The 141707-nt window shown below is 46.4% G+C and overlaps 5 protein-coding genes across 8 annotated transcripts in view; 1 reads left to right on the forward strand and 4 right to left on the reverse strand.

Moving 5' to 3' along the window:
• Window positions 1–599: 599 nt before the first annotated feature.
• Window positions 600–67150, reverse strand: CREB3L2 (cAMP responsive element binding protein 3 like 2). Of its 3 annotated transcripts, none has more exons than XM_088521627.1 (12): window positions 67018–67150; window positions 30548–30773; window positions 17748–17914; window positions 16107–16194; window positions 14265–14443; window positions 13551–13697; window positions 11954–12012; window positions 10521–10589; window positions 3921–4020; window positions 2887–3013; window positions 1800–2025; window positions 600–881 (listed from the first exon to the last, which is right to left on the reverse strand). In XM_088521627.1, the coding sequence occupies exons 1-12, from the start codon at window positions 67123–67125 to the stop codon at window positions 806–808; spliced, it is 1572 nt and encodes a 523-aa protein (XP_088377753.1). In that variant the 5' UTR covers window positions 67126–67150; the 3' UTR covers window positions 600–805. The 3 variants fall into 3 exon arrangements, with proteins under 3 accessions (XP_088377753.1, XP_088377752.1, XP_088377754.1); XM_088521626.1 differs by having other exon boundaries at window positions 14265–14446; XM_088521628.1 differs by having other exon boundaries at window positions 601–881; window positions 14265–14446; window positions 30557–30773.
• Window positions 67151–74655: 7505 nt separating this feature from the next.
• On the reverse strand, window positions 74656–79747 carry SSBP1 (single stranded DNA binding protein 1). The gene is made up of 6 exons (XM_088521655.1): window positions 79704–79747; window positions 78558–78618; window positions 76770–76910; window positions 76473–76560; window positions 76178–76266; window positions 74656–74819 (listed from the first exon to the last, which is right to left on the reverse strand). Exons 1-6 carry the CDS (start codon window positions 79725–79727, stop codon window positions 74776–74778), a joined length of 447 nt encoding a protein of 148 aa, XP_088377781.1. The 5' UTR covers window positions 79728–79747; the 3' UTR covers window positions 74656–74775.
• Window positions 79748–81479: 1732 nt separating this feature from the next.
• WEE2 (WEE2 oocyte meiosis inhibiting kinase) lies at window positions 81480–93463 on the reverse strand. The gene is made up of 11 exons (XM_088521661.1): window positions 93111–93463; window positions 91398–91597; window positions 90567–90615; window positions 87434–87606; window positions 86678–86799; window positions 85307–85453; window positions 84463–84564; window positions 83238–83323; window positions 82196–82366; window positions 81962–82104; window positions 81480–81636 (listed from the first exon to the last, which is right to left on the reverse strand). The coding sequence occupies exons 1-11, from the start codon at window positions 93441–93443 to the stop codon at window positions 81480–81482; spliced, it is 1683 nt and encodes a 560-aa protein (XP_088377787.1). The 5' UTR covers window positions 93444–93463.
• Window positions 93464–97455: 3992 nt separating this feature from the next.
• On the forward strand, window positions 97456–108983 carry DENND11 (DENN domain containing 11). The gene is made up of 9 exons (XM_088521578.1): window positions 97456–97669; window positions 103472–103571; window positions 104581–104739; window positions 105542–105695; window positions 105951–106089; window positions 106526–106657; window positions 106835–106985; window positions 107469–107537; window positions 108648–108983. The coding sequence occupies exons 1-9, from the start codon at window positions 97456–97458 to the stop codon at window positions 108841–108843; spliced, it is 1314 nt and encodes a 437-aa protein (XP_088377704.1). The 3' UTR covers window positions 108844–108983.
• Window positions 108984–115199: 6216 nt separating this feature from the next.
• AGK (acylglycerol kinase) overlaps window positions 115200–141707 on the reverse strand; it is a 33180-nt gene continuing 6672 nt past the window's right edge. The window contains exons 2-15 of one of the 2 annotated variants that reach the window (XM_010222776.2): window positions 139744–139783; window positions 136035–136114; window positions 134737–134812; window positions 133243–133335; window positions 132193–132225; window positions 130145–130239; window positions 127995–128064; window positions 127085–127164; window positions 125774–125831; window positions 123926–124073; window positions 122729–122826; window positions 121289–121359; window positions 117499–117583; window positions 115200–115670 (exon numbers count right to left, since the gene is read on the reverse strand). In XM_010222776.2, coding sequence (XP_010221078.2) covers window positions 115533–115670; window positions 117499–117583; window positions 121289–121359; window positions 122729–122826; window positions 123926–124073; window positions 125774–125831; window positions 127085–127164; window positions 127995–128064; window positions 130145–130239; window positions 132193–132225; window positions 133243–133335; window positions 134737–134812; window positions 136035–136114; window positions 139744–139783 — 1165 coding nt within the window. In that variant the 3' untranslated portion in view covers window positions 115200–115532. The remainder of the gene's footprint in view (window positions 115671–117498; window positions 117584–121288; window positions 121360–122728; window positions 122827–123925; window positions 124074–125773; window positions 125832–127084; window positions 127165–127994; window positions 128065–130144; window positions 130240–132192; window positions 132226–133242; window positions 133336–134736; window positions 134813–136034; window positions 136115–139743; window positions 139784–141707) is intronic. The other variant, XM_088521633.1, reaches the window with a different exon arrangement.

The raw sequence follows: 141707 nt of genomic DNA on the forward strand, positions 1-141707 counted from the left end.
CAGATATAGTTAAACTAATGTAATTCTCCTGCATAGGCAAAGTGTGACAGGACAGTGACTGATCTTTGCTTGAATTCCACAAGGATGGAGCAGCAGTAGGGAAACCTACCAGGACTGCTTCCAACCCAAGGAGAAACCTAACCCGCTTAAGGATGAAGGGCTGAAGGAGGAAAAGAGAGAGAGTTAGAAGAGGACAATTCAGCACTCACTGCGCATCCCTCCCCTGCCTGTGCTGTTGATTCTTGTGCCTCCAAAGGCAGCCCGTGAACATGATTCTCACTCCCCTCCAAAGGCTTCAAGTGTTGCAGACCAGCAGGCGCGGAGCTGTGCCTTGGTTCTGAGCAGCATCGCGCCACAACTCTCATTCCTCTTCATTCCTTTTTCCCAAATAACCTATAATCACCCACGTGCTCCCATTGCCTCTGCACGCCCCGCTCCTCCGCAGCAGGTCTCTGTGCTCAGATTAGGGTATGTGTGTGCACACACACAGACCCACCAGCAGTACTCTGCTGGCATCATCTGCCGCCACAATTCATTCCTGTCCCTGCAGCACCCAACAGGAAAGGAGCAAAAGCAGCCAGGGATTGTGTGTTAGGTGAGGGAGGGAGTTGCAAGGCCAAGCGATCCCGTCCGCAGTCACCGCCGCACCAGTCAGTGCAGAAGCGGGTGAACTCCCTCTCGTTTGTGCTTTGGTTCACCGAGGATGACAGGTTGGGGTGGGGAGGGCAGGGGGTGGGAAAGGGGGCACCTTTGGTAGAAAATAATGAGGGGAAGGGAGGAAGTGAAGAAAAAAGGCCCTTTTTTTTTAAGAGGTGGCATTGACTCTTCTGTCTATTTCTATTATCTTCAGTGTTTCATTTCCTTCTAGCTCTGAGCTGACCCTGTAGGAAACAAAACAAAAAAAATAAAGAAAAAAGAAAAGGCAAAGGTTAACACCAATAGTTAGACACTTTTAAATGTGCATATCCTGCTTGAATTGGCTAATGCTAATAAGGTGCTGCTTATACCGGATACTTGTCAGTTGGAGCATGGTAATACAGTGAATTAGTCATCTCCTTGGCCTCAGGTTTAACTTTGGCACAGGTCCTCAGGAGACAAGTTTGGGGCATTATGGCTCATCCTGGACCTCAGAGGAGCATGGCTGCAAATCGAATACCTCTCTTCACGGTTGGGTGCATTTGCTACTGTTTTGTGAGTAAAGACCAAGACCTGGGCCAACATAACAGTGGCAAGACAAGCAAAGGTGCACTGGAGGAAAAACTGCACTTTGCAGAGGCCCTAGACTTAACGTTCAGGCTAAAATATATAAATAAATACATAAATTATGAAAGAACTCTGTGTTAAGTGGCCCAGTAAGTTTACAGGGCTGTTAAGCCCGAGTGCTGCAAACTCTGAGGCTCCATGGTCTGGGTAAGATCACTGCTGTGAGAAGCTCCAGCTCTTCACACCGTAACCTCACAGACAGCCCCGTGAGTCACAGCCTCACACTTCCACCCAGCTGGCAAAAGCCTGTTCCTACGGGGGCACGCGAGTAGTACTTGAACACGTGGGGAAGGCAAAGCTCACAGGTTACAGGCGTTAGGCTCCTGGCAGACGCAGCGTTTGGTAGCAGTGCTACTAACAAACCATCCTTGCAACCGCTTACCCACTAACAGCGCCAACAGTTCTGCCTAGAAGCCCTCCAGATCACGAGCACCCTTCATGCTGCGCAGGCCCCAGCACAGCAGAGCCCCGGTCCTGCTGCCGCCTCCAGGCACCGCGACAGCGAGCGCCGCGCGCCGGGCGGCCCCTGCCCTCACCTGCGCGGCGGCAGGCCCAGCAGCACGGCCTTCTCCAGCCTCGTCTCGTTGGCTATCGTGAACTGCATGATGTCGTCCCGCTGCGCCCCCGGCACGGCTTCCAGGGACAGGGCTGCGTATTTGGAGGCGTCGGCGTGTCTGTCGTTGCGGTCTGCAAAGGAGACCGGGCTCGACGACTCCTCCAGCTGGTGAGGCTCTTCATAGATCAGCAGACTCCTCGACCTCACTGCGGACCAAGAGAGGAGACGGGAGAGAGATGAGAAACTGGCAGCTCAGAAAGAACATCCTGGGTCACATCAGGAACTGGAAACCACCAGAGCAGACCTAGAGCTGCAAAAGGTCTTTTCGTAGTGATTAACTGACAATTTGTTAGCTAAGGGAAGATACTACAGCAATGGTGCTGACAGATACCAAAAAACTCTGCATTATCCACGGAGCAAGAGCAGAAGGAACAATCATTTTGATGCCACACATTGCAGGCAAATGGCTCTTAACCAGTACGCAATATTATCAGTTTCCCACTCAGTCCTTGGACCTTCTGTTGACACTTGTGAAGGAAACATCAACAGACATCAGCTGTGCTTTCTGACAGTATGAACATGTGGTACTGAGCAGAAACACGACTCTCCTGCTATCTTACACAGACTATTAGCTTTAGTTCCAAAACAGAAACAAAGCTGATTTAAACAGAAGCACCGAGCAGACGCATGGGGCAAAGCTTTGCCCGTCTTTGCGAAGGCTCCAGCCACGGGCGCAGCGTGCCGAGCTTCCTGCTCCGGGGAGACGCTCACGCGCACGGGCAGCCCCCGGGCCGCGCGCTCGGCGTGGCCCCAGGTGCAGGCCAGAGGCCAGGGACGGGCATCTCCCAACGGGCACCAGCAACGAGTCAGACTATGGAGCAAATCGGAGCCCAGAGGTTCCCAACAGGAATTCCAGGAATTCAGGGGGGCAACAGGAGCCAGCAGCAGAGCCAGCGAAGGAGCAGAGGAGCAAGAGGAGCCTCAGTGGGGTGCAGGGGAGGCGATGTGGGAAACAAAGGCCAAAGGGCCATCAAGCACGGAGCGAGGCTGGGGAGGTCGTCACTTACCCACGGAGTCTGTGTAGGACTCTGCCGAGGGATGCGGCGTGGGCAGCACCATCTTGGTGGCAGCAGGGTAGGGCCCGTAGCTCTGCGAGACGCTGCCGAGCACCACGGCGAAGCAGAGCACGGCCATCTGGCAGGGAGGAGCGGGGCGGGCGGCCCCCGCGCGCGTCAGACCCACAAACGGCATGCGACGCGCCCCACGCCGACCCAAACCCTCCTCTGAGGCTGCCCCGCATCGCAGCACGCCGCGGCTCTGAGCAGAGGCGCTCGGAGGGACACCCCTGTGTTGTAGCGGGCGGCGTGCCGTTCGGGGGTTCATTTTCCAAATCTGCCATCGTATTGGCCTGTTCCCTTATTCACTCCCAAAGTTGAACAGCAGACACAACCGCCATGTGTGTTTTACAGACACTGCAGGGCACTTCCAAGGTTATTTCTGCCATTGGCCCCAGTGTTGCTGCAAAGTGACATGAACAGAGAGGCTGGCAGCTCAGAAGGACAGCGTAGGCCTTGGATCATCTTCAGTTTATGGCTCATGCGTTGGAGCAGGGCAGACTTTCATTCTAATCCTTTTCTTATTCTGACTACTGTTACTGAAATAGGCTAGTGGTAGATTTACTGCCTCAGTCATAATTTTATTTGGATGATAAAGTTTATTTTTACTGGTATGAAAAGAACTGAGCATCAAAGGGCGCCCTTATTGTCATTTTAGAGCTCTGGGCACCATTTCTCACATACTGTACTATAAGAAATAACACGACAGGTCACTGGGAGCAGCATTTCTTCTTTTATCACTGCACCACCCAGCCAAAATCATAGGCCAAGTCTCCTGCAGAATTTTAATGCCTTCCCACAAGCATTAATCTTCAGCAGACAGTTTTCTCACCTAACTCAAAATTAATCGTCAAACTATCAAGAAAACAAAAAGCAATGTGAGGATTTGGAAGCGAAGGGCTTGGCAGAACGGGCACCGGGCCGTGGGGCAGGGGCAGGACAACCTCCCGGCCCCGCAGCCGCCCGCTCGCTCCCCGCACACTCACCATGAGGCAGGTCCCCGTCTGGGTGCTGGCTGCCTTGCACGAGCGCGACACCTTCCCCGCCACCACGGCCTGCAGCCTCTGCAGCTGCTGCAGCAGCGTCCTGAAAAGCCAAGGTGACAGACACGGCCGTCAAACACTCGGATCTGCTCGCTGCTTACGCAGCTCTCCGCTGCCATTGGCATGCCCGGCAAGAACACAGCATTTCTGAGGAGCTACAGCTAATTAAAAACCTGCCCGTGAAATTAGAAGGAAGCAATGTTTTTAATTTTACAATCTTTTTTACGCGTGTTAGCACTAGATCTTTCAAAAAGATCATTTTCCACAACTAATGTCCCTGAAAAATTACTTCATTTGCTGTTTCAGAAGCCTCTTATTCATAAAGAAAAACTATATTTACAGGCAGACATACAGACAACCAGAACTGCTACATGTACAACGGACTAGCTGCCTATGTAACCTGGTTCTATGCCATGAATTCCACATGAGTTTTAGCATTATTTCAAAAGGAGCAGAAGCAGGTTTGTAACTACCCTTAACTGACAGTACAACTACACACATACCTCCTTTCTCAGAAAACCTGCCATGGACAGCCCTTTTCAAATGAAATTATTTAAAACCAGAGATAAGCACAGCCTTCATTTTCTACAAATTTATCTATTGAATGAAGGACTTCATTAGTGCTTGCTAAATACTCCAAGGGTTTGCAAAATAACCGATGCTTGAGATGGCCACTCTGACTACACTTTTCTGAGGCGCCAGCCACAACGGGCACTCTGCTGTGGTCAGAGGCAGCAGTTCTGGACCCAGAGAGCATTATTCCATCCTTCTGGATGCTTTCTGTCATCACCAATTACTACACTCGGGATGCTAGTCACCGAAATGGGCAATGTTCTCAAAAGAGTGACTGATACTGGGCTTTCCCAACAGTTTCCATTTTGCTTTGATAAAAGCTTTTTAACGGAGCAGGAGTAACCCAAATGCCTGTCCTGAGCACAGTGAAGCACAGCACAAGCTTTCTTCACGATGGCAACTTGGCCATTTCCAGTTTTGCTTCTCATGTCTCCTGCAGGTCGTCCTGCCTACGCAGAGCACAACCCACCCCCGGGCTCCCCATGGCCCCTTTGGCGACCGCGATGGCCAAGGCTAGAGCAAGAGGCAAGGTCAGCGCGTCAGAGAAAATGGAAGGATTATTTTAAGCCCGGACTTGCTAAAAGCTAATTGTAGGACAGACCCAGAGGTGCCTTTACAGCTCAATATACACTTGTCTGCCTATTATTATACGCCTTTTTTAATCGGTGATGATCACTGCTAATTAGGGTTTAATGAATTCAAGGACTTCAGGAATGCATTCCGAAATGAGCACGCGGCATGTTCACGGCACACATTTATCTGGGCCAACACGTTGTGCGCAATGTTTTAAGGAAAGATGTCTTGCACACTGCCGAGGGCATGGTGAACTCCACAAGTCACTACGAAAAAAATAAAAGTGATTTGCCTAATTCAGCCCTTTATTCACAGGGAGAGAGAACACAAGCAAATTAAGAGGCAAAGACACTTTCCATCGTGTAAGTGAGGCCATTCCAACTCCCTTCTCCTTTTGTACATCTCTCCCCAATCCCTTTTTCCACCAATTACATAGCTCAGGGTTTGCAGAGTCAGACTTGCACACACAGTACACATGATTTTCTGGCACAGCATAAGCCGCATACAGCATTGCCACCATATGCTATGTTATACAGCAAAGGCTTCTTAACAGTGCAATTTCTATGCTATTATAGAAGCCTAAATCTTGCCCCGTTGCAGGCCTGAGTCACTGGGCTCAACACAAACCGGCTCTGCAGGAGGAGGAGGAAGGAGGGCTCCTCCTCCCCAGGCCCGGGGCTGGCAGCAGCCCTCAAGCACCGGCCACTCTTGCCACTTTTTGTGGAGGTGTCAGTGAGAAAACAGCTAATGGCTGCGTGGAAATCAGCACCGAGGCAGTTCTCCTCGTGGTGCTCGACTCTTTGCATCCAATTTAAAAACCCTCCAGGGCAGAGTGGGCCCAGAGTGCTGGATTCCCAGATGCTTTGGTTATGGCAGTGTAATTCCTCCCCCTCGTGCTTACGCAGGTGCTTTGGGGGCTCCTATACCACCCGCACCTTCTTCACCAGCTACATTCACATCGAAGGCCTCTCTGCCCCTCGGCGCGTGTCCGTGAGCAGAGCTGCCCCTTCGCAGCAGACGAGGACGCCGCGCGGCAGCGCGGGTGCCTCTTCAAACTGCGAGCAGGACCTGAAGCCACAGAAGATACAAGTTCATTTGTTCCGAGATGACACAGCAGCCCTGGCTTGCCCCACCAGCAGCAAAATAGGGCACTCTTTGGTGCTTTCAATCTATATTTAGACATGAATTGCTGGAAGTCCGAGGTTCCCAAGGTCAAAAAGGCTCCCCCAGAAAAGCTGCCTTTGCTGTGACTGCAAGGCTGCAGGGACAGGACGTGCTAAGCCAAGAGGGAAAAGGGGCAGTTCTGCCCGTGCAGGAACAGGGCCAAGTTGCATCAAGATGCTCCCTCTAAGTCTCAGCAGGAAGGCCCAGGAGCTTTACGAGAAACACAGAGCCTCTGGCTGAACTGAAGAGGAGAAACGCGTCCCAGGGCAGCCCGTGTGGGAGCTGGCACCCACGGGGATCCTTTTTGCAGTGTCTGACACCTTCCCCAGTGCTATTCAATTAGAGGGTCACCCGCAGGAGGTGCGAATGCGCCTTCACGCTTTTCCCTGCCAGTGGAAGCACCTCATCGGAAAACTGCAAAGTGACTGAAAACTCCTGCTCTCCCTTCCACACTCTGCCAGCAAATCCGCTCTGATGTCTTGATTTCATGTGCGCATCCACAGATCCATCCTCAGAAGAGCTCCCTTCTCTACCAAGGAAGGAACAAGTCAAGTCGGCTTCCAGTGACACTTTCACTGAGGAGGAGAAAATTTGTCCCTGCCAGACCTGATCACCTGGGAGGAAGCCTCAGTGCTTATGCGTAAAAGTCAGCATCGAATGAAACAAAACCAGAAAGTTTCTGGGGAGAAAAATCCAACGTTTACATTGATGAAGGTTTTTCAAAGAACATATCTACTTGGATATATATTCTTAATATAATAATATATACAAATACATAATATATATCACCAAGTTAAGTTGATAACTTATCAACTTAATTTTCATGTATTAAAAAGGAAGAAAAACAGTTCTTCCAAATGCACACACTCTTTCCCTCTCTGCCATTTTGCTGGCCTATTTGTAGGAAGGGGTGTATTTCTCAAGGTGAGGCCTTCTGTGAAAGACTAGAATATTTCAAAGCAAAAAAATCCCCAGGTTTCTCATTTGAATCAAAAAATGGGGAGGGTGTGGAAAGCAGCATTTTTCTTTCAAAGACTTTCAGCATAGAAACATTGGCCTGCTCCTTTAAAAACAATCAGTTGCTCTGGGTCTCCAAGCTCTGTCAGCTATTACGAGAGTGACTGGAAGTAAGGAACAAGATTCCTTCTTGCAAGGATCCCCCGTGGGGGGGATAGCACCAAAATAGTGATTGGGACAGGGACCGGCCAGCCCAGCTCCTGGTGCAGCCGCCCATCCTGGCCCCTCTGCTCCTGCTTAGGCTCTCCAGGACAGCCGTGTCCCGCGGGCTCAGGCGCTGCCCAAACCAACGAGCTCCGGCCCCTTTGCAGCGCCAGGACGTGGGTGCTACGCAAGCAATGACGTACTTCAGCTTTGCTAAAGAAAAATGTCTAGAAAGGAACTTGGATGGGTTTCTTTGAGGGACTGAGTCACAGAAATTAGGAGAGGAAACATATGCTAGTGTTCTAATACTGAAGATGCCAAAAATGCTGCAGTCACCCACTCGCAATAATAAGGATTAAAACTCCCCAGTATCTCGATCCCCAGCCCCCTGCTTTGCTTTTTGAGAAGCACGGGTGACAAGGCAGATGCTTCCGTGTGCAAATTATTTGGCCAAACTCACACCTTTTACAGGAAAAAAATTCTGATCCAGAGCTCCAGGCTAAGGCATCGTCTTAGGGGATTCTGCTAAAATCTTTCATGTTCCTCTGAATAATGTAGGAATGCTTTTTTTTTTTTTTTTTCTCCAGGAGAAATTCTAGTGCTTTCAGGCTTCAGAGCAAGACTTTGAATCTTAAGCGGGATTTTCCCTGTAGTCTTAGGTACCTATCCATATAAAATGCATTCTATATATAGAAGAATGTTATGCTCAGAAAAGCTATTTGCACATACTAAAAGGAAGTTCTGCTGCTCAGGAGCGCTATGTTTTGGAAATTCCCCTTTAGTTCCTCACAACTCCAGCCACCTATAAAGCCCCATCCTGACCGAGCCTTCAGTGAGCAGCTACAAACCAACCTTCCAGCAAGTCTTGGGGGAGAAACACTGTCCTTTGTCCACACTAAGGACATGAACATTTACACACGTAACCACAGCTGTCACTTTCCTGTTACCGTTCTTCACCCCTCAGGGTGTTTTTGTTTTGTTTGTTTTCTTTTGTGTGTTTTGTTCTGTTTTACAGTGAAAGAACAGCTGTAGTGTTTGTATACCTATTTTTACATGGTATTTCCAATCATATCTGCATTTCTAATGCATTAACCATCAAAACTGCAACTGAAGTCAAGCGGGGCTCTGCTTTGAGTGTATTAAATATGTCTACATATATAACTGTGTGCAAGGTGCTTTGAAAAGATCAGATAGATACAAAATGTTTGAATTTAGGCACCCAAGAAAAAAATAACACTGCATAACTTCGAACTTCACTTCTTTAGCTTTGATCCTTGGCTGTAAATAGGGTGTAGCATAACCAGCCACAGGATGCTGTGAACACAAGTTCTGAAAGATTTGGATGGTTTCTGGATGTCACATCAGGACTTTGTGCAAATACCAGTGAGGAAATAAATAATTTTTAATTTGTTGTAGGAAGTGGATGATGTGCATTAAGCAAGGGCCTAAAACCATTCTCTGAATAAGACCAAAAGCTTGCACAAGTATACTATAAATGAGAGTGGGTGATTAAAAAAAAGAACACACACACACAATAGAGTGGTAGGTAGTTCTAGACTTGATGACGTTTTTCAAATTTTGGAGTACTTTAATTTGCAACCTCAAAGTTCTTAGATACAGTTTTTATCCAAGCAGCTAAAGCAGCTTTGCCACGAAACACAAGAACTGCTGTGCATTGGGCAGAGCATCTGCTTCTCTGCAGGAGATGACAAATCACTCTCAGTGCTGCTGCGCAGGGGAGAAGGCAACGTGCCTCATTCCACACGCCCAGACTGTGAGGGATTCGGCGGTACTGCCACTTGGAGTACTGGCCATGACAGAATTTAGATTATGAAACAACAGAGAAGATGCTAAAGGTCCTGCCTAAAAGGAAGGACACATCAACAGAGCTGTTTTCATGACTACATCTGCAACAACTCAAGGATGGAAAAACCCGGCCAAATGTAGTCAAATTTTAATGGAGAAAACAATTCTCGAGGCCGCCACTGAGAGGTTCATCCACAGCTGCTCACGTTACGACTTCTGCACCTTGTCCTAGAGCAGCTGGTTTCCTAGAGCAGCCCTACCCCACACACCTCCCCAGCAGTCCCTCCCTCTTGTGTGCAAACCAGTGCGGGAAGATGCTCAAAGGAGAGCCCGAAATGCCTTGGCTCTCTTTGAGCACGCAGCAGAAGTCTTTCTGCATGAGCAGTGCGTGGGAGACGCTCCCCGGCGTGTTACAGGGCTACAGGGGCTGGTGGATCCAGAGATTGGCTCCGCGTATTAGAAACAACATGTGACACTCAATTAACAACACACCAGCTGCCAGACAAACTCTAGGGGCATTTTTCATGATCATGGGTCTTATCTTCAAAATCCAGCCTCCTCCTACACTTCAGCACTAACGTTATGTTCACCAGTAATATTCAACCATCCCTACAAATGCCTCTAGCCATGAAGGTGTTTACAGAGGGCTCATCTCATAGTTACTCATTGGAATTTGCCATCATTAGAGTGCACACAGAGCCTAACTGAGCATAATCATGACTGACACTCCTCTCTGTCAGTTAGAGTCCTATTAAAAGCTCAGTTGTTGAGCATATTCTGCCACATGCCCTTTGAGAAAGCCACCACTGAGTCACTGACTTATGTAAGCCCACTGATCAGAAAGGAAGAAACGAGTTGATTCTCTATCCAAAGGAAGTTGCACTTCCTGACATGAAAGCAGCTCTGGGGTGTCGGATGATTAAGAAGGTGCTCCATAATCACAATGATATCTAGTCAAGAAAAACAAACCAATAAATGACTCTTATGCTTCAGAACTCCTGCTCTCCAGAGCTCCAGGTGGCAGTGCAGGCCAAGGCCTTTCCTCCTGAGGCCTCCTGTCAAGACTGTCTTTCTCTGACAAAAGACAATTTGGAGAGTTGAGTTGCATTTCTTTTGTTATCTGTCATAATCATTTTTTCTTGGGAGTGGAAGAAACCAAGGAAAGATGATAAGAGGTCTCCTGAGCACAACACATGTTTCGAGTGAACATTTAACTTCCGCTTTTTCACCTAATGCTAGTTTTGCCTCTGTCCCCTCATACTTTACCTGTTAGTATTCTCCAGGACTTCCACCTTCTTACGTAGCTCAGTATTTTCATTTGAGCAGGTCTCAACTCTAGAAACAGTACGAGGGAAGAAAGGATGAATTTAAAAGCAGGCATCCATTACACTTTAAAAACAGTTTTTAAAACAAATCCAAATTGCTTTTACAGAGATCTATGGTCCTGCTTACATATAAAGAAAAGCTACACCAGCCAACTTTACTCAGATGTTTAAATCATACTTCATGGTGTAAAAAGCATTGCAAAAGATACTACTAATTGTATAATGCCCCCTTGCAGTGCTCCAAACTACGTCCCGGCAGATCTAATTCCTTCAGAATGGCTGTAACTACCCTTTGCCCCTTGCACAGAAAGAGTAATGGCCCTACTGGGATTTTCCCTGCGCATTATGCCATGGGACAGGGCCTTCAGCAGTCACACAGCATGCTTGTGTATGCTGGTAGCAGGTGTGTTGTGTAAAGGTGTGCCATATGCACACTTTATAGTTAAGATAAGGCACCACGCAATTTAGCCAACGCCATGCTTCTGCTATTGGATCCCTGAATTTCAAGTGTATAGGAGTCAATAAGCCAGAAGGTTCATTTCCAAGAGAACAATTTTGTTTCTCACAGGAAACCTCCTAACAAAAGGAGATTATGCAACAAAAGAAGTTCAAGTAAAAATATGGGACTCTTAAAATATGACCAGCCTGAATAGCTTCAAGAAAGAAAAAGGTAACAGGGAAACAGCTTTGTTATCTTTATGTGTACAGTGAAATTCCACCAAAGCCTGAGAAAGTGAGGGTCTTTCCTAAAGATAAGAATCAGAAGAACAAAAGGCAATTACATCAAGGTTATCACCAAAGATGGCACCCAGGGTTTAATAGATCCCTCATGTGAAAGGCATAAGAAAGCAAACAAACAACAACAAAAATTGTTCCTTGGAAGAGAGATTAATTTGGGCTACAAAGGACTAGCTGCGGGTTTGGGTCCTTCCTGCTAAAGGAAGCCGATGGATCACAAAGCTGTTTTCTTTATTCCTGTTTACTCCTCAAGACTCTTAACTCACCCACTCCCTACTTCTACCTCCGTTTGCACTAAAATACAGAACATTTCCATTTTGAACCTGATTTTCCAGGGACACTGCCCGCCCCCAGGCTAAGAGAGTCACACGGGTGGAGGCCAACAGCAGCTGGGTCCTGCCTTAAGGCCTTTGCCATCACTTTAGCAATGCCTTTGAGGCAGACGTGGTTCCAGCGCGCAGCACACCAGCACGTGCACGGGCAGAAGCCAAAGGAAGGGCCTTTTCTCAGCCACAGCCACGAGGTGGCAGCTGGCACTTTGTACATGAAACAGTCCCAGCATCAACAGCTGGATCCGTTTCCGTTCCGGCAACTGCTGTTATTGGCCTGTTTGAAACAGGAAGGAGGTTGGCTTACTTTTTTTCCAGGCTGTCCATGTATTCCTTCTTTTTTCTTCTACTCTCCTGAGCAGAGATCTAAGAAAAAAAAATTAAAGGATGAAAAACACCAAATATTTGCATAGAAAAAAAAAAAAAGTAAGCAGAGACAAATTAATAAACTGGTAAAAAGCCCTGACTTTATTAAGTTCAAGCCTCTGTGCTATTCTTAGTTCTATTCCTGGCAGGCAAAGCACTCACTTGGTCTCTTTCCACATCCTGAGGCAAGATTAACCCTCTCAGCAGTAAGAAAAGACTCATTCCCTGCTCTTACAGACCTTGCCTTCCCAACGTGCCCAACACGAGTCAGGCGAGTGGCTCCCACAGCGGGCAGGCCAAGAGCAGCTGGGCCCTGCGCACGAGCCCGCGGCCAGCACAGGGAGGGAAGGGCCCTCCCGTTCCGGTCAGCAGGCGCAAGGCCACGGCTCGAGGAGCGCGTCCCGTTCTAGACACCAACATAAACATCTTGGACACGCTGGAGCTAGTCCAGAGGAGGGCAGCCGCGATAAGAAGTGGGCTGGAGCACTTGGCATGAGCAGGAGAGACTGAGAAATTTGTTCAGGTGTAGGAGAAACCTAAGGGGAGATTCTCCTGTCATCTTCAAGTATCTAGTACAAGAGCGCAGTGAAGACAAAGCCGGAGTCTTCTCAGAGGGGTACAGCAATTGAACAAAAGGCATCAAATATAAGCTGAAAGTCTGGAAATTCCCATTAAGAACACTTTTTTTCCACTGGTTGAATATGGGAACAGGTTGCCCAGAGGCTGAGGATTCTATACCCATTGGTCGACTTCACTGGGCAAATCCCTAAGGAATTTGACCTAAGGAGACCCTGCTCTGAGCAAGGGATTGAACCAGATGTCCTCCAGAGATCCCCTCCGATCTGAAGGATTCTAGTTCTATGGAAGTGGTACATAAACACCTTCACGGATTTTGAAAAACTACACTGCAGCAGCAAATTCTAATTTAGTGCAGGCAAACTTACACCTTTATCTGCAAAATCATCAACTGAATGTGTTACAATGTGCAAATGTCCATTAGAACAAGTGAGCTGGCCAGGTCTGAAGAACTGCTTTCGTCCCCATCACGGGCTCTTCCCCATTTTGGAAGACGACGACTCCTAGGGCATTTCAGAGTCTGGCATCTAGCAGTCATTTGAAGGTCATGGAATATATTAATCAAAAGACAAGCACACAGAAGTAGGTGGGATTTTAAAACCTCCAACAGTGGACAAGAACACCTTGAACACCATGAAGAACACCTTCATCACCATGGAAAGAACAGAGAGGTCTATACCTAAGGGAAAATATTATACTGTTTTTAAAATGGAGCCAAGCAACAGTGATTGATGACCCTACTTGCTAAATACTCTATTGCTCAAGGGTACAGGCAAATACCTAGACACAAAGGTGGTAGACAATTTGATGGATGTGTTTAGAAACAAAGGTAAGTACTTTTATTAAAAACCTTCATACAGCATTCAACAGTACTACAGATCATTACTGCATAATTACTGCAGCATTTTTTTAATGAAGGATGAATAGACATTAGCCAGCAAAGCTGCTAGGCTAACATTTACCTTGTTCTTTATTTTCCTGCGGATTTTCTTCAGCACTTTTTCCTCTGCTTTTGTAAGGGGCAGTTTGGTAGGGATCGGGTACCCCTCTGCTATCAGTGTCCTCTTCTCCTCCTCTGTCAAGATGAGTGGGCCGGTCCCTTGTAATTTCTGCAAATGGCACAGAAATGAAACGGTTGAACAGAAAGTGTAGGGAGCCCTGGAGGAAAAGGTGTGAGGAAAGAGAGCAGCTCTCCTGCTTCAGAGGGGACTCTGCCTCCTGCGACCATAGGTCCTTGCAAGTGGGGTCTGGGCAAGGTGAGGACCTTTTACATGGCTTGCATTCAGACACTGAACATTTGGGACAGGATTCCCTCGAAACAATTGCTTTTGACCCAGGTCTGCGCATCCTGAAGTCAACAATAAAACTACAAAAGTTCAAATGAGAAAAGGGTGAGAAGCACTACTGATAATCCCTCCCTAAAGATGACCTCTTGCTTTCCAAGAGAGCAAGGCAGTAGCCAGGGACAGGAGGCCCTGGGAAGGCCCTCACACAGAACACAATCCATGATAAGAGGAGCCACATAACACTGTGCATCCTTGTCTCACCTTAGCAGAGAGACACAGGCCACTCACTATAGGAAGAAAATAGACAAATGAGAAAGAAAGAATTATTGGATCTGAAGTTTTGCAGAGATTAAATAATAAAAAAAGCTGGGAAAAGCCAGCCCAACTCACGTGTGGTGCAGTCAGGAGAGGGGAATTGGAGAGCGCTGAAGCTGTACGTGAAGTCACCTTAGCTGTGGCTTGTAGCTGGATTGGGCTTGAAGGAGGGAGAGACCTAGCCGGGCTCTGGCCACCTTCAGAGTCACTGCCGTGGCTGCTGGGAGGCGTTGGGGGTAAATGCAGAGGATCCACTGCTGAACGGCAAGAGAGAAACACAGCACTAAATGCTGAGGGGCTACTTCAAACGTCCACCAAAGCCACCACTGCCACCCGGTTCCCAGAAGTAAGTTTGCTAAAAGACAGATCAAGTGGTAACTCCAAAGGTTCTCAGATCCCCACGTTTCCCAAAGGAAAAAAAAAAAAAAAAAAAAAAGCAGTGATCTTTAGGTTCAATGGGCAGAGCAGAGCTCTGCACATCTGCTCCATTCATTTCCACCCTCGAGCTTCTTCTTAAATGCTCTGCACTGCACGTGCAGCTCTCCAGTAGCAGTCCGCTCCCACAAGAAAGTAGCATGAGCAGAGAGGGCTCTGCACTAGTGTGCTTTGTCTCGCAAACCAGTAGTTTTTTCTAACTTCGATATGAATTAAGTAGTTTTGAGGGCACACACCACGTAGTAGGTGTTATATGAACAAGGGGGACAGAAACACTCCATCTCCTGGCACGCTGGCACGCCTGGGAGGCAGCAACCACGCGGTGCCGGTTTCCATGTGCTGATGGAGCAGGGGCAGCACAGGTCACCGGCGCAGCAGCTGCTCTCATACTGTGCACGCCAGTGCCACGAGCAAAACCTCTGCTGCGCTGGCAGGCAAGAGAGCCCATGCCACAGCTGGCAACCCCAGTGCTGTTTATGACCAAACGGGTCGGAAGCAAGAGGAACAGGGCAACGTCTCCTCTACTTTGCAGATGTCCAAAACTAAGTCATTAATTCTCTGATATAAATTTGCACAAGTGGGAGGAGGAAGATGCAGGGCTGGATTTGCCATCTTCCACTCCTTTTATGCATGCGGAATTTGAGCTGAAAAAAATCTAATGGGTGGTGGGGGAGGAAAGAAGAAAAATAGTAACAAAAAGCAATTATACATGAGCTCTTCTTGGTTTAGTATCTTAACTCCAGCAGCTGCAAGAGGATGATACACACTAATGAGACAGAAAGGCCCTTAATGCCACAAACTCAGCAATCCTATCTATGCCCTGCATTCAGATAAAGACTCCCTTTTCTCGCCTGCTAAGCCATTTCTTCATTTCCTAGAGCAGTTCTACTTACCTACATAAATAAATCCACTAATAAAACATAAAGTGTTCCTAACTGAGATGCTGAGTTTGAGATCTCCTCAAACTTTTATTGGGTTAACAGATTATGTGCCACCGAGCTGTGTTACATTTCCAGGACAGGGATCATCTCTCTTCCTCCCTCATTTGTCCCCCCCAGGGGACCCAGATGGTTCTTAAAGACTCCACTGAAACAAACAGATCTGTTTTTGGCACATAAACTTTTAGCTTCATGTAGACTCACATCCTTGCTTTTCTATCACACGGCAAAGTGGTTAAAACAGAAAAGTTCCCACTTTTGCGCCTCATAATTTCTATCCCTTTAGCAACTTTACAATCATTAGTAAGTTACAGCCAAAAAAAAAGGCATCATTTTCTTTGTGATGAGCATGGAAGAAAAATATATAAATAGGTCAGACAGAGGCTGGGCTCTTTAGCAGCCTGAGTCAAATCCCTAGAAAGCAAGGGCTTCAACCTGGAGATTGACATGGAGAACAAGGAAGCCAAATATTTAATTAGAATAAAGTATGTCCATTCTTAATTCTGATCATCTTTGGTGCATCTTGGGTTGGTAATTAACAGACCTTCCTTAGAAGACAGGTTCAGGAACTGATCCACTTCATGTGGCTCCAATTTAATCTCTGGAAGAGCTTTCTGGCTCAGTGGTTTCATCTAGAAAAGAGAAATTAATGGGCTGAGAACCCAAGGCACACATCCTAAAACCTTGATAGAATGATACAAGGATTACTTCTCCATAAATGGAGACATTTCCTTTTCCCCCTGCTCTGCTACAAGCAAAGCTTTAATTGCTTCTCCACACAATTTGCTAAGCCAGGCTAGAGAGAATACCGCCCCGACTACTCTTGCTGCGGCTTTTCTTACTACTATATTTAGCTAAATAAAAGATTATGCCTCAGAGATGACATTTCAGACTGAAAGCCAGCGTGCAGCCCACTCGGATTACTCCTCTTAGCAACAGCGCTGCTGCGAGGATTGGCTGGAGCGCCCGCTGGGCTCGCACGGCGCGCGGTGCCGCCGGGGCAGGGGAGGAGGCTGCACCCCTGAACGCAGAGCGCGCTGGCGCCTGGCAGGGACATTGAGGGCCTCTCCCAGTCCCTCGGGGGTCCCCAGGCACAAGTTCAACTTGCAGGGTGGGAGAGCAGGAGCAGGGGCCGCCGCAGCTGAGCAGGGCTCAGAGGACAACCGGCTGGCCCCGGTGACGGGTCAGGGAGCAGGCCTGAGCGCCGCAGGCCCAGGCCTGAGGCAGTCAGCCTGGCACCGGCATGCTTGGCGCTGCCAGAATCCCTCAGTAGCCTGGGTAGATAATCCGTGTGATGGCACTGAGCCACCCGTTCATCCCAGGGTACCCTCTCTGCGTATCATGACATCCCAGCCTATAGCGGGATCTCCCACGGGGGACAGCGCATTAGGCTACGGGCGGATTATGGGAAAGTCATGTTTCACTTTGAGTTTCTCATGAAGTTATTTCTGCTGCGCGAATTTCTGACTCACAACCAAGTGGGAATGTTTATGGCGAGCAGAGCCCAGCTCCACCCTGGCCAGCCTGACACCATACCCTGGGGACTGACGACAGCCACGCTCCTTCCTCCGCTCATGAGGAGCGCCGTGGAGCTGTCAGCTGCTGCAGTTTGTTCGCTTTAGCTCAGACACATTTAAACCAAAGCCCTTGTGAATGCGGTGGCCAGAAAGGCTTCACGAATGTTCCTTACTAGGCAGGTTGGTCTGAGCGGCAGCTCAGAACGTCACAACTTCACCGATGTGGCAAAAGTGACTTTGTAGATAAACAGGGAACCTCTCTGGTCATTTCAAATGGGGAGCTCATTCTGATTAGGGACAGGCACCGCAGCACTAAACAAGTCACTAGGAAGGACATTTTGTTTGTCACAAGCTCAGCAGCACAAATGGGTTAGTCAGTCCATGTTGGACTGTTTAAATTCTTTCAGAAACACACGAGCCCCAGGCTTTGGCACCATGCAGCAAAAAGGAGAGGGCTGTGGGTCCAGCAGTGAATACCTGAACGTGCAGATGTGCCTTTTGAAACACAAGCTTTTACAGCAGCAGTGGGACACCAGCAAACACTCAGAAATGCTAAAGCGGGCGGCAGCGCGCAGCCTGAACTGCCAAGGAGGCTACGCTGGTACGCGGAGTCTCAGGAGAACCTGTGTCTAACTTTGCAGGGAGGAGAAGAGGAAGTCTGCAAGTACCAGGGCATCAGTGTGTAGCTCAGGTTGCTCCCCCTCCAGCGATGTGGCCGTGACAGTGAGGCTGACAGAGGGAGTAAGGCCGGCTGTCTCGCACAACACTGCCTCCGTCTTTATTGCAGCTGGAGTCAGCTCGGCACCCAGACACCATTCCTCGTTTTCCAGATCACCTGCCAAGGAAGGAAATTGGACACCACGTGTTTAGGTCAGAGGCAGACAGAACACAAATGAAAATAATGTCATCCCTCCTCCAGAGAAGGGAAACAAACACAGAAGGCATTTCAGACTATCAGCACAGCTCTGTCCTTACCATCCAGCTCTCCATCAGCGCAGACAACGGTGCTGTTTCAGCAGGGCTGTAACCTAATCCTGCCCTCAGGACACGGAGAGGAGCAGCGAGGAAAGACGTGGCACTAATCACTGTGCACTGCCAAAAGCTGCCAACGCGTAGCAGAACAAGACTAGAGGAGGCTCCGGCACAGCCACCTGGGAGCTGTGTTCGAGGCACATTAACGCCGGCACATTAACATCCTTGCAGCAGGAGCGTTTAGCCAGACTCCTGCTCCTTCTAGTACTTGCAATTACCAAATAGCTGGAGAGGCTAACTATACCTTTTTTAAGAACAAAGAGGATTTTCCACTCTCTCAGTTTCAAGATTTTTCCCCATCAAGGATTCATTTAGTAAGCGTGAACTGGCGTCGATGATTCCGCAGCAGCACCAGCGTCACGGTGCTCGTGCCGGTTTCCTCCCCGGAGCACCGGGAGGCCAGCACAGGATGCGGATTGTGCCTGGCCGCGAGGAAACCTGCGGTGCCGGGCGCTGCAGCCACCAATCGCTAAAGCCGCGCGGCTTCTCTCGGGACAGAGCTGAAGCCTTTGCCCTGGGCCATCAGGAGCTGCAAGGCAGCAGGCACACGAGCTGTTGGCTCCCATTTGCACTCATCAAACAGCCACTGGGGAGACAAGGGTTTTGCTTGTCCAAAAGAGAGAAAGGGAGATACCCTCCTGTGTCTGAAAAAGGACTGAGGAATGAGAACTCAAAAGGATTCAGTGTTTACAATAGTTCTGCAAAGTTACTAACAGGCCTAGTTTTTACTATGTGGGTGCACAGATGAGTTTTGGCAGTTGCAAATCTCTCAACAAAACCCAACCCAACCAAACAAGCCTCTTGCTGGCGTTCAGCAGTTTAAGACCTGCTTCTCCCTTGCGTGACGAGAGCAGGCTGCACCAGCTGCGCTGCATGGCAGGGGCAGACCCCACAGCTCGTGGCCATGCCTTGGGGAGCGCTGCGAGACGCACGTCCCCTAAAGCGGGCAGTGGCGACCCAAGCACAAAGACAACGTAAGAGAAGTGCTGACCTCTTTCAGTGTCTCTTTTCTACCCTCATACGTGGCATTTGCTTCATACCCGCAAAGAAAGCAGAGAGCAAGGGCACTCGCAAACGCTAAGTACGGCCAGTGCACGGCAGCACAGCCTTGGGTTAACTGCAGGCTGCAGGATCACCCCGCTCTGCACCTTCCAGAAAGGTGAAGAAGGACCCTTGCACATCCCACCATACTGATGGTGAGACGTTACCAGAGCAATCCTGCAAACCAGCAAGCAGAGCAAAATAAAGCTGCCAGCCCCCACACTTCTGCTGTGTGCTGCTGCTGCTGCTGCTGCCGAGACCACACGCGCGCGCTCACGCTCGCGCCGAGCGACGGGAAGGAGAGGGCTGCACGTCCCCGGGGCTGGCAGTTACGCTGCGGCAGGACCCAGCCTCCACCGCTGGCGAGGAAAGAGGTAATTTGAGCAAAGACACACCAAGGAATTAAAAACGAAAATACAGAGCCTGTAATCAGACGCTGCGGGGCAGCAAGCCCAGCTCTGCCAAGGAGGTAACGGTGCAGCCAGGGCTGCCCACCACGTTAAAGCTTCTGCAGCGCTTACTCGTGAAGCTTTCTGGGAAACAAAGAATACAAAAATAGAAGTATTTACCAAAAAAAAAAAAGTAGTATTGTCTAAACATTATCTCAGGAGAGAGGACATTGCTCTCTCAGCCCTCCGTGTCCCTCTCAAACCCAAGAACACTGAGTCCCCTCCCTACTGATGGCAATGAAATATTCAGCAGATCGGTGGCCTCTCTCGTTTGCAGCGCGTCGATCACTCAGATAAGACCTCCACGGCGGTGCCTGTGCCTGCAAAGGCAGCGTCCCTGGCAAAGCAGCTTTCCCAGGTTTGTTTGGCTGGCTGCTGCCAAGGCTGCCCCGCGCCGCGCTCTGCTCTGTCCCGCGGTGGCAGCGCTATCCCGTGGCACCTCCTCTGGGAGGGAAGGCTCCGCACACAGGAGCTACCAGCATGTGCGGAGATCAGCCCGAACCCTTCCAAATTTCTGTCATTATACGGGGAGCCTGGAAAGCTTGTCACGAGTGCCCAGCGAAAAAGGGCCCATCCACTAGGGCCATGTTTTAGGATGATCATCGTTTCTCACGCCCAACTCACAAGGGTGATCTTGCTGTAACAGAGCAAGGTGGCCTTGAGCTCATCATTTTACTGCACTGGGAGGTGACTTCATTGGTTATGCTGGTGTCCCTGCCATCAGCACTTAGATCTGCACGCGCTGCTTGGAGTTATTCTAGGCACTAAAGCCAGTCTGACCGGTTCCTGGGGTTAGGATGGTATTGGAGATAGCAACATGCTGCACTTAAAACTGAGATTACTTTGAAGAACTGCATCTAGTTCTTCTTTCTTTGACATTGCCTCTCATATATGCATGGTGACAGCTGTCATTCCAGATGAACAGCACTGTGAAAAGGGACAGAACGACACGTTGATTGAATCTCTCCTTAATACTCTGCTCTGCCCTTCTTTCCCAGGCCAGTGATACACATTCACATTCATTACCATGGCCAGAGCTGCACAACGATTTTCTTTCGTTTGATGCATTCAAGTTTCTGAAGCCCCTGGGAATGTCTCCTCCTATCTAAGAGACCTCGAGTGACATTTCCCACTCTTCTTCCTCCTATACTTGAGCACAGTCCATTGACATTATTTCAAAAATACTTTTAATTTATTCTTACAATACCCCACAAGAGCCTTAGTGCACTGCACCAGGCAGTGTGGTAGCAGAATAAAGCGGCAGCCCTTGTCGCAAGCCCTTTGAGAAGGCTGCACAAACCCGGGCATGTTCAGGCAGATGAGGGAAGGAAAACAAGCGAACAAAACACATGTGCAGGTGACACATAGAATACGATCATAGAATCCTTAAGGTTGGACCGGACCTCCAGGGATCATCTAGTCCAATACTGGCCATGCAGACACCCACAGCACAGCCTTTAGGACAACCACCTTTCTGACAGACTGGTCTGGAGAGGAACAAAGATGCAGGTTTAACCGAAGGATTAGAACAAGCAAGAAGGTGAACACAAAATACTGAAATGAAAGGCAGGGGAAGGTGGCCCAACAGGCCACTGAAGAGAAGTGACTCCAAACCAAATGGGACGTGGTATGTAAAGAGCAGGCTCTGGAAATCAAAGGCAAGGAGTTTAGAGCGGACATAATTCAGGAGGAACGTCGGGAGAATTGAGACAGAGTCCAAAGAACAGGGTAAGAAAGTGACCTTGGTGACTGTATTCTAGATGGATATGAATAGGACAATATTATATTGCCAAGGTCAGACAAAACACATTGCAAATGATTCAGATTAAAAAAAAAAAAAAAAAGAAAGAACTTGAACACAGGATTCAGTGGCTAAGAAAATCCGCATCCTAGGGATGATCACCTTGGCTGTTACAAAATAAACAGATAAGTAAATCTCTTCTCAGGCTCTGAAACCCTGTCTCCAAGGTTCACAGTTACAGAAATGGCACCAGCTGCTAGCCCCCTTCACCAGCCAAACTTTCCTGTGGACTTCAGAGCTCTCCTGAGCAACAACATTTCAGGTGAGAAATACTCCCCCTCATCTACCCGTTCACAAACTCTGGGCAGTTTGGGACAAGGCAGTATGTCACTGAGGCAGTCCACACGGTGCTTAGCATAAACTTTTATGTACAATGCACTAGCATTGTCAAACTGCACATGCAAATTATATCAAAAGCACTGAGGTATTAAGAAATAACTGCGAAGGTTCTATTCGGTGTGCTTTTGCACATTATATACATCTCAAAAATGAGCCTGTCATAATAATGACAATTTGTCTGCAAAACCTGTGCTTCCCATTCAGCTGGCAGCATGCATGGGGCTTCCTCAACCAAGTGCCTAGACCGTGTTTTGCTGTTCCTCTTGCCTCACTTCTTTACTATAGGTGATTCAAATCCTGCTGGCACAGAGCTGTTTACTTCCCTGCTAGTGCAGAATCAAAATGCTTCCCCAGTCTGAATGAACCTCCCTCCACAGCACTCCTGGGGATTAAGGCCAAAACGTGTGCAGTAACTTAAAATGCCCAACTGGAGACATCTAGAACTGGACTTTTCAGATCATCTAGCACCGATGCTATCCTTCACATCGTTGTCAAAACATAGTTTGCACTGAGTTAGGGTACGGCATTGTCTGCCTATCCCATCTGCAAATCAAACCTCAAATCAAGCATCCATAAACACAATTCATCACAACAACGGAGGGTTTGTGACACACATATCAAAGATTTTTTGTGGCCAGGATCAAAATTATACTTATTCAAATGACTTTCATGTTCTGCTTTTGCCATCAAACTTGCCTCCCTTTTCCTCTTTTCCTGCTCAGCGGGCATCCTCCACCTGGAACTGGAGGGGGAGGGAAACAAAAATCAGCAAAACACTGGGCAAAGCCACCCACATGAAAGCTGCAGCCACTGAATGTATTCTTGAAATGAAAAAACAACCCACACCACCATCACCACCATGCTAGATGGTAATCACAGAAAGCACATGTGTGCAGCGCATGTCACTAAATAAGCCTGCAACTGTAAGCTGCAGAGGCGTTCAGGGATATCTTTATCCCACCACAGCAACACCTTAGACCCAGGGTGTCCCACGCTGGGCCTGCACAGACTGAAACGACAGTCCTTGACCCCATAGAGTTCACTGTCCTGGCTGCAGATAAAACAAACAGCAGGAGAAAAACAAAGCTGGCAACATAAGGAGGCTACGAGGCCTGGTGCGGTGCTGAGATATCAGAAGAGTCATCTCTGGACAAGGTACTTGAAGAACTTCTCTGATGACTCAAACTCTCCTTCAGGCAAGCGTATCTAAACAACCTGCCTCTTCAGCTGCCTTTTAGAAACAGGGCCCCTTTTGCTCCGCAACGGTCCCTGTATCTCCACGAGGAACCGCTGGGCTGGGACACGCAACCCGCGGGGCTGGTCCTCCAGAGATCGCCCCTCCACGAGCACCTAAAGCCACTAGCGCAGCCAGGTGTGCTCCACGCCTAGCCCCAGGCGCGGAGGGCCACGCTGCCCCTTCGGGACCGCCGCACCACGGGCTCGGGCTCTGCTCGCCACGTGTCAACGTGAAGCCCTGGCTCGGAGAGGGCACCGTGACCCACCAAGTCCGGATTTGCAAAGCCAACCTCGGACAGGCGCTCGGCCCTTACCGGGACCCCACCGGTGTGGTCACAGCTAGTGGCACCATCTAGGGTCTATCGTGCAGAGAAATACTGCAAACCGAGGACCAACCAACAGGGAGAGGGAAGCACCTCCCAACTCTGCTGCGGGGGAGCTGGCTTCTTGCTCTCCCCGTTGGAAGAAATACCCCGCGGTGCGCTGAAAAGAGCAGTGCTCTGTCGAAGGCTACGGGCACGAGGCGCCGCTCGCAGCACAGCGCGACGTGCACAGCCGGCTCAGCAGCCTGGGCCTCCCCCAGGTGAGTTGGCCGTTTCTGGAGAAATAACCGTTTCCTTGTCTCCCTGCCGGCCGCGCTCGCTGGCCTCACGTAACACGGCGGGCAGACAGAAGCCCCCTTCATGGCGCCTGAAACGTTACGCCGAGAGGTGCGAGAGAGGCGGCATTCATCGTGCCGGCAAGCGGCCTCTCTTCGCGGCTCTCCCCCCGCACACGCGCGCGCTCCCGCCGCAGCCGCCGAAACCCGAGCCGCTCCACAAAGAGGGGACTGTTTGACCGCGAAACACTGGGGTCCTTTTGAAACTGCCAGGAGGGGAAAATTAAATAAAGGGGAAGGATGAGTGGCAGCGATACACAGCCATCGCAAAGCAGGGCAAAGGCAGCCTTGCTGCCAACAGAGCCTCGCCAGTCATCCCTGTATTCCCCCTTTTCGGGGTGCAGGATCCATCGGCAACTAACGGATTATTTTTATCGTTGTCATCAAAGGCAGCAAGATGGAGATGAGGAACATTTTTCCTCCCATGAAGCAGAGTCAATGGCCTCTTTCTGAGGGGAACTGGAGAGCGTTTTTCAGAGCCATCCTCCCAGGTAAACCCAGCTGCGAAATGTCACCGCAGGGTCACAGACTGGCACTTGGCTGTTCCTCAGCTTGAGACTTTACCTGAGCATAGCTGCCTGCTCGGATCAGACTCCGTGATGACTTTAGTTATTTTGCATGGAGGGAGGCAGAAAAATAAATAAATACAGCTATTTTTATAACATCACCTTTTACGCCTGCAGGAGTCACGTGCTGAAGCAGAGGTGAGCACTCCTGCCTCAGCCGCAGAACAGATGTTTCAGACAGGGGCTTTCATTGCCACTATAGGTTAGTTGATGCCTAACAAAAACTCCTCAGAGAACCAAAAACCACCATAAAAAAAGAGAAATTCAGGCCTCCCAAACACTGCAATCACTTCCCCCTCTCTTTTCCAAGCAAAGCACAGCTTGTGCCGACAGGGAGGTCAGTTTGTAAAGAGAAAAAGAACATTTGGTACAACGGCAAGAGGCACAGGGGTGTTAACATGGGTTTACAGTCTTAATGCTTGAGACTATACAAAGTCCTATAAAAGGTTATGATTTTTTTCTAAGATATGTGAAAATTATCCACAGAAACATTATGTTGAATTAAAATGAATCTCAATCTCTTTCCCTTCCGATTTTTCCTTGCCACACTCCACGTGGGTGCTGCACAGACCTACCCATTTTACAGCTGCAACTGGGTTTTGATGCACTTTCAAAGGACTTGATGCTCACAGCAGATAACTAAGTGAACACGAACTCCCAGTGCAACATTATGGCTAAAAGCGAATGAAATCGCTGGCTCCAGAAACAGCAGAATGGGAAGTGGGAGCAGCATCCCCCAAATATCCACCATGAGCAGAATTATTAGCAGAACCTGGGAAAGCAGCTCCTGTGTTCACTCTGCTCAAAGGGTTTTAGAAAGGACTGCAAGAACAGCTTGGTGTCTAGAAGGGATGCTATGTAGGAAAACTTTGAAAAAGCTCATTTTAAATGTATCCAAGCAGAAATCAAGAGAGACCTTCACCACAGACTACAAAATACCTGAGCAGAGAGGTGGCTGAGAGCAGATGTCTCTTTACTGCAGCAGGAAAAAATGCCATTAAAGAGACCATCTATTTGGGACTGGGAGCTAAAGAAGAGTCTGACTGCAAATAAAGGTGTCAATTATTGATGGGAAGGATAAGCAATCACCAACATTCCCACCTCTATATCAAAACACACTTTCAGAGACACTGCTGCCCAAGCAGAAGTTAGAGGCTTGATTCTGACTGATCTACTGAGATTTGTGACTTCTGACATAAAAAGGTCAAAATTCTTTTCATCCCTTAGAACGCATGAACTCACACAGCCGCAAACCCTGAGGCTAGCGAAGACTGATTGCTAGCTTTCCTCACAAAATCACTCAGAGACAGGCTACCACCCCAAACTGCTTCCTCCTTTGCTTCTTAAATTAATAAATAAACTAAAAATTCACACAAGGAAAAAAAAAGTTATGCTGGCATGCACTTGCAAACACAACCAGTATGATGCTAGCAGTGTCTCTTCAAACTATGGGCAAATTTCTGAAGGAAAAAATTTAAAAAGCTAGATTTTGCTCTGACTAATGAGACTGGACAAAGTCAGTGCAGAGAGTGTCCCATTTTTAATAACTCATTTACTCAGTATTTTAAAAAAAAAGAGAAGTGGACAATCCATATGTGACAATCTGTAGTTTTTACACACACCCATACATATATATAGAGATAGAGGCTATATGCAGACCACCTTGAGCCTTGAGCCTATAGGCTTCTCTACACTGGAAGACTCTATATGGCTCACCACTGCACACAGACTCCATATATAAGCAAGCATTTCCCTGCCCAGAGCACTGTCTGGCAGGAGGGCTGGATTTGTTGCTGAAGGCCTGCTTGTACTGGAGAAATGGGATCCATATACAGTGATTTTTCTTTTTCCAAACCATGTAGAGAAACAGAGCTGAAGCTTAAAAGGAAACTTAGATTTTAAAAGCATGTTATAGGATAACATAACCTCAGGAATTGGAGGGTAAAACAAAGCAAAACAAAAATACAAGTTATATTCTGGGGTTGGCTTCAGCTTTGGCACAGCTCAGCACAAAATAGAAACATAGCATTTCTGCAGCAATTCCTGTGTCAAGCCTGTAGCGGAGGCAAGCTGCTTCAAATCCAAGCGTAACTTCAAAGCATTCCCGAGCACCAAGGCATGAAGAGGAAGGCAGGTGGGGACGAGGCTCGTCTCCAGCACACAGCCCTCGGGACTGGGAAGCGAGCGCACCCAGGCACCTGGCCACAGCTTGGCAAGTCACAGAAATGACTAGTCGGCTGCACGCTGCCTCGCCTGTGTGAGGCTCATGAAGACCAAACATGCCGATTTAGCTGGTCCCAGAGGAGGAAAATCCTCACACGGATGCTACAGCCTCTGGCCCGGGTTCCTGCTGCACACCAGCCCCTTCATGTTTCTTGCATTGTTTGTGCCTACAGATCTCGCACATCCCCCAAATGGGCAGTCTGTCCTGAGGAGTTTGTGCTCCCCATAGACAAGGCAAAGAACGAGAGGGCAGGGAGGCCCCCACACTGGCCTCCCAAGACGCGCAGAATGCCAACCAGAGCGTCATGTGGAACCACAACCTGCATCACTCCTGGCTGTCTGGCCCGCAGCCCCCTCTTCCTCTCCTCCTTTGGCAGAGACAGAAAGATGGAAGAAAAATAAAGGGCCAACTGTAATAGAAAATAAAGGATTTTCCCCTAACTCTTTATTTCTCAGAAAGAAATCTGTGCCCTGAAAGACTGATCTGCAGCAAGACTTCTCCCTTACCCAGCATCTCTACTCTCCATCTCTCTTCCCAGCTTTTTTATCTCCATTTCAGAAGCACCTTCCACTGCACAACTGCCCACAACTCTTGCGCAAAGCTACTCTGCACAAATCCTCCTAAACCCTCCTAAAACCGAAGGGCTCTCAACTAGAAACCTAGTGCGAGAGAAGCCATTGCAGGACTGCTGCAGCTCCTCCTTTTTTCCTAACAGCTTGTCTCCCTCCCCAGGCTGGAGCTCTCATTTGCCAGTTCAGCCACACAAAAGCATATGGTCAGGAAGCCGTAGGCATGCAGCTCAGAGGGACAAATAGCTCTCTAAAGTAGCCTTAGTCTTACAACTTTATGCAAAGTCGAATATAAGAATAGATTCTCAAGAAAAAAAAAACCAGCTAGATACCAGATGTTTTCCACACATCTGCTTTAAAATAGCTGTGCTAGTCAGTGCTTTCATGAGCTAGAGCTTTAGGAACTGGCACCTTCAACAAACACATATTTTAGCATTAACCTGTGAATACACAGAAATGGTCTTCTCCATAAAGAAAATTTCCTTACTAGAGGGAAGTAAGAACAATGAATACCTAGGAAAAAATAGTGTTAGGACTTTGATCCTATGACACATAAACCCGCTCTCACCTTGAGGTCAACAAGGCTACTCAAAAGAGTTAAACACAGGGTTGTGCTGGCCAGACTTTGCACTCCTAGCACTTTTTGCTTCCTTCAATAAGGATTTTTATTATATCGATACGTCAATTTAGTGACTGTAGGGAAAAAAAAACAAACACCAACCTAATGGTTACGTTACTGAGCCAACTGAGAATGGCTCCTGGCAGCAGTTAATTGGTGCCCTGGAAGAGCTGGTAAGGGCACACTTGCTGAGCAGAGAAACTATTCATTCAGCCATAGTGGCTGAAAGGAAACATTACAAAATATTTTCAGTGAGGTTCTCGGAGTACTGGCTGCGAGGGGAAAGAATTGATATTCAGTTGCTTAAACCTGTTTTGAAAATCATTCACCAAACAAAAATGATCTTTTGCTCAACTGCATTGTAACCTGGGCCTCCAGGATCCCAGTTCTGCCGTTTGTTTGGACCTCCAGAGATGAAACCCATTGCAGAAGCTGGGTGCTATTTAACCAGCAGGCCTTTCTGAAGTGTGACTTTTTCTTCCCTGGAACAGGCACGCGCCGATTCCAAGGGAAGGGAGAAGGCAGGCGAGGGAGCAGCGCGAAGTGAGGTCCGTTTGGCCAAGCACAGCGAGTCTTGTGCTGCGGGCGCGAGGCCGGAGCGCCTCTGCCAAGCCCCAGGTTACGGGGCCCCGCTCCGAGGGGACAGGCGAGAAGCTCCAGGCCGGCCCGCGGGCCCTAGGACAGCCCTCCGAGCCGGGACACGCGCACGGCCCTGCGCCCGCACCCGCCGCCCGCGCTCTGACGACACCGAGGGCCCACCTGTTGCTATGGAAATACACGGCCGCTTTAAGGACTATTTTTAAAGCAGAGAGGATACGGGGCCCTTTAGGAAACAGGATCCGTGTGCAGCATCCCGCTTTCCCCCCGCTGCTTATCCTCCCCAGCGCACCAGCCCCCGGGGTGCCCTTTACGCAGGTGTCCTCCCCTCCAAGAGCAGCCTGGAGCCTAATGATTCACCCGTGTGACTCAGCGGGAGGCCGGGCCTCCGGCACAGGACTCGGCAGGCACCGGCCCACTCTCCCAGCAGGAACGGCAGCCCAATGCAGAGAGCACATTAATGTTACATAATTAAAACACACCGAGTTAAAAGCAACTGGATAAAAATGACACAGAAAGCTGTTTTATATCTAAATTTACATCAGTGTTGCACTTCACTTTAAAAGTCACCTCTGCTAAAAGGAGCTCGTGGCTGTAGGGCACAGTACTGGATCTAGTGCTTCGTGAGGGCTCTCATAAGGACCCCAGCAGGTGCCTTCTCAATGTGGAGCTCTAAAATTGCACCCAAGGCCCATTTGCCTGCTCTGTGCCCCTGAGCTTCGCTATTCTGAAGCCAATAGGTATGTAAAGGGCATGAGAGTGATTCCAGTGTTAAGATTAAATAAACAGGAATGCCAAAGCGCCAGGACAACCCCTCCGCCTCTATTATGAGACATTCTGTAGAATGAACTAAAGATTACATGCTTTCCATTTGTTTCCTATTTTTTAACCTACTTGTAACTGTTTCTTGGCTTTTAAAAACGCCATTTGACTACAGCTCTATTTGACTAGACCCAGCAGACTCGGTGATAGGATTTTCTTCAGGATTTTTCCCTGAAGGAGGAAGACCAGTTTGAAAGTTACCTCTATTAACTTCCACGAGGGGATAAGGCAAGGAAGCTTTTTGTCTGAAGTTTCTTCTGCTTCTTCTACTCCCACAATATCATTTCTATCTGCTATATTCGCTAATTTAAAGATACACAAAGCAGCTTGGAAACATAAATAAAAAAATGGGAAGGCTTGTTGTAGATGGTATTTCCAGATAATTTCCCAAACCCCTATCTCACCCTGAAAAGCCCCCTCACAGGTTTTATTAGATGTCCTTAGTGACAAAAAGGACAAGCTTCTGAAACCTCTAACAGACTCCATCTTGTTTTAAGCGTGTATTCTGGTATTCTGAACTACAAAACCTTCAGCTGTTGGAAACTCATGTGCTGGTGGATCTACACGAATAGTTTAGTTTGCTTGTGTCTAAACATAAGCATTAATCTCTCTCCCTTATTATGATGCAGCTTAACATGCTATTGTTTTTCACTTTAAAGCTGTTGTTGAACACATAAGCCAATAATGAGAAGTGAAAATCACAAGATTTCTTCTAAAGAAGAAATCAGTTATTCGGGGTCTTGCTCTTAAACCAGTCACTAGTTTTGGACTTGAACTCCCCTTCCTGCCAGCAGGCATCCTCACACCAGAACAAGCAGGTTGGATGCCTCTACCCACCATTCTTGTAACTCTCTTTCCCCACTTGCCCCAGAGCTTTTGTTCAGCTGGTATGAACATAACTGCAAAAATGCTGTTGGTATTCATTTCTATGCATCACCAGTTCCCACTACCATAACACCTGTGAAGCTGCAGCTATGATCTCATCTCAGAATCACAGTGGCTTCTTGCTGGACTTTTTTGGTTGTTTTCTTTTTTTTTTTTTTAAGGAGAAATAAAAAAACAAGACTTAAGAAAGACAGGTTGTAAAACCAAGACTACCTGAAGTTATATTCATGGGCTCCAATATGCAAACCTCATGGTGGTTCTAATTTGACTAACTGGTTTATGAGTCTCCACTTACGCTAACAACCACAGATTTTGAGTACATTGAAACAAGTACATTTCTTGACCTTCTCTTATTTCTTTTTAATGAACATTTTGCTCTTCATTCAAAATGTTAATACTGCAAAATTAGTAACTTTCGCTGATTGCAATTCTCCTGTCAGTTGACACATTTCTTTATGCCTGTAGACACTGCAAAAAAATAATTTCTGCAATTTAATTGTAGGATTTCGATTAGCACAGATATTCACATGTATCCTTAGTGTATCATTACCTGACTAGTAACCCTTCATTACTACATATCCCTGACAAGCCAGAAAGAACTCAGCAAATCCACATTAACTTTGCATGCACCACTACTACCTTCGTTGAAGTTGTCATCAGTAGAGATGTGGGTCAGGGGCGACTGGGGCCGCGAGTCCCCACACAAGGAGTAGCTGTGCTCTGCCTGGATGAGAGGCGCTGGGGAAGCCGGAGACAATTCCACTTCCATTATTTCATTCTTCTCAGATAAGAAAGGATCATTCAAGAGCTGGCCTAGGACATCTGATGAAAACTCATCCAGGAACTCTGTGAAGTGCTGTGGAGATAAAAGGGAAAAACTTATCTCCTTGCCTCTCTGTCACGCCAACAACAGGACAGCATTGATCCAAACAATTCCAGTACGCGCAGCAGGCCCCGTGCCAGGCAGCAGCAGGAGCCACCAGCCCTGCCTAACGGGCTCCGGCTCCCATCAGTGCTTCAGGCTCAAGAGCTGCAGCTGGAACAAAAGTCCTCTCAGAAGCAGGCATTAAACCAGAAGAGCCTATGATTAACTCACAGTGAAAACAGAACATAAAAGCATGGTAGCCATGTCCTGAAACAGCAGCCTTTTTTTTTTCCGCCCCCCAAAGATACTACAGCAAGTCACTGTTAATGGGAAAGCCCACTTCTGCCAGAAGGTGTGAAAAACCCTGCGGGGTTTTTTTGTCAGAACTCTCCATATGCAGAATACAATATATTGGGTTAAATGTTCACTGAGACACTGAGAAGAAAAAAGAAGCAAATACTCAGATATAAATTCTCTGCAAGTAAGTACGGCAACTGCTGTAGCCAAAGGGTTCATACATGCCCCCAGCCAAGAAATCAATGCATTTGGTATAAATTGGAATTCCTAGCTGATACATGTGTTAATTTTTAAGAGGTAATCCAGACTAGAGCCAATATACAGCTTCTAAACTGCACAGCTGGAGCTCCTGATGGCCAACACTAATCACCACCTTATCTCTTGTGCTGAACCCATGACACTGACAGCGCCTGATCTGGCTGCATTCACCAGGAAGCTTGCATTCCTTTCTTATTCAAATGGAACCCAAATCAAATGCCCTGATCTACTTCCCCGAGACTCCAATTCCATTCCCACCAACAGCCAAAAACTTTGCAGCTCTTGTTCTATTCCCTTAAAATGCCAGAAGACTCAGTGCCCTTGACAGACCACGAAACTGCATTGATAGATGCCATTCCTAGAAAAACATCATAATTTTTCCTTGTCTCATTCACACAAAGAATTCTATTTTTGCACAAAAATATTTGTACAATGAAGTGTAACTGGATTTTCCAAACAATCAGGCATTGTCTACCATCTTATATAGGAGTCTTTGTCAATTGGGGCATGATTCCTATGAAAGGCCAAGCCTGTTATTTGCTGTTCTTGCAGGCGATATTGATTTTGGCTCTTAGCGTTGCTCTCTCTTGCAGAAACACACCCTGAAATTCAAGATTTTGCTTGCTGTAGACTAAAGTTAAGAATCAAAGTGGTCAATATTCTATGAATCACTGAGTGAAGCAGTGTGGTGGCACTGCCATGCTCTGGCATCACCACCTGCAGCCGGCTCCCCCAGAGCACCCAGCAAGTTTGCAGACATGCAGCGCCTCTTCCAAGACGCTCCTCAGAGCTAACTGGGCCTTCAGGCAAAACCAACACAGCCTCAGTCAAACCTGACAGAAAGTCAAGGGACTGTCTGGAGATTTACTGAATGCAAAATAATAAAAAGAGGACTCCAGTTACTATCCTAGAATAGCAGGTCTCCTGAAGTGAAGCCTTTACTAATGGCCAAACAGATGCCTTTTCCCTTATTTACTTGCCATGAATGATAACAGTAGTAAACAAACTCAGATGACCGAGAATGAGGGTCATGACCACCTCAGAAACCCTTATTTGTTTTGATTTCAATATCCAATCCAAGGACTCACTAGTATTTCACATCCAGGGCTGCTTCCCAAGACCTGCGAGGACAAATTTGTAAGCTAAAATTCCCAGTTTCCCTGAAAAATGGAAAAAGAAGGGAAGTTCAAAACCAGTAGAACACTCTTGTGCACCAATAAAGATACATTGGCTAAGACGGGGGCAACAGCTATCAAAATGTAACCAGGGGCAGACACGGTTCCCAGCCAACAGGATGACAGAAAGAAGGACTGAACCTATGAAAAGCAATGCCTTTCTGGGAGGAAAAAAAATCATATAAGTCCCCACACTTCATTCAAGCTTGCAGCTAGAGCCACTTACATTTCTTTGTGTTTTTTTTTCCCCTAAACTTGGCTAGAATATTTCCTCTCTCCAATTCTTGCCCGCATATATTCTGACTGACCACTAGCAAGATGCAGAAATAGGGCTGCTACAACACTTGCATATTGGTTTCAAGACACAGTTCCAATATCGCCAGCACCATCTACTCTGAGGATGTCTTCCTGGGAAGTATCACATCTAAGAAGCAACCAGGTCGACAGACCCAGCCGAAAGACAAAATGACTACACGTCACTTGACTACTGTTGGTAACTTCACAAAACTTTATTCGTCTTCTGCATACTGCTATTTGATATCAAGGAATTTGCATTATTTGCTATTTTACTTCTTGGTTCAAATTTGGTATTAAGTTAGATAAATATTTTCTTCTTTTGAATGAGGGACTTTTCTAAAACCAATTCAGGAAAAACAAAGGAGGAAGCAAGCATTCCACTTCCTCAAAAGAGAGGGAAAGAGAACCTTGGCATGCGGAAGGGAGTTTACATTCGCCATTACTTTGGCTTTTTTCTTTTCATATGCAGCTGCAAAGCTGACAAGCAGCAAGGTGGGAAGAAGAAAAGAATTTGCAACCACAATGCAAGTGCCTGACAGTAAATAAATAGTTTATGACTTTGTAAATGGTTCTCTGACTTTGTAAATGGTTCTCTATACTTACTGGCATTTTATAAATCTTGTTCTCAATGGTGTGTGATATAATCCAGAACACTGGCCCATAGGAAAATCTCAAGGAGTTACCACAGGCTAGGCTGTGCAACTGCTGGATTCAAGGAATAAAGCTGATTTTAGGGGTCCCGACTTCTTCTCACCCTACCATTACAAAAACAGTTCCGCTTGAGTTACAGGAATCTTTTATGGTGTTTGCATCTCTGCCTCCATTAGCATTGCTTATTTTTTCCTAAGCAAACAGTTGTCTCATTGAAAGCAGCTCCATCTTCCTAGAGAATGAAAAAAATAGAAGGCATTTGAGCAGCAGTTATAGCAGGAACTTTCAGAGAGCAGCCAGGTGGCCTCAGTCTCCACCGGAACTGCTCCCCTACCTCTGTGCAGAACGTGTCCTCCCATGGCCAGCCCTGCTCTGCTCTCCTCCCTGCAACTCCATGCTCGCCGTGGTGGTCACCAGTCAGTTCCAAAGCTGGAGAGCTACAACCTAAACATCAGTTCTGATACTGCAGCAACCACCTCTGCATTCAGGAACAGAAAACGGACTATGCAGGAGGAAGTGGAGACTTTCACATCAAATATCTATCATCTGGTGGGTAGAAATACTTTATCTAAGGCTTTTGGTCTGACATCTTACACCAAGAGAGTTCACCTTAAGAAGGAAACAAAAAGGAAAGAAGAGAGAGAGGGAGGGAGGAAAAATGCATTTTCACCAAAATTTGTCTTTGCTTTCTTTATCCCTCCTCCCCTGTAATAGCTCTGTGGATCTGCTCTGTTGCTGTCCTCACACTCCGCTGGCAACGACAAGGCTAATTACAGACATGTGCTGGTACAAGGGGTCCACTTGAATTATTAAACTGTTTTTCCTACATAGCAAAGGGATGTGTTTAGCTGAGATTTTAATCTCTGAAAGAAGCCAGGGCTTTAGGACAGAGCTAAGCTTATCTTCCACTTCCCCTTCCCCCAGAACATCGAGGAGAAACAAAACACCAGTGTTCGCCTCTGCCGAGGGAGAGCGAGTTGCAGCTCCGGGGAGCTGTGCTGCCAATCTGCTTGGACAGCGTGCTGCCTTGCTCCTGCCTAAACCCCAGGCGCTTTGGGGAACACAAAACACCTACAGAGAGCAGCCACCGTGAGCAAGCAGAGGAGCTCGCTCGGACTGGGCACGCAGGGACTTTGGATCCCTCTTCGAGAGTCGGCTTTGGCCATGGACCAGCGGAGCCCCGGGCCGCAGCTCCCCACAGCATCCGCCTGCTCCTGTCAGACAAGGCCCCATTTCTCCAGGGCTGCCTCGCAGAGGGAGTTTTGCCTTGTCTGATCAAACAAGCATCTCTCAAGAAAACAGACTCAGGTTTGAGCAGCTACGTGGGAGCTCTGACTTTTTCACCATATGACCTGACGCCAGACCACAGCAGCACTAATACCGGTTATCTGAAGATGTCACATCACCAGGATTAAAAACGATGTGTCCCGAAAGTTGACTTTCGAAGAACTCCCTAAAGAAGTAATGAAGGCAGGAGCTCCAGACGACACCCGTAACTAGACCTACATTGTAAGCAGTGACGCCCTTGGCTGGGCCTGGAGAAGCGCACTGTGAGAGCGAAGAGCCCCACACACTCAGCGTGGAAGCAAGCTCCTCCGTGGGGGGCGGCACGCCGACTTTTGGGGAGAAGGAAGCAGAGAGCACGGAAAGCTCAAGGCAGCGCTCATGGAGGAGGGAGCACCGAGGAAAGAGAGGAGAAAGAAGAGCCTATAGACCAAACCCCGTCTGTGGGAAAATAAATCTGCACTGGAAGCATGAGTTTGCTTCCCCATTTCCTCTCGTATTAAGATAATAGGGAATCACTTTTTCTTCAGCAGCTCTGTTGTGGCTTACATGAATACAGGTGTGTAGGAGGAGTCCCCTGGCCTCACAAAAGCTTGCGGCATTTCTAGCTGATAGCATCAAACACATCAAAACATGCGGCTGCGCAGAGATACCATCTCCTTTTCAAGGAGCCGAGCACACGCTTCACAGACACCTGGCAGCTGCTCATCTGGTAGCCGAAGAGGTCTGAGTAGGAGTCACAGCTGCCAAGGAGAGGCTGCAAGCACTGGAGCACCCAGGCGAGGTGCCAGTTGCTAAGGATGGCGCACACCTCACTGAGCCTCCACGGGTTCAGCCCTAGCCTTGCTTGCACGGCAGGAACTGCAGAAGGAATCACACACCTTGGCCGCACCTCCGCGTGCCAGGAGAGCAAACGTGCCCTTCCCCGTGAGCAAAGCACGTGCCTAGGGACACTGCCCTGCAGGACACAGCGCACGGTCCCAGCAGTGACAACCAGGCAACAGGGGAGCCCACAACTTTCCACACACCCATTCCCAGAAGTCAGCCCGGGCTAAAAAAACTTCCCCGTGGCAGGTGTTTCCTTCACAGACACTGGGCTGTTGGCGCTGCTGACTTGTCTTGTCCAAGCTCACTGGTGCCGCAGAGGAGCAGTTAGTCTGACAGCTTCTGAGCCACCAAGACCCCTCTGTTCTCAGTGGCCACTTCATGTGGGCATTGGTTACTTTCCACATAGATATGGACACAAACTCAGCTCAGATTTTTAGGAATATGACTAACATCAGTGGCTTCCTCTTCTGGAAGTCTTTCTGTTTGCAGCAGGGAAGTTGCCATTTTTCTCCAGACTCAGCCCCGTGTGCTATCATGGGAAGAGGCAGCGGAGGAGACCACGGCAGCCTCACCTCCCTGGCTAACTCACACGTGGCCAGCAGTGAACAGAAAAGCTCACCCGCGGGCACCGGTTGTGTTGATCCGTAACCGTTACAAGGCGCAGCCCCAAGCTCCTGCTGCGTCGCTCCCGCAAGGATGAGAGGCAGAGCTCAGCCTGGAAGCAGTACCGTATTTTGTTCAGGAGATTTATTCCAAAGGTGGTGGCTGAACCAGAGAGCAGCAGCCCAGCCCCACTGAGTCATTCGCCAACATCCCCGCAGGGCACGCAGGTGGAAGAGGGGAAGGCTGTAGCTGCTCAGTTTGAGGTACCGGGGGTCTATCTCGGCTATGCACTAATGGGATGCAGGGAGGGACTCCGTCTGGCAGAGCGTACTGGAAATGAAGTCATGCAGCCACACCAGCATGAGAGCAAGAGCCGCGTTTTCAAGAGAGCGCTTGCACAAGCCACGGTATTAGTAAGCTTGTGCCTGCAGGCACAAATAACTGCTCACTTTTAAATGGCACACAGAGATATTCCCTGTCAGCCCAGACGAGGGTCAAAAGAGCTGGAACGGCTTTCGAATGGCAGGAAAAATATCTTAGGTGTAGCCAGAGCAGAGGCTGCGGCCTGAGGCCGGTCCCCCCAAGCCATGCCTAAAACACGCTATAGGCAGCAGAGATTTACAGTACCCTGGCTCATGTTGCTGCCAAGGACAAATGGAAGGAACCTGAGATTTCTGGTTTTTTAATCTTCTCCAATGCAAAAACCAAAACCAACACACAGAGAAATAATTGCTCAATTATTTTACTCTGCTATAAAATTCTTTACTGTCTAGTCATTTAACTACACTGAAATTGCCTCATTTGCAGGAAGATATGAAGAGTAACATGAAACTGGTATTTGAAAACAGCAAAGAGCTCCACCATAACAAGAGATATGATCATCTGGAGTCTCACACTAGCAATTACTCATTTTGAGCAGCAGAATTGGATGGATTAAAAAAAAATCAAGTAAATGAATAACATTCAGGTTGTGTCATCAGTGAGCAAATGCCAGGAAACTCAGAACTAATGGATTACACGCTAATTAAATCTACACATCTTCCCAACTTGCTCAGGTTACACAGCTGGAAACACTGAAGTTCATGCTGAACCTCCTAATCCTCCCCATTACACGCACACACATGCACACGCTTCCAGGGCAAATACTCGAGCATTTCCAACCCACCCTCAGCAAAGACATGTACTTATTTATTTTAAACAAATCAGGGCATATTTCAAGAACTGCCTTTGCAGTTCATCTTTCAAGACTGCCTTTATTTATGCCTTAGCCTTTCTTCGTTTCAAAAATTTTTTCACTTGCCCTAATCACTCCCTCCCCCCAAAAATGTATTTTCCTTCTCTAAAACATTCTTAAACTCTATAATTAGTGGGAGTAAACAGAGGTTGAGGAATCCTGCGCATACTTCTCGTGCACAGACAGCTCTTGTAAAGCACCCCAGCCCTTTGCACTTTTGCTTAGAGTCTGAGCTCTCAGCCGTTTCTCTCTACTTTTACGAAGAGCAACACGCGCCCACCAGTTGGTGAGCAGCTGTCCGCAGACAAGCGTGGTGAAGGACTCGGGTGCAGTGAGAAAGCTCAGCTCGTGAAGCCCTTGCACAGGAGCTTCCCCGCACAACTCCAGAGAGCAGAAGGAAGAAGGGAGCCCTTGCAGAGTTGAGGCAAGGAGGAAAAAACCTCCTGAAGTTAGAGCACCTTAAGCCCACGGCCCTCGGAAAGAGAAAAGGATGCCGTGCTCATTCCTAGGACAAGTCTCTGGAGAGGCATCCAGAACAGGAAAAACAGTCTCACATTACCCTGCCCTCCTCAGCACATGACTCTTGGATCTAGTCTGATTTTCGACAGGCTGGGCGCATGTTTTTCTGTTTCCCACCCTTTCCCTGCAAGAGCTAGAAGCGGAGAGGGATGAGTCACTGGGTCGGAGCGGCAGGGCCCTGAGCCAGCGAGCTGGCCGCCCTTCAAGCAGCCTCCCCCCCGGGTTCCCGCTGCCACCTCAGGGTACGTCCCCGATGCGAAGCTGCAAGGAGGTGGCTGCGTTGCGCTCTCGCCTTAAACACGGTCAGCTCATTTGTCTCCTAAATCACCTCTTGCGCCGTGGGCCCAGGAGGCAGAATTACAGAAACTCTGAAACTCTCCATGACTTTTCTCCTTAGCAAGAGCAATTTTGGAGGCCACGCTCAGCTGCCAGGCCTGCCTTTCCTTAGCCTGCAGAGAGCCGAAGGCAGCGGCGAGTCCCTCCCGCCACCTCCAGCTAACGTGACTCATCCGAGACACAGGAGTGCAGCTTCCCAAACTGAGTCACTGGTGTCTTGGTGGATTCTGGCCCCAAACAAGATACTTGTACAGATCAGTTCTGGCTTTTGAAACCAGCTAATGAAGGAAGGGACAAACACAGTTTGCATGGGTTTATTTTTTTCTTTTGCATCCACTATGCTCCCTGCATAAAATGACGGTCAAAACCAGTTGCTGCGAGATAATAAACATCATTTGGTTAAACCCCAAATGTGCTTAACATACAGGCCCTTGGGAAGGAACTTAGATCTCACTAGTGTCCTTGAGGCAATTAACCAGTGTCTTGCCAAAAAACAAGCAGTTAAGGAAAGCTTTCAGACAAGTTGCAACCTTCACCTACAAATTTTACTACTCACCAGTGGGCACTGAGAGCCTGGGCAGCCAGGAGAGCGTGTTTTGCCTTTGCACAGCAGCTGTTCTGACTTACTGCCACTTTTGAAATAAAACAACTACTCTGTTTTCAGCGCTCATGTAACAGCATCACTTAGCGAAAGGCACACTTTAGCACTTTGCAAAGAGCACGATCGGTGTAACCCCTGTGCTTTAAATAACATCATTAGCCTTGCAGGTTATCACAGGGAGGAGAAGAGGATAACCATGGACACAACTCAGAAAACTAACAGTTCCTCATCTGGTCTCCTTGGGGGCAAAACCCCGTCCCCACCAATGTAATTCAAACAATGGCTACTCAAAGCTGCTCCTGCGCCCGTGCTCGTGCCCCGCGCGCGGCGTCGCCAGCCCGGGCCGCGAGGCGCAGCTGGCGGGAGCGCAGCCCCGCGCGCCACAGCGAGGCCGCGGCCAGGCCTCGTGCTGCAGCGGGGCCCCGCCGGGACGCGGCTGCTTTGCTCCCCGGCTCGCTTTTCGTGCATTCCAAGTGCTCACAACAGCCTCCTCCCTAAGGACCAGGCCAGCAGTTTTCGACGGAGGATCTTAAATGAGTCTGAACAGTGTAGGTAGGAAACAACCTCTCCAGCAGCAGAGCTTGCTGCATGCAGTGGCATGCTTGCCACTGATGGCTGACCCTACATTTAACATTTTTATTTTTAAAAAGCTTATCTTCTCCTTCAAGGACTTCTTCAACTCTTGCAAAGTTTAAATGTGGAGTTCCAGCCTGCTGGTCTATCATGCCTTCTTTTTTTTCTAACTCCGGCAGCAAAACTACATATCACTTGCCAAAAAATGTTTTTTTTAATTATAAAGTTGGCTGGTTACAATAAAACAAGTAAGGCTTTACTATTGGTATTGGACAGCTAGGAGAGGGCAATTTATATCCCGAAAGAGTTGTTAGGTTTTGTTTTACAGATATATTTTTAAGACTGGGTTTTGGTGTTCATGCTGCGTAAAAGCTGAGGCTTGAAGAGAAAGGCCACAAAGTGCCTGAATGTTCATCTAGGTGCTCTTAACTTTTCAAGACTCAGACTCTCTCTTCAAGCACCCAATTGCAAACTCGCCAATACGTTCATGGAAAACACAAACTAACTTTCACAGCACACTGCCTAATATTCGCAGACATAAAATTTACATCATGGCTGTCTGTAAAATCCAGGGGAAAAAAATCACGTGTATAAACTTCCTTGAACTCCAAAGACAAGATGCTTGATAGCAGGGGAAGGAGAACAACAGAGAGGAGCGCCCTTGCAGAACAAATGTGAAGAAATCCATAGGTCACATTGCTTTACACTGGAGATCAGCCCTGCTGCCTGGTTCAGAGCTCAAGGATCACCAGTCTTTGGCTAATAAGGATTTCAGGTGCCACGGGTTTTAGACCCTGCCCAGCATGAACTGCCGCCCCCTCTATCAGGCAGGTATCTGCTGTCAGAGGTAGAAAAAGAAACAACACTGGCAGGACTTTGTTCAATGCTCCTTTTGTTGAGCCTTACACATTAAGGACCATGCCCTAGAAAGTCCGTTCGATGTCAAATCACCCCTAGCATGTGACCTACCTCGATAGCAGGACAAACAACCACACTGGAAATCCCTTACGATAAATAAGGCACGTAGCCAGGCAGGCCCCGTGCTTTCAATGGAAACATTCTGAGGGTTTCATCGGCCGCAGCTCTTATCCCTCCCATCAGCTTTCATTGATCCCAAACACTCAGGCAAGAGATCGGCTCTGCACACATCCAGCAGCAGGTAGAGCCAAAGGCTCCTCTCTCAAAACGGTCAAAACATTTTCAGCTTGCAATTTCGCAGCATGCTTCACGCCAAAACGCCCCGCTTTTGAAGCCTGTCCCCAGTGCTCCTCTTCCTCACGAGACACACACTTCCAGACCACCAGCCTGCTCCGGGACAGCCTTATTTCTGCAGAAAGCCACAGGAGGAGCTTGCAGAGGTAGTTCTGGCAGCTCAGTTTGTACAGAGCAATCCCTCACCCATACGGGTGCCTTGGCACTCTCTGAGAAGGGCAGCTTCTCCTCCTGGGTCACCACGGCAGGGTGAGGGGCACCGATGAAAAGGCAGTACTCGTGTCAAGAGCAGAGCAATTTGTTTTGAAACTCTGCTGAAGGCTGAAGAGAGACAGGAAACCAGGAGACGGGATGTGAACTCACAAGCTCAGAATAAACCTGTACTGAAAAGCAGGCACAACATTTGTCTAAGTAACGTAAGGCACTCCATGCTTTACAATACGTATTCCAGTTTCCTAAGACAAGTCCTTTGCCACAATGCCAGAAAACATTTCTTCAGTCAACATTACCAAAACAACAAACAACAACAAAACTCAATCAAGGTTCAGGCCCCAAAATAGCAGTAGATGGAAACAGCTGTATCCTAAGACAAGGTCTTGAACACAAAGTTGTGAGTTCAGCTCTCCTTCGTGCCTCTTTCTAGAAGAAGCTTGGGGAGTGGGGTGGCGAGGGGAGCTGCAGGCAGAGGGGAGCCCGCAATCAGAGCGGGCCACGTTGCGGCATCCCGACGTCTCCCTGGCCACCCCACGGAGACCCTGGCTCACGCAGATCCCTGCAGGCCACGGAGCGGAGAGGTTGGTCCAGGGAGCTCAGTTCCTTCCATGCTCGCACCCCGTCCTTATCTCCCAAGCCAGCGAAAGAGAGGCCTGAACTACTGTCATCTGGGAGGACTTGCAGGAGATCAAGGGAATGAGAAAGTTTTATTTGGAAATTTGCAAGCTATGACTTCCCCTCTGCCTACTCCACAACTTGCAACTGAAAACAAACAAACAAAAAATCCAGAGGACAGAGTGAAGGTCACATATCCCAAAGCTGAACTTAGAGGTTAACAAAGGACTTCTGCAGAGCGGACACTGAGACAGCCTCTCTCTACACATGCACGTCCTGGGAGCCCCTGCAAGTCTCACAGCCACCACAGCAGCCAATTCTGGAATTGGGCAAGAGGGATAAGGGCAGGAATATGGGCCAGCCACAAGACAAAACCAAAAATGCTCCTTCTGTAGCAAACCACATGAAATCCAATCATTCGCTCTGGCTTATGCTTGAACTTCCTGAGGAGAGAGTCAGGCGCTTCTAGTCCTTCGTATAAAGCAGACAAGGAGACTCTGAAAATCTTTAAACAGGAAAGCGTGAATGAGAATCGTAAGCCATTCAGGAATGTTTGAGCAGATGTCTTGAACAGCAAAAGCAAAACCACCCTGCCATCTCATCGTTAGAAAAAGAGAAAGCCATGTCAAGCGAACAACACTCCTTTCTGCAGGAATTACAGCATCTATACCTATACCACTATTACTTATTTTGGCTAGTGGAAAAATTCAGGAGAATAACCATAAATCGGAAGCTAGAAAATCGGGGAAAGCAATAAAGGCACCAAAAGCAAGGAAGAAAGAGCTCACAGAGAGCAGTTCAGAGGCAAACCAAAGATTGCTCCTGAGTTCATTAGGAATTAACGTTCATTTGGTAATTATGGAATCAGGCCACTATTTGGCTGAAGTGTCTTTTTTTTTTTTTTTTTTTTTTTTTTAAAAAAGGGGAGCAAAATGTTTAACTGAATATCCCTGGCCGGGGGCGGTTCTGAATTACTGCTCTCCACATGAAAAATAACAGATGACACAGCCATCCCACAGGATGGTAATGCAATGATTTTTATCCCAACAATAATGAAAGAGAATAAAAAAAACAGCAGCTACTCCAAGTTGGCCCTTTTCATTATCAGATCTAGAAACCCTAACATGTAAAAGGTCTAAGCAGAGCTTCTAAAGAGCTCTTCAAACTGTATTTCTTTTCTGTAAGAGACAATACTGGTGGACTGGAAGGAAAATTTTAATGTAAAAATTACCGAAATTTCTAAGTATCCAGCTTCTTGAATTTTGAAATGATCTAAACACACCCTGTCTCTTGTAAGACAGACTTGGTAATACATGAAGGCAAGCCAGAGTGACACGAAGCTGACAAGACACAAATTCAGTGGGCTGAAGAAATAAGACATCTCCCAATGAAAACTACACAGCAGCAGATGGAACAACACTGCTCACTGTGTTTCCCGCAGGGATCGGCCCTTGGCCCTAGGCTCAAATATGTTACCAGTGACCTGAGAGAGAAGGTCACCACCACTGAACTGAAGCTTGCAGATAATATGGCATCAGCAGGAGCAGCAAGTAATAAAATGCTCAGGTCATCGATTTAAAAAAAAGAAGAATAAAAATCAGATTGCTTGGTTAGTGGCGATAAAAGATGTTTTTAAATACAGATGAAGGTGAAATCTTATTGCTAAAATAAACAAACAAAGCAGGGGCAGAAGTCATGCTGAAGTGACAGGCGATGTGAAAATCCCATGGGACGGATGCAGCCCAGCGACCTCCCGTGAGAGGGGGTAGCGCAAGGTCGGGGAGCGCGGCCAGAGGGCCAGGCAGGAATTGGAGCAGGCGCCTGCTCATCCCTGAGCACGAGGGACCCCGATCGCTCCCAGCCCGGGTACTTCTGCTCTCGCAGCCCCAGGAGATGCTGGGCTGGAGACGCCAGGGCACTGCGGGGCGGCTCCCGAGCCCGCACAGCCTCGGCGCTGGAGGAGTCAGCAGGAATCCTGCCTTTCAGCAGAGCTTCACACGCAAAAGAAGATTCGCTCCCTGGCTATTCCAGCCCTGCAGCAAGCACACAACTCGCTGCAGAAGAGTGTGGCTAGCCCAGGGCACAGACCTGCCCCACAGTCAAAAGGTCTCTCATTTGGGGACTTCAGAAAATTAAAGGTTTAGAAGGATGGATTTAATTTCTCCAGTGTCTCCAGCAGGTTGAAGGAGAGGATCCTGCCCCTCTACTCAGCCCTGGTGAGGCCACATCTGGAGTATTGTGTCCAGTTCTGGGCCCCACAGTATAAGAGGGATGTGGAGCTGCTGGAGAGAGTCCAGCGCAGGGCCACAAGGATGATCAGGGGCCTGGAACATCTGCCCTATGAGGAGAGGCTGAGGGAGCTGGGCCTGTTCAGCCTGGAGAAGAGAAGGCTGAGAGGGGATCTGATCAGTGTATATAAATACCTCAAGGGAGGGAGTGAGGAGGATGGTGCTGGTCTCTTTTCACTGGTGGCCACTGATAGGACTAGAGGAAATGGCCGGAAACTGAAGCATCAAAAGTTCCACAGGAACTTAAGGAAAAATTTCTTAACAGTGAGAGTGACAGAGCCCTGGAACAGGCTGCCCAGAGAGGTTGTGGAGTCTCCTTCTCTGGAGATCTTCAAAACCTGCTTGGACACAGTCCTGTGCCACGTGCTCTAGGTGACCCTGCGTGTGCAGGGGGGTTGGACTAGATGACCTCTAGAGGTCCCTTCTAACCTCAACCATTCTGTCATTCTATGTTCACTTTGGAGGCAGCTGCCACTGACTGTACCTAGGCTCAAATCCCATGTTGGCTCATTCCAAGAAAGATACCCTGGAGAAAGTTCAGAGACTTACAAGCACAACTGCAGTGTTGGAAAACTAGCCTCATAATTAAAAATAAATAAATAAATAAGAAGAGGAAAAATATACACATATCCAGCTTGTTGAGGAGGAAATGAAGGAAGAATGTGAACTTTATTTAAGAACTGAAATGGGGAATAAGACTTAGGAGATGGCTCTATGAGCTTGCAGCTAAGCTTATACCCTGAAGCCAGATCCATTTATCACGGCCATAGGGTGTCACCTGCTTAAAAAGGGGAGTATGAGCAGCCATCAACCAGGAACAGGGGGGACTTCTTTGACCCAAGCCACGCTTAAAGCAAGCCTCGAGTCTCCCTGGAGGGATACGTAAGCCTTCAAACAAGAAATAATCTGGGCAAGTTTTACAGGCCATGATTTGCATGTGGTTGAACTAATTAAGCAGAATTGCTTCCTGTGGTCTTCTGGCAATAAAACCAGGCTGTTACTAGTGCGGCAGTCCGGTCGGGAGAAACCTCGAGCTGGGAACCTGCTGCTGGGGCTCTACATTCCTGCAGCCCAGATGACCCGATACGTTATCGGGAAGGCGGGCAGGGAGTGGGTCAGGAGCCGAGGTTCAGCGCAAAGGTTGTTGGCGCGACACAACCCGCCTGCTCACGAGCGAGCTCCAAACGCGGCACTGGAGCCCGCAAGGACACGTGGGCGACATGCCCCGCGGCGCGAGCCCGCTCGGCAGCCTTTCCCCGTGTTTACCTTCGAGGCTGGGTCTGCGCGCCCTGCTGCGCAGGTGACACGGCTTGGCACCCCCACCAGTTTTATCCTGTTCTAGAGGTTAATGGCAGGGCTGATTCCCCGGGCATGGCGCGTTTCTGGCTCTGGAGCAGAAGTGCAGCAGGGGCAGCACCCGCCTCGCGCCGTGCACACGTGCGAGCCTCCGCGCAGCGCTTCCCTCCCCACGTCCCTCGAGCACCGGTGCCAACGAAGCCCCCTTCGCTCACGGCGCGGCCACTTGATTAGCTGGGCACACGGCACGGCGGCGCTGCCAGCAGCGCTTGCCAGAGGCCCGCGGCAGAGACGGGCGGAGGGCACTTCCAGACATTGCATAAGCGCAGGCACACGCGATCGCTCACTCGTGCTCTCCCAGCCAACACAAACGCAGACGCCCGAGAGGCGCAGCCAAAATCCACTCGTGCCGTTCAGAGGCAACCCAGGGCCTGGCGCACGGGCGCGAGGGACAGCAACGAAAAGCGTGTGGGAAAGGGGGACAAAAGGGACACAGAGCAGGGGGGCCCGCCACAGCATCTGGCAGTGCGAGCCCCACGGCTTGAGCAGAGGCCGGCCTTGGCCTCAGGGCAGTGCAGTTTGCTCGGCACCCTTCGCCTCGCAACAACAGCAAGGCGGTGCTTTCCTGTCACAAGGGATCTCAAGGATAACTGCTGGGAAGATTGTGTCATATCCAGTCTGGAGATAATAGGACCATAAAAGAGTTTGGAGTCGGAGGGGGCTCCTGGCCCCCAGCACAGCCTCCCAAAGCCGTGAGGAAGCAGAGATGTGGAAGAAGGTCTCATGCAGCCACCCCGGATTTGGAGGCACGCTCCGTGTTTCCAGCTCCAGTCCCCACTGATGTCCAAAGCGCCCACACGGTGACAAAGTGAGGGTGCAGGTTCTCTGGACACCTTCCTCCTGCCGGCCCCCCCCGGGCTCTCTACACTGAGCACCTCACCAAGGGGCCACACACACATAAACATGCACCAGTACATCTGCGTGCATGCATTAAGTACAGTCTCGTTTATTAATACGGTACCACTGGCTGCAGGACAGTTCTAATGAGCATCTGCTACTGACCATGTGGGCTGGAAGAGAGCGAGAGGGAAACGTTCCAGGGCTCTGGAGGAACGTGAAACTTGCGGTGGCTTTTACATGGAAGAGTGTTGCGTAAGGTACACAGGCAAGTGTGCAATATCAAGAAAGATTATTTTTTGTTGTTAAACAGAAGAAGAACAACCAAAAAAAAAAAAAAAAAAGGAGAAGTGATCCTGAAACTGCTCCTTTTGGACACGGCTGGCATTGGCTGCAGATGGCGGTACTGCTCCCACACTGCTGAAATGCATCGCCATTTAAAGAAATGAAACAAAGCAAGCGCTCAGGACATGCAAGAGAAAACTACAGGAGGTCTAACACTAAACTGGTATGGCCCCAAGGAACCAAAGCATCTCAGGCTACCATTAAAAAAAAAAAAAAAAAAAAAAAAAAAAAGAAAAAAGAAATCAGAAAACCATGTGCGTTACTGTTCATTAAATTCATTAACAAGAGGAAGCAGTTCACTTCTTAAACCTTCTAACATCCTTCTAAGAGGGTTTCGTGTTCATAATGTATGTGCATAAATGGAGATATTCCCATTATCCTCCTCCAAAGGCTACAGTGAAATTCAGCAAATTGGCAAGATTTTCTAAATCAAGCTTAAAGCGCCATGCCTTATCTTGGCACAACCGATGCAAAGACTCTTAGACACATTAAGAATAAGATCCTCTGAGCATCAGAACTACCGAGCACCCTCTGTCCTCCAACTTTTTTGCTACAAGAGACAACAGAAGAAATGAGACAACATCAAGCAAGGTCATGTTTGCAGAGGCCATAAAATTCCCCATGAAGATTAACAGGCATGCAAAAATCGAAGACAATTGAAAGGCACCGCTCTGATCCTCCTGACCAACTGCAGCTCCAGACAGCTTGGAAAGATCTGGTCCTTAGCAAGCTGGTCCTGAGGACAGCTGGGGGCAGCACCAGGTGAGAACTCGGCCTTTCTGCCATTTCCATCACCCAACTTGTCTGAAATGGTGCAGCTTGATGGGAGCTCGAGCAGTGGGAAAGGAGGAGGAACATGGACTCCTGTTTTGGAAAGAAAAGCTTCCCTGCCACAGGTCACTTTTCATTTTTCCAATATTGCAAGAAAGCAACACCTGAGAACACTCTAAATGGTCTGTTAGTCTATCTACGGTCTCTTTCCATTTCACAAGGAAAGCCAAGAGGCTATTTTACAGAAGGATCTAATAGCTTTATCCCACAAAAGAATCCAGCTCCACAAGCTCCAAGTTAAAGCCTTGTGGGGAATGCCAGGCAGGCTTAGAAAAGCTTGCAAGTGGATGGAGAGAACAGAAATGGAAACGGACCATCCAACTTTGCAACACAACCACCTTATACGGTATTTTCAACTTGCCAGGCTAGTTGGAGAAGGGAGTGGGAGAGATCCCTGGTGCCCCTTCAATCCCCGCTCCTGCCTGCAGTGCTCCAATCTCTGGCTCGCATAGCGGCAGTTAAAACCACACTCCCCTTTCAAAGGGTTTGTCAAGCCAGCCGGGAGAAGTCACGTTAGAATGTGAAAATAGATTTAAACCAGATGCCCATGCCAACGGTAATTCAAACTGCATATCCCTAGCTAAAATGCAAATATTAAATGAAAACACTGACAACCTGCTATGCTTTTAAAGGTTTAGTACTCAGCCAGTTTTATTTTAAGCAAACTATTTGCCTGATCTTGGTGCAACCCATTTTAGAAAAATAAGCAAGAAATGAGTAGATACACACACTGAGAAGTAGCCTTTTTCCATGTGCAGAAATGGATGTTATTTGGGTTTGTTTTGTTTGTCAGATAGAGGCCCTACATGCACAGCTGTAACTGGAGGAACGAAAGCTTGAGAGGACTTTTCATGTTGCGTCACCCCCTGTAAATAAAGCTTTGTATTATTAGGCAGTGCTGCTCGCGCACACTTCCAAGGGAGCAACCAAAGGAATAATAAGCAAACTGGCTAAAGACCCAGATAAACCACATGCAATCTCCCATCACCAAGGTATGTCCCACCAAACAAACACTGTGCATACCCCGCTGCTCCCCGGATACACACTGAAGCTCGTGTTTTGCTTCGGGAAGAATTCAGCAGTCCAGAGGAGGACAGAAGGGCTTCCCCATCAGCACTTCTGACAACGGCAGCATCAACCTGCTGCAACCTTCAGTGATGAGACAGGCAGGAGGGAGGCAAAGGAAAGCCTGGGGAGTGTGAGAAGGCACCACGCGGCTGCTGATGAGGCTTTTCAGCATTTAAAGTTCCCATGACAATGACTGTTTTCTTATCCCAAGCAGGAGATTACACTTGTGTAACCGGAGCAGGAGCAGTCCAGGCAAGTCTCCCCTGCTGCCATATCCAAACTTCAGACTTGACCAGATAACCTGCAGCTGCCAAGAGGTCACACAGCATTCACCTCATCCAGCCTTTGCTGATAAGGTCAGGAAAGCTCTCCACTTGCGATGGAAAAAGCCCTGGAGATGAGGACAACAGTTTGCCAAGAGCCACTTGGAGGCCAGCTGCCTGCTGCAGAAGTTACCCACCCAGTCGTGACACCTGCACCTCCATGCAAACTCTAATAAAGAAAACGTTCTAGAAAACAGCCAGAAAAGCAGCCCTGGCCATTGCCCTCCAACTCCTTGTCCCATCCGACTGCTGCAGGGCTGTCGCCCTCTCAAATCAGGGGGCAGGAGGAGCTTGTCTTGATCCTGTCACTTTGGCTCATGGGCTGGGACAAGGAGCAGGACAGCTGGAGAAGGTAGTGCAGTAAGTCATGCTGCGGGGCTCTCCTGGCAGAACCATCAGACAATACACCTTAACGTGAGTATTTTAAATGCAAATTCTCATTGCTCAAATGACATACCTACCCTCAGCCACTATCACCGTTTTCAGAGCTGCATCATTAAGCAGTTTAATAAATTAAGCAAAACCAGCTTCTCTCATACCCAATAACACCCTCGAAGGAGCTGTATTTTGGAAATCAGCAGAGAGCAGCTAAATACACACCTATTTGGGCTTTAGAGCTACTACAGCCCAAAGCACGGATTTGAAAAGGACTGTTGTCCTTGAATCCCCAAGGACAATATCCCCAATATTCACTGCACTAAATCCCTAGTCCTTCCTCAGCCTTGCCCATGCCACACCGGTGTGTTGCTCTCACATGCTGCATTCAACTGACGGCACTGCTTGTGTTGAAACCCTCTGGATTTACAGCCTCCCTTTGGCCAAATAAAACCGCACAAATCTGACGGGTTTTGGTTCCACAACCCACATGTGCGCTAGGTTTAAGGGTCTCACAGTGTCAAAAGCCCAATTGTAGGCACTGAGCTCTGCTGCTTTCCCACCAGCCCCAAATGAAACACTGGGTTTCTTGTAAAAATATTCCACCGCAAACGCATGGAGAAGGGTAAACATGGCATGAAACAGAGGCAGCATCGCAGGCCCAGCAACTGCCCACCGAAGGGGAGCTGGGGCTGCTCTCCTTCTCGTGAAGGTTTCTGAAGCTCTTCCTCCCATCAACGCAGCCTGCCCATGGTCCATAAACTCCACACAAAGAAAGCGACAGATTTCTATGCAGGGACACAGAGAAGAAGGAGCCAGAAATCTTTCTGGTAACTCTTAGAGGACAGGAGTTCACTGCCACCAGCCTTGAAGAGGACACAGGATTCAGCTCAGGCCCCAGAGTCAGGGAGACCAGCCGCAGGAAGGAGGAAACTGAAATTCATTGCCTTACAGAGGAGAAAGAAAAAGGCAGGAAGGAAGCCTTGGAGCGCGGCGCGAGACGCCCGCCAGCCCCGCTCCCCGCGGCTCCGCAGCTGCGGCGCGCGCAGCCGGAGCGCATTCCCGGCCGGAGGGCTGGCCACGCGCCAGCCTGCCCAGCGCCGCTCCGGCAGCGGCAGGAATGTCTGGGCCGGCGCGCGCAGCTCTTCTGTAATTGCAGCCCGGCGCTTCCACTGTCCTAGGTGGGGATTTGGGGTTTATTTTATTTTTCCCTCCCTCTGCGTTATAAAGATGGGCTGGGGTGATGGCACCCATCCCGGCGACCCAGACACCAGCCTATTCTTAGGCTTTGAAGCCCAGGATAACCAGGCTGGATGACCACAGGCTCATCTAACCCTCATTTTTACACAGTCTTTTTTAAATCTCCCTGAGGAAGTTTGTCCTGTTAAGAAGCGTAGAGAAAGCTGGACTCTCCAACAACACAAACCAGCAAAACTGCAGAAGCCCAGTGCAGAAATACCCAATGTGTTTGCAAATCCTGTGTGGGGGGAAGAGTGTTTTAACAAAATGAAGCTATGAAAGGTACTTTGGCGGCCTCTTTTCCACTGCTCCAGAGGCCGGATACTGCCCCCAGGATGACAGCAATCTTGGAGACCAAGCAAACGTGAGCAGTCAAATGCAAATTACTCAAAGTAGATAACTGAGTTCTATAATAAGTCAAAATAGAGATGAAATACCACTGGGAAGAGCTACATTCCAGCTACAAAAGTCAGTTCAAAGGCATCACACCATATTTCAAGCTACGGATCTGCTGCCCCAGCGGGTGCATCGCTGCTGTGCCTAGGCCTTGCAGCACCCTGCAGCATCGGCGCTCCTCCCCGGGGAGAGCAGCCAGGCAATTCCCAGGGTTGTGGCAGCTCCAGGAGACCCAAGACAGATAATTTGCCAGGTATTATCAGCACAGACGTGTGCCATTCCGACAGAAACCTGGGATTACTGCCCACATTCAGCGGATGTTACCCTCCCTTCCAGATTACTCTCTCCACATATTAGACAGCTTAAACTTGCAGCTCTGACCCTGTTCTGCCACCATGGGTTACGAAGTCCAGCACTGAAGTGCTCGAGCTAACACAGACCACCTTGGTAGAGAAGGACAAGGGAGCAACTCATGCCAGCGAGTCTGAAAAGGCCAACGAGAGGCCAAGCGTTCACAGAAGAGCCTGTCTGATCACAGCCAAGGTCACTCGTTCGTGTCTTACTTCCTCTGCCAGGGAAGCTCGCTGACCTGTGATCAGAGTAAATCTCATTTAAAAAGCCCACTGCTCAGCCCAGCGGCTTCCCCGACTCTCACAGCTGCTCATCTGCAGCCCAACTGTTGCACAACTCGAGCTCTGCCAGGAAAGATGGGATTTCTGCCCAGGGCTTCTCGAGCTGCCCTGCTCGCAGCAGCGGAGCCCGCCTGCCCCGCACGCAGGGCTGGCCTTTTAGCTGCAGCTCTCCCCCAGGCTTCGTGACAGAGTCACCACATCCCAACCACGTTCTGCCTCACGGAGGGTGCTGCAAGCTGCGCAGGTGGCAAAGGGGTAAACGCGGTCGCGCTGCGGATGACACGCGCTGCTCTGCTTGCAAGCAGACGCCCAGCCACATCTGCCGCGCGAGCCCCACCTCCTGCCAGGCAGCCAAGCATTTTGGCTGAGGTCAGGTCTACAGAAACTGGGAGGTGCGTCTTCAACAGTCAAGAAAAACAAAATTAAGACTGATCTTGCAGGAGATCTTGTGCCACTATATTAGCAACTATTCATTTTCCATAATTATTCCACAAAACACATTCCTGAAGCATGCAAGTATTCTCTGTCTTCCAGAGAGGACAATACAAGTGAGTGATCCCCTGAAACTAGAGTAGCACATGTGGCACTGGAAGCGGAATAAAAACTTGAGTATCCTTTTATTTGGATATGTAAATCCATACTTCAGTCTCACACATACAGATATCCCTTCTTCAGCCCTCGGAAAAAAACAAAACCAGCACAGAGTGCAGACATTCAAAAGGTGCCCTGCCATGGGTAAGTTCTGCCGGCATTCACGGGATGAGCACTTTGAGCTTTGTCAAAGGTGTCACCAAATTTCATTGTGCAAAAGATGCACTTCACAGACTAATTTCCCACAGCTGTCATCCCATGACAGAGAAATATTTCATCTATGATAAAGGAGTAAAAAAAAAAAATACAGTTTAAGATTGATTTGGACAACTTATCTGAATAGTGTGATCACAATGTATGTCTAGGATATAAAGCTCTCCTTTAGAGTCAACAGTGTGGTTCTCTAATCTTTTGAGCTACCAGATCAGCCAGAAACGTCTCACACTGCGGTGCATCCTAATCAGAATATGTTTTATAATGTTACAACAACAAAATGCAACTGCTCAGTGTGATTTTATAGGCTGCTTACCACAACCCTGAAATCCCGCATGGGCTGAGCTGTCGGAATTACTATAAATCAGCAGAACCAGCCATGCAGTCTGTATTTACAAAACCACCACGAGCCTTGGAAGAGCACTAGCAATGCTGCTTCCTGCAAAAGGGGCCAGGCTGGGGTTGGAAAACCTAGTCAAGTCTTGCTGCTGAAGGAAACATCTACTTCTAGCCTAGGGTGCTCCCAAACACCACCAGAAAGGTAAAGCTGCACCAGGCGGCAAAGGACGTCGCGATCACCACACGGAGCCTCGACCTGCTCCCCAGAAAATTTGCCATTTAGCAGCCACAAAGCACCCTTACTTTTTCTCTTACCAGAGAAGCAGACATGCTGAGGCAACGGGAAAACAAAATTAAGCTGAGGTTCACTTGGTAAGCAGCCTGACCACTGCAGTGGTTTTTTTGTTTGTTTTTTTCTGGTCTCCCATATATAGTTGTGACAACTGCAGGGAAATGTCACCCACCCAACCCACAGACATCCTCAGCAGCCCCAGATCCCTCCCTTGCAGGGCAGGGCACCGCTGCAGGGCCTTGCTGCTCCAGCCCTCCCACCAGGCACCAAAATTCTGCCCTCAGAAACAAGGGAATATCAGCGTCAGGCCCAAGAACACAGGTGAGCACCTCGGCCAGCACCTTCCTGCCTTGTTTAGCTCATTGTAGGAGCAGAGCCGTAACATTTTATTAGTCCAGTAACCAAACACTCAAAACAGAAATCTTTTTTTTTTTTTTTATTAAAGTTATTAGGTCACACTTTAAGCAGTGTGTATACTGAGGTAACCTGTACAATATTTCACGCTTTTGTACTAAGCAAAAGGTGCACTTCCCACTTACGGCTTTCTGAATTTCTTAAAGCCACTTCAAATACATTATTTAAAAAGGTTTTTTTTTGCCATCTAGCATGCAAACTTGATATGGTGACATATTCTGCATTGGACTCGCATGGCTTTCACAACTTTTTTACATAGGCTTTTACCCTATTTCTATATTACAGGAGAGTTTTCAAAGACACCCCCTCATTCTTTTAAATCCTCCTTTCTCCTCTACACCCAGCCAAAATCTCAACCAGAGTAAGTGACTGAGCCAGCTTAAACTAAACATTATAAATCAGCCTTTGACCAAAGAAAGCAAAGACAGACGCCCCTGCCTGGAGATGCCTCCCACAGCTCTGGCTGGCAGACCCAGCCTTGCAAGCTGGCAACAACACAAGCAGCTGCAAAATGTTTGCAAAAGAACGATAAGAGAAAACAGAATCTGCAGATAAAGATTTTGCCAGAGTCGCACATTCACGATGCCTATGCTGGAGCTAGGAAACGGGGAATCCAGCCCTGCTTGCTTCTAACTCCTGCCCTAAGCAACATCCTAGTCAGTTCCTAGTTTCTTATCCTTTCCGAACTGTCGTTCAACTAGTCTGTGTTAACTTTAAAAGCTATTTTTTTCCCCTCACTCTCAGCCAAACTGGCTGTCGTCTTGTCCTCATCCTTACCCCATCCCTCAGCCTGAATCCCCTAAAGAGCCCTCCGACCTCTTCTTTGTACATGGGAGAGGATTCCCTATTTAACCTCATCCCACAGCAGCTGGGCAGCTGCCTGATTGCAGGGAAATCTCCCAGTGTAAACCTCACAAGACAGCCCGCTGGCAAGGCAGGGCGCAGAACCAGCACTCCTTATAGAACAACACTGAGCAGGCGCCTGCACAAGGCTGCTCCCCGGCAGGAGTTGGCTAGACCAGGACGGTGTCATGGTGTAGTTGACTCCATAAGTGGGGAACATCCCTGTTGCGCTTGGCTCGGCTTCCCAGAGGATTGCACCACTAACTGGAAACCAGCTGATTCACACGGAGCTTCCAAGAAGGCACTCAGGGGAGCAAGGCAACGTGAGGCTCCCTCCCCTCCAAACATGTGGGGGAGAACAGAGGATGCTGGAGGAACTGAGACACAGTCCTTGGCTGAACTGATGCGCCGCACGTTCTGGGAACGGCGATAATGTTTCAAGCACGTGCTTACTGACGGCTGGAGCTCAGATGTTTCTGTGGATCACAAATTATATCACACAGAGCCATGGCTGAGAGTTGGGAGGCACCATGTCCTTGCACTTTATGGAGATCCCTCACAATCTGTTCAGAAGCTGAATGGAAACCATGACAGACACCTTCTTTCTGCTGCTATGAGACACTGCACAAAGCCATCTGTAACCTCAGGGCTATCTTTACACCAAGCCTTCTATTACACCCCAGGAGAAGAGAGCTATGCCTGCATGCAGGCCATTTTTCACGGGAAAACTTACTGTGAGAAATGCTGCAAACACCTCTGCTTAATGCAAGAACTTGGAGCAGAGCAGGACATGAGCATCCCTTGGATAACTACGCCACTACCTTATAGCTCATGGCCAGGGCAGGATCCGCTAGCAACAACTTAAAGAGCCGTTTCTCAACACCAGTTTTGCACAGCTATTTCTCTTTGGCGTTTTCCAGATCAGAGAAGTTACAGCTTGGGTTGTGCACAACTCACACACTTACCTCATCTGCCCCTGTGGGTTTCCCCGCAGCCCTGCTCAGCCCCGTGTTCTCTCTGACCTCTATTTCACTTGCCTCTCATCCTCTCTCTGGGCCTTTGGCTCGCATTCCTTCCCTGTGCTAGACTAAACCCTGTCAGCTCAGGCTGCCTGGCTCAGGCACCAGACCTGCTGTCAGAGACCTGCCAGAACAGACCGACAGGCTTAGGAATTACAAGTACGAATGGTGATTTTTAGGAGGCCTGCTTGGAAGTGCCTTCACTGGGCTCAACTGAAAGAGGGCAGGTAATTGCAAAGAGGCCCCTCCGAAGCAGTCTAGCAGCGCTCTGAGAAGTCAAGGAATCTTTTCAAAATCATTGCTTGTTCTTTGGAGGAGAGAAAAGAAATAAAAAAAAAAGGAAGAAGAAAATGCACTTTACATCTCACTTCTGCTTTTCTATCCCTATTTCCTGCTCTGTTTTGCTAGGCGCAGCAGAAGTACCCAACTCCTAGGAGGGTGTTTCCATGTGAGGGCAGCAGCCTAGGCCAGAGCAGAACTGCCTCTCCATGTGCATTCCGTAAGGGTACATCTCATCCCAGGAGACCCTGATCCCGTTCCTCAGCGGCCAACCAAGCACAGCACAACCTACTGTGACAAGGCCAAGCAGAAACGACGGAAGGCAGCTTTCCAAAGACACTTACTATGCGCCAGCCACAAGAGAGCGAAGCACACATGCAGGCTACAGATATCTGAAGTGGTTTCGGGCACTGCATCCCTGTCATGTACTACCGCCCTACCGCTACAGGTTGTCTTTCGGCCAGAGAATGGAAAAGAGGAACACAAGGAGCACTCTCCTGCTTCACAAGTTCATGCTGAAGGATCAGGGTTACTCAACTAAACCACGGGGAGAAGTGGTTGCTTAAAGCAGCAAGAATAATTTCAGCCTATCCTGCTCGATCCAGCGAAGTCTCTCTCTGGCTGACGGGATCAAAGCGTCTTACCTCCACCAACTATCCAGAGACAGATCAGATCAAAAAGGTTCCTTTAAAAAAGCAAACATTCAGGAGAGACATGAAGAAAGTAAGGCTGGCCACAGGCATCAGATTTTAAGCTTCCTCCAGGTGATGGTGTAGCAAAGCACAGTATTTTAACACCCAGGCAAAACAGGCTGAAGAGCAATGACAATCTTCCATGGTTATAAACTGGGGTAAAAATTGTTCCAATTGGTACAGCTGTGATAGAATCATAGAATCATTATGGTTGGAAAAGACTTTCAAGATCATCAAGTCCAACTGTAAACCCATCACCACCATCACTGCTAAACCACATCCCGAAACTCCAGCCACTGATCCTCATCACACACTTCTTCCCACTACGTTTATTCACACAAGTATTAGATAACTAGATATAATTAAATAACTGTTAATACAGACATTATTATTAGCTACACAACTATAACTGTTGTTGCACACAGATCACATTCCATACGGTTTTCTGCCAATACAGTGAAATATAAACCAAACACCTTGCAAAGACTCTCCAGCTACTTTCAAATTTGTCACATCAAAAAAACGAAATCAGGTTTGTTTGTCTATATCTGTTCCCCATAAAATCCTGACCAGGGTTAAATCACATCCCTATCCTTCCTCTCTAACCATGGACTGAACCCCACAAATGCTTCTCTGTAATTTTTCCACACAATTGGCATCACGTTTCCTAGTCTTTTCTCAATCAACTTAATGTCTTTTTTTTTTCTCACCGCACCATGACCTACAAAAATAAGTAAATGAATAAATCAGTATCAACAAGTCAAACAGCTGCTCTGGGATCCTTTGGCCAGTTTGCATTCCCAGTTATCCAGACTTAACCAGTTTTGGGAAGCTTTTGCAACCAAATTATGGACAGTGGTAATCTGTAATCATAGTAAAGCATTCAAGAAAGAATTGTCACACCACAGCCCCCTCGCCGTCCTTACTGTTGCTAACAGTGCCCTGGACCCTTAGATCCCCTTACCTGGGCATTATCAGCTCCTCTTTCCTTTACCACCTATACACTGATCACTATTTTTTTTACCCTATGGTATTATAGAGAAGGAGTATTTTTTGAGGAATTAACAATTGAAAAAAAGAGAAAAGGCTATGGAGAACTCAAGATTCTTAAGTCTCTTTCCGAACGACAATGTTATTCCTCACTCTGCGCTCTGAAGGGATCTTGCCAAGTGTACAATGACATTCTTTATCTTTCCAGTGTTATAAAAAATGCAGCTGAAACCATCTTTTTTGCAGACCCTCTATTCTGGTATCGATACTGAAAAATCACATTATATACCTCATGAAACTGAGAAAGAAGCCTCAAAAATACTAGTATGAGCTTAAACTGTTCTGCTCCTATCACTTCCACATCCTTTTCCAAACACCTGCCAAAGCAACGCATAAATGCTTTAATCCTTCCTCACAGACGAGCTACTCTAACCTCTTGTTCTTGTCCTTATTCTTTGAATTCCCCCAAATAAGCCTTTCTCTTTCAGATGTTCATGTCAGGAACTAAAAAGCCCACAGGCGAACTGCGGCCGTCCGCACATCTCCTCAGACCGTGCTTTCCATTCCCAAGCATAACCCCAGCTCTTTGCTGTACAGACTCTGCAGCTTTCTGTGCTGAACAGCTCTTTACAGTTGTCTCTCCCCTTGGCCTTCAGCATGGCAGGTTGCTCCAGATTCCCATTTCTTGCCTGTACCTGTGGGGAGGCTGCAGTGAGGAGGAGCTGGGGGAGAGGAGGGTGAGGGACAGGAGCTGTGGCACGGAGGAACAGCAGCAAGAGCTACGATCAGGACTGATGACTAGACCAGCTACAGCCAGGATGAGGAGACCAGATGTTTTGCAGACAGCCAGCAAATACCTCATATTACAAAGTATGAAAACACACCATTTAGATGTCTCATTTTCCTCCATCTTTATCTTTGACCAAGAAGGGTTCCGTGAAAGACTCGGCTGCTGCCATCCTGTCCTCACTATCAGGAGCCTTCCCCAAGAGTAATGCTCACAATCCCTGCTTCTGCTGAGAAGAGCAGTGGGAGCAAATCAACTCCTTACTGTGCTTTTGCTCCTAAGTTCTATCTCTGCACATACTTGGAGTGCAGACAAATCTCTTCCTTGGGTACAAGAAGCACCAGGAATGAAAACATACATTTTCAGATAGCCCACAGAAATTCCAGGCTAAAGGCAAGCAGATTCCTGAAGCTGCCAGAAGAACCTAGGGGAGACTTGGAAAGAGGCAGTCTTGGCATAAACTGTCCCTGGAATGTACAAAATGGCAGAGCTGCTGGACTGTGGGGATCCCAGCACAGGTCTGCTCAGGGTCGGGGGGGCTGGTGGGCTGGTTCCTGTTAGATTTCCTTCCACAAAGATCCCATGGAGAGCAGGAGGGCTCTTTCCACACTTGTCATTGCAGGGTTAGCTGTAGAAAAGAAATAAGAGACAGGCCTATTCTAAAAGGCATTAGGGGGCATATAACAAAGACAGCCCTGAAGCAAATGGGATCCCACCTGGTCACATCAGCTCACGGAGGAACAAGTGTCCAAGACACATGGAGTTTAATCAGGGAAATCCTGACCAAAATCATAGACTCCTCAACAAACTACAAGGCCAGAACACAACCTTGCACATTTGCTTGCATGAAGTAAACACAACGGGACATGTGCAATAACCATTTTTTCAGGACAGCTGGAGCTTTGTCTAGTTTTTCTTCTTCCCTTTCAATAAATCCAACTCCAAATTGCAGAACAGGCAAAAATTTAGCTTCTGTGAAACTCTGTTTATCAGCAACAAGTTACCTAATAATAATGATAAAGAAAACCAGCAAAAGCATGGACTTTATGTAGTTGTTTATTGAAGAACTTTGGAGACCATTGAAGAACTTGGAGATCCAACTACTGCCTAGCAATGCAGTACCTAGGTCTTATCAATATCGTCCTCGAAGTCGTGTGTGTTCTGCAGCCACTGAGCAAGCAGCACAGCTGGGAAGGGATCTCAGGAGGTCTCCAGTCCAACGTCCTGCCCAAAGCAGGGTGAGTCCTGAGCAGGTCAACTTGGAAACTGGATGGACATGGCACAACTGCCCTGGGCAACCTGTTCCAGTGCTTGTTCATCATGAAAGTTTATACCTACAATCGGTCTGAATGTCTCGTTTCAATTTATATCCATTTTCTCTCATCCATCTGAAGGATCACTGGTATAAAGAGTTGGTCTTTTCTGCAGACCTATACATCACAACCTCTTAACTTCAGAACAGAAAAATTAAACAAGATGTTTACAGACATTTGTAAATGCTTTCTGTGCTTCCCAAGTCATCACTTGCTTGAACGCATTTTGTCACAGCTTAATATCCTGTTTACTTCAAGCTCTGCAGCAGCACTCAGAGACTTTGACGCCAAGCAAGCAGGCATCCTTCCCTCTCACTGCCCATGTCACACCAGGGAGCATGCGGCTCATTCCAGGCAAACAGAGCTGGGAGAGGAGAGCTCCGGAGCATCCCAGCACAGCCGGGATGTCCAGCTGTTGTGGAGAACTCACCTGGCAGAGAAGCAACATGGCAAAGAGCTTCTGCGTCCTCCTGCATCTCAGCCTGGGACACTGCTCACTGCAGGAAGGAGGGTGGCAGCACCCAGGGCTAGAGCCTCCCTGAAGCTCCCCGAGAGGTTATCAGAACAGCCTGGTCCCCGTTTCTCACCCCCCGTGACAAACAGATTGTGTGAAAGGACGAAAACATCCCTGGTGCGACTGCAAAGGAGCCCCTTTGCTTAGCACAGCCTGGGAAAAGATGAAGTGGGTGTCAGATTTTTCCATTAGAGCTTTGCTTGTCACCACAGCCGAACAGGATCACGGACAGAAAATTGAAAGCTGGTTAGTGGCAGATGGCAAAAGTTTTTTTTTTTTTCTTTTTCTTTTTTTTTTTTTTTTTTTTAAGAAAATGAGTTCCCAAGACGCTGAGAAGGCAGAGGCGCCACCGGCTCTGTTAAGCAGTGCGCTTGGACACGACAGCTGTGGAGGCAGCTCTAGTAATTCAGGTATAGCCCATTTAACCAACAACCTTTTCTTATACCCTCACAAGGCCTTCTCTGCTTCCCAACTTGCCCTCGTAAGGGGAAGCATTCCTTGCGTGACAGAGCACTTCCTTCCTTCCTGCACACATTTAATACTGGTATCATAACCCAGCTCGGAGACTCCCAGTTTGGGACTGCAAACAGCCTCTGCCTGGCACCAAAAGTCACCATCATGGAGGGCTGGCGGAACCACTGACCAGATGTGCTTCAGATCATGTGTTCGGGGCTTCATCAAACCCTCGTGCTGCCCACTCTCTGCTCGGCAGCCACGCTCAGCTCAAACAACCTTTCTGTTCATCCTTGCACAACAGCCTCTCCCCAGGAACCCCCCTTCTTTCCAGTGACACATCCAAAAACAGCCCAGTGCTATCACATATAAATATATATACACACACATACACAGAGAGACATATATATACCTACATACACACACACACACGTATATGCCTCTAAAGCTAGCCAGACTGCTCCCAATGCTCATTCCTTCAGCCCAAAATGCAATCCCACCACCCCTTCCCCAGCCAAATATTCTCACCACCCTCTTCCCATTAGCATTAGTACTTCAGCTGCCACAGAGTAAAGCTGGATCAGGGAATTGATCCTGCTGAAAACTAATTTCTTGCGTGAAAGTCAGTTTTCAACAGGACAAGTCCCTGGCAGCCGGCACCAGAGCCTACAATTACATGCAGGTGCAGAAACACTGCCAGGACTTAGCACCCAGATGAAAACAGCCAAAGGGCATCTAGATAGCACCGATTTCTCATGTACGTGACTCATAAAGAGATGAATGCAGAGTAACATAGAAATTAATGTGCATTCTCTGGAAACCAGATGCAGAGCTGTTCTGCAAGAGATCTCCCTGCAGATTGACCCCAAATCTACATCATGGCAAAAGAAAAACTGCACAGGGGAGCCAGGGGTATTAAAGAAGGGCCTGATAAGCTCAGCAGAGGCAGCCAACACGGCATACAGAAGATGGCACTGAGTTTTCACCCTTAGAAAAGTGGCTATCGCTAATTGTTAAAACTCTCATCTACAAAATAATCCTCCTCCCAATGTAAGAGAAGCCCTCCAAGATACAGCCTGTGTGATAGATGTCCAAAACAAACATTATAATATGACTGGAAAGCAGATTTTGGGAATGTGGAGAGAGGGGAGAGTCCTGAATGGTCAGCAGAGCCTGTTAAGTCATATTTGAATAGACCACTGAAAACAGCAGCAGCTATTGGCAAGCGCAAGGCCACCAAGTCAACTCGTATGATCAGAGTGCACGGGCTGCTTTCAGAGCACACAAGGTCTTCATTTCAAAGCAACGACCAAGGCCACGGCCAGCTGAGGGCTGCTGAAAAGAGCTCACAGCAACACAGACTGCAGAACTCTGCGGAGGATGAGTAGACTTGGTAGGCGAGTGGGGAGGTTGAAGAGCAAGACTGAGACCCAGTTGGGTTCCTTGCAGTCTTGGGAAGGTTTTCAGCCCCTGAAGAAGGGGCTGCAGCACGTATGCAGACTTGCAGCAGAAGAGAAATGCAGACTGGATTAACTGCTGCAGGGGGAATCAGTGCCTGAGGAGGCAAGAGGGACATGCAGATCAAACTAAACTGCACTATCCCAGCTGGGATTTGTAGCTAGTCATCAAAATAGTTGGCCTCCTCCACAGGCACAGATGCTCCTATGAAGAAGTGAGAAAATAATGTTTCAATAAAAAGAAACTGTCTTTTTTTCACAGCATAATGGAAACTTATTTAACCACCACATGTGAAAGAGCCCACAAGGATTGGGCATTTTACAGTGGTAAGGAAAAAAAAAAAAAAAAAAAAAAAAAAAACTGCAAAGAGCAAAAAACAACCTGCAAAGAGCACTAATGTTACCACCATTCCTGCAGATAAGCTGCACAACTCCAGACACAGGAAAACCCTGTCTGGTAATAACATGAATGAAATTCCTTCACCCCAATTATCACACACTGTCTGTCCCACATTTAACAACAACCGACCTTTCAAAGTAAGAAAACATCCATGCAGGACAGGGCAGAACGGTGACTTTCATGGGGGGCGGGAAAAAAAAGTGTTCTATATACATTAAACACTGGTTCATTCTTATCTGCCACGCTCCAAAGTCAGTCCCAGGACAGACTAATGCTTTTTCCAGCTCTCATCCTTACTTCACTACACAGTTCCATCCAGTCCAAGTGAAACCCAGCCAGCAACCCAACACCCTTCTTTTTCTAAACTTAGCTGACAGAAAGCATGAGGGTGAGGCTAAAGTTTCAAAGTATCACACGTGCACCTAGCCCAGCTTTTTGAGAAACTGTAAATAGTTCAGAACCATCATAGGTACCCGGCAGGTTCCTTTTTCCCTGAAAGCCAGGAATGGCTTTCACTGTAACACGCTGCATATAACTAGTGGTGCTCTTCTTCAGTTATGACTCTGATGCTTTTGATAAGGGAAGTCATTCTCAAAATGACTCATGTCTGCTTTGCAACAAGTCTACATATAGCTGTTTAAATTTCAGTTCCATACTTTTCCCTTTATTACGGAAGAATTTAGGCAAAATCCTTGAAGTTACTGTTGATTTCACAAGCTCTTCAGTTAAAGTTAGTTAGCTGGTCCTCCATATGAAGGGGTGCAGAGAAGCACATATATGATGGACTTCAGGTTTCTTGCTAGCAGGCAGGACGCTAAAGCACACTTTCAAAAAAAATGAAAGCAGACTACATTAGCACTGGGTTTTACATTTTACCTTACGTACATGCAATCACCACGGATTAAGATACAACTAGCTCCCTGCCTGTATGCATCGGGTTACCTGCAGCTTTTAATTAAATACACAGAGTAAAAATCATGTGGTGTATTTGTATTGCCATACTCTGAAAAACAGAGGCAGGCCGAGGCACTCGCTCAAACGTGGTCCTCCTGCAGAAGTCATCAGAAGACCAAGCAGCAGCCATCAGTGTTTGGGCACAGAGGAAATGAGTCACTGCAGGCTCCTGGGGAGATTCAGAAGCCCACAACAGGCAGCTTTTATCTGACCCTGGCTCAAAGTTTCCCATCTCTCCACAGATGGCAAGCACAGTTCTGCACTCTAGGCTTCAAGGACGCACTGTTTTGGTTTTGCTCTTGCAGGGAGATTGCAGTTCAGAGGCTGAAACTTCCCATGCTGCTGTACACCAGCTCACACTGTGCATGTTTGCTACCGTCAATAGTCTCATAGTATCATCAGTGACATGACGGCACGTTATCTAGCTCAGATACCCTTCAGAAAATGCAACTAGTCATGAAACATTTGAGGCATTTCAATTTTTTGACAAGAACTGCAAGTCCTGCAGTCAGGCCCTGAAAAGGATGAGCAATTTGGGCTGATTTTCAGTTGAGATGGCTTCCACCTAACTGCTAAAAAGCATGAGATAATCAGCCTGCCACATCACAGACCTCCAGTCTAACTTTTAAGCCAACTGCTGTCCCCACAAAGCTGCAGGACAGGTGAAGCTCTACATCTGCAATGCCAAGATCCCAGCCACACTTACCTGCATCTGCATTTTGCTGTCCTCTGGAAGCAGGAGCCACCAATATTTAATAGGTTAAAGCAAACAATTGGAACTGCCTTTCAACTGCCCCCTAGCCGCGGGGCAGGTGGTTGGCATTTTGCAGCACTTTTGTCAACAGACTCGTCCATCTGCATGAGATGTGGCATTTACCAGCGAAGACGCCAGCCCAGCTGGGATGCGCACAGCTGCGGAGCAGTTCCCGCAGAGCCCCAGCAGCATGAGCAGAGCTCTCCCACTCCACGCCGGCCTGCGTTTCACGGGGAACAGCACTAGCAAGGAAGCGAGAACTTGCAGCCCAACCTACCTCTGCTCTCTTTGGGGAGCGGCAGGTTTTGCACCTCCTTTCCATTGGACTGCCAGCAAAACAATCACTAACACTTTGCAGAACGCTAGGACGCAGCACTACCAGACACATTACTTGCAGATGCATCACGCATGTTGTAAAAACAACCTTGGGAAAACTTTCAGCCTCTTCTCAACTGCTAAACTAAATTGCTCTGGAAAAAAAAAATAGCTGTTAGGGAGCTCTCTGGCATGCAGATCTCCCAAACAGACGGCCGCTAACAAGCCACCTGAAGGGCGGCTGCTGCCAAGGCCCAGCCGAGCTCCTCCAGGCCCCAAGTTTCTCCCTGCACAGCCGATGAGATCACCAGCACCTAGAGCCAAGCAGGGAAACTGCTCCTCGCACTGCTGAAGTCACCAGCTGTTAAAGAGAAACATAAATCCCTGTGAGGCTGGATTTGGCCCTGGTAATTAAGGCTGAAATAGTCTCGAAAGTAGGTTGAGTTTCTAAATGTGTGCATACTTTCATACTTGTCTGCCAGCTTCAGACCATCGAGTAGACCCCACGAGCAGCTTTTGTAGGAGCTAACAGGTTAAAGTTTAACTTAAAATACACAGAAGGCAGTTGGCAGAGATTTCTCCCTTTTATGCATCTGCACACGCAGGTCTGACTTCACAGGGAAACATCCTTCTTCCTGCTTCCGAGGCCTCCTCTCAGTTTTCTTCCTTCCCCTCCTCCCCTGTGCTGGCCTGGCACACACTCCAGGACAGCGTGGCTCCTCCAAACACGTTTCCTAAGCCTTCTTAGAAGTTTTCTGAATGCAAACTTGCACATGCAGCTGTGTAGAGAACACAGGACCAAATCTTACCCTGGGCCACCAGTTTCACTTGGTGAAAGGAATAAGCTTTGCAGGTGCCCTGCGCGGTGGCCATAGCGCATCCTTTAGAATAACTCTCATGTGAGCAACGCCAACCAACGTTGCACCACCTCAGCTGCAGCTCTGGGTTGCCTCAAGAGCACGCAGAGATCAGAGGATGCCACAGGGCATGTGTCCCTCTCTGTGAACGGGACAGCACAGGCCACGGGCACTCGTGCAAAGAGAGAACAGGAGGATCAACGCATCATCTAGGTCCTCTCAGAAACAGCATGCAAAAATTTTCATGCGCAGCAACAGTTGCTGTGTCAAACCAGTCTTCTGTGACCCAGAGCATAAAGCAGGAAAATAACAGATGTTTCATCCAGAGTTTTTTTGTGCGTGTGTGTATGTGTGTTTTTGTTTTGTTTTTTAAGTTGATTATAAAAAACACTGGGCTAGAGTTTGTGCTTCACAATTTTCCTCTGCAGCAGGATGCGCTTTGCCAAAGAAATAAGTGTGACAAGCAGAAACATTTATTTTCTCTCATGAGAGATCATTACAGAAAATCCTTTTTTCTTTAAAAATACCAGCACCTCAACACACCTACTTTACTCAGGGCATTTAGCTGCTTATATTTATTTATTTCCTATTAATGACTTTACTCAAATTCTTTCAACAGCAAAAATAATTTGATTTCATGCTCTTTAATTCATTTTAAGAGAGTCCCTAAAGAGGCTGCTTCTTTATGAGCACCTGAAAAATCACTGTACAGGTAGAATTCATTCCTTCCAGCAAGGAAGGATATGTGCCAAGGTCTTGCAGGTGCAACTATACACTCCCTCTTGCAAAACACACATTGCTACGGCTTCCAAAGCATGAAAATCCTAACAAACTTGAACATAGCAAACAGAGAAGCACCACATTTCCATTCACAGGACAGACACAATGTTTTGTCTCTCAGGCTACATTTTAACACCAAGAGATGGGCTCCTTGAAATGAGGCAGAGCAGATGTTCACGTTTCAGAGCAGCTACAAGTTCTAACCCGCGAGCAAGACCTCCTTCAGGGCACTAATTAGAGACTGCAAGAAGACTAAGCAGAAAGATAAAAATTGAGTGGCACCCTAATTCTTATCACTGCAAGAATTTGCACAAAGCTAGAGGAAACATTCCCACACAACTTTGAAATCCAAGTGCAAGTGCGTTCACAAAGGTCTTATCTCATTCACAATCTTCCTTTTAATCTGGTTAACCTAAAAATATCAACCCCAAAACAAACAGACAGCAAAATACACACACGCACCGCAGCAAAACAGATGTGTGAAGCAAGGACTGTCAACTTCTAAAGAGTTTCTACTGGCGTATTTAAAAAATAGAAAAGAACAGTGCTTTCCCCCAGATCTGCCAGAACATACATGTTGCGCAAGAAAGCACAAGACCTTCCAAAGGCAGAGGAGCTAAACAATGTTCAAAGACAGACGGTGGCAGCAGGCGGCAGCCTCGCGTTCCGCTGCTACCGACTTTGGAACTTGTGACTGACACAATCCCAGACCAGCCACTGCGCGTGGGGAAGACAGCAGAGCCAGGGACGCAGCCGGCATCCGCCAAGCACCTTTCCCCAGGCGCCGCCACGAGCCAGTCATGCCCCTGTGTTACCGTGGGCCGTGCAGCGCCCGTCCCCGTGTGCGGCGTGCTGCACTGTGCGGCGTCGCACATGAGCCGGGCACGCAGCCGGCTCCTCCGCACGCCCGCCCGCCCTGCTCCTGCTCAGGGGCACCTCGGGCCCGTGCTTATGCAGCTGGAAACTACCGTGCTCACAGGGACTGTCTGGATTAACGGAGCAACCGCACAGCGGGGATACAAAGGCGCATTTCTTTGGAGCGTTACCTGTTGCACAAGCGAAAACACGCAGATTCCAGCCAACATTCCAAACTTTAGGCGGTGGCCTTCAAAGCAAGCGGAGAGGAACGCTTTTACGGGATCACGTTCCCGTAGCACCCCTATGCAACGGTTCTCCTGAAAACCACCGCGGTGGCCACAGCCCGGCGGGGCGCAGGGGCAACAGAGGAAGCCCGGGGCTCACCGTGGCCCTGTCTGGGTGCCAAAGCACAGCGGGGTGGTTCATCACTTCCTTCCCGCACTGGGGGGGCACCAGGGACTGGGACAGTGCCAGAGCAGCTGGTCGCAACCAAGAAGTCACCTCAAGCGGTGCCCTCAGAGGAGCACCAAGGGAGGGGGACCGAGGGACACCTTTTGGGACACGTCGAGGCCTTGGCTGGGGTGCCCGCGGCATTGCTGGCAGCCCCAAACACGGGCTCAGCGCACCCAAGCGAGAGCGCAGCACGTGCCGCGAGGAGGACGCACCCGCCCACTCGTGTCCGGGGCCGCTCCGTGGGCGGCGGAGGCGGCGCCCCCCTCGCCCGCCGCTCCTCACCGTGTGGCCCAGCAGCGCCTCGGGGTCGGCGGGCTCGCACAGCTCGCTCAGCTTGCGGTCCCAGTGCAGCAGCAGCGGCGGCTGCTCGCCGCTCTCGCACACCTCCATGGCGGCCCTGCCCGGCACGGGACACGGCACGCGGGACGCGGGGCACGGAGCGGCCGCCGCGCTCACGCCGCGCCCGTGGGCCCTGCCGGACCCGCCGCCGCCGTTGAGGGGCCGGGGCGGACCGTTACCCCCCCCACCTCCAACCCCGGGCAGGGCCCGCCCCCGCCGCGCGGCGGCCAATCGGCGCGCGGGGCTGGGGCCCGCGGGGCTCCAGCTGCGGAATGCGGGCGGGGCCCCGCGTCACCGCGTGGGCGGAGGTGCGAGACCTCTCCCCTCCCCCCACGCGCCCTGCCCCCCCCGCCACGCCCCGCGCGCCCAATGGGGAGCCGCGGGCCGCGCGAGTGACGGGCGCGCCAGCCAATGAGGGAGCGACAAGACTGCAGCGGCGGCGCGCCGTCCCGCCTCGCCCGGCGGGAGGGGGAGGGGCCGGCGCGCGCTGAGGGGCGGCCGGCGGCAGCGCCCGTGACGCTGCGACACGAAGTCCCCCGCGCCGCGGGCCCGGCCGCAGCCTCCAAAATCACGTTTCCTGAGAGAGAAAATAAATAAAAATAAATAATTAATAAAATCAGTAAAGATAAACATGGCAGGATATTTATTTAGATGTAAGCCGCCCCGGTCCCCAGAGCACAAACAGACCTACCCGCCTGAGAGCAGCACGGGAAGCCCTCGTGCTCGCATAAGCGCAGCTCCAGCGCCAGCCTCCTCGACGTGCTCGCTCGTGGGGCCGGGGAGCTGCATGGGCAACTGGGAGCGTCCCCCGCACAGAAATGTCCCTGCCTGTCCCTGGGCATTTCACAAGGCACAGGATGGAAAACAGCTGTTCCAGCACAGCCTTCACCCTAATGCTCCGTGCAACCCACACACTCACAGCAAAGACGGCTCTGTTCGCTCACACTAACACTGTTCCCAGAGTGCTCGTCAACCCGCAGTAGAAATTACCTCAGTTAATGGCAAGCTCTGATATTTAAGACTTAGCTTCATCCCCAGACGGGACAACAGTGACATTTCATCATGCTTTAAGAATGAAAGATGTCCAGTTCTTGCAATTCAAGATTCTTTGATACTTTGTTTCAGCTCTTGGAATGAACTCAAAGCATCTTGTTGTGGTCCAGTCCAGAAATATTTGCCATTTCCATGTTGCACTGTCCCTTAACACAAATTGTAACAGGATTTCCCGATTACATTCTTTCCCTTCCATAGGTTACGCACTCCCTCCCTTCCCCATTTAAGATTTAATCTCCTGGAAGACACCATCCAGTCACAGAGCAATCAAAACACCCGTGAGTCCCAAGTGATACAGTCCCAGCTAAGGAGAGCCCAGATCACCCCCTGGGGAGAACACTCATCACCCATCACCCACGAGGCACCAACGCGATGCTGAGAAGAAAAATGGTGAATTTCTTGGGGTTTAAGGCCCTTCAGCAGTTATTCTTGTTTTCCTTTATCAAAAAGGAAGTTTTCCTAACTGTCCCAACCAAAGATCCCTGCAAAGATGAGCTTTTTAAAACTATTGTGAAACAAATCAGCCTAGTATATGCCCTCATCAGCACAGAAAACATCTGAAGCCAAATTACTAGCACACAAATTGCTACCTACCACTTTGGGAAGTCTGACCTCCGGAACAAACTCCTTGTGTCCTGGCCCTTATCACCCACTGGTGTCCAAGCAATTATACTGGGCCGGCCCCAGGAGATGTAGCTGGTAAAACTTTCAAAGGTCAGTTCCTTATCCAGAAACCTCCATGTTTTCATTGGATGCCTTCTTACTTTCAAAGCTTCGGCAGCTTTGTGATAACCCACTTAACAAAAGACTCCACCAGCCTAACTGCTGGCTAACATTAAATCACTCTAAAATTACTTTCTGCAACTAGAGAAGTTCTTAAATGGGACAAAAGATGTTTTGCCTGCATGAAAATATAAAGTGAAAGCCATGCTGGCCTTGTAAGTCAGCAAAACAATACCTGAACTAAGAAAGAAAGTGGTCAGCGGGCTGAACCTTCTCCTCCTAGAACATTTCCCTGGATGCAGCATTTAGTCAGGGTACAAATCATATAGCAGCTACTTCCGCCCGTTCCGCTCGGGAGATGGGACACTTTCACTGGCAGGACATTAGACACACTGCATCATCACCATGCTGCTTTCCCTAGTGATTTCCACTCTTTCTGCATGATCTAAAACTGTGTCCATCTTCCTCTGCATTTTCCTAAGGGTAGTGAGGCACAGCTGCTCTAAATGCTACCAAATATTTGGAAGCGTCTTGGTGGATTTCTTTGTTCACGGAAATATTTCAACACACAGAAACCATCAATTTCTGTGGCTATTAATACAAAACATTAATTGGATAACTAGCTTATCCTAGACATCCTGTGTCTGCCATATTATCAGTGCTATCTCTCGCTTTGGAGCCTAAAGCGGATCCCCAGGACTTTGTAAAGAAATACAGCTAAACACACAGCCCAGCATGGCCCAGGAAGGGAGCAACTAACAGCAGATAGGCCACACCGAAGTTTTTGTGCTGTAGAACCAGTTATTCTTGGGAAACAATTATAAAGCTACTGCTAAAAATTGGCAGCATACATACGACATCAAGAAGGAGTAAGTAAAACTGGAGGAAATTAGTCCTTTCCAGAGAATATTAATTATTGAGCATCCTGGTATAATACATAGGATAGCAGTCTAACGCACTGTGCATTGCTACTCACCAACTCCCATTACACCAGAAAACAGACACTGCAGCAAGACACGCCACCACAAAAATGGCAAGAACGTTGTTTAGACACAGCTGTCCTCTTAACTTTTTCCCGTTTTGTTGGGAGGATTTTAAATTGTCGTTGGAAACTAGAAAATCAACCAGCATGTGAAAAAATCAAGGCTGTTTTTCAGTATTTCATAATTTTCCTCTCATGGCTGCTTTAGTAGAATTTTTAAGTTCCGAGTCATCTGCGAGCATTTTGGTCTCTCCTTTTGTGTACGTCTATTTCCTCACCAGAGACTTCCGAACCACATTTGATCTCTCTATCCTGTACACAGACACAAAGAAAAAAAAATGATCATCGATCTACAAGAAGATAAGTTTGTCCTTCCTGCAAAGCAGCAGGCTGAGGGGAGGAGGGGAGAGCACAACTCCGTTTTACTCAGCACCCATGTTGCCTTTCTGCAAGAAGCACTGACCACACAGAAAAGCCACGCAGGAAAACCAAACTAGCTGAGAAAGAGAGGGCTGTTAAGGCAGAACTCCAAGCAAACACCACTAACTTTTACTGTCAGAGAAAACAACTAGCAATAACATGAGCTTTCATGGTCCCTCCTGGATAGCCTGGCAAAGGAAAGCTGCTCTCTTTTCACTGCAGATCCGGGTTGCCAAAGCCGTGACTCTCACGACCACAACGTTACTCAGTTCTAGATCAGGTCAGCTGCACAAAGGCTCAATAAATATTTACAGGTAACATTTTTTTCTGACTTGTGACGACTCGGATCAAGAGAACCACCCATTTACCAAAGCCATTTTGTTTAAAGAAGTTTTAAAAGTCACCCAGCAAGAAAAAGACAAATAGGAACAAAGCCTGCAGGACGGTAATTGTTACTTATTTGCAACAAGAACAAATGAAACATCTTACTCCTTAAAACCCATTTAAAAAGCAATTTTTAGAACAGGCAAATTTCTTCAACAAAATTAGCAACTCCTAGAAAACATACTGCACAAACCTCAGTACTAAGAATAACACAAAACATGGCTTTACTATCAGTTTCTGATCACAGTAGTTGCTGGAGATTGCTCTGAAATTGTAAAGTATGATGAATAACTAGCCAATATCCTACCTGGCACATAAAGCCAGAATAAAGAAGCCTTATACAAACTAACAGCCATTTCCCACAAGAGGATCTCTCTGTAGAAAGCCCATGAAAAATGATTCCTTTTCAAGGACGTCCCGTGCAAACATGTAACACACACATTTCTTGTGTAAATGAGATCTGAATCACATTGCTGTGAAAAGAAGCTCCCCCCGCAGCCAGCATCATCAAGGGAAAACAAGACAGGATCTGGCCCAAACAGCAGCCGAACCTCAGTTTGTATCTAGACATATTCAACTGCTTTGAGGAAAAAAAATCTTCCACCATAGAAATTTTGAAGTTAAAAATAGAAGGTGTGCCTCAGAATAGTTAAGTTCTCTTCCTACAATCCTGGCATTATGCTCCCTCTCTGACATGAACACTGTGAAAGATGTGGGATGGCCGGTACTGGAGGCAGCCTGCTATTAAAACCACATAATTGGTACACTGACAGAAACCTAAGTTGCCTTTACCAGAATATTCCTCCTCCTGTTCCCAGAGACTTCTCAAAGCTCTAATTTAGCTTTCCTGCCTTTGCAATTCATGGCTGCTCTTTTATCAGACTCCCAAAGATGATGTTAATTCTCACAAGAGAGAGCTGGGACAAGGCTCAAGCACCTCCCTGTCACTCAGGGCACCAGGAGAGTTGTCAGGCAGGCGTGAAGTCGAAGCAGACTTCACGAAGCCGCTGGTAAAAGAGTTTTAGGAATTCTACAGCAATTCGAGCTCTCAGTCACATCTAACCCATTTTGCTAGTCTGTTCTCAGATGTTGTGCTCCATGGAACAGAAGTAAGAACAGGTCCTGCCAAAGAAGCCAGCCCTGCTTCGCTGAAGGGTCCTTCATGTTACGACATACATGTCTCAGGGCTGCTATGAAACACTTCAAATACTCGGTTAAAGCGCTTTGTCATTCTTTGGAGAAATCATCCCTTTTTCCCCTATTCCAATCTATAAATAAACAAAGTAAGGTCCTTGAGAACATGAAACACTTTAGAAGCCCTAGCTGATGCCTGTAATCAGGGTTTGCTTAGTGCAGTTTACACATGAGGTTAACAGGGACAAGCAGAAGCTGAATGTCATTTACCATGGGACAGCATGGACAAACACTCATTGCCTAGACATAAACAGGATATCACTGTATTTAACACAGTAGACCCGTCTCCATTCTTCTGCACTCCCTTACAGAACAAGTAACAGAGCAAGAGCCATTAATGAAGACAGAGAAAGAGAGACATGGTACATACATGTTGATTTTACACTTTCTTTCCTCTTGATTTCATCCAAAATTCCTTTGTCATAGATTAACTTGCCCAACAGCAGCAAAGCAGACATGGGAGGTGCGAGCACAACAAATCTTTGCCACTGGTTATTCTTGCTGTAACTACGTCTATCGCTAAGGCAGTATCACTTATGAAAATCTACCCTAGTACAAAAGTGTGATGAGTGTCCAAGATACTCTATAGCTTTTCAAACAGAATGTTCTCAGGACAGGGACAACACACCAATCTCTACAAGTTTATTAGCAACTTTAAATGGAAGAACCAGAAAAGCAAGAAAAGCGTAAGTTCTTGAGCAAATATTTTTTCTGCTCGCACCTAAGCCGGTATCTCGTGCTGGCTCAACTCCATCCTCATCCTGTGTCACAGGCAGAAATCAGCATGAACCGCGTTAGCCCTCTCCCCTCCAGAGGAGGGTTCTGGCTGAGATTCGCGCCTGCAGCACTGAAGGGAGTCCTCGCTGCCACCTCTACCCCCGAGTCTGGGGCACAAAGTGAGTTCCTGAGCTCCAAAGTGGCTCTGGCAGCTGTATAAGCCACAGAGGCCTCCACCATCACAGCAGGGCGCAGAAAAGAGGCAAACACTAAATAAGAGGCACGATACATTCACCTGGGGCTTCCCAGGTATAAAAAGAGCTTAAGACAAATCCTAGCTGCCCAGAAGAATTGTGTGGGCAAACACAAAACAGCTTTAGAGAAGCACTGTTATAATAAACCTATAGCAGTTCCCAACTGGCAATCTGTCCCTCACACCCCCCTGCTGCCTGGGCTGCTCTTCTGCCTCCATGGGCTGAGCCCGAAAGCAGTGCCATGTGCCCGCACTGCAGCACTTCTGCTGCCGTGGTCTGAAGCGGGGGGAGAGCCACATGGGATCACACACAAGTAGCAAGAACAGGTCATGGTGAACGACGCTTTATATAAAAGGAATATGCAGCAAAGAGCAGGAAGTGCCAGGCAATACTACAACCTCGGGACTGCCGGGGTTTAGCACAGACTGAGGCTTTAACCATTGAGTGCTTGGTCTCTTCTCAGCCTCAGAAAAGCACGGTATGTTCTTTACACAGGTAACTGCAGAAGGCAAAGTGACAGCAGTACAGCAGGCTCAGATCTAGGAATCGTTACTGCAATTAAAGTCTCAACTTCCTATTTAAAAAGACAGCACAACCTCATATGGATGACATGTTTTAACGCACTAAGCATTTCCAGTACACAGTATCCAGTTATATATTTGCATTCTAATGAAAGCGCTAACTTCATCCAGAAATAAATGCCCTTCAGTTCTTTGGAAATACCACCAATGTTCACGGAGAAGAGCATAAACACAAAGACCAGTGCATCAGACAAAGAGACAGAGAAATGTATACATATTTTTTTATATGCAGTCCTGTGCCACGTGCTCTAGGTGACCCTGCGTGTGACCTCTAGAGGTCCCTTCCAACCTTAAGCATTCTACGATTCTATGTATATACAACCTGTACTGTGATCAGAGAGCAGTAAAATCCTACCAGCAGCAAGATACAAAATCCCATCCCTCCTGTGAAGGCAGGAAAATCTATCACCCTTAACCTTTCTCTTTCCCTGTTCATAACACATGCTCTCAGTGGGAGTTTCACTACTTCTCTAACTATGTAGCAGAAAAAAGCACCTTTTTAGCTGTGCAGTTTTTTATTCTTTTACTAACGATACTAAAACCTCTCAGTCTTTCTTACAATTGAACCAAAGTTAAAGATAAGAAAGGTCACTACGCACGCCCACGTTAGCCGAGAACCCCGGACCAGGAACGTTACTTTCACACAACACTGCATGTCTCACAAAATCAAGGCATTCTTCCAGCTCCTCCTGATGGCGAATGACAGCAATAGCACCCCAGCTAGGTGCTGACATGAGACTTTTTAATGTTGTAACAGAGTCACAGTATGACAAAATACTGATAATAACAAGGATCTATGGACACAACTAAAGCAGGATTTGCTGAGAGACACTGTCTTATTGGACCCAATAACATACTCAAGGAAGGGACAGGGTCACGGGCACAAGATCTTCTCTGGGTCTGAAACAAAAACAAACTTCTAGTTGAGGCCAATGGCTCTGGTTTAACAGAATATCTAACAAGTCACCTTTTAAAAAGGGACACCTATGGATCAGAGGAGGGACATTAGCAGTTAAGAGGTGACTACAGCGTTAAGCTCTATGGAACAGAAGAGCAATAGGAATGACCATCAAGAAAAAATGTTTTCAAAATGGCTTAAGATGCAGGCAGATCATTTCCCTTTATATTATCAGCTCAGAAATTAATACTGCCACAAGCATTACCATTTCCTCAGAATAAACAACAACAAAAAATAAAGTTCAGCAAATGACGAACAAAGAAAAAGCACAAAGAAAAATCATACAATAACACAACAAAAACATGCCCACATACATTCCCTATGAAATATTTTATTTATTTTTTAAAGAAACTACAGTAATATGCATGATTACAGAATTATGATACACTGTAAAATGCAAGGAATGAAATGGGCTGGGTCCAAGCACTAGCAACCTCACGCCTTTTCTTTGATACCATCAGTCAGAAAAATTACGTTATCTGAAAAGAGAGAGAGAGAATTTCATCCTCGGGATTGTTTTCTCCCACTGAAAGCCTGCGCAGTCACACAGACAATGTACTTATGGTAAAATAAATTGCAAAGACATTCGTTTCAGAGCATTTCATAAAGTAAGTGTCTGACAGGGCTCTTGCTCTATCTCTTCAGAAGGCAGACAATCCAACATGACCATAAATACTCCCAGATAAATGTACTGAACCTTATTCAAAGCCGCTCAATGGGCAAAGGTATCACGAACATTTTAAATTGGGAGTTTAAGTCTTTGATAACTAGGATCTCCATCAGCTACAGCTAATTTCATTTTTTCATTTCCAGCAGGCACTACCATGTCTTCAGGCTATGGGACTAGAGGAAGGGACTGTATTTCATCAAGGTTCGAGGTTTTATGGAACACCATGAGACTGGGGATACTGAATACTAAGGATTCAATAGGATAAGTACTAATCAAGCAAACAAGGAAAAAATAAAAGTAAGAAACAGAGTCTTGCTTCTCCCTTCCAGATACTTATAAGCAGTAACTTGCAGCACTGCTGGCTCATGAAGAAGTTTGATTATTACTGTTATCAACAAGCTGCACTACAGAAACACTCAAAAGTAGAAAAAATGTATTTTCCTCTCCTCTGACCTGATATTTTTAGATAAATCTGTTTAACAGAAATGTTTGCTTCAGTACCCAGTCACTTTAGCCCTCCTCCAAAAGCCACAAGATAGTGGCTCTTCCCACAGCAAAGAAGTAGGACCAGATTGTCACTGGCTACTCTCCTGCTATTTAAAGACTCCAAGGAAAAGTTCAGTTTCTCAATTCTCCTGTTCACTGTGCCTACCCAAGGAGGAAGCCAACTCCCTACCCAGAGCTTACTTTATCACTATTGGTCAGGCTGCAACTCCATCAGCTTATCCCTACATAAAACATCTTTCACAAATAGAGGTCCTTAAAGTTGGTGGAGCCTCTAGGCTTAAACGGGAAAAAAAATCCTTGAGAAACCTGCATGAAAGCTACTAAATGTGCTCCACTTTGCTTAGAATATGAATTTGCCTGGCCTGCAGTGTTACGTGCCTGAAAGCCCATGGTATCTTCCTGCTGCACTAGGTGCTTTGTGCAAGTATTCTTTGCAACAAGGGCTGCACAAGTATTGGCTCTCCCACCGTGGCTTTTCACAAGCAGTACCACAGGACACCTACTGGCACAGGCTGCAAACTAAGAGAGACGTTTCATTCTCTCAGCACCCTCTATTGTGCTGTCTGAGGACAGAGACAAACCCTGCTCTATTCGAGGGGTCCTCAAGCCCCTCTCTATTTTAAGAAGCCAAGGTGGGCCTTGGTGGGTTATGTTCCTTACCTGCTATAATTGTTGTGGCCTGTCGCCTCACATTGTTTCTATCTGTATATTCACCGTAGTCCAGCTTCCCTTCAACAAACAGCCGAGAGCTACAAATCAAGAATTTGGTTCTGGTTAGAAAACAGCATCGCTTTTCTTCTTCTCTATATTTGATTCCGAGATCACACAGGATTTTGCCTCGCTTGTTTGAGGTATACGTCTACAAGCCACTTCTATCTTAATGCAACTGGTCACTGTCATTTTTATATCAATTCTTAGAGCACTAAATCTCTGCGCATTTTTTTGACTTACTCACCCCTTCTTCACATACTGATACGTAATATCCCTGAGGCCCGGTCTAAAGACAGAGATCCTGTGCCACGTGGTCTTCTGACTGATATCACCTGAGTAGCATAAAAAGAAGCAGTTGGATACCACATCCTCCTTTTACACAAGCTTCAGAAATTAGTTTCAAGAAGATGATATTCTCGAATGATGAAAAGTGACTTGAGATACTGGATTGCACCTAGTAGTCAATCTTGTGCTCATCTGCACCCAGATGGGTGCAACAGAAGTATGATAAAAGACAGAAAAACACGAGGTTCATACTCACCTCCCTGAGCTATCTCGCCATCCCCTGTCCGCCACATCTCATTGGTTGCAAGAGAAAAAATGGTAACAGGATTCTTGCCTTCCACTTGCCTCATAACAGGGTCCTGTCCAACCCGACCAAGTAACTGCACACGATTCATGGCTGAAATGGAAAAGATCGGATGCAGGTGAGATGCACTGAGGTGTTAAGGACAAATCCATACAGAGTTAATAATCAGAAGCTCCTCAACACTAGAAGTTTTTCTTTATTGTGACAAGTGGACAGCTTTTGTCAGGGGCCTGCTGTAAATTATATTTTTCAAGTTCTTCTGACTGTTGCCTTATTTATAGAATCACAGAATGGTTGAGGTTGAAAGGGCCCTCTAGAGATCATCTAGCCCAAGCCCCAAGCACGGACACCTAGAGCATGTGGCACAGGGTCACATCCAGGTGGGTTTTGAAGATCTCCATGGAAGAAGACTCCACAACCTCCCTGGGAAAAGCTGTGTCAGTGCTGTTACCCTCCCAGTAAAGAGACTTTTCTTCAAATACAGATGGAACTTCCTGTGTTTCAGTTTGTGGCCTCTTGTCCTGTTGCTGGCCAGCACTGAAAAGAGCTTGGCACTATCCTCTTGACACCCTCCCTAAAGGTATTTGTACACACTGATAAGATCCCCTCTCAGGCTCCTCTTTAGCCTAAACAGGTCCAGCTCACTTAGCCCTTCCTCACACGATAGATGCTCCAGTCCCTTAATCATCTTTGTCGCCCTGCGCTGGACCCTCTGCAGAAGCTCAACGTCCCTCTTGTACTGGGGAGCCCAGAACTGCACCCAATACTCCAGCTGCGGCTTCACCAGAGCTGAGCAGAGGGGCAGGATCCCCTCCCTGGCCCTGCTGGCAACGCTCCTCCTGATGCAGGCCAGGATCCCATTGGCCTTCTTGGCCACGAGGGCACACTGCTGGGTCATGGTTAACTTGTTGTCAACCAGGACTCCCAAATCCCTCTCCGCAGAGCTGCTTTCCAGCAGGTCAACCCCTAATCTGTACTGGTGCCTGAGGTTACTCCTCCTCATGTGCAGGACCCTGCACTTGCTTTTGTTGAACCTCATGAGGTTCGTTTCCTCCCAACTCTCCAGCCTATCCATGTCCCTCTGGATGGCAACACAGCCCTTGGGAGTGTTGGCCACTCCATCCAGTTTGGTATAATCTCCAAACCGCTAAGGGTGCCTCTGTCCCTTCAGCCAGGTCGTCTATGAACAAGGACCTGGCTGGACCCAGCACTGAGCCCTGGGGCACCCCACTAGTCACCTGCCTCCAGCCAGACTCTTGGCCGCTGAGTGTGACCCTCTGAGCTGCCATCCAGCCCGTCGTCAATCCACCCCACTGCCCACTCATCCAGCCCGCACTTTCTGAGCTTCTCTGGAAGGAGGTTATGGGAGACTGTGTCAAAAGCTTTGCTGAAATCAAGGCAGACAACATCCTCTGCTCTCTCCTCATCCTTCCAGCCCATTATCCCACCACAGGAGACCTTCAGCTTATTCAGTCCCTGCACCTGTACTGTTACTACTGCTGAACAGTTTCATTTAGAAGGCTAACGTTTCTTTATTTTCTTCTATTCCTTTGCCATCTTTTTTCATAGCCAAATCCATATGTGATTTCAGATTATCTTGCACATCTTAAAAAAAAAAGTTATATAAAAAAAGTGAGCTCCACTTTTTCAGACATAACAATAGAATTCAATTATCTTCAGGTGCCAGGACTGGGAAACCTATCAGCTGGGTTTCACCTCCACCACACAGCAGCTACTTACATCTCTCAAGTACCAACGAGCTAACAGCGTCAGACTCATGTCTTACAAACTGACGAAGCACCTGGAGAAACAGAGAGATCCGTGAGTTTCCAGGAAATAAAGTATGAAGCACTGTTCATAGCCTCCTCTTTGTCTGAGCACTTTTGGAGATTTTTATATCCCTTTTTTTTCTGGTGCAGAGGGAAGGAGGACTCAATTTGACCAAATGAAGCCAACAGGATTATTCAAATAACAATTAGTTAGGGTGGGGTTAAACACTTGGCTAAAAATAACGATGGCCCAAAGGGGCAGCTTCCGTTCTGAGAAGCAGGCAGTTCTTAAAATTATTCAAGATTTTTTTATATTTTCATTATCTTTCTGCTTCACTACAGACAGTAGCAAGATGCACCCCATAGGCACCTTATTCTGCCACCATATGCACTATGAGGCACTAATAACGCCAAGCAAACACCAGCTCAAGGCTGTAAAACCCTGTGAGAGTAAACATAGAAAAAAGGGAACTCAATGCTGACAAATACCATGCCATAGAAATAATAATAAGAAGAAGAAACTCAGAACCATCTGCAAGAGCCCTGTAAGGAGGAACTGGAGGGGAAAAAAAAAGAAACTTTCATCTCCTACAGGTGGCTGCAGGGCTCATGGCAGGGTGAGACTGGGAGCCCTCAGCTGCACAGAAAAAGGAAAGCAGAAGGTACCGATGGCAAAATAAAAGTCCTTTAGGGCCTGCAAATACAGGCCCCTCGGTGGCGCTGGGCGCCTGCTTGGTTTATGGGCAAACCATCCAGGGCTAACGCCACGTGCAGGTCAAATCCTTTAACATCTCCTTCAGTTCACAGCAGCGGAGTAACACGAGGCCCTGTACCACTACACAAGGGACTCTCCAAGACAAAAACAGTGCAACCAGAATTGGCCTTTTCTCAGCACACGGGGCACTCATAGGTATTTTTGAGAAACGAAGGCAGTAACAGCTACTGCCTGATGGGCAGCTGCAACACCTGGGATTTTTTTTTTCCCTAATGAAGGATTTAGCGAAGCAAGAGACACCGACACCCGCTCGGGGAAGAGAGGGGGGAGGCCGCGCGCCGGCAGCGACCCTTAAACCGCCGCCAACGGCGCCGCCCTTGGGGGGGCCCCACAGGACCCTACCTGCCACGCCGGTCGCCGCAACATGGTGGTGCCGCCGCTGCTGCCGCCGCGCCTGCAGCGGGGAGGAGAAGGGGCAGCGCGGGACGGGACGGGACGGGACGGGGCAGCGCGGGAGGCGGCGCTGGAAGGGGGCAGCGCGGGAGGAGGCGGCGGCCCCAGAGCAGCGCCGCGGCCCTCACCTCTCCCGCCTGCGCAACGCCGGAAGCGGAAAGGAAGCGGCGCGAAGCGGCTCCGGCTGGAAACGCGCCCCAGCTTTCAGCCACCACCACTCGTGCCCGGCCAGGGGGCGCGGGGCGGAACCAAAGGCCCGTGAGGGGAAAAGAGTGCTCGGGGAAGAGGGACGGAAAGGGGAGGGCACGCGGCGGACGAGACAGCATGGCGGCCGCGCCGCCCCGCCGAGGGGACACGCGTGGGGGGCCGGGGGGAACCCAGGGCCCCGTGTGCGCGGGGGGAACGTGGGGCTGCGAGGGGGGCCCAGGCCACCCTCAGCCCCACACCTTCCCTCCGCCGTTAGGGGAGGGAGGGAGAGAGGGAGAGAGGGAGAGAGGGAGAGAGGGAGAGAGGGAGAGAGGGAGAGAGGGAGAGAGGGAGAGAGGGAGAGAGGGAGAGAGGGAGAGAGGGAGAGAGGGAGAGAGGGAGAGAGGGAGAGGAAAAAGTATAAATATATTTTTTTAAAAAAAAAGATAAAGGGAAAGAGACCCACTTTAAGTAAAAGTAATGATTAAAAACTTTATTTACAGGGTATGGCCTTTCAATGGAATATGATCTACTAGTTTAAAAGTCAGTGTCCAGCCTCTGAAAACAAGTCTAGCTTCCATAAAAGCAGAAGTAACCAAGTTACTCGACATTAAACTCACTCTCCCTTTACTAATACACTCTTCACAGCTGTAACTCAGGCATAAAACTGACAATTTCCAGTTGCGTTTAAACAGGGAGATAAGATTTATTAAATAATCAATAAACACACTTGACATGGGCAACTGCAAAAAAAAAAAAAAAAAAAAAAAACACACACACACACGCTCTAAAACAACCTTCCCCCATCTTTGCTGGAAGCACTGTGCTGTGCAAACAGGCAGTTGCTCCAAGTCTAAGAAACTGCAAGGAAAGAGACAGAGCCCACTGCTAGCATACTGAAGTTATTTCCTCCCCCACGTTACTCAGAAAGGCCTTGCAGGCCAGAACACGCTCAGGGAGGCTTCAGGGGCCACCCTGCAAGAAAACAAAGCCCTTGGATTTGTGCATGTTGGTAGAAGTTAAGGGATGGGAAGTTTCCCTCAGCTTCTACAAGAGAGGCTTCCTTGAATAAGTGTTTCCTTTTATTTTTGACCATCCTCAATTAACTGCCCATTTAAATACACCCTGTGTCCACTAGAACAGTAGTGTAACAAGTCTGTCTCCTCACATGTTTTTAAAGGTGTTCATTACACTCAAAACCTCTTCAGTTCCAGGAGGACACAGCTGTGGACACTGCCACCTCACACAGGCACAGGTCTCCCCTCTAGCAATTCTCTGGTGGCCAAAGCATTGAGAGCACAAGATCATTGCCAGTGTCCACCTAGACAGGGGCAAGCAAGCAGAGGAAAACCCACTTGCAAGGCAGAGCTAGGCTTAGTTTGTGACAAGGCTTGTTACACACAAAAAAAAACAGATAAGGCCAAGGGCAACATTCTTAAATCACATGGTTCAGCTCTGCTGAGAGGGTCAAAAACTACAACAGAGGGCTAGAACAGGGCATCAGTTTGTGCAGCCCCTCTGCTTCCACAGGGCCACAGCTCAGTAGCCCAGCGTGAAGCTGAACGAGCGACAGCTCTTCCCTCCCACCAGGCGCCTGCTGCTGGGTGTGGGAGACGTGTCGCACTCCTGCAGCTTGGCGCATTCCGAGGGCTGCTCCTTCAGAAGGCTCTGGGCAAGACGGGCTTCTTTGAGTTCCCTGCAGGGAGGGGACAGAAGGAAGGAGGCCCCATCACACACGGGCAGAGCACAGTTCTGATACAGGGGATATGCTGCATGTTGTATCAGTACTTTATCACTAGTGGTCACATTAAGCATCCAACTTTCCTGCTCCAATTTAGCCAACTCGGAGCCAGGGTCCCTTAGCAAGGCAAGTCCTCACTGTGGCACTTGCACCCTTCACCTCCAGGCACAAGAGCCAGTGGAAGAGACCCTCAGCCAGAATCCCCAGCACCCTGCATTCAAGCCTGGTGGACTAGCACTTGCGGGGCCCACATGTCCTCCCCCTGAAGCCTTAGTCCTACCTTTCCAGCATGGCAGTTTTACACTTCTCCACATTTAGCTGCTGCTGAAGCTGCACAGCTTTTCCAAGGGAGGGACGGAGAACTGGGTTTTTAGTAAGAGCTGTGGCAGAAGGTCTTTTCACTGGATCAGGATGGATCATGAGCTGGAAGGCAAAGTTGTTCAGGATTTAACTCTACTTATCACCTACTCACTGGAGAAAAAAAATCTCCATCCTATCAAGATTTGTTCCTCACCTTCAGGAGTTCCAGGAAGTTGTGGGGGAGCTTCTGAGGAATTGGTGGAATGTTCCCCTTGCGGATGTGGTGCCACATGGCCCCGTTGTGAGGCAGTGGCCCTGTGCCTGCTGCAAGGGCTATTGTGAGTGCCAGGGCAAAGATATCTGCCTTTGGCAAGTAGCAGTATTGCTGGAAAGAGCAGACAGAGAGAGACTTACTGCCCTGAAGCGATAGGAGTGAGGATGCCAGCTCAAAAGGAGCCAGACAAGTACATATATGACACTGCCTTCATCCTTTTTATCTTCTCTTTAGAAAGAAAAAGATTGATATTAAGTAACATCAGTAGCATCTTTGCACTAATAGCATGTTACCATTTCCTCAGTCCTGAGAGGCTGGCATCCCACATTAGGGACTCAGCAGCAAATCTAGGGGACTACCTAGCAAATGTAGGTCTCCAACCCTCACCACAACTCAGCAAGCTAGGCTCGTTCAGCTCAAGCTAAGACTGCACATGCTTATATTGACCTCACACTTATTTTCCAATCCATTTGCAATGCATCATGAGTGTTCATTAACTGAACTGGTAAGCACACCCAGGTGGTGTGTTACACTCCGATGCCTTTTTCTTCCCTGGTCAGAGCTAACATTAGCTTAAAAAGAGAGCTTAAGGTGGCCTGAGTAATACCCAGCTGTGCCTGCTACCTCTGTGCACTGCCAGAGAGTGCTGGTCTGGATACTTATATTCCTAAGTGGTCACATCCAGCAACTTCATCTCGATTGGAGAAGTAGAATGAGAAACCCACCATATGGATAAAGCTTTGTTGCATTCATCCCCTACAGGTGAAATAGTTACAATAGCCTAACACTGAGGTCAGTTATGATGTGTGCCAGAGACCACATTCCAATCTATACTCTTCTTCACAAAGTGCCGTTCTCACCAATTTCACAGCCAGATTGGGCATAAGAGGCCATGATTCCTCATGGATTCTTCACCAGAAAGATGAGAGACTAATGATTTTACTACAGCTGGTCTCACCCACTTGCACCCCACCACATGTACCTCTTGTAAAATCTCATTGGCCAGAAATCGGCTGTCTCCTTCCTCAACTTGGGGATTTGTTATCGATGTCACATGGCCAAGGTCACCTAAGGGGGAAAATAATGACCGATCAACAAGACTGACATACGTTTCCATCAAACCCAAAACCTGTAAAGGCAATATAGCACATTTAACACCAAGGCTTGCCTGCCTCTACTCACATATGCAGGCTTGGAAGACAAGGATATGAATTTTTCAGAACTTTTCTCTTTAGAGATTCTAATTTGGACAACTGGGCAGTGAAAAACCTCATGCAATTCAACAAGGCCAAGTGCAAGGTCCTGCACCTGGAGAGGAATAACCCCAGACACCAGTACAGGCTGGGGACCGACCTTCTGGAGAGCAGCTCTGCAGAGAGGGACCTGGGTGTCATGGTGGACGACAAGTTGACCATGAGGCAGCAGCGTGCCCTTGTGGCCAAGAAGGCCAATGGGATCCTGGGCTGCATTAAGAAGAGCGTCTCCAGCAGGTCGAGGGAGGTGATCCTGCCCCTCTACTCAGCCCTGGTGAGGCCACATCTGGAGTATTGTGTCTAGTTCTGGGCTCCACAGTACAAGAGGGATGTGGAGCTGCTGGAGAGTGCAGCACAGGGCCACAAGGATGATCAGGGGCCTGGAACATCTGCCCTGTGAGGAGAGGCTGAGGGAGCTGGGCCTGTTCAGCCTGTAGAAGAAAAGGCTGAGAGGGGACCTGATCAGTGTCTAGAAGTACCTCAAGGGAGGCAGCAAGGAGGATGGTGCTGGCCTCTTTTCAGTGGTGGCCACCAACAGAACTAGAGGTAATGGCCACAAACTGAAGCACCAAAAGTTCCACAGGAACTTAAGGAAAAACATTTCAACAGTGAGGGTGACAGAGCACTGGAACAGGCTGCCCAGAGAGGTTGTGGAGTCTCCTTCTCTGGAGATCTTCAAAACCCGCTTGGACGCAGTCCTGTGCCACATGCTCTAGGTGACCCTGCGTATGCAGGGGGTTGGACTAGATGACCTCAAGAGGTCCCTTCCAACCTTAAGCGTTCTGTGATTCTATGATTAGCACCAAGATTCAGGGCTATGCTATCAGTTTCACATGCAAATAACATCTCAGCCACCAGGACAGAGTTATATCAAGCAGTAGTAGAAGAGCTCTAAAGACGAGCAGTAGTAGAGAAGCTCTAAAATTAGGCCAGTTTAAGCCAGGTAAGACCTACCAATCTTATATACCACACCAGAAGAGAACTCATCTTCACTGTCACTCTCTTCCTGCCCTGCAGGGCTCTGAAGCGCCAGCTTGTGGCAGATGAAGATATTACCTGCAAGACATTTTAGCAGTGGTGGGACTTGGGTAACCTCACTGGGGCAGCCTGGCAACTTGCTCAACATCCCATCCTGTCAGCCAAGCTAGTATAAGTTGCATAGCCACAAAAATTGCATGTGCTTCCTGCCCCTTTAGCTGCTTTCCAGGCAAGTTACCTTTTCAGCACCCAATAGAAGATCAATGTCTCATGCATAAAATACACTAGTATGATCAAAGTCTCTGCCCCTCCCTCTCATCTCCAAGCAAAATTTCAGCAGGAAAGAGGCCGGATGTGACTTTAGGGAGAACAGCACAGTCCACATGCCCATCAGCAGCAGTACAGAGAGGAAAGCTTGTTTCTATTCTCTGCAGGAACTTAATCCCTCTGGCTAGATACAGAGAAGGTGAATATTCCCTTTTCACTTCAGTGTCACATACGAAGGTCAAGTGTTGTGCAACAAGACAGCAAGGAGTAAGGAAATTCCTGTCTTTCATTAGTGACCCTATTGCTTCCCCAGTGCAAAAAGGATTGTTCCCATGATCCAAGATTACAACAGTCATGAGACAGAAGTAAAAGTCTGCCAATTACAGAAAAAGGTTCAGCTTTAGAGCACTAGTGGTGGCAAGATTATAAACATATCTTCTAGGACAAGTCCTTCTCTCTGTCAAAGCACTAACAGCTCCAGTAGACAGAGGGGCAACACTGGGCATGAAGAGGGCAGCATTCAGAGGGCAAAGGAAGACAGAGCTTTACTTACTGGGTTTAATATCCAAGTGCACAAGACCAGAGTTGTGGATATATTTTAGTCCCATGGAGACTTGTAACAAGATCTCTTTCAGCTCTACTTCTGAGAAATAGTGTCCAAGCTTTGCATTTTCCAACAGGGCATCTTGGAGACTCCCACCTAAGAGGAAACAGTCAGTCAACTGACAAATTTTAATAGACCAACATGTTTGGAAGAGTTTAGTAAAACTTCTTATTGTTCGGAGCACAAGGGGAGGTTATTAGGCAGCAGACTGACCAGGCCAGCCATACATGCTCTTAGTGATCATTTTGATATCACATTTTTGCTTTAGTCTTTCCAGTGTCTAGGAGCACTCTGCCAAATACTAAATGCAACTCTGTTTAGAGTGCAAGAGAGGCTGACATGGTAGGGATGCTGCAGCAATTAAAAGCAGAAGAGTTTGTTACTGTTGCCATGCTTACAGACAGAAGACAGGTTTTTTTTTTTTTTTTTAATGGTGGAAGAAGGAAAGAAACTTCCCCTAGCCAATTTGGCATTTAATACTGTAATATGATATGGAAGCAGGGAAGTTCTGATGTTTCAGAAATAAATACCATGGCATTTCTCTCCCCCAACCATCCCCTTTGCACCACTTCTTTATGCCCATGTATTCATCCACTGGATCCCAAGAGGTATCATACTGCAGCAGTGATCACCATGTTTCACAGCTACCTCCACCAGATCCCAGTCATTGCTCCAAAACAGCTACCAATCATTACTGAGGGGCAACCGAATTCACAGAATATTGTTTGCCATAAGCTCCTGTAGTAGCCAGATGTGGCTTTTCCAGTGCTGCCCAGCCAGTACTATGGCCAGGGGACAGCCCAGGTTAGAATATACCCCCTGACTGGGGCACCAGTGAGCAGTTTATCCCATTATTTAGCTCTGCTTCTCTGCAGCTGTTGAGCCCTTGCTTCCAATCAATATTAATACATGCAAGGGGTCCTCATCTCAACCAAAACATGTCTCTTCATATCACTGCCCACCCCGATAAGAGGGATTTGTTTCCAAAGTTCACTGCACTTAGATCAGCTTCTCCTGAATCACTTGTCCTCATACACCAAGCTTTACCTGGGCAGGTGCAGAGGCAGTGCAGCATCTGCACAGGGACTGCTTCTCCAGATCAGAGGAGTGTTCTAAAACCCCACATTCATTACAGGTCATTCACTGCTTGAGACAGTGGCACCATTCAGCACTTGATCCAAATGCTGCAAATCCATTTCTGGATTCTCCATGAAGTCTGAACCCAAGTGCAGTTTGCTTCATCAGAAATCAAAGCCTCCCTTACTTCAGGACAAGCAAAGGCTGACCCGTGCCAGCACCTCACTCTAGCGCAGCTCTCACCATTGCAGTGCTCATTTTGGATAATCATGTGATCATCCTCTGCCCACGCCGAGTAGTAGCGCACGACGTGCGGGTGGTGCCCGAGCACAGCATGAGCATAAACCTCACGCAGGGCCAGCTGCCTGCAGAAACAAGCACAGAAAGAGCAGTCACCATTGTCCCCGCCATGCAGGGGGGCATGGCCCTGCCTGGGACCATGGCCACAGCCCGGCTTTATAGCCTGGCTTAGGAGAGAGAGCAGACTGCTCATGAATCTCACATCAGGAGCAGGGACAGAAGGGACAGCCACTTGCTGAGTGGCTGTCAAAAAAACTGTCACCGAGTAGATGTTTGTTCAGGAGACAAAGGTGGCTTCAAAGAGTGTCAGTGTGTCATGCTTGGGACACAACAGAAGCTGAACAACAGACATGAGCAGTCCTGGTTGGGCAGCAGGACAGGAAAGGACCATAGTGTAAATGTTGGACAGTTACCGCCTTAAGACAGGCTAGCTGCAAGGGTCAGCAGTCCAGGTAAGCAATTGTATCACTTTGCAATACATGCAACTCCTTCCCTTTCTCAGGGATTTGTATTAAGCTGTTCTGAACTAGTAACTTTACTCCCCACATAACAGTTGGGAGGGTGGATAACAGCAAGCAATTTTACTCCTTTAGAGTAGCAATTTTAGCTACCTTTAGACCCACACTCCCTCCTTCCCCATCACACCTCCCAAGAACATGCCCATCATTTCCACCGGCAGCTTCCAGCTAGCACACTCACTCATCCGAAGATCCTGCCAGGGGCCTCTTGGAGCGTTTGATGGCATAAACGCACCCATCAAGGCGTTTGATGCACTTGTAGACAGAGCCAAATTCCCCTACACCAATTTTTTCCAACTCCAGGAACTCCTTCTTGTAGCGGGAAACCATATTGCTTTCTTTCAGAGGGTATCTCTAGAAGGTCACATCAGAAGCAGAGACAGCAGTGTAAGTTTAAAGATTCAGATTAAAAACTGTCATTTTTCTAAACCTGCACAGCATTTGCCCACACAGGACACTTATTTTGGCCCCTCTCGCTCTTCTGGATTTATTCATCCACACACGCCTGCAGAAATGCTGCCTGTCTTTCTCAAAACACTACCACCTTCTGCTTAGGGATACAGTGCTCTTTCTGGTCACCCATCAAAGGCCAGAGAAAGAGGAAATAAAGATAGATTTATTTTTAAAAACACGACTCACTAGCCACAGAGTTAGTTCCCTACTCCTTAATTGCTCTATATTCTAGGTGGCTGTATGTATGTACCTACCACCATCACATCCATCTGTAGCCCTGTTCTGTTCCCAGACCCATGCCTGGAGGAGTCAGTGAGGACAGAACAGCAGAGAATGTATCAGATGGCTGGGGAAGTCCAGAGCACTGCTTGCTCTGAAGTGGGTAGAAACCAGAGCAGGAAGAAAATAGGAACCCATCACAACAAGCCATATTTCATAAGACAGCATTTTATAGCTTCTTAAAAGCTCTTGAGGCATTCCTAGCATTAACCAAGCTCATTCACTGAGCTTGGATTTAAAATATTGCATGTTCTGCACTCATGAGGGGGCCTTGGTACCTCAGCTTAATGTGGCCCCAGCCACATAAGAGCAGCCTTATTCTGGCAGCTCTAGCTGCAGGCAGCAACCACCATCTGCACCGGTTTGAACTCTACTCAGAAGCACTGGCTGTTGCCTGACAGCAGATCGACTGGGCTCAGTGCATCCATTTGTATTCCCAGCTATTTCCTCACTCTGTGGGTGCCACTTTTCACATGAGTATCTAAAAAGCTGTAGAACAGCTGGAAGAATATTTATTGCTCCAGCAATGTTCACTGGGGAAACAGGAGATCTTGAACACCTGCAGAGGGATGAGTACCAGCAGGGGAAATGGGCTAAGAGACAAGCAGCAGAGCATGAAGCAGTCCCCATGAGAATGCAGCAAGCAACTTCCCTTCCTTCTCCCCATCACCTGTAGTGATGGGCACTCATTACACAGTGGCTTCCACACAAGCTGTTGCTATGGTTGCTGGCAGAACTGATATGAACTTTGAGGTAGCAGGAGAAAGCTGGTCCTCACAACCAGCCCACATGGAAGAACAACCTATCACATATTGCATTTCACAAGAAGGCTAGATCCTACAGCATCCTAACAGCTCTTGAAAGAGATACTTCCCTCCCAGCACATGATTTTATACTTGCGAGCAGTAATAAACCCTCATTAAACAGTTATTCACCCAGCAAGAACACTATCCTATTATCAGCACCGAACCATAAAAATATGAAGTTATTTGAGCCTTTCCTACAAAGAACTGCCATAGCCCTGGATGTTGCACAGTAGCAGGTTTACTGCACACTTGCAGTTCCTTTCCTCAGGGCATCACTGTTGCAATATTGTTTCTCACAGCTAGAGGGTACTACTATTCTTCCAATATCCAAATATTTTGCTAGTACAAGGTACAAAAAATTCTACCTACCTGCTCTGAGATAGGGAAATATTTCTGCCAAGTGCAGAAAGGGGAAAAATAGTATCTCTATTCAGGTGAGGCAGAGGTATGTAACCATTTAGTATGGCTTTCCAGAAGCTGGCTGCATGGGTAGTACCTCCAGATTTCACCAGGAGGCAGAGGGGAGGCTGTCAGGCACTGGTGCCTGGACCAGCAGCCCAGCTCTGGCACTACTGGGCAGTGGAGGGTGCAGAAAGCCACCTGCATGGGCCAGGAAGGACCATCTGCAATGTGCCCAAGCACTGAGTTTTACCAGCAAGGCGCAGGTACCTCTTGGCAGCAGAGCACACAACTCTTGCCAAGACAAGAGTGGTTGCTGAGCTGCAGCTACAGTTGCTATGGTCAGGTTTCCCTTAGACCCCAGGACACATGGGCATCCCAGGGGTTGGGAAGCCCAGGCACAGGGACAGATCCCACCCCCACTCACCCCTCCACCTGTGCAGGGCAACAGAGCACCAGCTGTGAGGAGCGACTCCAGCCCAGATGCACCAAGCTGCTTTTCCAGCCTCACCAGCTAGACTTCACCATGGAGCCAGAGGAACAGTCACAGCTGGTGCCCACAGACCAGGGATCATTTACTTGAATGGGGCTCAATTTTCAGCTGGTGACCACCAGCATTACTCAAACCTGCTACTCTGGGATATGGGCAGCTCTGCATTTATCTTCACTCCCTACTCTCAGCTGCAAGCAAGAGCCAAGCTCTCCACCTTCTGCCACTCTCACATGTGGCTCAGTTTATATAGACAGCTGTTGTGCAGGAGAGCCAGGATTGTCAGCCAGCATGCAGTGTTATTCAAAGTTTCCCAAAGAAATCAGAAGCATCTCTGCTCACCCACCAAAACCTACAGGAAAAGTCTCCTACTCAAGGAGACTAAAGATTTTGCCATCTCGTTTCAGAACTTTATATCATGAATACTGCAAATGAAACTCAGCCCTCGGGATTTATTCATGAGTCATTCAGTTCAGTTTTTGGTGTGTCCATCTGCAATAAAGAAATCATGTTCCCTTCACATCCAAAGATGCTCAATACACTGATTAATAGGAACAGCAATACACCTACCTTTTCCAACCATGAAGACACTGTCACTATTTACAGTTATAGTATTACTTACCCCCAAAACACTGAATTATGCTATCTTTCATTAGAAAGACCTCCTGACCAAGATAGATGAGTTTTAGGATTAATTCTCAAAGTCTTAGGTCTAGACCAATTTTCCTTTAGAGCTTGTTGACTCAAATAAGAACATAAAGCATTCAGGCCTGGAGTTCATGTCAGGATGACATGATTTAAACTCCAATAGCAGAAAAAAATTCAATCAAGCACCAAATCTTCAGAAAGAACTTACACTGTCTGGAGGATTATGCAGGGACACTCACCTTGATAGGTATCTCCTGTTTTACCTGGCTTCTTAGATCAGAATCTCTCCTAAAACAGAAGTTTAGGAAAGTCTAGATGTACCACTTGAGTACAGCAATCCAAGTGAGATTTGATATGAAAGCATTTTTCAAAAAAATGAAATTAGAATTCACTTTACAGTTTGACAAGATATGTGTTTTAGAGATTAGCACACAGTGAGTCCCTAATTACAGCCCTAAGTAATGTAGCCCCAGGATAGGAAGTCTTTGTTCCTGTCCAGAAAGCCTCCACATACCAACTCACACCATTTCTACAGAAGCATTATTTGGTAGCACCCCTCTGCTCACCACCTCAGTTCTGGGGAGGCTACAGGGCATATCAGGCTGCTAGCAACAAGAGCTCCCCACCATGCTTTAAAGGAACTACCTGCATGGGAGTCTGTGCTGCTGGAGTTTGGGGCCCTGCAAGAAGCTGAGCTTCAGTGTTCAGGTACCTGACTAAGTTTGTGTCTCAGTTACCACAGACCAAAGTCCTTGCAGGTCAGCAATAGCTCCTACTTATGAACTATTACATGCATATACATCTGCAAGTCTTGAGTTATGGATACATGTGACTGAACCAGACTCCAGTATTTCTATTGGTCAGAAAATGTAATAGAATGCCTTAGTTTTATTACCTTCTTTACTATGCCTCCTTTCTATTACCTTCACATGCCTGCAAATGTTTGCACCAAGAAATACCAGTGAACCAATTCATCCTTAGCAAATAAAGTCTAGGAACTAAATGTTTCCCTCATTACTCATCCCCTTCAGACAGGCTCCTTCCCATCCATTACTTGGAAGTTCACTTACAGCTCTCCTTTGGCCTTCCGCTTGCCATTAGGAAGAAAAATCATTTGTCGATAAGACTCTGGTGTGAAGGGGTTGATGTTGACATGAGAAGCTTGGGTAGAGTCCTCTGAGTCAGCACCAGGAGTAAACCTCAGATGTCGAAATCCTTTGGGTGGGGCCTTTGTCCCAGATGAAGGAAAAGCCATCTTCGATAACAGACTCTGGATTAAGGTGGGTGGGGGGAAGAGTTACAGATGAACCAGCAAAATGTTTTCATTGCTGCTATACCAGAACAGAATGCCTGCCCTATTACAAATAAAGACAAAGATGTTTGCAAGGAGAACTTGGCTCCTTTCATTAGGATGGGGGAAACATCCATTAAAATCCCACACCACTGATTTAGCCCTGACAGCTGGCTGCCTCTTCTACAACATGCCAAGTTATTCACTAAGCCTTTTCAGGCTCTCTGCACTCCCCATGCACTTGGGTGAGGCTTGCAGAGCTATTTCTGCAAACACAGTCCAGGGGAGCCAGCTTCCCTCCCTCCTCCAGGGCTGCAGACACCACACACAGTTGCATTCATGGAAAAGACCCAGCTCCACCAAGTTGGAGCTGTCACATCAGCTTGGGCAGGACAATTTTGTCAGGAGAACTACAGGGACACCATTCAGTTCCCTCTTGGTTTCCCAGGAATAAGTATTAGCAGAGGGGAAGTTGGTAGAAGCATCTTCATACAGTATTGGCAAAGCGACTGAAAAACAGTTCCTTCTGAGAAAGGAGAAGCTTTGGTTTCAGAAAGTAAGATGAGGAAGAACTTCTAGATCTTCTAGTGCAACTTCCCAAGGAGAAAAGTCATTGGATTGCACCTACCAGCTCCAAGCCTTGGCCAGGGTAAGCCACAACTTCAGAGAAAGAACCAGTCTTGATTTCAAGAATGAAACTCTACTTACTTCCCATGATGGTCTAATCCCTTTAGGTAGATTTAGGGAATACAAGACCCTTTTTCAGTTTGCATTTGGCTTCTTTCAAAGGGGTGAAATAGAGTTCAAGAGGATTTTTAGTGTACTTTAATTAAAAACCCCAGAACTCGGAACTTTTCACCCTATGAGTGTCCCTTCACACTGATCAAGATACCCATATGTCTTTTTAGCCCCAAAGCAGCCTGACTCTCATAGCTGAGCATTTACTTGGCTCCAGGATCATTTGAGATAACTTTCCCTCTCTACATTTCTGAAGGGGGGGGGGTGGGGAAGGACACAGACCAGATTTGCATTATTATCCAGCCAGCTGATGCTGCACATGGACATCCCTGTTTCAATACCATTTCAATACTAGTTTGTCCACTGGGTTTCTGTGACCACAGGAAGGGAAGCATTTATCCCCCTGTGACCAAAATATATATTTCCTACAGAGATGATGCACAAGTCCAGCCCCTTAAATACAAAATACAGATAAGGCTCAGATTCTTAAGTCCAACTTATCTATTGCCAATGAGTTGTTGTTAACAACTCAGGAGGAGTCAGGACATTTGTGCCCACTCACAGGTTTCTATTTATAGGTCACAGTCGCACAGTGAAGACACCCGAATTCAGATTTTTAAGAGACAAACAAAACAAGAGAAGAGGGGAGAGAGAGGAGGAAAAAAAAAAAAAAAAAAAGGGTTTTACAGAGACCACTTATCTCCTGGGCAAAGGGCCAGCCCCAGCAGTACAGCAGAGCAGGGGGTCTCATTACCTTGGGAGTGTGGGGGGTGTCACAAAGCTGCAGCTTTTTCCAGGTGATGTGCAGTGGCGTCTCAGCATTGCTGTGGCTCTTGGTCACACATGGAGAGGACGTCAGGGCAGGACTGGCCCAAGCCTTAGTCCTGCTGAGGAAGATCTCACTGAGCTTCCTCTGAGGGGTGGCAGGGAGGGGACTGCTCCCACGCCACTTGTGGAAGTCACAGTTCCTCAGAGGGCTCGAGCTCAGGCTGTCCTCTTCTTGGATGCTTCTGTCTTCGCTTTCTTCTCCACAGCTGGAGAAATCCAGCTTCTGGATAAAGTCATCACTGTTGTCCCAGTCATCCATTATACCACAGGAGAGCAGACAGAGCTAATCCTGGCCTGCTTTGTTGGGGGAGAAGAGGGCAGCATTATTTACACAAGCACATTAACTGCTCTCAAGCCCCCAACCCTTCCAAGGTTAGGAAATCTGCTCAGCCTATCCTGCCCCCCGCACACATAGAAGCCCAGACCACTGGGAGCTGGCTTTTGATTAAACAAAATGAGAAAAACTATCCTAGAACAACACAGACCCATTCAGCTACTCTTTATGCAACATTCTGCTTTTTACTTCAGTAGTGTAAGGCAGATGCAACTCAAGAGTCTCTCTCCTCCACAACAAGCCTGCAAGAGAACCTCTCCTCCGCCCACCAGCACTCCTTCCACAGGAACCAAATTAGCAGATCTTACAGAACTAGACATGCCAGTCATCCCCTCAGACTTTTCTATCTTAAAATCCTCAGCCAGAGAAAAAGAACATGCTAGAGGCACCTGTAAAAGCAGAGGAGCTCCAATGAGTACCAGGCACCTTACAGACAGCCTCCTTCCTGTGCCCCCAGCACATTTATGGCTGCCTCACAGCCCTGGGCCATTGCTGGGAGGTGCTCAGAAACACCTGAGCACCATTGCCTGGACCCAGAGAGGCCACAGCTGGGGCTTTGCTGTGGGTCTGGAGCTGCTCTGCTGGTAAACAGCTCAGCAGGACCACCAGGGTTCCCCAGGAGTCACCTCTTGCCTCTCTGCTCCCTCCCTCTTCCAGCTTCCCAGCTCCCGTGGGAGGGATGCTTGCAGGCAGCTACTTGCTTCACATTAATCCCATCACAGGCACAGTTTAGGCTATCATACGTAAACCTAAACTGTACATGCAAAGCCTATGTGAAAGATTAGTCTTCTGGTTACAAGACCTTATGCTGCCCTGTTCAAGGTCTGCATTTAACTACCTGCATTCAGATGTTTCTTGCACCAGTGTTGCAGCCTGCATGGGGAAGCTCAGTCACCTCATTTATAACGTACTGGACTTCAGGAGAGGAGTTTGGGAATGTATCCAGGTCTTCAAATGGTAGCAGAGAAGGCTCCCATCTCCAGGGTCCAAGGGCCTATACTGGCAGAAGTGGGAGAAGCCTGCTGGGTCCAAGGCTGCAATGTGCACGGTCTGCCCCCAAGGGCAGCATCACCCACAGCTCACCAGCTGCAGGACAGGGGCTCTTCTCTTTGCACCTTTCTGAAAAAAAAAAAAAAAAAAAAAGGATCTTTTTGTGCCCTTATGAGCATGTGTTTTGAAGTGGAGCTTGAATGACTTTTAAAGAACCAGAAGCTTGTTACAGCAGCCTTTTTTCGTTAGCACTGAGCAAAATTGCCAGAGGATAAATAAATTTGGTGCCCTCAGTCCAGAACAGACAAGGATTTTTCAGCATCGGCCTGCACTTTCTGGTGCACGAGTTAAGAGGAGCTCCCACCAGAAAAGAAATGGTCAGGTCAGTTCGCACTCACTTGGCCTTCATAATCTGGTCTGACTTTTAACTAAAAGCGTGTCCATTTAGGGTCCTTTTAGTTGCCTGTTAAGACTGTGAATGGCAGTGACTTCCTACAGGCCACCAAAGAGGTAGCACCAGCACTCAGTCAAGTTCCTACTGGTTGCACTTGGTCTGGAAGTTGTGCACTTTTTGTCTGGGCACAGAGCCTGTCACCTCCATCCGGACCCTGTCACCGCATGACATGACTCCCGTCATGTACCTTGCCTCGAGTGAGACCTAAGAGCCTGTGAGTGCCTGAGCTGGCTGCTTTTTGTTAGGAAACGGTAGAGCCGCCAGGGAATCGCTGGGGGAACACTTAGGGACTTGCCTTCTGCCTCCAGCTGAAGCCTTCTGAAACCTCTTAAACACTGCTGCAACTTGACACTGTTGGTCATAAAGGTTGGAAAGGACCTTCAAGATCATGAAGTCCAACCATAAACTCCCGAGGCTTTTTAGACCGTGAGTATCATTTAGTCTTCACAATGTATGTTTGGCAATGGGAACATTCGATAGTAATATTTTAATCTAAACAAATACTATTTTCAGTCCCCATAACTGCATGGCAGTTAATAATTCAGAGATGAAACTCCTTCATACCTAACTTCTGGTCTCCTCTCAAACCTTTGATGGACCTTTTTTGTTCTCAGGTGTGTTAGGCAGCCATTTTCATAAAAAGGAATGTGCTACGAGAGGAGAAAAGTTGAACTTATTGAGCAAAGAAGTTCTGTTTTGTTCATCTTGCTCTTCTAACTAAAACCCACCACATTTGCAATTCCTTTTTTTTTTTTTTTTTTCTAGAGGACTACTCAAAGATCTGGAGAAAATTTTATTAGCCCCTTCTTTTCTTAGAAAAAAAAAAGTGTTGTTTTTTTTTTTTTCTCTTGAAAGAGAGATTTTTCTCCTGAGAGAGCCAAATTCTCTTCTGGCTGAGCTCCCTTTGATTTGGGTAAAGCAACGAATGTGGCCTTTAGTTTTAAATTTCACATGCATCTAGAAAACAAGGTGCTCTTAGCAGGCCCAGCTTTCTGGCCTTAGTGGTTTCAGTACAAGTGCCACCAGATCTTTTGTCCTATGAAGTTTTTCCACCAAAAGCACAGAAGTCATGGGGTACTGACATTCCGTATATCTCCAAGACAAAAGAAATCAGTATTTCCACACATTTCCTTCTCTGTCCAGCTTGTCCTGGGACTGTTGTTGGTGGGAGCTGCCCAGCGAGGTGGACAGGGTATGGCTTGGCACCAGAAACAGCCGGGTGGAGGGGAGGAATTTATAACCAGGATTTGTTTCCCCCACCTGGCTCTCTGTGGGGATGAGCGACATTCATGCCAGCAGCACTGTGGCAATGATGGTGAGAGGAGAAATGAGCCCTCACTTTACTGTGGCTGGCATGCAAAAAATGTTCTTCAAAATACAGCTTCACGCTGTCTGTATGGTTGAAGTGAAGCATGTGGCTAAGTATTTGCAGGATCTGGCTTTCCCTTATAGCTCTTTATACAGTAGCAAAACATTGCAAAGTGTTTTTTTTTTTTTCCTTTACCAGTCACCTTCCATGAAAAACTCCATCTGCTAAGCACCACGTATTGATAGTTTTGCTATGTAAACTTGAGTATGGGCTTTGAAAAACAAAATGCCTACTCAGTACTGGAGCTATCTGAAATGACATTCACAGCAAACAGGCCCTAACTTTAAAAAGAAAGAGGAAAAGAGAAAGCCCAATGTTAATGAAAGTGGATCATGAGGTTCTTATTGGCGTATGGACGACTTGATGCGCTCAACAGGAAAGGAGTTAGGCAATTAAGACCTTTATGACAATACCTTCCCTTTAATTGTGGCTGCCTTAATTGGCTAATGCAATTAATCAGAAAGTCCTCAGGAACTGATCTGAACCTAATGATACTTAATGGCATTGGAGGCAACTTAGTGAGGATGGTAATTGCACTGAGCTTGGCATCCCGGGGATGCCTTGGCGGCCCTTGTGTTAGAGGAGACATTAGTGTCTCCCCTCAGAGATCCTTTTTTTTTAAAACAAACAAACAAACAAACAAACAATGGTGGACTTGGGGGACATGGGGTTTAGATGAGAGGTGCCCAGCAGGGCTTCCCGTGAGGGCTCACAGAGACGGACGCAACAAGCCCGGAGGCGCGAAGCACCTGGAGGGTTCTGCATTTCCCCGCGTCCCGCAGGGGAACCGGCGTGGGGAACACCGCGCAGGGACAGGCCGCCTGCCCTTCCGTTACATCCCGCGGGCGGGGTTTTATGCTTTATGCTGCGTTTTGTGCTTTAATTACGCTATTAAATAGTAACGGTGATGTTTGGTTGGTTACCACGGCGATGTTACGGGACGTGGCTCCGCCGCTCGCCACCAACGGCCGCTGTGGCAGCGCTAACGGCCCTCGGGGGCTGCGCGCCCCGCCCCCAGCGCGGGAGGGGGCGGGGCCTGGCGAGAGCCCGCCCCGGAGCCGCCCCCGCGCCGCGGCCGGTGCGGAGCGGCGCGGAGCGGCGCGGAGCGCGGCCCGGCCGCGGCCATGGGGGAGCGCGCGGACGAGGCGCCGCTGCTCTTCTGGGCCGAGGGCCCCGCCGTGGCCGCGCCGTCCGCCGCCGAGCGGGGAGGAGGAGGAGAAGGAGGAGGAGGCGACGGCTGGAGCGCGGCCGGCTGGGGCGGCGCGGCGGCGCGGCGGGCGGAGGCGGAGGAGGACCAGATCGTGGCCGTCTTCGTGGTCACCTTCGACCCGCGCACGGGTGAGGAGCGGGCGCGGGGAGGCGGCGGGGGGTGCCCGCGGCAGCGCCGCTAAGATGGAGCCCGCGCGGGCCCGGCGGCGGCCCTTCCCCGAGCCCTTCCCGGAGCCGTTCCCGGCCTGATGCAGCTGCTGTTTTGGAAGGCTCGGGCGCGATGGGCACGCGGGGCACGGTCGCCAGCAGCCGTGTCGCAGCCGTGTCACAGCCGGGTGTTCCTGAGGGACCCGTGTGCCCCCCCCGAGGGCTCTCCCGGGCCTCCGGTGCTCTGGGGAGCTGCCCTCCGAAAGGGCTCGCGCCTTTCGTACTGTCCGATCCTGGTCTCCTGGTACTCGCAGGCCTTGGTATCGCCCCGCTGTGTTTCACTGACGCAGGTTAATAACCGCGAGTCTATAAAGCTGCGTTTTAGAACCCCCCGGGTGCTGTTTGCGAGCCTGGCCCGTGGTCAGAGCTGAGTTTAGGGAATGGCTTGGATGATGTGGGAGCCCGCTCGCGTCCAGAGCTGGGAGTGAGCTCCGCTTTCCTCCACAGACTGGCACTTTCTCAGCAAATCCATAGCACCAAAAATAGAGAAAGGAAGGCTCTCTGCAAAGTATAGCATAGTATTTTGGGGGTGAGCGAGCTGGGAAGGGAGCTGTAACTCAGGTCACGCTCACAGAGCTTTGACTTCCCACTGGAAACGTAGGCTCCCAAACAGAGCGGCTGCTGTGTTCTGAGACACTGAAGGGCTTCCGAGAAGTCATCCGCTTCTCGGGAGCTGAGAGAAGCATCTTGAGCCTGGAGGTCACAGGCGCTTGACAAAAGCCAAATGGAGAGGCCGCTGTCATCTCAACAGGCGATCGAGAGCTGTTTGTAAGCACCCCAAACACGGACGAGTCCAGGTGAGCGTGTCTGCAGCCGGCGGCCTCGCAGCGCATGCCTGCTGGGAAACTGTGAGGCTCCTTTTGCTGGCAGTAGCTTAACTTTCTCAGGAGTTTGCTTGGGCCAGCTGTTGCTTTGAATGGAGTCCAGGGAGAGTTGGGAAACAGCTCTGCTCACCTCTGAGGAGTTATTTCTGGGTGTCGTCAGTGGCTGTTTTAGTGGCTCAGGTCTAGGAAAGCTCAGTCTCCCGCTGCTCCTCGGTGCTGATGCGGGATGCAAGGAGCATGCCAAGATGCTGAGGAACGCATCCCCAGATGTCACCTTCACAGGCAGGGGGCCAGGTATCTTGTGGAGGACAAGGACTGAGGGCAAAGATCTTAAAACCACAGTGATGTGAATTTTCCAGGATCAAAAGAGGATATTGGAATTCATAGGTCAACCAGGTGAGGCCATGTGAAGGGATTCTGTAACGTGAATAACAGCGTGTGTGTAAGAGGAGATCGTCCTCTCTGCGTCCGCGCTGGAAACCTGGTGGGTCTTGCCCGGGGCGAGCACAGCAGGTCTCCTCCACTCGCTCCTTCAGGCCCATGAAGGCAGTTTCTGGTAGTGGCTGGGAGGCTGCGGTGCCAAGTAACATGTCGTCGCGTACATGCGCATTGTGGCAAGCAGAAGAGTGAGAGGTCTTTGTCCCCAGGAAGGAAGGGGGTGACTACACATAACAGCTTCTCCCCTAATCTTAGTAGGGTTTGGACTAGGCAAACCCAAGCAGTGTTTTTTTTCCTTCAAATATTGAGTATATTAAGCAGTTGTGTGGGCTGGGCTCAGGAAGGTAGATTATGGGGTTACCAGGCCAGTATTACGCTTCTGGTGTCCCTGCAACTCTTTGGTGCCTGTGTGGGTGCCTGGATGTTGGAGTCTTAAGTGAACTTTAAATTAAGTGCAGCATGGTGGCAGCCCAGGAACAAACTGTGCCACCTTGTTGCCTGTGGCAATCCTCCTTCGGCAGCCCTCCCTTTAAGGAGCAATGTGTTGGGAACACTTTTAAAACCTTTAAAAGGTTTTAAAAACACCTTTAGAAGTGTGCGCAGCGGGTCTGTGCAAGAACTGCCCTTTAAAGAGCACAGACACGAGTTGCTTTAATGAGGCTTCTGACTTGCCTAGTGTGGATGTCACCTTGTGCGGGTACCGAAGATCCCGGCTGATCTTGGGCAGCCGTGGGGGTTCAGCCCGTAGGTGCGACCCGCTCAGCACCAGGCTAAATCAGGTCTGCATGAAGGAAGCAAAGGGAAATGAGACAAGATTTGCTTTGGGAGGAGAAAAGGAAAGATGAGGCAAAGTCAGCGTCAGCCTAAAGCTCTTCAGATTTTTAAACAGCAAGATACACATCCACTCGGACACCTTTTTTAGTGATGGAGGTGGTGATAGTCAACCTCATGAAGATCCCACATGGTCTGTTGGCTTAAAGGACAATACGAGTTATGGGGGAAGATGAAGTGGGGGAGAGGGAAGAAGTCTTTTCTCCATTAACCATGTGAGTGTTCAGGTGTTCTGGTTCGCTCTTGTGCATCTCTTCCGTTCAGGAAGCTGAGCCAGAACATGGCTGGCCTGGCTCTGTGGTTGTCATGGCCTGGCGCGGAACAGCTGAGCACTCTGGAGACCTTGAAAACACCTGACTGGCTCAGGAGGGCGAGATGACTTTATTGTAGCTGTCAGACAGTAGTGTCTTCAGGCACTCTCTGAAACACTAGAAACTCTCTGAAAATCCAATGGAGTCACTAGAATCTCCAGTAAGAGAAAGAAGACAAGTGAGGGCGGAACATCCTTAACTTTCATAGAATCATAGAATCATAGAATGCTTAAGGTTGGAAGGGACCTCTAGAGATCATCTAGTCCAACCCCCCTGCACACGCAGGGTCACCTAGAGCACGTGGCACAGGACTGCATCCAAGCGGGTTTTGAAGATCTCCAGAGAAGGAGACTCCACAACCTCTCTGGGCAGCCTGTTCCAGTGCTCTGGCACCCTCACTTTTGGTGCTTCAGTTTGTGGCCATTACCTCTAGTTCTGTCGGTGGCCACCAGTGAAAAGAGGCCAGCACCATCCTCCTCACTGCCTCCCTTGAGGTACTTATAGACACTGATCAGATCCCCTCTCAGCCTTCTCTTTAGGCTGAACAGGCCCAGCTCCCTCAGCCTCTCCTCACAGGGCAGATGTTCCAGGCCCCTGATCATCCTTGTGGCCCTGTGCTGGACTCTCTCCAGCAGCTCCACATCCCTCTTGTACTGTGGAGCCCAGAACTGGACACAATACTCCAGATGCGGCCTCACCAGGGCTGAGTAGAGGGGCAGGATCACCTCCCTTTGCCCACCAGAAACCGAGAGCGCTGTTCCAGCTTTGGCCTGGTCCTGGGAGGTAGCTCCCATGTCTCTCCTCAGCTCTTCAGCACTGGCTGGGTCACGCTTGGAAAGCTTCCCTGCATATATGTGAGCTGCTTTATGCATATGCAGGGGAGATGCTTCCTTTTTTTTTTTTTTTTCTTTCTTTTCTTGTTTGTTTTACTCGTTAATGTTTTTAGGTTACTCCCTCTTCCTGTTTCTCGTGCAAACCGGCAGTTGCGCCCGTGTCTGGGTGAAGTCTGTCCCTTGTTTGCTCTAGTGTGTCACCACACCGACTTTCTTAATTTTTTTTTTCTTTATCTCCTCATTTGCCCTGCGACTGCCACGTCGCCAGAACACTGGCAGGGCAAGGTGGTGTGAGGAACAGCCAGGAGCGCAGGTGTGGGTTGTTTGTGTCAGCTCCCAGTGACCAATCCCAGGAAAAAAAAAAAAAAAAAGTAGTACTAGCTGAAGTAGTTATATGATAAGCAAGTGTGTTTTGTTGTTAAGCCATAAGATAAGGATCTGCTTCAGGACGCCTTTCTCCTGCTTGTTGTTGCACTGCGCATGTCACTTGAGCCAAGTTCCTTCCACCTTCCACACCTCTAAAACAGGAATATACCTTAGAGGGTATTTTGGACTGAAGAGAACGAAGTGAAGCGGTTTCCTCTGCTGGATGGAGCTCTCGCATATTGATGTACTAATGTACTGCTAATGGCCAATTCGCTGTGATGCAAAAGCTTAAAAGAGGATCTGGACTTAACCACAATTTTTACCACAACAGTTGCTGTGTTTACTTCCTTACTCTTTCAAGGAAGGGTCTTGTGCCTTTTAAAAATAACTCCAACAACTAGAGGAAAAGGCAGCATCTATATATAATGTGCAGAAGCTACGGGAGGACCATGTAGGCTGACGTGATGTCACTGGTTTTCTGTGCCAGCCTTTCACCCTCCTTAAAGGCGAAGGCGCTTTGGAGCGGAGCTCTGTGGTTTCCTGTGTGATTGCACAAGCACCTGGGCGCTGCGCGCGGCGTCACGAGGCTGCTGCCGCCTCGGCCAGCCCCGCTCCGCGGGAGGGCTGCGCTCGTGGCCTGCAAGTGGTTGGCTGGGCCTAAAATCTCTCCCGTTGCCACCCTTGACGTGGCTAACTCCCTTGCCAGGCAGGCTTGGAAAAGGCCTGCTGAATACAGTATCTGTTTGAGAAGAAAAATAGCCTATTTAAATTTCAGTAGCTAAACCTAATTCCAATGCAAGTGTGCATGTGTAGACTTGTGCGGATGAGTAACAAAATAAAAGGCCTCTGAAACTGGGCTTCATAATTAAATATCCATTCTAAAAGTCTTGGCCAAGTGCAAAGCCGTTCCAAAGGCACAGTGTGGATGCAGGCACGCGTGGGACCCTTGTCTCTAAGCAAGGGATCGGGGAAGCTGTACTGTTAGGGAGCACTTTTATGCTGCATTTATCATTGCATTTGTGCTGAGGAAGGTTTGGTTGTTTTGTTCGTAAAAATAAGTTGCATCATTTCAAATGCTGATGCTGTAGGAAGAGTGGCAGAGAATGGAAATATTTAAGCCTAGAGCTCATCTTGATGCAGTAGGAGTGTCTAAATGGGCAGGTTAGATGCTGAAGTGCTGGCACAGAAAGTCTGAAAAATGGCCCACGTTAATCCGTAGTAAACCTGCCAAGAGCAGGACCTCATTGGCTGCAGATTGTTAAATGTTTTTACCGATTCCACTAACAATAACCTGCCCGGGCTCAGGGAGACCCCTTTGTCTGGCCAGCCTTGGTAACACAAGAGGCGAAAGCTGGATTGGTTTGAGACGCCTCTAGTCCCATCTGCTCCAGGATCAGGCTCCTCGGGTGGCCTTTAGCAGTGAACAACTGCATGTGTTTGGCTGTGGGGTTTTTTGTTTGAATATTCTAATACACAGGAAAATGTTGCAGAACTTGAATCTCCCCAGCTTCCATCTACAACTTTAGCTTACTCTTATTTTGAATGAAATACGAGAAATTCTAGGAAGAAGTAGTGAAGAACTAGAAGAACTAGAAGCTCTGGGATTCCTGTTTGACTGGTACTGCAAACATGAAGAAAAATACCTTGGTGGTAGGATCTATTACATAATCTCCTCCTAAGGAGCAGCAGTCCATACTTTGTATATCCAATACTATGTTCTTTGTATATTCAATATACATGTAAACAGCAAAAATGGAACAGTATTAATGCATGCTCCTCTACTATCAGGAGTACCTGGTGAGATAAATTTGTAGTTGCTCTGTGATTTAACATATAAAGAATAAGACCACAAAACAGTACTGCACTGTGAAACAGCTCCAAAAGTTCTGCGATGCCAGGATATTGTGCTGCAACAAGAAATGTCCGTGGGAGATGCAGGAGATTATTTAACCTGGCCTCTTCCCATAATGTTTCGCTCTGCCCCAGGAGCTGTGTTAGTGCAATGTTCCTGGCATCCCAGTGATGTAAAGGCAGCAACTGGCTGTTGCTGGTGTTAGCCTTTTAGCAGTGAGTGTTGTGACCCTGTTCACTCAAGTAAAGCTTTAATCTGCTTCCCTGCAGGCAACATGGTAGAGTGGTGTTTACCTCAAGATATCGATTTGGAAGGTGTGGAGTTCAAATCCATGGCAAGCGGGTCCCACAAAATCCAGTCAGACTTCATGTGAGTATGTCCAAGCTGCACTACTCCTCCTTGTTCCTCTTAGCTGTCTGTCTGCACCATCAGCCCTTAGTTCAAAACATGCAAGAAAAATATCACCCAGGAAAGTAAGCTCCTACATTCAAATGCTGCTAAACTGTATCCATCTGAGCCAGATACTCTTCCAATGCTCTCAACATCTCATCAAATATCATTTAGCTATATGGGATCTCCTGTAAGACAACTTTAGCTGTGAGGACTGCAAGTAGGGTACAAATATTAATGCATATGGCATAGCAAACTCTGGAGACAGTCAGGAAATGCCTAGGGTGGAGGAGAAAGGATGGAAAAAATAGGAAGGATTTTGCAGAGAAAGGATTTAGAAAAAGGTTCTGAATTCTGCCAGTGCCTTTGGATCTTTCTAGCGTTGTGGTAACCAAACCTCTTCTTCATTTGCTTTCTCCATTGCTAGATCTGTCTTATACTGTAAATATTTTAACTAGAATCTGTCTCCATGGCCATGTTTTCAATAACCCACTGATGCAATGCACTTTCCTTTTGGCCAGGAATAACACCTATTTTCTCAAAAGCACATAGACTTTTCCTTGCGCTCTACTAAAGTGTGCTTCCAGGTGCTGGCACTCAGGTCTGTAGTCACAGCTTTTACCCAAAGAGGATCTTCTTCCTTAGAACAGTGCTGTGTTGACAAGATCCTGCATCCTCTGTTAGACTTTCCTTCAGAGCACTTTCCTTAGTGTCCTCACTGAGACACGTATTTGGTAGGGGCTGTAGCAGTAGAGGCACTGGGAACTCCTGGCTGGAACATGCTGCATTGCAGCCTTCTTCCCAAGAAAGCTGGAAAACTTGTGGCCCATTGTGTGCCCTTCAAATAGCATGGTAGGATTTCAGTGGTTTGCCTACAGAGTGACGTTTTCCCCGTGTTCCCAAATCAGTAATTTTGGTGGTTGGTTACCTTTCTCTCTTCCACTTTTCTCTTTTAACGTGAACTCTTCTGTCAAATATTTGTCCCCAGATATTTCCGCAAAGGGCTCTGTTTTGGCTTGGCCTGCTTTGCCAACATGCCTGTGGAAAGTGAGCTAGAGCGTGGTGCCCGCATGAAGTCTGTGGGGATTCTCTCGCCTTCTTACACGCTGCTGTACAGGTACATGCACTTCCTGGAGAACCAGGTCAGGTAAGTTGCCTTGTGGTCTAGGAGTGGCGCTGGCCAGTCCTGCGTGCACCTATTTACCTGTGTGCAGCTGTCTGACAGCGCTTGGGTGCGAGGGTGCTGCGGGGCTGCCCTGTTCTGCTTGTCTGTGGGACGTGCCGCCTGTTCCTGGGAAAGGCAGCATTGCCTAGCTGGCCATTGGGCTTGGACGTGTGTGGCAACCTGGGTAGAAGGCCATGATATGACTGACTTGAATGACTACTACTCCACAGAGAGAGCGCAAGGAAGGGAAGTCTGAGGACAGGAAAGAAACGCCATGCGCGGTAGTGCGCTCCCTGTGCTGACCGCTAACAGCCTGGTCAGACACTATGCGAACTACTGACTGTGGGGCACTGTGGGGACACAACTGTTCAAGGGAGAGTTGTGAGAACAAGGAGTTCCCTGCTTCTCCTCTGGAAACTGGTTTACCAAAGGCTCACAAAACGCTTCTAAAGCTATGATGGGGATCCCACTTAGGCATGTGTCTCTGTGGTGTTGAGTGGGCTTGGCAGCAGGCACTGGTGCTGGCAGCAGGGAAAGCTCTTCCTACCTGAAAATGTTTTCAAACCTGATGAGTCCAGTGCATGGATTGTTTGAGTGTGTGCTTCAGTCCTGCCCATGTTCTTTGGCTGCACTGAAAGCTGTATTACTCCTAATGCCCTCCTAGGCTGGCCTGTGCAGCTGAGGTACCCAGAGGCTAGGAAAGCAGGTGTCAGCTGGGGGTAAGCACTCTGAATACGTAGTCTGCAGACACCACAGATCTCCTCTGTCTCCCTTTCTATTCCAGACACCAGCTGGAGATGCCTGGGCACTACTCCCACCTAGAGGCATTCTATGACGACAAGAAAGGAGTTCTTCCTGCTGGCAAGGACACCGCCACCTCTCAGCAGCCTGTCCACTGGCTACCATCCATCCACAGATACATGTACCCAGAGATGAAGGTGAGGCAGGGGCTCTGGGGTGTGCAGGGATGTGCAGTGTGCGGCTGCGTCTTACTGATGCATCATACTTTTTTATAAGCAGGCACTGCAGCACTTGTAGGCTGCTCTAGGTAAGATTTTGTTACTGAGTGTTACAAGCTGCAGTTCTCTGGCATTGCTGTGTGCTGGGCTTGCTCCCACGTTTAGGTATAGCATCTGTGCCTGTGTCCCTGCGTCACCTCTGAGCTGTTTTCTTCCCTCTCTCTCCACCTGCAGATCACGCATCCCGCTGGCTGTATGTCTCAGTTCATCAAATTCTTTGGTGAGCAGATCCTTGTCCTCTGGAAGTTTGCCCTGCTGCGCAAGCGCATCTTGATATTTTCGCCGCCCCCAGTTGGAGTTGTCTGCTACCGAGGTATGTCATCAGGGACAGGCAAGTTCTGAGGTACCGGGCTGAAGAACTGCAGGCCTGTGGTTACTGAGGGCATGGAAGTGATGCTGGCCTTCAAATTCCACCTTGTGGGGATATTGCTGGGCCTGCACTTGTCTGTCTGCTACAAAATGCTTTTCAGGCTTTTCTGAGAAGAACCTACCTTGGTGGTACTATCAAACATAGGAAGAAAGAGCACTGAATGAATTTCAAGGAGCAAGAACATGGAATTCCTATGGGAGAATTGTTTATTTTTTCATCCAGAATATGGATTCCCACATAAGCAATTCTGGCATTCAGCCACGTTGCACTGCAGTACCCATTACTTTCATAGGGATTTGTGTAGCTGGGGGAGCAGGGTGCAGAATGCCTTTGCAGAGAATACTGAAAGCATCTCAGCATGTACCTCTCTTGCCTGCAGTGTACTGCTGCTGTTGCCTTGCCAATGTTTCTCTGCCTGGTCTTGGAGGAACTGTACCGGAGTCCAAACCATTCTTCTACGTGAACGTGGCAGACATAGAAATGCTGGAGACAGAAGTGTCATATGTGGCCTGTAAGTATAGTGGCTCAATGGGGATTTTTCTAAGTTTAGGTTGCAATATGTCAAATCAAGGGTGCCATGATGAGAAATGACTATTTTCACAGAATGACCAGCTAAAAAGCAGGACAGAAGAGCCAATTTGCAGGGAGAGCAACGTGCTTACCTGAAAATCTCCTCTGATTTTGGCAGGTACAACAGAAAAGATCTTTGAGGAGAAACGGGATCTCTATGATGTCTATGTGGACAACCAGAATGTGAAGACATATCACGAGCATCTGCAACCACTCCTGAAAATTAACAATGCTGACAAGGAAAAGTATCGGCGACTCAATGATCAGAGGTAGTAATACAGATCCAAGTGGCCTTGTTCCTTGTTGGGAGAGCAGTGCAATGTGGAATGGAAAGAACATTGCTTCTTTATATTCATCTCTTTAGTATTTTCCAAATTTCCCACTACTTCAGCTTACCTCTGAGATTCTGGTTCTACTGTAATGCTGCACTGAGAGTCCCTGGACCCTCTGCAAAACATGCTCACTCTTCTAGTGAACCAATGGAGCAGACAGAAGGCAGGAGGAGAAGTGCAGAGGTGGTGACTTGTTAGTGATTCCCAATTGCTCAGTAGCAGAACTGAAAAAACAGCGCTCTACCTTGATTTCTAGTCCTGTGCCTTATGAAGGCTACTGGGGTGCTGCAGATATTGGGGCAATGGTGTTAATTTATCCCCAAGAAATGGATGTGAAGTACTCTGTTTTAACTCTTGCCTTCTGATATTGCTTTGAGGTTCACTGTATGTAGGTGCATTGAATCTGTCTCCTCCCCCCAGGCAGATGTTAATGTACTCTCAAGAAGTTGGTGAGGACTGTAGCTCCTGTGAAGAGGACCTTTTTATCTTGTGAGTGAATACATCTAATTAGTTGGTCACTATTGTACTTAACATTCACTGATTTTATATTGCTCTGGCTTGGCACACTGTGAAACATCTTGGTTAACATCCTTGCATAGTCAGCTCTGAGCTCCTCTTAATAACCAAACTGGTGCTTTCTCCTTACATCATTTTCTTTACAAAGCCAAGAAGCCAAACAGCGGTATTAGTCCACTGAGGTCTTATAAATGCTGGGAGGAAGAAGAGAATTTTAAAAACACAATTAGAAATGAAAGAATCCCTCCCCATTTTTGTAAGCATAAGAACTATAGGACTTTTCATGTAAGAACATGAAAACATGAAAAAGAACATTTTCTTTCTCGAGAAAGAAGGAAGCAGGTACTGTACTGTGTTGTGCAAGGTACAACGTGAAGATAAGGGCTGATTATGAAGGACTAGCCACTTACATGGCGCCTTTTTTTTTTTTTTTTGGAAACAGAGGAACAAGAAGGGGGTGTAGATTACAAGGTACAGAATTAGTTCTGAAGCCATTACTGCCCATTGCTATTGTCCACAGTCTATAGCAGGTGAGAAGTAATGGGATTAACTGTGTAAAGGGCTGTTGGGGCAGAACTTTAATTGTTGAGCTGCTTAGATGTAGTTAAAGCTCTCTTTAGAAAAGCCAACTATTTTCCTAGGAAGGCAGTAGGTGAACAGTAGCTCTTTCACTACTATGTTCTGCTCTAGTAATGGAGAATTAGAATTTATTTACCCAAGGACTTACCAGCTGGGTGAAAACATTGTTTCCTCCTCTGCTTTATGGGAGCTGTAGGTCTGATGTCTCCACTTAATTGCCACAAAGTACACATTAGCTGATAAAAGGCGTTCTTCTGAAGAGGAAAAGCCTAGGATAAATCAGCCAGACCGGAACACCACTGTAAACTAAAAGCTATTGCTTTATCTCTGTTTATTCCAGGTCATCCACAGGGTGGATGGAAAACTACATAGTACCACCTTAATAGGGTGGGATCTATACTGAAGTGGGTTAAATGTGGTTTGGAGAGTCTTTGCTGCCTGTGTGGTGAATATGCTGTCTTTTTTTGGTCCTATGCCATCATCTCAATTAACTTTATCCTATAGATTTTTCATGGAGCAGAACAACCGGATATTTCAGACGCTGATGGAGGTGTCAGCCAGCCAGGACAAGACACTGACAGCTGACCACGCGCGGGGCATGGGCCTGGACCCCCAAGGGGACAGAAGTTTCCTTATGGACCTGCTGGAAGTATACGGCATCGACGTCATGCTAGTCATCGACAACCCCTGCTGCACGTAGAGTGCAGGCACCTCACATGGGGAGCAGAGATGGTGTTTTGAAGACTACCAGACATTGCTTAGGAATGTCACTGGAACCCACCACAGCCACTGGACGAATCTCATTTTATTTAATAACTTTATACAGAAGTATTTATAATTTTACAAGAAAAATGTGATTTCTATTTTCTCCTCCTCAACTTTTCCAAGGAGTAACTGCTCCTGTTTGCTTTTGTTCTCATCTCACTTTTTTCACTTGTGCTTTTGTTTGGTTTACATAGGACTAGTGGAACCATTGCACCAATCTTCACTGTTGCCAGTGGTGGCTAGATTTTGGATGCCTGAGGGCTGAAGACTTCAGGAAAGCACTTTGTCTGTTGGGGTCCAATGCAAAATGCTATAGCTGAGCTCTTAAGACTTGACTGGAAATTGCATCCCCACTTATCCCTCACTCTTATACTTGGGGACTGAAGAGAGCTTCAGCATAGGCTGTTAGTGGCCCACTCTCATAAATTATTGCCTGTCCCACCATGTTTACTGGTGGAGACAGTTAAACCAATGATAACAGAACTGGACTCCTCGAACACCCCTCAGCCAACTTTCACCAGCTGGGTTGGAATAAAGCCACCCTTTCTGGCAGTGGCAAAACCAAATTTTGGATAAGGGGATGTTCTGCTTACCGGAGTGGCAGAGCTTCACTTCCAGTGTTTGAGGTGGTATAAACTGGCAAAGACTACACCCATCTCACAGCTGGAGAAGAGCACCGTCTCTCCGTAATCCGTCCTTCCACTTCCTCTGGTTTTCATTTGGTTAAAATCTTCAAACCAGCAAGACAGACTCACACGGGACAAGGACCAATGTCACGGAGCCACCTTGCAGTCACCGTGCTCTCCAGCCTCTGCTCAGAGGGTGCTGCGTAGGACTGGGCTGAATAAGTATGGGTTGAATGTGTTTGCTCCAATATCACTAGTGCTTCCTTCTGCAGCTGCTGGTATTTGTCGCTCTTTTGCTTTAGCACTGGCTGCTGCTCTTCCTTTGTCAAGCAGCTGTCATCACTGCCTGCTGCCATCTTCATCTTTCATTGTGAGGTAGAGAGCAGCATGTGACCTTTCAGCTGCAGATCTGGACTGGCTTTAGTGTTGCAGGAGACCCCTAGGAGTTTGGCTCAGCTGGTAGAAGCAATGGCCAACAGCAAGGCATTTTTTCTTGGGCAGAGAAGCTGTAAAACCAAGTGAACGACATTTATTATTATTCTGCAGGGGATGGAATGGCATTCAGTCTATGCCTGCAGGGCTGGAAGTTTTCCTCCAGAAAGATTATTTCTGAAAAGGGTGCCCTCTTAGCCGTGCTTCGTCTAAGGATGGGACTACGGGTTGTAGGACTACAGGTTGTAGATACGACTTGCTGTTGTGCCCAAAGTCCTTCAGGCAACAGTAGCATCAGCTCTAAACTAACAGTCCTGAATTACAGCTATAGCTGCTCAGCCTTCCTACAGGTTGTAGCAGTGCAGACTGCAGCTGGGTCTCCATTTATCGTAACATTTATTGGACGAGATAGGGCCTGAACCACCAAAGTCTCACCTACCAGTTGCTTTAACACGGTGAAGCATGTGTGTTCTCCAGCCAGCCCCTCTGCAGCCTGTCTCCCTCTGGAAGGAGAGGTTGCTGTAGGTGTTTTTCCTTGAAGACTCTCTGCAGCTGCTGTGCAGGTTTGGAGGTTTAAGAGGTACATGAAGCTCACTGCACAGCTCACCAGGATGAATATTAGTGTAAGTTATATGTTGTGATCTGACTGTCTTGCTTAGCAGTCTTTCCCATGCTTGCTTTTTGCGGGGCTTTGAATATTTTTCTACAGGAGAAAACATGCTGCTGCTTGCGTTGTCCCCTTGCAGCACATTCATTGCTAAGAGTACTGGGGGAAAAAAAGAAAAAGTGGAACTGAACAGTGTGAAATGGAATGATCAGTCTTTCCTCCTTGAGGAGAGGCTTTATTTTTAAATTGATACCGTTGGTATAAAAGTGAATTTCTGCTTTCTTCCTCTGGAGTGAAGAGCTGTGAGAAAGTATGGCAGGCAAGGTATTGCTGTGACTGAAATTCCTTTAGATATTAAAAGAGGAATAAAACTATAGTCTCTCTTTTTTTTTTTTTCTTCTCATTGTTTAATCTGTTTGCCACTTCGCTCAGCTGTGGTTAGCTGTGAATGGCTTTTATTCTTCTCCATGTCAGTAATTCTTCTGTTGAACTGAACAGGAACGAGTCTGTGTCTTTGAAGTTTTACAGCCCACTGCAGTCCGAGTTTCCAACAAACTGCATTAGAGCATTGCATTCACAAGAGTATCAGTTCTGACATATCTAGCAGTGAAATATGTCTGCTAGAAACCAGACTAACATTATTAAAGTTTATTTAACCTATTCTTTCCAAAAACTGGCAGTGAGGCCATTAGATTTTGAGTTGCTAGCAATTGCAACTCAATTGCTAGCAGATCGTGCAGGTGCAGAAGCATCAAAAAAAAAAACATTACTGGTAAAGGTAGCACCCATGATACCTCCCAGACTACTGTGTTGCAGCCTGTTTTGTAGAACATCTCTTGGAAGATGACTGCTACAAAAGACAAGTATGCAGACAGAAGACAGACCAGAGAGGCCTCTCTAGTCCATCCTGGCCTTTATTGGCTTTGTCTTCTGCAACACGATCTCTCCACCTGCATAGTCTTAAAATAGAATAGACATTTCTTTTATTGCTGCTGCATGTGGAAATTCTGTGATAAGTGGGTATGTAGCATGAATAGCTACAGCTTGGCTGTTAGGACTAGTTTAACAGACTTTTCCCCCAGCCTTGAGATTCTCTCTTCCATAAATGATTCTTCAGGGTTCATGGTAGATCAGTCATATTGAGAATATTTTAAATCCTATCCTTGATACTTAATAGTTGCTTTTTCTGAATACTAGCAGCTGGAAGGGAGAAGGAGTGTGTGGTGTAAGGCAGAATATTGCTGATTACTGCAGCATCCTCTTCTCCGTTTGCAGTACTTTGCCTTTACAGCGGTGCCTTTAATTTCTTGGGTAGGTTGTCTCGGTGCTGGTGATCAGAACCCAGGTTAAAAAGTAGTTACAGTAACTATGTGAAGTACAGCCATGAGAACTCGCCACTTTGTACTTGCCTGGATTTAAACAAGAGAGCAACAGCTTCACAGTAGCATTTCATCTCAAATTTGGCTTTGGGTTTGGATTTAACAGTAAACCTCAGGAGAAAATGAAAGCTATTTTTTTTAATATGAACAAGGAAGACACTTGAATCATGGGGAAGTCTTCCCATTAGCTACAGGTTTAGGCCAAATTAACCAATCATCAGATTTGCTTGTCAGAATTGAGTCCAACCAAAAACAGGAAGGGATACAAGGTAGAGGGGCATTTCATTGAATTCAGGTTCTCATCTTCTAGCATATGGAGTTGTTATTCCAATGTATGTTAGAATTAATGATCATGCCTTATTACAGACATCTGCCCTCCTATCCAGCATCCTTGAGGACAGAATAAAGTTCCGCCACCTTTGCAAGAGAAAGCAGGTAATATACTGCTTTTTCTGTAAAACTGTCTTGCTGACCACTGAAGAGAGGAAGAAATAATCAGTCTTCCTGAGCAAGGCGGTGTCCTGCTGCTCCCAAAGTTGACAGGCAAAAAGCTACGTGCAGCTGGAGCCCTCCTGGGGGCAAGGAGGGCTATCTGGAATAGCAGGGCAAAAGTGTTCTTTCATACAGCAGAAGTCTGCATACAAAGCATGCATCCTACCCCAAATTCACAGCTCTTGCTTCTCAGTGAGTTGCTGCCTCCTCTTTCTTTCAAAGCTAAGTGTCTAGTGATGGTGGGAGAAGACACCACAACTGTCTTTGTGGGAGCCTGGGGTGTACTGGCTTAACAGAATAATCTCTGTCTGAAACAGAGGGGTACTAAATGCCTGTGAGCCAGGCTTTCAGGTCCTGGTTAACATAACATGCCATTTAAATGGGAATATTTAATTATGGTTAAAATAAACAGATGCCTTGGGATGGTCCATCATTAAGTTGTGATCCTTCATTTTTATTTATATGATAGTTTTTTCAAGTTCTAGAATGGGCCTGCTAGCTGAAGCCAGGATGAGTGTTTTCATGGGCGGGGACTAGAACTCCACTCCTATTTCCTGTCTTAAACTTCATACAAAGAAAGTTGTGTGTCTTGATGTCAGAGGGAAACAGGAATTGAGTCTTTCCATCAGCCCCATAAATTGTGTTCAACCTCTACTTATTTTCTGTAACAACAAGTTGTATTCCTTACAACTGTAATTCTGATGACTAGAAATACTCAATATAGGGTTTAAAAAAAAGAGGGAGGGGAAAGTCTCTTTAACAGTACTTACACCAGCTAACTACCTTCTGGGGCTATGTCTGTTTAAAAGACTATCATTAGTACTTTAACAGGAAGAGAGCAGTAATACCCTTTCTGGGAGGAGCCCTGGGTTACTTTCGAGAAAGGAATCGCACTGCAGCGTGAGCTTGAGTCTGTAGAAGTCCTGAGTCTGTAGGATGGAGTTACTCATTTTCCTCTAATAAAGCTGCAGCTGAAACAGAAGCAGGTTCCTACCATCCCTCCCTTGGAGCAGCCTGGCTGAAGTTCAGACAGCTCTCAGGGTATTTGCATCTTGCAGGTATGGGGTTGTTCCCACAGGCATGGGCCTGTGCAGTGGAACTGCTTATGGAAACACAGCTATTTTTTAAATACAATTAAAGCTTACCTTTCTGAAATGGTTGCTGCTTTTTCTTTCCTGCCACTTGTGCAAAACAGTGCTACTTTTATTACAGAAGCATCAGCTGGAGGACAATTCAGTCGGTGAGAAGTGTCAGTGCCTCGGAAGGAGCCGGGGCCGCACAGCAGCGCTCCACGTGTCTCTGCCCACCTCGCTAGCCCGAGCGCAGCCAGCACCTTCCTTGGAGGGAGCCCCGGGCCCACGGGCCACTCTTAATTGCTGCAGAGCAAATCAAAGACAGCACAAGACAGGCTCTGACACCAGCGTAACTATTAAAAGGACAAGCAGGTTTCTGCTCCCCACTACCTTAGCCAGGAAAGAGACAAGGGTCTGTCCTGATGGCTTATATTTCACATGCCTTAGCTAATTAATTTCATCCTTCTGTTGTCCAGGGAAGGCACCATTCCGTTCAATTAGAGCATTACTCAAAAAAAGCCATCATTTCTTCCCTTTCCAAACATTTTTTCCTCTAGCAGCTCTCCAGCAGAGGATGCTGCTGCAGCAGCATATAGCTCTTACACTGCTGCTGGATTCACTTATGTTCTACACTTTGACTACAGCAAAGGATCAACAGATCAGCTTAGGCTAGATAAGAACATAATAGGAGAGCTGTATACAAACTGTGACCACATTCGGAAGAAAACAGGGATTTTGTTCTCCAGTAAGAAAGGGAAAAATCAAGCAAACCTGTAGATTATATTACGACCAACACATAACCTTGAAAAAGTTAAAGATATTTCCTTACAGCTATTAAAGGGAAGCTCTAAGCAAAAGCTTAGAAAAGCAACAAAGCTAATTACAGAAGTGGAGCTCAAGGGGATGCTGTAGATTGCAGAAGGAACTATGAGGGCTGTTTACAGCAAAGGAGAAGAGCAATCACACACAAATAAGTCATTTGGATGCCCTTTGCTGGATTACCACGGGTATAAAAGAAATACTTACAAAAAGGGTTCTTTTGGCTTGTTAAAGAATGTTTTCACACGCTACTTTATATGGCTTTAAGTCAAAGATGACATTTTCTAATTTGCTTCAGTGTAACATACCTAAACTTGATCAAAGGATTATATTTCCACAGTATTGTTAACTGGAACTCTGCGCTGTTGAATCTGACAAGATGAAAAAAATAATGTATCTATAACAAGTCTATCATAATGAGCCACTCAAGGAACCTGTAAGTGTTTTCAGAAGAACAGAACCTTACAGAAGTTTGAATATCTCATCTGATACAGGTTTCTTGTGCTAGTTTTGCTGTGTGAGGACAACTATGAGTTCAAGCTACATGTATTAGGAAAAAAAAACCCAAAACAGTAAAAATTCATTTTGCAGCTTGGAAATATACAAATTGTAGTCCACAGGAAACAGATACAGACTGGAAGTTTTAAAATATCCTCTGAAGCTTTATATCACCCATCTCCAACTTGTTTTAAGTTGGAGACTTAAGTTTAAGTTATAACCAATCACCTGTTTTAATGTGGCAATTTTAGCATTTCATAATATCCTTAGCATGACTCTGCTGAAGCACTTTTTTCATGATCCCAGATTTCCTGTGATTTATACACAGGCAAGGTAGACCTTAACTCTCCAAACACAAGGACAAGTGTGGTTACATTTTACTTTAATATACAATTGTAATAAAGTAGTAGCATCTGGCACACAGCACTCAGCCTGCAGCGCTGTAAATGGAACAGACTTCTTCTTTAGGAGGAAGGAAAAGATGCCATCGAGTTAACGTTAACCTCTTAAGAGTCTAATTTGCACTTTTAGCCCCTTTGAGACTTGCCAAACCAGCCATTTCCAACAGAAGTACTTTGTGCATAAAATGGCCCAATGATTCATTAATCCAATGGAGTTAATCAAATTAGCGAGGTTTCGTGTGCCTTGAAGAGAACCTGATAAGGCTGGTGAGCAGTGATCCAGTTTGACTTGAATTCTCATTGAGCTGCCACATGGAGCATCTGTTCTCTCCTTCTGGGATCACAGAAGAAATGGAGTTTCCGGGGTAATAGCTTCACCTCTACAGGCATAGCTTCATATTCCTCATTGTCAATGCCAAAGGATCCTCCAGTGCCCTGTGTACAAACAACACTGCTGATCAGGGTTAAACAGCATCAGATTATTACAACGATGTTACAATACTGATGATGGAGTTTACTAACAGACTGCAGTTGGATATTTTGCTGAGTGTTAACCAAAATGACCCCTTCTCTGTGCCTTCAAGCCCCTTTGGTCTCAACAACGCGGAGAACGCTATCCTTCACCACACAGAATATATTAATAGTCTGCCGCATAAAATGCTACCTCACTTAGTTGCTAATTGGTGATAATTAAATGCTCGAGAGTTTTAATGACCCACATTGTTCATCCTGAAAGATTCTTTGCTATTGGAACTATAATTATATCCACTTAGATCTTGGTCTGCCAGCGGTGACATCAGCTAATCTGCCGACGTGCCTGTTAAATAACTCTGATTAAATCCATGCCACCAATACCTTTGCTATTGTTTTACTACATTGACCTGAAACGTGGGATGCAAAGTAATTCACAGGTCACGTATTATTCAGGAGTAGAATTTTCTTGGGCTTTTCTTTATGCTGATGAAGTCACTAATAATTAAAACCATTCATCAAAATGGCAGGTTGACTTTACCCAAACAATCCTAGTGCCCGCTTGGCACACACTTGCCTCAAGGCAGGATTGTGTCACGTGGATATTCAAACCAGCTCCAAATGAGCAGGAACGTCAGAAAAGCAGAAATTGGAAAAAGCAGCATATGTCCCTGATGCCACAGAGCTGTGGCAGTCCATGCATACCAACATATCCTGCTTCTTTGCAAAACTAACAAGACTCACCTGCGCTCCCTCCAGTTCTGTTATCAGAGCCAGGTCAAGATTGTGCCATGCACGGGTACCTTGTAGGTCTTAGCTACAGCTTGGTGCTTCATTTTATACCTACAGCCCTTACCTAGCTGCATTTAGCCCAGCACTCCAGAATTCACTTGTTTTTTCACAATCACAAAACTGCTGTGATGCTGACTTGATGCAAGTATTAGGATCCTGGTTACTCATGATAAGTTGGTGATTTTTCATTTGTAGTCACAGACTTTTTCACCTCCTGGCATATTCTACTCCCGCACAAAACAGATTTTTTTCATCAAGTGATGTGAGAATCATACATCATTTGAAGATAGAGATAATATACGAGATTGACTGAATCTCCTTGCAGAAGCAGGTCTTCCCCCAATGCTCCAGTAACAACCTCTATTTCCTAAGAGGCAACAAAAGACTAATTAACCTACACAGGCAGGTCACAGCTTTGGCTTTTTCCTCAGTCCCTCCTACTCAAATTCTTGAGACACTTCCCTACAGTGGCTGGAGTCCCAATGCTTTGTGTCTCCCTCCCTCCCCTCCAAAAAGCTTCTCATATTTGATAACTTCTTTTCCACAGCTTAATTCCTTCTAGGGTAACAGTTTAAAGGAAGAATTCAGTCTTCAAAATGTAAGGAGATGTTGTGTATATGTGATGCAGCTGAGCAACAGACTTGCAACAACTATCACTGCTATAAAAGCACTGTCACAGCTCACTGGCAGAATGAAGGTCCCCCTGTTGTTTTTAGGCCACTTTGCAAATTCCAGCACATGTCTCATAGAATCACAGAATGGTTGAGGTTGGAAGGGACCTCTGGAGATTATCTAGCCCAAGCACCCCGCTCAAGCAGGGACACCTAGAATATGTGGCACAGGGTCTCCTGGCCTGGGACTGTCTTGCTATGCTTAGAAACTGTGTGTCTCACCAACAGTGTAATCACCTACCAAACCTGGAGCAGGGATTTCTTAATGTGCAGTATCAGCTGCTATCAGGAAGTAAAAGGACATATTTCCAACTTTCTCCATTTCTCACCTCTGGAAGCTGCAAGATGCACTTGCTGGCTTGGATGCACTGACTCCCTTCAGGGCACGTCTGTGGATCACTCATCTTTTGACTTCTGTTCAAACCAAAAGAGAAGCAAAGGTAAGAACCAGACTCTGTCAGAAACAGCCATCTTTAGCATTGATGTACCATTACAGTTTGATAAATCACCAGGGGTTTGGAAAATTTAGAAGTTATGTATATATGAAAATATTTGCCATTTTAATAGACATTCTTTTCTATGCAGCAGTTGGTATACATTGGCATTCATAGAAAGCCTCCAGCCAACTTCTACTCCGTGTCTTCCTGAGCATGTTTGAATATGTTTCTATAGCACAGTTTTGTGCTCCTCACTTGCACGCTGAGCTGTACAATTCCTGCAGTGAATTGCTACCATCTCCTCTGTATCCCACAAACATGATTTACCAGCAACCTAAAAACACCCAACAGGAACAAGCATCTTAAAAAAAAAAAAAAGAAAAAAAAAATCTTCGGTCTTTTTCAAGTCTTTGGCTGCTGTTTGGTCACTGGCTCAACAGTAGATTGTGATTCCCTTCGTCCTCAGGGTCAGCACAAGCTCTCCTGCATACAGCGACCTAGTTCTGCCTTCCTCCCAAGGGAAAACACATGTAGCCTTTGGGCTGACCTCCCACACAGGGTGCCCCGTGCTCCAGGTGGGAACCCTTCTGTGTGCTCCCTTTTCCATATGTACTCCATGAGCCCCCGGGACAGGAGAGAGACACAATGTCAATATATCACAGCCTCTCAAGCATGGCAGAATAATCAAAATAGCCCACAGACAGGGATCTCCAGCAGACCGATGGGAAAGGACAGTGAAATTAAATAGTCCTGCATTGCTCAGGGAAAGAAGTCATAAGCATAGGTTGGAAGAGCCCCGTATACTGCAGATCATGCCCTCAGGAATGCAAGCTCCTCTTCAGATCTCAGGACATCCCAGAGAAAGAAGAAGAGAAGGTTGAAACACGAGAGGATAACCAAAGACAAAGAAAGAAAAGCTTGGTGGCCAAAGGGCTTGGGAGAATGGAAGCAATATTAACTGTAGAAAGTTTATTTTTAATCAAACATGTATATACTAAAAGATTGACACGTGAATGTGAGGGAGTTAAACATCCTTCCAGCTGTATGAATGATAAATTGCTGATGGCATGGGATGCTGCCAGTTTATACAGTGATGTACAAACAAGCAATGAGATACCCTGCTTAAGGTTAACCCCTTTCAGACTTAACATACAAGGTCCTACTGATGAGCAAGTTGGTTTTTTAGTCCATGAAGATAAATGAGCTTCCACAAAGATGCAATTATGGGATCAAGGTGAGCTCAGTGACAAGACATAAAACTAAAGATCTGTCATAGGAGAACACTGGAAACCCAAACAGATACAATTCCCTTAAAGCTATTGCCTCGCTAGTGACTCTGTATTTTTATACAGAAGATAAGAAGGATCAGAAATCAGTTGTATTTGATTAAGCTCTTGGCTCAAAACATGACACAAAGTGAAACAGAAGAGAGAACAGAAGCAACAGTTTCAAAAGATCACTTGATCCTGTCCCACATGCCAAACTGCAAAGGAACCTCAACACCAGTGCACCCGCTGCACGCACAGTTTTCACCTACTTCTCATTGCCAGGAGTGGCAAGTGTGAAAGGACGAACAGGAAAACCGTAACCAAATGAAACATTCTCCTACGCTTCAGCTGATAGCCACATTCATGCCCTGGAGAGTCAGCTCTCCACTGTCACAGTCAGAACTAACTAGCAGGGCGGGGATTACCGAGGCTGCACATCTCTCCCTTTCCTTCCCTCCAGCACTTTGTAACAGGCGCTACAGCAAAACCATCTGTTCTTCCACCCCTCCTCTTGAACATCAGCTGCGGCTGCTCTTGTTCCCACAGTCTGATCCACAGGCAAGGGGCACTGTTATCAAACTGGGGCGACCTCCTCCTTTCTTTGAAACTCAGCAGCATTTGCCCTCCAGCACTGATGCGTTTCCCCCTCAGCGCTGTGTGAACCTGCGTGATGGCTTCCCACGGGATGTGTTGTTCCTTGGTGTGAGCTATCAGTTCTGATCAGCTCTTGTAAGTGCCCTCCTCAGTAGGAAAATCCTTAATACCTGCATCCACAGGCTACTTTCCCCAGAAACCTTGGTAACCCATTGAATTCTGGTGCAGTTTAAAACCATGCATTTAACACCACAAAACCTTCTTTATATACTTTTCCTACTGACAAACACTACTGATGCTGGGCAGCGTGGACCCTCTAATAACAGGCTTGATTCCAGCCTAACTGCCAAACGGTTCTGTGTGGTGAAGGGCCCTCTGAATACCCTGACTCTGCCTTGCAAAACAGGTTGCGTTTTTTTAAATTATTTTGACTTCTTTCTATAAAACTAATCAGTCACCCCCACTCTCACACCTCTCTCATTCTCTTTTGTCATTATCCACAGACTTTTGGGCGGCGTTTAATCAAAAGAGCTCATTTCTTTGAACAGTGCTTGAACAGCAGCTCAAAGCTTTTGGTGGTGCCTCTAATTAGTTCTAGCCAACAGGGCACATTAACACCAATCAGGGGCTTTTCCTGCATTACACTGTTCTTGCAGTCAAAAACTGTGACCTACTACTGGGTGAAACATGTCCACTCCACATGGAAGCACGGGCATACTCAAAATGCATCTCCCTTAGGTTACATCAGACCTCCTTCTTTCCTTCTATAGTCTTTAAAGCAAAAATTTGAGTTCCAAAGCAGCTGACAGTCTAAATGGCTGGTGCGACTTAAATGGAGTAACACCAGACCCACCTTGTGTGCCTATGTCAGAAGACCCCATTAAGGCTTGTGGGCTATAAGGAGCCTGCTGCTGCAGGGATTACTAGGGCAACTACAAGCAGTAGAAAAAGCGTTCAAATCCTTCCACCTGCTTTCACAAGAGGGAGCCCCAAGACTAGAAAACAAAGTCAGAAATTACAAAGCTAAAATGACAGAAGAGCACACTTGGACTTCACAGGAAATCCTGTTGACAATAAGAACTGCACTGAAGATGTGACATATTTGCTAGGAGGATTGTAAGGAGGCGATGGAAAAAGCGATTTCGATTTGTGTCTAGTGACTTACTTCAAGGGCAGGAGAAACAACAAGACAACTCTCCAAGCACAAGGAAGGCAACACGTTTTTACTCTATGTGCTGCTTATTCATACCTTGCTTCATGTACAGGCAGCATTAACGTATTTGCTAAAAACCCCTCTTTAAACATGCATCTTCAAAGAAGTCCTTCGAGCTCAGATCCCATTTCTGAGAAAAGCCACTGAACTAAGGGAGATCTTCACTTAAAAACAGAATCTACCTTATAGAGAGCTCTAAAATTCTAAGTACCACTAGTGCAAACCTCTCAGCTCAGCAACTCTTCTCTCAGTGCACCAGGCAGCTAAACGTGCCTGGCGTATGGCTACTGCCTTGAAAACCCTGGGTTACAATACTGTCATCCAAGCAGCCTCATCAACAGTAGTACGAGAAAAGATGAAAGGTTCAGGAAATTCAGAAATTTAGAAGTCCAGGTAGATTGCTCTGCCTTGCTTCAAGAAAGAGAAAGTTAATGAGAATTTTAAAGTACAGAGTTTGTAACCCTCATTACTTGTTTATATCCTTTGTATCCCTCTGTTTTTAGCTTGTGCAGCACAGAATCAGAGAATAGGGTAACAAAAACCCCAGAAACAGTTTTCTGACTTGTCCAGAGAATCTGACGTCTTTTGGCAGTCTTCTCATACTCACCCTCTGCTTACAAACTGTCCTTTGCCAACGGTATCTGCTTCGATGCAAATATTCATGAAGTCTTCAGTACGCTATGGAAAAAGATATGGAAATCAAACAGTTAACATTTCAAAATACCACACCCTTAATACTGCAATATGTTCACAAAATGCTCAGTTCTTTGTCCCACAAAGGAGAAAGATGATGTATTTCTAGTGAGCTTCTCTTTTTCCCTTGACTTGAGAGATTCAGGTTACAAATTATAGCTAGTAATGTTTTACTGAAGACTATTCACTCCCAAAATAATGATTCACACAGCTAGCTTCTTGTTACATTTTACACAATTATTAAACACAACAAAAGCAGATCACTTGGGTTTATCCGTTCACAAAGATCAACGGGTCTTCCATGATCCCAAGCAACAGTACAGTGATGCTACTTTTGGCAATTAAACACTAATGTAAGAATTTTATATAATACAAATTGGAAGTCAAATTGTTCTCAGTAATAGCCTTTTAAATAAGTTATTTAGATAGGTTTCTATTTGTAACATGCCCTTAAACCACCTATAAAACTAAACCATCTGTAAAACTTTTGTCAGGAAAGCACTATATATTTATTAATTCATTTTTTTTATATTTCTGCCCTGGCAGAAGTCCTAGTACAGATGCAGTCAAAATAACAAAAGTAAAACAAAAACAAACAATAAAACTCCCACCTATCAGTATCATTTATTTTATTTATTCAGTAAATCAATCTGGCTGCAGTGGCAGCCGCTTCCTGCAGCCATGTAAAAGACCCGTAGAGCTGCTCAGGTACCACTGCGTTAGCATTTTCCACTAGAACTAAGGATGAAGATCCATCCCAAAAGCTTTCACAGCAAGGAATCTGCACCAAAATGCAGATAAAAACTAGAGCACTGAATGTGAAACACTGAATGTGAAGCACGATCATGTCAAGAAGGTTCCCATTTCCTATCCCCAACCTCAGGGTAGCTGCTGTCCTTTCTCCAGCATGACTACTTTTTAACTATTTGCTCTGCAGGTCAGGAAAGAGAGAAAAAAAAGCCATGATGCCAGGCAGACATTCAGGCTCACAGTTTCAATTCAGCACCAGCTGATAAAACAGAATTAGAAATGTATCTGATTTCCAAACTCCCATGGGTCAGAAAGGGAACAAGTGCCTATTTTGATGCTGCTTTTTCCTCCTGGGCAATCCTAAAGTTTCTGTTTGATTAGTGAAACCTTCTTGTTATACATTTCTTCCTGTTGTCACTGCAATCCAGTTTCACATGGATCTCCAGGGCTTTCACACTGTCTCTGAAATTTGCCCATTGCTGGATTCAATCATGGGCCCTGACATGTACTGGGTAATAAGTTTTTTTCTGCATAGACACAAGAACAAGAATTTAGTAAGAAAGAAAAATTGTGCGCCCTGGGAACATTTGTACTATGCTCTTACTGTCAAATCAGGCTGTCTGTTCTGAGTTGCAATGGAAAGCTCAATGGTGGATATCTTCAGTTCTTCCCAGTTGTCCTGGGTTTCCTCCCGGGGGATTTCTGTGAATTCGGAAGAGATGATACCACTAAGTAGAATTTAATTACACAGACCAACATTTCACTGTTGTGAAGCATGAACATCAATAACTGCCACCAAAATCACTTTAACCCATTGCTACCACTAGCTTAATTTCTTTCAAACTGAAAGAAAAAAAGGAACTAAAGGGAAAGTGAGATTGAAAGCACTGAGGGAAAAAAAACCCTCAGCATTCATACAGTGACAGAAAAGACGATCAAGCATATTACATGGCAGCCCTCTGACTCCTTGTGCCTGTGTATTAATAAGCCTCCTGAGATAGTACCACAGAAAAGTTTGAGAAACAAAAGAAGAGCTGCTATAGGGGGAAAAGAAAATAGGAGAGCTGATGTTTAGGGTGCTGCAGAAAAAAATGTATTTTCTATAGGAAAAAGCCCCAGAGCACCATTCTTATACGCAGGTCACTTAGTCCATGCTCCTATCTAATTGACCCTGGCTCACTAAGAAGGAATGAGAAGGACTAGTTTTGTTGGTATCACACCAGATCACAGAAAATACATATTCCTCCTCCTTTCCCACTATGCTGCACACACTGCCTTGCTAAAAAAACAACCCAGGAATGGCTCATAGCACATGCAGAAGGAAATTTAGTCCTAGGGTTTCCCTGTAAGGCACTAAAAAGAATTCAAGACTTCTGCATGGTTCAAGTTCTACCAGACTCTATTTTAAGTAACATTCATTGCCTGGTTTCAGCAAATCCCTCATACTGGAAACCAAGGAATGCTCCTCTCTCTAGCACACTAAGACCAGATTCTGTAGGAAGAAGATTTAAAGGATTTAAAGGCCCATAAGTGCCCTGTCACCTATGGAGACTTATATACCAATGTCAAGCAATTGCAATCCCAACAAACATGGAGGATTCTTTGCAAATTCACTTTTGTTTATGAGAAAACAAGCACTGATAGGACTGTAGATCTGGCAGATGTCACCTTAATCATCTTGACAAAGTCATAGTTAAAAAAAAGGAATAAAAAAATCAGAAGAGTAGAAAAAGAAATCCTTCTGGTCTGTTAGAGGAGTAAAGCCGATCTCTGAGCTTATGCCAGAATAAACATTCCCTACCTTTCGGGGGAGATGACCAGTACAACGCAAGTCTTCTGTAGAGCCTCACATGAAAAGGTGGTCTGGATCGCTGCTCCTCTGGCTCTTCTGGAGGTCTCTCAGTTGGACCCAGATACATGAGAGCAGCTTGATGTTTCTGAGGCCATTCCTTGAATTTACACACACACACACACACACACAAAAAGAAAGGCAGAGAATAGAAGGTCTTTTGTTGAGCACTTACTGCTTCATTCTGTTTAGTACTTGAGCCTAGTTTTCAGGCTGAGGGACTAAAACTCAGTGCACTCATGCACTCCCCCCGAGTGCTTGATATTACTACTCAGATATCACCACTGCCTCAGCCTGCTTTACAGCACACAGGTCTCCAGATTCACAAGGATGAAATGACATTTTTGCAGATGGGAAAAGATCCACAGTTCCTAAGTCTGCAATCTCCTCCCTCCCCACACAGAAATGAGGTCCTTTCCCCTCTCCAAGCAGAGGAGAGAGGGTCCTTGTTTTGCTGTTGATGTGTGGGAGGGCGACACATCTGCTTTTGGCTCGAGGGAAGGACCAAAACTGGCAAGGTCAACACTAACCCTGAAAGCACAATTGGTTCCTGCATGGCACAAAGGCAACCTTAAAGTGCAACAGCACAGCAGGGTCTAATGCAAACAGGGAAAAACACAGCGCGGCACTGAAGCCAAGGCAGACGTCTGTACTTCAACCACTCAAACAATCAAGACCTGACCCTATAGTCAGGTGCTTATACACAGCAATATAAAGAACCACCCCAAGGCTCTTATGGCAAGTCAGTGAGTTTTATAAGGCACCTGAGAAACAAACAAAAAAGAGTGACATGTTTTTCGCAGGCATGTTTCAGATTCCAGTGCCAGAAACTGATGGGCTGCAGCAAAACCTTAACTCCTCAAATTCTGCCAGATGATGACAGTGTGGACAAAATTTACTTCCTCTCAGTTTGTTCTTAAACTAATTTCTGAAACGTTTAAAATACAACACTTATGGAAGAAATAAAATGAGTATTTTTAAAATTTGTAAACTAAAACAATCCAGCTAGGAGCCCATATACCCACTGGCCCTCGCACTTCCTGAGACTAAGGACTCAATAAAAGAAAAGTGAGAAAGGAGCTGGAAAAGGGCAAAGAACAGGTTTATACCTAGAACACTAGCACAGAATTATCATGTCTAATTTGGGGGGCATAGAAAAAAAAACATATTTCACAGACACATTATCATTTAACTTGCCCTTACAGGAGCTTCCTACAAAACACTGGCACTGTCACCGGCAGTATGGCTGGAATGCCCAATCTCATCTGCTCTTGCAGCTCTTGGGTATTTCTACATTTTTTTTTTCATGAGATTTTTCCATGGAAAATCAGGAAAAGTGCATGAATGAAGATGCGTCACCTTTAAGGTCAGATTTTAAACTTTTTACAATTTTAAGCATGGGAAAACTTTAAAGTGAGATGTAAGCTATTAATGTGAAAGTTCACTTTACCCCACACGAAGGCATGATTATCAACATTCATGAGCAGTCTAATTACTGGCACTTCTGCCAGATGAATAAATCAGAATGAAAGGTCAGCATAAGAAAGATGGTTGGGAAAGGTGACAGAGCAGCACCACCACTGCTCCCTAGTTTCAAAGACGGCTACTGGCTCCCCCTGGTGACCTTGTTGCAACACATCCTTAGAGAAGAAAAAAAAGGATGTTTTTAAAACACTCTTCCTCCTCTTCATCTCTCAAAGTTATATCCTCATCTATCAAGTCAAGTTTTCCTCCTATTTTACATTATTACCAGAACCAGTCACAAAAAACTCTGTGTTACTTTTTTCAATTATTCTTTACCTTAAATGTAGTGAAAAAGTGAGCTGCTTTGGTTTTCAGAGGCCCAAGGTACCAATACCTGAAAAAAAAGAACACAAACAGAATTTCTTAGATATCTGGGGGTCCGCACTGGGATAGGAAAAAATCATACATGAACTGACAGTGCACAGATTTGCTTGCTACTGAAGTTTGTGCTTCCTGCAATGTTTTACTTTGTGTTATAACCAGTAAGTTTCTACTTATCACCAGAAGCTTAGCAGTTATGGGGTTTGGAAAAATGCAGGCTACAATGTTCACTAAAGGCAGCCTGACAACTCCAGAGCAGAATTTTACCTAGTTATGTGACATAGCTAGGAATGATTTAAGGATCTGTGGTGGAACAGCTGGCAAGACACAACTCTGCAGTATGCGCTGAAGAATGAATTTGGATGAAACAAATGAACAAAAGTCAACAGCATCAGAGAAGGGCAAACAGAAACAGCAAACACTTATATGCCCCAAAGGATTCTCAGACCAAAAAAAAAAATACACTACCTTTTTTTTTTTTTTTTTTTTTTTTAAACTCCATCAGCATAAAGCGCTGCACAGAATTTAAGCATGTGACAATATTTTAGGTGATCTTGCATTCATTTTGGTTCACTCCTCCACCAAAGAAGGTCAACACAGCACATGAAGTGTCCTCAGTTCAAGCGTGTCAGAGATGCAAGCATATTAGATCTTGCCAACAAAGGCATGCAATTGTCACACTGCTCCCACAGAGCCACAGAAGAGCCAGCGGCTGTGAAACCAAAAACCCTCAAACAATTCCTAGCAAGGGGAACTGCTGCTGGAAGGGAAGGCTGATATGTAGCAAAAACAAGGCATGGGAAGGAAGCCTACTGAGAGCACAGGGAAGCTGGAGGACACGCATCCACACCAGCTACTGAACATGCCCCATGTTTCCCAGGGACAACTAAACCTGACCATTTGCTCTGTCTCCCCCATTCCACACCACCTCTTATCAAACCCTTTCATATGTCTGCCAGTCAGACCAGTTATCTCTTGCTTCTGGACAGAGAGAGCTCATTCACAAAGGAAACACACCTTATTTCCTGGTAGCGGTTTAAGTACCAAGTAAGTGTTAATTTTGAATGACAAAAGCGCTGACATGTCTTACAGTCCCACATGTGTAACTAAGTACTTCTGCCTTTCACACGCTAACACTAAAAAAAGAAAAAGGAAGCATTTGTTTCTCAACAACAGATGCTAAATAAAAGGTATCATTTCAAAACAAACAAAAAAACCCACAAAAAACATAAAAAACCAACAACAAAAATCCCAGTATTTCCATACTTGCTAACTTTAACTGCTGCATCTCTGTAAGATCCCCATCTTAATCCAGTCATTGCAAACACAGGCTGTTCCTTTTCTCCCTGTAAAGAAAAATAAACAGTACAAAATTCAGGTTCTCATCTTTTTTTAAAAAAAATAAAAAATAATTTATGTATGAAAATTGATCTCTGATTAATGCCAAGAGTAAAATTTCACAGTAACGGTAAGATAAATGGTAAGAGCAAAAAAGGTTAAATAGAATTTAAGTTGTATATATTCTATCTACCCCAAGACAGGAATATAACAGGTGAAGTTTTTAGAGGTTGATTGAGTTTACACCCAGCAAGAGATATTTCATTTTCTGAATACTGTGAACCCAAAGCAAGGGGCTCTGCACCACAACATTAGGTCCTTCCTGTAGAAATGTATGTTGTGCAACATAACAGGAAAAAATATATATTCGAAAAGCACATTGGGCATAGTCAAAGGTTCTGTCATCTTATACTTTTCTATTTGAAGAAGAAAGCTATTACTTCCACAATATATGAGATGTATTAAGACAGCTCAGGTAGCTATTGTTATCTCTCACCATTTCCACAAAAATATCTGTGTTAATAAGTTTTGCATTCATTGAAACACTCTTTTCAGATTCACAACAAAGTCTTCGGGCATTCAAGTATTTTCTCCAGTTCAGACCTTCTGATGTCACACTGTTCAGCTAAGAAAATGACTGCCACAAGAACTGATGATGTCATCAGCCAAAACGCATGGCACCATTACACAGAACAAAGACGTGCTATATAACCCTTGCATTCCTGGATCCCTCAAAACTACTGAGAATGGAGAAATCAGAAAAAGGTGAGAAAATCACTGTTTTAGGAATGACAGGTTTAGTTTCAATGCTGGGTGTTAAATAAGCAGATGTTTTTACCTTGATTTGCAAGACATCAAGTGGAACTGTCTCTCCCTTCAAAATGGCCAATGTAGCATTAATAATATGTCTGAAACACAAACAGTAAAAAGAATGAGCTTTAAATTTGAACATTATTTTTCTGCATCCCCCACTATCATTCTGGATTTTTTTTTCTGTAAATAAACATTGTGCCAGAAAGAACTCCGCTGAAGTGCTGCATTTCTTTACAAGCGAAAAGCAAATGGGGTGGCTGTGATGCATGACAAAGCCTGTGTCCTACCAAGCAGCAAAACATCTGAAGAACCAAATAATGTTTGCAACCAGATGTGGATGTTTCTTTTCCCAAATATTTCTCCTTCAACTGATGTGGCAGATCAGGTTGCTAGCTGATTTTGATGCTTAAGAATTAAAGATCTATACTACGGATTTATTTTATTGGTGGCAAATTTAACAACTTGGGAGGGAGAAAGAGAGATATGAGACTGGTCTCAATTCATATGTGCAGAACACAAATCACCCCAATATGTCAATTTGGTTTTAAGTTTTTTTTACTGATACAGATCAACCAATTATCATTGCCCATCTTGTTTTAGCCTCAACAAAGTTGCTGACAGTAGCTACAGTTCCTCCTCATTTCAGGCCACTGAATGCAGCACTGCGGATTCTATAATGAAAGTGTTCAAGTTCCGAAACAGGTCTTGATGTTCTGGCCTTGCAGTCTTATTAATATCACTTCCATATTTATAAGTTGGGTAAAATCTAAATTCTACATTGTGCACTTTCCAAGTGTCATAGCTGGATAGGAAAAGCAAAACAAAACAAACTACAAATGCAACTTTTAGATCCGATCCAATACCAGTTGTATCAGGAGGAGAAACTGACCTTGATTTCATTGGGCTTACAATAATGAGATAGAGAAAGAACAGACTTAGGAGAAATGAAGTACTGAGGGAGGAACTACTTTCTCTAAGATTTCAGCAATTCCTAACTCCAAAGTGAGATCCAACAGTGCAGAAAACCAAAGCCCAATTATATATATTATACATACATACTTCAAATATCACTATTGCACTTCTTAATTCAAGTTCTGTTACTGGTGGGGGTTCTTAAGCAGCCTATTGACCAAATTCCTTTCAACTTCACCGAAACGCTGCAGCCCTCACCTGCAGGGTTCATTACCCGTGGACAAGATCGTTCGTTTCAAACAGCTTCTTTAGAACCCAAATGTGCATTATTATTTAATCTGAGCTGTGGATCACAGTCTTGGCCATCTTGCTGAGTTTCAAAGCACTCTGCTTGTTTTAATGAGGATGTTACGCCAGTTGGCTTGTGGGTTTTATATATGATGGAACCAGGAAGGGTTCTCTAAAGGAGAATGCTAATGAGATACTGGGAGCACCAGGGTGAAGGGACTTCAGGAGCCAGGAAATATATTCATCATGGGAAGAGGGAAAGAAAACATTTAAAAGGAACAAAATGTGGGGAGAAGAAAAGATTAGTTGACTGCTCTTTTTAATTTAGGAGTGCACAAAACAATCTTACAACAAACTAAGATGCAGGCAACAGATACTGCCAGTCTGGATCAGATCCAGAATGATGACAGATAAGATTCAGAATGGTGAACAGCTGCCAGCCTGAGTCTCTTTGCAGAATGCAGCAAGAAACCCTGCAGAAGTCACTAAGGGTATCCAAACTCCTAAAGAGATTCTTGGATTCCTTATAATGCAAGTGCGTGCAAGGTTATAGGCAGATTAGTTTCTAAAATTCTTAAACTGGAAAAGGGTTGGAAAGACGAGTAGGGTTTATGTTTCATCACATTCCTGACATTGTATCTCAGACTATTTATAAGAGGCTTGATCCTCCTTTTTATTTATTATTTTTTGAATCGTGCCAAACTCTTGACATGATCACAGAGACATTAGCTACAGCAAATGATTGTGTTCTAATAATAAACATAGTTACTTCTTTTAATTTTTATGTAATTTGGAAGTCAGTAATTCATGCAAGTCCAGAGAACCATCAGGCCCCATCAGATACTGCCAAGCCCAATGCAATATAGAAGAAAAAGGAAGTATCAGATTACCAAGAAGCGCTGCTCCTTGAAATCAATCAATCAATCAAACAAACAAACAAACAAAAAAACCCTTTCAGAAACACATAGTACTTACTGAACTTGGTTCATGCTCTCAGGGTAGAGTGTGTGGCTGAGAGTGCTGGTCTTTCCAAGAGGTATGAATCCTATAGGAATCTTACTGAAGGTAGCCTGCACGCAGGAGGAAAGCAAATTAGCATTTGCAACAGCTCAACAAACCTTCTGTGTGAAGACCACAGCTGTGTCTGCTACCAGCCCTTGACACCACGCAGCCAGTAACACGCAGTGACTCAGAACGTGGCATCCAACTCCCTGAACCCGCATTGCCAACTGCTTCCAGAGGAGCTCTCTGGGATCAGTAAGGGCACCGGTACAGGCAGCTTAGCAGATACGTGCTACCTAATGGATGGATCCTGTCAGCAATCTGCCAGCTTTCGTAATACTGATGGTGGCATCTGAAGCTCTGAATCTCATTTACTACCATTGCAGAAATGCCTCTTTGACGGAGTAACCTTGCATGGCAAAGAGATTTTGTCAGTTAAGCAAAGAAAATTAATTGATTCTCCTGGCATCCAAATCATGAAGCAGCAGGAGCTCTAATTTCTGGAAGTCACTGACCATGTTATTTTTTTGTATCACAGTTCAGCAAAGGAGCTTGTTCAGGGAGCAAGTTATTACACCACACCTCATAATAAACTGTGTTTCTTGGAGCGTGCCAGCAAATCAATGTAAACTACTGTATATCACAATGTACCATCTCCCTTCTGAGAGATGCTGCTAACAGCACCATGATGCTGCAAATCCATGTTGGCTAAACAACATTTCTCTCACTTGCTGCCTACCTACTCTTCCTTGCTACCTCTCCAGAGTCTTCCTTGCTACAACCTATACACCAGCTCATCTCAAACATCCTTCTTCCATTTCTTCAGAATTGTTTCACAGATGCAGAAGACAGGCTACTTGCAGCTCATGCAGCCATGCTCTGCTCCCCCGGCTGCTAGGAACAGCATCTCCAAACCACCTTGCACATACCCAAATAAAAAGGGGTAGTAGAGTGCAAAGTGATGGGACTGAACTGCAGCTCCTGCCTTCTAGGACACAGCAATACGAGGGACAAGAAGAATTCTCTGGCCAAAGACACCTAGTGAGCACAGCAGCAATAGCACAGTGCACTACTCCACCCAAAAGAGTGCTGATACAGAGTGGCTCTCTGCACGTCCACTGCAAACACGACTGCAAAGCAGGACAAGCTAGAGGAGCTGTTTTTACAGTAAAAAAGGGAGAAGAAACAGCCAATAAAACATTCAGCATTTTTTCTTCCAGACTCATTCAAGTAAAGGTCTTATGCGCCACCTATTACACCTATTTTTTACATTTAAAAAATGTATTTCTCTGAACTGATATAGCTCATGCCCCTTTAAAAATACTGGCATGATTGCAGAGTTTCTCTCATCACATTCAAACAAAGCAACTGCCTAAACAGATACAATTCTAGCTGCCAAGGATATCATCATATTCTTGTCTAGGTCATTTGACTGAGTTTATGCCAGCTCCTGCCAGAAGGTTTTGGGAACACTGTCCTCCCTCTTCAAAAAGAAAAATCTCTCTCATTTCCAGTATGAGTATTCCACCTTGAGAAGTTAGCATTTGCTTCCTGCAACCCTCTAAATAAGTAGATATTCACTGCTTGAAAAAAAAAATGGCAAAACGATCATAAAGCAATAGAAGGACAGTGAAACTGAATTCAGTTTCAAGCCTGTACAAATACAGAAAAAAAAAAAACACATATTTTGCCCAATGCTTCTGCCAAACAAAGCAGCGCACACAGCTGGTCCATGGGTCTTTTGAAAGTTGTGCATCTGGCTTCTCAATGATCCCTGCTCTGCAGCTGGAAACTTCCCAAAGCCTTGGCTGGGGAGCCACGGCACTCCCTGCGAAAGGTAATGAAGACCAATATGGAGTACTGCAGGACTCGTGTGACCAATCCTCTATGCACAAAGCTGGCATGTGATTACTAAGCAAGAGTATCTGGAGACGACAGCTGAGGCCAAAGATCCCAACGAATGCCTGACGTAGGCCCCTAAGAAACAAACGAGCAAAGCTTTAACCGACCGACTTCCTCACCTCATCTGCTCTGCGGAGAAGTCCAGTTACGACCTTAAAACAAAAAAAAAAGCAGAAGTGCTCAGCTTTGAGAATTTTGTTTTATATTTACAGTACAAAGCAGTTACAGCACAAAGCTATGAAATCAAACACACATTTGCTTTCCAGAAAAGATTTATGAAGCAGCTTCTCTTTTGTGGAATGTGCTGTTTGTTGTTGCTTACATGGGAAAGGATGCATGTTCAGAGAGCTAAAAATGATGGAAAGAGCAGGGTTCTGGATATACAGGCACCACAACCAGTGCCAGCACAAACATTTTAACACTGAATAGACCCAGATGGCTCTGCTTAATGCGACAGCAGTATTGCTCAGTGTGCAATTAACAGTAATCAATTCTAAGGCCAGGAGAATCTTGCAGATATATTTTGACCCCTTTCTCTTAAGGCCATTGCATTTCATTTAACCTTTCCCTTACAAAGCCAGTAGTTAGCGCTTCTGGAGATGCTTTAATAAAACAAAGTCTGTCTTGAAAGACAGGTTATCCTCCTAGTTCTGCTGGTTGTTTGCTCCTGTGCTGCCGTGATGACAGGCATTTATTGAACACATACTATGCTTTGTTATCATTCTCAAAATATTCTTAAATTATTTGACTCCCACTTAGCAAAACACGCATTTCTCCTGGGGAGTACAGATAGGCTAGGAATTAAATGTGAAAATTAAATAATTGCAGCTATATTACGGAGAAAGAAAGAAGTTGGAAACTTGTCTCCCCAGATAACTTTCTTGCTCTGGAATAAAATAAATAAATAAATAAAATAAAATTCTGGAAGGCAGTCACATCAAACATTGCTCTCTCCATCTCCTCCCATGGACACTTTTAGGCTACTGAGAAAGCAGAGTTTTCTTATCCCTAGAAAATTATAACATTGACTGAAAACACAGATGCTGAATTGGAGAAGCCACCAGTGAGAACTACTCTAATGTTGTCGCTTTGTACAGACTCGGTCTTCTCACGCTCACCCTCAGTCTGACTACGAAATGCAACAAACCAGGACAGAGCTCCTGCAGTACCTCTTGTACCGTGCCATCCCCTCCTGCAATAATGATCAGGTCTGTACTCTCCATCAGCTCCAGAAGCTTTTTTGCTTGTCCTTCATAATCAGTCTGAAGAAACAGAAACCCAAACATGAGAATTCAGATGACCATTTCTATCATTTCTTCTCCATAGAAAGAAAAGAGCAATTTAACCATTTACTTAATACTAGTCCTCTAATTGCACTAATACAGTACAAAGGAATGTGTATCTTGCATTATATTCCCCGATTTTTTTTTAGCTTAGGAGGTAAGTTTACTGCTTAACAGAATATAAACAAGCAAGCACGCATACACACATGCAAGGCATAAATAAAATATCACAGTAACCCTCATTCAATACACAGAATATCCCTGCAATAATCAAATTCTCAGGTACATTTTCAGTTAAACAAAATATAATCAAACACTGGCAAGCTGTTGCAGAAAAAAAATCTTATCATCTTTAGCAGTCAAAGTGGTCCTGATTTATTGTTTTGCCTTCTCTGAAAGGCAGTCAGATGCAGAAGAGGTTGTTCTCCAATGGCAGGCTAGGAAAGCCCACTGTTGCAGTAAAGACAGCGCTGACTTATCAAGTCACCAAAACTATTCTGTGCAAAAAATATCTCTGCTGCAGGCCCAGCTCTGTTTTGCTAACTTGCCAGCTCTGAAGCTGGAGTGTCACTTTAATGTTTTCAAGAATAAATTTTTCTCTTATACTTAGACTAAATATTTTTTATTGAACAGAGAAATGCATTAATAAAAATTAGAATTTAACACTAGAAAAAGCCTTACCAAAAAGATTTCAAGACAGAAAGATTGATAATAATCTCTTAAAGTACTTTATCTCCTGGACATAAGGACTACTGAACAATCAAAATATTACAGCCTCAAAAATCTTCAGAGAGATCACAGTCCCTTCATGTTTACTCTTTCTTCTCTTTCCAAGGAAAACATCTCAGCAAATTCATACCATTTACAGCTCAAGTTCTGCTTTCCTGATGGGAATGTTAAATTATTTGGGAATATACTGAAATATTTTCAAGACAAAAATAAAAGATTGTTTATCTTTTATTCCCACTGCATGACTAAGTTCTTCACTTCTGAATTCAGTAAGCTCAAGAAGAATTGACAATTTCAACAGCAATAAGCATGTTCTACCAGCCAGCACCCAAGTATATAGAAATCCTTTGCAAATATCAGTTACAGAAGAGCTGCCTAAACATATACACAGTTTTAGCTGAATTTTAAAACTCGGTGCAGTCACTAAACTGTCAATTCAGTCCCAGTTTAAAATTTCAATATTTATTCCCTTCCACCAGAGGCCTACAGATAACAAAGATTTTCGAATGCATCCAAAATTCAATTCTCTGAGAAAGCATAGCAGACTATATACATACATACATACATACATATATATATATATATACACATATGTATGTATACATACACACATAAATGTATGTATGGATAGCAGTACCTACCAATTCTTACCTTAACCACGGTTACATCCAAGCCAGATAAGTGCAAAATTGGAGCAGCATTCTTTTCAAAAAGAGTCCTGGCTTTGCTAGAAGAAATAGAGAGAAAAAACTATTTGATTAGCCTGGTGGCTAAAAAAGACAAAAATGAAAGAAACAAGAAGAAATCTAGTTAAGAGAAGAACACATAATTTACATAATAAGTCACCTCAGCCTGTCAGTCAGGAAAATGAGATTTGGTTTGGTTCATATGTATTAATTTTCTAGACTCTTACTTCAGATATGTCAGCCTTCTGTTCCAGTTTTAATAAATGCAGAAAGAGTTATCTAGCCCTCTCCAAAAATAACTTTAAAAAAATCAAAACAAGATCTTCAGAAAGAAATTTATTAGAAAATTAATGAGTTACAGAGCACCAGGCTTCAAAACCACGAAGAAGGCCAATCTAGGTTTGCAGAGAGAATTTAAAATAAAATACTTTTACATATTGTTAAGCAAATTCAGAAGCAAAATTTTACCTGACCTTCTTTTAAAGGATTGAGGCATTTTATGCCCATAAAGGCATACTAAAATAATCATGGCATTAATTATAAATTACTTGCAACAAGCAGAAACATGAGTCTAGAGGACAGGGACTTTAAATTATTAGCTCTATGTTTTTTTCAGCCGTGGGCATTTTGAGCAAAAATATGTAAGTCCACACATTTCCATGTCAGATAAATCATTACTCTGCTATTGCTACGGAACCCCCATGGAGATACAACTGATAAGGAGCTCAGCAGATCAGCAGAAACAGACAGGTATCATATCTAGGATGACTGCTTTTCTGCTAATGAGTATGTAAAAAAGGGCAGCCAACCTCTCCCAGCAGTTCTGTGCTAGGCCCTTATTTAGCCTCTCAGTTCGCGGGCACATCCCTTTCAAGGGCAGGTTCCCACAAAAACAATCACTGTTGGCTAACTTCAATCCTCAAGGAAAAGCAGGTCATACCCTATTTCTACAGGCTTTGAGGAGGAAAACAGAGGAAGAAAACAGGTATCATGTAGAAAAGTAGTGATAAAGGTCCTAACATAGGATAAAGGAAATATTTTTTCTTTAAATAATTTGGAGTCATTCTTCCAACTCAAGCATTCGCTTTCTCAACCCCATTATTTTGGTCAATTAAATTTTGCAATCATTCTATAGAGGCAGCTTGGCATCAAAGGAAGGCAAAAAAAAAAGAGCTTAAAAGGTTTGTGTTTTTAATAGTGAATGGCAGATTAGAAATACAGAAAAAGAGGATACACAGGAGTGCAAGGGAGGGGGGACTTTACCCTTTGCAAGCTGCTGGGTTCAGAAACACTGTTGCTCTCTTCAGAGGCATATTAGACGGAAGCGGCTGATCGCCATAAACCTAAGAGGAAAAGAAAAGCAGAGTTCAGTTTTCTCTTGTAAGCACATTGGTAAAACACTGCAAAATAATGAATCCCCACAAATGTCACTGGGCTTTAATCCTCATGACAATCAAATGACTTCCACCTCCCATCACTGTACAGGTCTCCTGTTCAGGGATCATTACACTGAGCAACAGCCAATATAATTGTCAAAAGGAATCTCAACCTCATCTTTATGATTTCACCTTTTTTTTTTTTTAATGTCAGTCCCTAACTTTCTAGGACATGGGCAGAGATTGAGGAACTATCCTCGGTTCTAAGATTACTTGATTTTCTTTCCTTATATATAATTCTGATACACCTGCCTCTCCCCTTCTTTGGGCATCTTTCTCCATGTCTGTCCTTCATTTCCTGTTTCTCCTCTTTTGTATTTTCTATGCTTATGCTTGAAGATGAACCATCATCAGAGAGTCTGCCCAGACCAATAAGCAAGCTCATTGCTTCTCTGATACCTTTTCTTCCTACTGCTTCCCTAAAACACTTGAGGAATTCCTCTTCGACATTTAATCCAATTTTAAATAGGTGCCTTTTAGGTTATTAGGGAATTACTTAATGTAGACTCTTGGGCATTCTAGCAATTTTTACCTATTCCTGTAGCTTTTTATCACAAAAGGAGGCAAGAAAAGGCAAGGTTTCCACATGCTACTACTTGCCCTCTGTAAATCCCTTTCACCTCACCTACCAAAGCCTTCTTTACCACACTAAATCAGCCTTTTTTAATGGGCACAAGGGTGACACTGTATCCAGTCACATCTGTAAATCCCAAGACCAAGAAACTATTGCACTAAACACAAGGCAAAGAGACAACTGTCTGTCTTCTTTTCCCCTTATCTTGAAAGCTAATACTTGGGCAGGAATTTTCAAACTGAAGAATGTGGACATTGTACATTAATTGTATAAGCACAATAACTGTAGTGATCACTGGCTGTTCAAAGCTGAGATCAATTCCACTTGGCACTTCGCTGAGAGATCCTCTATTAAGAAAAGGTGTGCAGCTGGATATGTAGCTTTAAATATACAAATTTCTTTTTCAGTAAAAGAAAGGGATGAAGAAAGTTGATGAGGGCAGAAGAAAGTTCAAAGAAAAAGGAAGAAATCAACAGTTCTTTAGCTTTAGTCAAAAACAGCTGAAAAGAAACCAATGATTTATTTTATTGCATTTTTTGAAGCAGGAGAATCATGGAGACTTCATTAATACTCTCCTGGGGAGGGGTACAATGTGATATATTTGCTTACTCTAAACAAACAACCTTACAAGGTTCACACTCACAAACAATTTTTGAGTAATGACATGTGCGGAAAATCTCACTGTCAAGAACTGAATGTCCAAAAGGAGACAGAGAAGTCCTAAAACTTTATTCGAATAAAGGGAGAGTCCACCGGGCATATCCCTGTGGGGTCTCTCAAATTGCTGGGGGACGCAGCCCCCCTTTTATCCTAATTTCCCGACCGAGGGACGCCCTCTCCTTTTCCCCATTGGCCAAGGTACTCAGAAGTTACAGCCTTCCCGGCCCACCTACACCGAACTCAGGCCTCCCGCCATCTGTTCTCACCTGAGCTCACCAACTCCTTTGTCCCCCTTGCTGAAGAAGGTGGGGGAATTGCCCTATTTCCCTCCTTTGTAAAGGGTGGCTCTTTTTGTCTTTCTCGGCTCATGGCTCCACTCAGTCTCCCCTCCCTTTGTCCTGCTCTTCAGCCAAACTGTGGAGAAACCCCCTTATTGATGAATACAGAAACTTGAGCATTCTGCTCAATCCCTCCTCTTTTTCTTTTTTTTTTTCCTTTTTTTCTTTTCCCCTCCTTTGGACAATATTTGTTTTTACAAACTAGGTTATTAACTAACAACCTGCGTTCGATATGTCTAGTACCCATGGGTAGTCTTCATATCCTCCTGGACTCCCACAGACCCAGCAACCCAGTTTATTTTCCAGACCCACTCCCAGCCAGCGGTACAGATCGACTGAGAAGTGCAGACTTCTGGAGTCTTGGAAATCTTAATAATCATTTCTTTATCATATATACTTAGATATTTATGTTATATACGGGGTATTGCTAAAACAAATTCTAGATTTTAAAGGCAGGATTTTTTTTTAAAAAGGCACTATTTTAAAAAATGCTTGAGAATTTTTTCTTATGTTCAGATGGAATTTCTGTATTTCCTTTTGTGTCCGTTGGCACTCATCCCATCCTGAGCACCACTGAAGAGAGTTTGGCACTGCCTTCTTTACACCCTCGCTTTAGATATTTATACACATTGATAAAATCTCTCTGGGCAAACAGATATTGAAGTATTAGCTGTTATTTATCAGCAACATATAACAATAATAATTAAAAAAAAACTTTAATGATCTTGATATCTAAGCAGCGAAAATAAATATAGAAAACATAAAAATCAAGAACTGATATTATCAACTGGAATTCCACTTGACTCCAAAGGTATGAATTATGAAAACTGGATTTTCAGAAAAACGTTTTTCTTTTCAACTCATGAGACTTGAGCTTTGTTTTATTAATTCTGTGAAGAAGCTCCACAGCCCAGAGCAAGCTGCTGTAAACATCTTTCCCTCAACATCTGACAGGCTAAAACTGGGCTATTTCAGGTGCACCACAGTTACAAAGCAGGGTAATCTCAAGCAAGGTTCTTTAATGTGAAAAGTATTTTTCACCATTTGTTTTTGGACTGAGTACACAGTCGTGATGGGAGCAATATCACACCTGCAAAACCTCTCAGTTCTGGCATGGAGAAGCTAATTTAGAATAAGATTTATTTGTAGGAGGCTGGAAGACCCTAAAAATCTTATACCACCCCAGTGCTTTAACCAGAGCAGGTCAACAGTAACTGTGCCATGATATAAGCCATGAGCAGCAGCGCTTGCACCAATCAAAGAAGGCTTATTAAGAGACAGATTTCTTTATAGAGTTGTACAGTAGGGAAATTTGACCACTGCCTGTTGCCAACAAATACTACAAACTACAAAAAGCAACAGCCACTATCCTCAGAGAACAACTAGCCTCCCTCTCTCGGAACATTAGTTCTCTTGTCAGTGATCACACACTGAGTGATCTCCACGCAGTACCCAGGACATGGGTCTCAAAAAACATTAGGTCAGACTTCAGGCTTAATATCTTCGATAAAGGCTCTCTGTATTGAAGAGTAAAGAGAAGGTCTCTCCAGCTGAGCACTAACCTGGACCAACTTGCACTGCCTGTGCCCAGGCTGCATCTGTCATGGTGGATGTGAGATTTCTATCTTCTATCATGCCAACAAATCACCTTCAAACAGAACTTTGCAGGCGCACAGTAACTAAATTGCAGAAGGGCAGGACGGTGCAGCTGGAGCAGGATTACTCTAGTGCTCCCATTGCACTGGCCATGGCAGCAGCAAGGCCAGGACATAACAGGGACAGTTCCCCAGGGGGCGGCTGGTGGCACTGTCCATCAGTTGGCACTTAAGCGGAAGAACACAGAGGGCCTCTTTATCAGGTTTGTCACAGCGGGAGGGCCTGCTGGCGAAATCTCAGGAGCCTGGCACTACCAAGATAAAAGCCGGGGGGAGTTAATCCAATGTTATCACTTTAAATGGTATTACCTGGGCTTCTTCGCACGCAGCTCTTCGTAGCAGGTTATCACTATCAGACAAGACAAAATAGAGAGTGGCCATTAGGTAGAATAAGTTTTAAACAATTTGCCCCATTTCCAAAAACAGGTGCATAGCCTTCTTATAAAAGCTTTGACAGCCCTGAGATTTAAAATCAAGGTTAAGACATATTTTTAAGGATAAAAAACACCCATTTAAGCACACATGTATAAAATATAAAGTGCCCTTTATATTGTAAAGTAGAAAACAGACCAGTGTTCTAAGTCTGCTAACATTACATAAGCTATAAGACACTGTATAACTGTGACCTTTTTAAAAATGCTACATAACTGTACTCAAGATCTAATCTTTTCTTTTTTTAATGTTAAAACTGCCTGTTATTTACGCTGAAGCTACTCACCATTCTGGCAGCACAGAAAGGATTAAGAGTAGCCTTAAATGTAACTTACATGGACTTAAATCTTTTGAGTGTTATAAATGTGAGCGCCCTTCTCTATCAGTTTGTGAGCTGAACTCAAGTCAACAGAGTACCTGCCACCCACCTAGGTCTGAAGAGGGAATAAAACAGTAAGTCACTCAGGTCACCTCAGTTAAAATTTAAAAGTAAATAAGAAAATAGCAGTATTAGAGATGCTACTGAGTATCATTAAAAAAAAAAGGCAAAACATTCCAGACTACTATTTGTCCTTGTCATTGTCATGTACAGCATTAACAAGGCAGCAGGAATGGCCCAGATGACAAGTCAACTGGAGATAGAGCTACTGAGCAAGAATCCAGTTCTTCCACAGACCAAAAATTAACCTATCGGGTTTCAAAGCCAAAAAAAAGGAGTGTTCTTCTGCAGTGCTCCAAGTTTCACATGTCCTCTAACTACCAAAGCCACTTCCCTCTCCTTGCTAAAATCAGAAAAAATAAAAAAATCCATCAAAATTTCTCTGACAAGACAGTACGTTATAGTCATAAAAATCTTCAGTACAATAATATAAAACAGCCAGCATCATATGCTCCAAAATTTATACAAAAATGAAAACCAATTGACAACTGATAGGAAAGCAGCATGCTTGAGGCAGAATTAGGCCAAATTCTGAAGTGAAAATGGCAGAACAAAAGTCAAGACACAGAATTTTTGGACTGAAACAGGGATGAGATCTATTCAACTCTACCAGCTTACACTGTTCATCCAGCACTGGAACTACATAAGCTGATCTTTCTGTCATCACCAAAAGATGCTGCAGTGTCTCAAAAAGAAAAGCAGAATGATTTCAGGAACAAAGTTGAGTACTGCAAAAAATAATCCTGTAGATAAAGAGCAACAGAAGTATTCTTGGTAAACATAAAAAGACGAAAGGAAAAAACTGAGCATGAAAAAAGAAAATAGGTAAATGATGTATCACCAGGATAGCATGTAACTGGAGTACTAAAAAAATGGAGACATAAGCATGTCTTTAACTTAATATTTGCTATTTAAAACCTCTGCAATAAGCCATTTGTATTAAGAATCAGAAATACTGCTTACAGGAGCAGCAGGTGTTTATAATTGCAGTAATTTTAGGAAAGAATACTACTTAAAATAACTATCTTTATGAAAAGACTTGCATACCAAGCTAGGAAAAATTCCCACAGATAATTCCAGTCCAATCAGGGCAGCAGACAGGCTAAGAAGCCCACACTGCAGTGCTGATTAGAAGTTCTTTTATAGTGACCTTTAGTTTTCCCTCCCCCGTGACTGCATGTGGACAGAGCAAAAGCTCAATAATTGCCACTTGGACATGTAAAGCTGAACTATTATTGATCAATCAATGGCCGTGCGGAACTGCTGCCCTAACCTTATTTACAACTTTTAGCCAAGTCCACCTTATCTGTTTTCTTCACATTGATGCTGCTTTGTCCAGAGATCAAACTGGGTCATGTTGTCAGCCAGCTACTTTTTCACAGAGCCTGCCACCTTTTGCTCT

The sequence above is a fragment of the Tinamus guttatus genome, unplaced genomic scaffold, assembly GCF_059628265.1.
Source record: "Tinamus guttatus ecotype Peru unplaced genomic scaffold, ASM5962826v1 Tinamus_guttatus_pri_ptg000125l, whole genome shotgun sequence".
In the NCBI taxonomy this organism is placed as follows: Eukaryota; Metazoa; Chordata; class Aves; order Tinamiformes; family Tinamidae; genus Tinamus; species Tinamus guttatus.

Excerpts from the sequence above, each read along its gene's own strand:
- SSBP1 (XM_088521655.1), bottom strand. The coding sequence starts at position 79,727 with ATGTTGCGGCGACCGGCGTGGCAG. Across the intron at positions 76,561-76,769 it reads TGGCGAGATAGCTCAGGGAG|GTGATATCAGTCAGAAGACC; the intron begins GTGAGTATGAAC and ends TATGCTACTCAG. Across the intron at positions 76,267-76,472 it reads TATCAGTATGTGAAGAAGGG|CTCTCGGCTGTTTGTTGAAG; the intron begins GTGAGTAAGTCA and ends CTTGATTTGTAG.
- CREB3L2 (XM_088521626.1), bottom strand. The coding sequence starts at position 67,125 with ATGGAGGTGTGCGAGAGCGGCGAGCAGCCGCCGCTGCTGCTGCACTGG. Across the intron at positions 4,021-10,520 it reads GTCCTGGAGAATACTAACAG|GACGCTGCTGCAGCAGCTGC; the intron begins GTAAAGTATGAG and ends TTGGCTTTTCAG. Across the intron at positions 2,026-2,886 it reads GTCCTACACAGACTCCGTGG|TGAGGTCGAGGAGTCTGCTG; the intron begins GTAAGTGACGAC and ends CTTGGTCCGCAG.
- WEE2 (XM_088521661.1), bottom strand. The coding sequence starts at position 93,443 with ATGGATGACTGGGACAACAGTGATGACTTTATCCAGAAGCTGGATTTC. Across the intron at positions 91,598-93,110 it reads ACACCCCCCACACTCCCAAG|AGTCTGTTATCGAAGATGGC; the intron begins GTAATGAGACCC and ends ACCTTAATCCAG. Across the intron at positions 84,565-85,306 it reads GCACTTGGATATTAAACCCA|GTAATATCTTCATCTGCCAC; the intron begins GTAAGTAAAGCT and ends AATGTCTTGCAG.
- DENND11 (XM_088521578.1), top strand. The coding sequence starts at position 97,456 with ATGGGGGAGCGCGCGGACGAGGCGCCGCTGCTCTTCTGGGCCGAGGGC. Across the intron at positions 97,670-103,471 it reads CACCTTCGACCCGCGCACGG|GCAACATGGTAGAGTGGTGT; the intron begins GTGAGGAGCGGG and ends GCTTCCCTGCAG. Across the intron at positions 106,986-107,468 it reads CGGCGACTCAATGATCAGAG|GCAGATGTTAATGTACTCTC; the intron begins GTAGTAATACAG and ends TCCTCCCCCCAG.